Source organism: Trichoplusia ni, chromosome 25, assembly GCF_003590095.1.
Source record: "Trichoplusia ni isolate ovarian cell line Hi5 chromosome 25, tn1, whole genome shotgun sequence".
Classification (NCBI taxonomy): Eukaryota; Metazoa; Arthropoda; class Insecta; order Lepidoptera; family Noctuidae; genus Trichoplusia; species Trichoplusia ni.
Genome location: NC_039502.1, coordinates 4,029,252 through 4,173,430, shown reverse-complemented (window position 1 = coordinate 4,173,430; position 144,179 = coordinate 4,029,252). Strand labels below are relative to the sequence as shown.

The 144,179-nt window shown below is 33.7% G+C and overlaps 2 protein-coding genes across 2 annotated transcripts; both read right to left on the bottom strand.

Moving 5' to 3' along the window:
- Positions 1 to 69,750: 69,750 nt before the first annotated feature.
- LOC113505270 lies at positions 69,751 to 71,802 on the bottom strand. The gene is made up of 5 exons (XM_026887888.1): positions 71,484 to 71,802; positions 71,074 to 71,243; positions 70,671 to 71,002; positions 70,100 to 70,586; positions 69,751 to 70,023 (listed from the first exon to the last, which is right to left on the bottom strand). Exons 1-5 carry the CDS (start codon positions 71,617 to 71,619, stop codon positions 69,751 to 69,753), a joined length of 1,398 nt encoding a protein of 465 aa, XP_026743689.1. The 5' UTR covers positions 71,620 to 71,802.
- Positions 71,803 to 82,801: 10,999 nt separating this feature from the next.
- On the bottom strand, positions 82,802 to 139,152 carry LOC113505417. The gene is made up of 9 exons (XM_026888090.1): positions 138,760 to 139,152; positions 111,164 to 111,470; positions 96,902 to 97,002; positions 91,129 to 91,337; positions 89,492 to 89,632; positions 88,045 to 88,247; positions 86,984 to 87,168; positions 84,961 to 85,084; positions 82,802 to 83,798 (listed from the first exon to the last, which is right to left on the bottom strand). Exons 2-9 carry the CDS (start codon positions 111,353 to 111,355, stop codon positions 83,688 to 83,690), a joined length of 1,266 nt encoding a protein of 421 aa, XP_026743891.1. The 5' UTR covers positions 111,356 to 111,470; positions 138,760 to 139,152; the 3' UTR covers positions 82,802 to 83,687.
- Between the last annotated feature and the right edge of the window lie 5,027 nt (positions 139,153 to 144,179).

The window sequence follows — 144,179 nt, the reverse complement described above, 5'->3', positions numbered from 1 at the left end:
CAGGCTTATTCCTTTCTTCTTTCGCGCCAATGAATAAATTAGCATTTTATCTAAATGTGCTATCTCTTTAAAAAGTGCTTTCGGGACATTTCGGGACATAAAGGAAATTGCGTTGTAAACGAGGTTTTCCTTTCAATATTACGTCCAAGAATATTTTGGGCATAAATCAGGGCTAAGAAGACTAGACTTAAATATTCTTGCCCTTGCTTGACTCAAATCTTGAGTGATGTCAGATTTAACAACCTTATTGATGTTAGGTGGAATTCGTTTTTGGAGAATATTGAGTTATAATGGGGTTTTGCGAATAAATATTTACACTATGTCTTTTTGGGTAACTCAAAGCGGTAAAATACGGACTGTGATGTAAAAGGTCGCTTGGTGTAACCTCAAAGAGATAAGTGTTTATTTATATCAGAAGCGGAACCCACATCCTTCGAATTAATGATCTCATTGCTGTTGACCGTGATGATTAAATATTAAGGTTTAAATAACGTTGTTGGAAATATGATATTGTGAGTTCGAATACTCCTCAAATGATTTAATGGCCAAATAATTCTTACTACATATCTTGTAATAGGCTATGTTAACTACCAAACTTCGATTAGATGCCTGAAAGTGTGTGATAAATTGCCTAAAATTAGGAATTCATAAAATACAGGAGTAGGTACGTTTTTTGTGTATAAAATAGCTGGTACAGAGACTATTAAAATGGACCATTTTTCAGTTACTAATAATGAAAATATTTTTTCCCCGCTTTTTTGTGATATTCGTATGACTCCAAAATCACAATGAATAAATGAACTAAAGAAACAAACTAAACACCAGTAGATATTTTAATTTAAAAGAGAAAAATAAGCTTTATTACAGTATTAGTTACCTGTCAATTCCCAGTAAAAGATATTGATGTCTCAACAATATTTTCTCCGAAATATTTGAAGGTAGTATCATCGAGTAATATTGAGAGTTGTTATTGTTTGATCAATACGAGGAATATCCCTAATATTGGTATTGGATGAAACTGAATTCTAAAAGCAATAAAGAAGTAAGGATTAAGATAGAGAAATTTGAGTATATCAAATATCGTTCCCACAACAACTCAACTTTTATTGAAGAATTGAATTATAGTCATATATTTTTCTCCTGGGTTTTCGAAACTACCATTCAGGTCGATATATGCTTTGATATGTAGAATATCCCAGTCTAGGTTTTCTCAGAATTGTTGTGATATGGTTTGGTTGATATAACTAGGTAGTGAACGAAGACGTTATTCATTGATATTTTTGTTGGCAATAAGTAGAACATGTTATGAGGAATTGTAACTGTTGAAATTATAACCATGGAAGAATAGTATAGGACCACGTTTTGGCAAAAATCAAAAGTTGTAAGTGTGCACAACAATTGTTGATCCGTGCATACCCAAACATACCGAAATTGGTTTAAAGAAAATGTGAATACTTTACTTGTATGCATGTAGTTTCAACTGGCAGCGGACCAATTAGTGTCGAACCCGCTTGTCCAATTTTCTATCGTTTCACAAGTCTATTTGCAAAGGGCGGTCGTAAAAAATGTTGGGTACATTTTGTACGCCCGCCATGCTATATTGTAGGTATCCAAATCTATTTCAATTGAGAGCTAGGTTTGACAAATTGATGTTTTTCGAGTATATTAGAAGTTCTTACTGGTAAATTATATTGGAAAGATGTTGCTTGTCATTGTGACAAGTTGAGTTAGGTGTACTTTAAAAGGTCTTGAAGTAAATAAATTCTTCATTGGCAAATTTAACAAGTAAGGCTTTACGATATTAAGGGTTATGGTAATCTTATACGTTAAGGTAATAAGAAATAATGATTGATATCGTATTTATCGAATAATGTACCAATTTAGAACCAAAATAATGGCCGTCAAATTCCCCATAAAAACCAGTAAATATAAGAAAATCGGATCCGAAAAACCATTTCAAATTTAAATCGATTCACAAAAAATCGAGTACCACCCACCGTAATCTCGATTCCAATTTCGATTCGATTTACGACACGTTCCGTTTCGCGAAGTATCGGAAAGGGGCGTATCCTAAACGCCATCGTATCGGGTGATCGTATCCTTAACAGATTCTCCATGCCGGCAGCAGATTGTGGGTTTCAACCTAATGTGTGTATCTGAGCTCTTGGTTCTATATGATATACGGATAGTTTTACTGCTTAACTTTTATTTGAAAGTAAAAACTGTTTGTTTGGATCTCGCTTTGGTCGCCAAGACAAAAAAAAATGAACTGTTTAAGGGGTATATGGCCGATACTACGGAGACAGGCCGAATTATTGTTAGCTTAGCCTAGATGTCATTTTGCTTTTTTACTGAATTAAATCGCTTTCTTAGATGTTATTTTATAGGAAATTGATAGCCACTCCATACCTCAACAGAACCCATACCTTAAAAATTCCTCTGTTATTTTTCAAATGGAACACAGCGATACTTATGCTCTTACCACGAACGAGATTTGATCACCTTTAATAGATTGAATCAGATTGATCATCACAGCTTACAATTTTCTGAACATAATGGACCAACTTTAGAAATCAGTTCTCATAATGCATCTTGTACCGTGTGCTTTTGTCTACCAAGCAAATAGAAGTGTAAATTTTTCGAATAGACTGGGGATCTATTTTTTGTATAGTATCTCATATTTTTGTCAGTCCAGTGACATGAAAACTTGGCAAGCTTTGATATCTAATTTCTAAGAAAACGCATTGGCAAACGAAATACGTTTTTGCTTCTTCTTTGTTTTGTGGATTTGGATACAAGAAAATTGTATCAATATTGATGTATGTGTAAACTGTAAAACATATACCATGTACAACGTAAAGGTTTCTTAACGCATTTACAAATGTTCACGAACCTTTAATAAATCATAAAACAAGAAGGAAACCAACAAACAAACGTAAAACGAGAAGTTATTCAAATATCGGGAAGGCTCCCTCAGACGTTAACTCTTGAATTCTCAACTTTGTTCGTCATTCTTCCCAACAGTGTTGCACAAACGTAAATATTTGAATACCACAGTCGGTGGATGTTGACTGTCAAGAAATATATGGCATAGGGAAGAAAATTCGTAAGGATTTTTTTAAATCAGACCACGAGTAATGTTGCCTACAGTTTCTTTACAGAGGTACATTGTACTGGTAATTTGGTTGAAGTGACTTTTTGTAGATATACACTGTAGGTGATTTCCTTTGATTAAAGATATTTATATGCCTCTAACAGCTGTCAAAGGAAGCCTTGTTACGCCATATAATTTTACGCCAAAGATTTTAAGACATTTTCTAGAATCATTTTTCCGAAAAAAAAATACTGGGGCATATAGATAGCAGCTGATTCTCTGACGGTCTAACGGGTCAAACCGTTTTGAAGAATTTTATAATTGAGCAAAATGTGTGTCAAAATGCCGATAATTTTGGTACTATTTAATTTTTTTTAATGACTCCTGCTCTAAGGAATTTAATCCTTGTGATGCGGGGGGTTTCAAAAATACTCAAGTCACGCACAGACTCAGAACAAGCATTCTCGGATCATAAAAATGCTCGTCCTATGTAGGATATGGTGTAGGTAATGCCTCGGCTACCAGTGCAGTCAATTAAAGAATGCCAGTGAATATTTCGGAATTATAACACAATGTTTTAAATTTGTTGTGTGTTTAATTTGATATTGCATCAGATATGTAAGCTACTAGTAATAATAGTTTGTGTCAAGCTTTATTTAAAATCATATTATTAAAAAAATGAAACTGATGCGTCCATTCCGGAAACACTAAGCATATATACATAGTAAGGACATTTTATGAATCATAGAAAGTTACACATTATTCAGAGACGGGAACAGTTGTTCTCAACAACCAATTTAAAAATAAATTCTTAAGTTGCGAGTCGGAATCGAGACACTGTTTTCATGGACTAAAGAAAATTTGCTACCAACCGAATCGTTACCTTAACCTAATTTTATGTTTTACTATAATATGTTATTATTGTAAAAACAGAAACAATGACATCTTATGTGAAGCTTTAAATATCTAGCTACCACGATTTATGAGACAAGAGCATGGTGGTAGACAGATAGCAAGACAGCGAATGTATAGTAGGTAATAGAATACTAGATTTAACCAAATGTCTGAACCTTAAAAAGCGATATTTTTTTACGAATTTCGTCACTCTGTTATACTTTTGCTATTCTGCTGTGAACCTATTGTCATATAAATGTGGAGTTGCAAATGCAATTATTTTTACTATTTATGACTTAATTTTAAAACACCAATATACCCATGTGTTCAGTATCAAGCCACAGTTATTTTAGTTAACCAGACGAACGATACTTATCACTACGCTTTACATATTGTACGTTCGTTTTCACTTCGACCTCAATCATGCATTTTTCATGTGTTCCGGTTACCAGTATTGCAAATCCGACCTTTTTTTACGAAATACTTTTTCCTTCCTTTTTGGTATATCATGTTTCAATATGACATCTTAAATGTATCATTTGAAATATGGAGTTTGACAATTAAGATACTTGGGAATGTGTTTGGAAAGGTTTATTTTAAATTTGTTTAATACCAAGATTACTTTTAAAACAACTAAATGTCTTTATCAACAGCAGCATTTTTCTTTTTCTCGGATTTTCCTCTTTTAAAGATAATTGTCTGCAAGTGATAGGCTGTTATTCCCACATCTTTGACAGTCGTTACAGGTAGTCAGAAGCTTGAAAAAGTCTGACAGCCAGTATAACCAAGGGGTATCGTGTTGCCCAGGTAACTGGGTTAAGGAGGTCAGATAGGCAGTCGCTCCTTGTAAAACACTGGTACTTAGCTGAAACCGGTTGGGCTGGTAGCCGACCCCAACATAGTTGGGAAAAGGCTAGGCCAATGATGATGTCTGCAAGTGATAATTTTATTTTCAACGGCGCAATTTATTGTGCAATAATCACGTCTGGATAACGTCTAATAACTGGACGAAATCAAGACGTATAGACACTTCAACAACAATCTTTTTTTACTACGTTACTGAGATTCTTCAGTTTATTTTAACTTAAGTACACATATGAGTAAATTTGCTTCTACACGACACATTATGACGATTATAAATGACGTCACGAGCGCTGGAGATTGAAGCGGATATTTTGAAGATAGATCGCATGTTCAGACTAGCTGACAGTTGGAATAGCTGAATAGTTTCAAGGATCCGCGGGGTATGGTCCCATTCATAAGCTTTCGGCAAACTAAATAATAAACTGATACTTCACTAAACTGTTGTAAAATACAGTTGAATCTCTTTATGCTGTAAATACGGACACAGTCTAATCAAAGCGGTATCCCTTCCGATGGTATTCAACTTAGATTATACACGGTGATTTTTTAGTCGTCTTACAAAAGGAGCCCAGTTCATGTAACCGACGTAAAATACCCCTAGGCGCGATTATTATTTTTTTATCATCAACTAAGATAATAAGTACGAAGAAAATTAAACAAGAGAAATCTGAAATATACTCTTAAAAATGATAAAATTGCCGCCGCCCGCGCCCCTCACCATTGTTACAAGGCTCGGACCGCACTCGCAACAGAGCTGTGTTCCTGAAAAACTACGAATTGCATCATAATATTGAATAAAAATTGCATTTTTTTTTTCAAATCTCATAAATACCCATTTTTTTATCATGAACGTGTTCTAGTCATTGGATACATGAACTGGGCTGCTTTTATAAGACTACTAAAAAATCACGGTGTATATTACAATTAATTAAAGAGTGCGTTTTACACATTTTTAAGATGTCTAATTATCATCTATGTTCCAATACTTTGAAGTTTTATTACGTAAGAAATAAAAGCAGTCAGGAGTTAAATTAAAGCATTAATCATCAAAAACCCACTTGAAATTTTTTTTTTAATTATTTACCGAATTTTGAAGCTTTTAACTAAGGCTCTACATTGTAACCAAAAAAAAAAGTTACATAGAGTCGCTTTTTCTTCTAACTAGGGCCTAGTAAGTGATATCTCTTGAACACATCCGGTTGATATATAGAGGCAATACCGCGGGAACTGTAAACCACTCTGATGTTGTGTTACAGTAATGATACAATTTTCTTGGTAAATGCCATCGCAACACTATGATAAGCTCGGCTCAGACGACGTAAGTGGAAATAGTTTTTACTAGGGAAATTTGTTATAAACTGGATAGGTTTATCGTTAACTTTTGTTTTTTTATATAGTCTGTTTTAGATCCCACTACTGGGCAAAGGCCTAACCCTATTTCTTCTAGACCTCTCTTTTTTTCGTGGTTTTGTTTTAAGTTAATTTAATAAAATAAAAGTCTAACTCATCATTTATTAAGACATCAATGGACAAAAATAAACAAAATGTGTATTTTCATTTCGAATAGTAAACAATGAAAACAAATTACATTAGATCAGACATGAAAAGTATTAAATACATATGTAGTTAGGAAAAAGAAATGCTTAAAAATACTTGTCTCAATTTCCCATGACAGCTCATAATCTTTGAACCAGTAAATACTAGCTCTGTCTGAACGAAGCTTTAGCAACATCGTCCGGTTATGTCGACGTGCTAGTGAAATATATAGCAGGGTGATGTATGGTGCATTACAGAGGGATGTATTAAAGTGAATGCGCTATCGTCGCGTTTAAATAGAACTTATTGCAGTTTTAGTGCTAAAGATTTTCTCCAGATCTTGTTGGATGCTACCATCCTTCTTGTGAAGTCCTTTCTCATGATTGGATTGTAATACCGTTATTTATTATGGATTGCAGAAGTGGGAACTGTGACGGTAGATCTGTTATACCGTTTGGCTTGCTTCTGGAGAAAATGAATTATATTTTTCTTGCATTTTTTGGACTGAGTTGTTTTTAGTGTACTATGAACTTATTTTTTTGTGTTCGTGGTGAATATCTAATCCATATATTTTTTTGTTGAATATGGAAGATATCGACAAGATTTTTAAAGAAAATTTTATGTTTCATACAATCACTGATGTAATTCTATGGTGTACAATAAATTGTAATCTTATCTAATTTTATTTTATTTACCCTTTTTTATCTTGAGAATATAACTTATATTAATTTTTTACATATTTCTTTTCTTCCAAAACGCAGAAGTTTTGAATGAATTTCACCTTTTTTATTATTCTGAATTTCAGTTTTTGACGTTTCAAAGGCCATGCAGGTGCCACACGGTCATCCGTTCATGCCAGTCTTTCGCAACACGAAACCGTAGAAAAAGTTTATCAAAAATAGTTTTCAGTCTTTAAAATTCAAAACTGCAAACTATCCTAACAAACCATGCATTCAGAGCACAATTAATCAACTTTTCAACATTTTAAAATCCGTCCAAATCTATGCAAAAATATTCAAGCTCTAAAGCGTCTTTAGCTATATTAATGTTCGATTCTAGAAAATTCTCGAAGAGTGGGATTTTTACAAGGTTCGGAGTAAGGGATACAAGATAAGCTGTCGGATACAGTTGAGTCCTGAATATGTGGCGCAGACGTGACGTGTTAGCCAGACTACTTGAAGAATAAAGGATTTGAGTGAGTAATTTCTGTTTTATGGCCTAGATTTTCTTTGGGTAATAAAATGTGGTAAAGGTGATGTTTGGCATACTGGTTATACTGAGGCTCTGGTAAAACTACTAAAATAGGTATGTGGTGTACTAGTAATTTCAAAGAACTTTTAGTTATTACAAAACTACGGAACGAAAATATAGTTTATTTTACATTTTTCATTAAATATCAAACCCAGACAATTGGATCTATGATATATTATATCGATGACGTAATTCTACTTCCTTAGACAACAAATATTTAACCAAACAATACTAAGTTGAGGTTTCCACTTTAGTTAGTATGTAACCATGTCTTGTGGGCCGATAACGGATATACGTTATGTATATAGGTTCGTAATTATTGTATGTTTGGAGATAAAGTTTTAGATAACCAACTAAATCTTCTCGTCACTTTGTACCGTATGAACTGACTGAAAATTTCACCAGTACTCAGAGCAGACCTTCTGATCCGTGTACAGTCCACATGGGTCATCGTGGAAGATCATCATGTTTGCTGAGCTAACACTAAAAATCATTTTATGAAAATAATGGGCTGGTTCCTTTTCTACCCTTTTAGTAAGGACCCCTAAAAGTATCAATTTCTGTCATGTTTCATGACATACCAATTTGAGCCTTAGGTAAAAACTTGGTCTTCTCATTCTCCTTTGTCTATTTCTGCTAATTGTTAGAGAATTCTAGTTCGAAATAGAAAATACTATCCCACCAAAAACATTAAATGTAAAAAAATGCCAAGTCTCTCGATGCAGTCTTTCCATCGTAAAGACTGCATCGAGAGACTTGGAAGATTAAGTTAGTAGATATATATATGCATATATATATAAGTTTAAGCTTGTTTACATTAGAAGTAACGAAGTCTCAGAGAAGAAACAAAAGAGATAGAGATAGAGAATGGGTTCTAAGCAAAGCAGTAGCTGAAGTCTCTCGATGCAGTCTTTCCATCGTAAAGACTGCATCGAGAGACTTGGCATTTTTTTACATTTAATGTTTTTGGTGGGATCTCATTTATTTTTTGTAAGTGTATTTCTTTCTTTTTTTTAGGTGTCATAATTTCTAGGACTTCAGCTACTGCTTTGCTTAGAACCCATTCTCTATCTCTATCTCTTTTGTTTCTTCTCTGAGACTTCGTTACTTCTAATGTAAACAAGCTTAAACTTATATATATATGCATATATATATCTACTAACTTACAAACTATAGCTAAACTAAACTAAATAACACGTAAAGTTCTCCGAATATCAATTATCACTACAATATTTTTTAGTTTCGAAATGGTTTTTCATAGACAGGTGGCGCTATCAAATGAAAATTATCGAATTATTCTGAAGTACTACTTAGACTGCGCTTTGTAACGAAACCATAGCGCGATTCAGACACGTACAACGCCATCTATCGAGCGCGCATACAATATTTATCGCAATACAATGGAGTTTTAGCTTTATTAATTTAATGAATTATGAATTTTATGTATTAATTTGTATTAATGATAGTCTGTGTATTACATTTATATTATTCTTTTCTATTCTATGTATGTATTCATCCAATTGAATAGGTACTTAAACAACGAACAAAGTTAACAATGCAGTCAAAATCCATACATAATGTTCTAGCCAAACCGCAAATATAAAATTGTTTTCTATGGCATATTATTTTTTAATGTTTTTATAATTTTTCCTTTATATGTGGCTAAGGACCTATCTTGGTGCAAAATTTGAAGTTTCTAAGTCTGCTAGAAGTACCTTAGATTTTTGATGATCTGTTAGTTCATGAAGTTTGAAGTTTGAAGTGAGTCAGTGAGTCAGTGAGTCAGTGAGTGACAAAATGGTGTAACTTTGATCGACCGTAACTCCTAAACCATTAATTCAATTGGCATGTAATTTCGAACTTAAGCTTGTTCTAATGCCTACTATTATTCCCCGAAAAGCTAAACTCCTAGCTTTGTCCACGTCGAAGATACAGGGGGGGCGAAACAGCCGCGAATCGCTTCGAGAAAAGATGGTACGGCCGTGCCCGTTTTGCTCGAGACTTGGCAGGGGCACTGCCGTGCCCTCAGATACCTATCCAATTAATATTACACATAATATCATCTCATACTTCGAAAATCTTTAAAATATATTCCTCCCATGTATTCCATTGTGATTAGTTATCGGAAGATTTTCTTTAAAACATGCAGACAATAGATTTATTTCTTGGAACTTATAGCAAACAGTATAATTCCGCTTTGAATTTTTCAATCACAGGTTCCCCGAAGCGAATTTTTATTCGCTATTAAGGTCGCGTTGAAAAATACGCATCAATTTATCAGGACCTTTTGTTAAACGGGTTTTTTGTAATTGAAAATGTTTGCACATTTTGTGGAATATGATGTATGTTTGTAGGCTATGGAATAATACAAATAATTTCCGTTCAAACTTAGCCTTTTTTAAACGATTTTATTTTGTTCTTTAAACGAGTCCCGCACTAAGGAATCCCATCCTCGTGTAGTGCGGCTTTAACAAGCATTTGAGTCACTTGCACAACACAAAGCATGCATTTTTGGATGATATAAATTTGTCGCGACGCACACAGTAAACTACCACTCGGCTATCCGTGCAATAAGAGATAGATTTATCAATCTTTAGTAACTGAATTTATTGCCAAAAATCTCCTCAAGGGTTTAAAATCCACATTATTATGTATGCATAGTTGCTACTTTGAAGCCTTAATTAACTATGTAACCTAGTACCTATTTCTTTTTTATTTTTCAATGTCCTATGTCCATTACAAAGGCATTCTCAAGCCATTATTTTCTATATTTTCAACATACTTATCATTAATTATGACAAATAGCAACAAAGACTCATGACGTAATCATAGCTACACAAAATGGCCACCCATCAGTGGTCGGAGCTCGCTCGTGATGGCGTTTATTTGTTGCGCTCTCTTGTTGATATTCTTCTCAAACGGATATTAATATTACTGATATACGGTTAACTACGTCATCCAATAAATCATTTTCGACAATTTTTTCATACAATGTTTTTGAGAAGACGATTGTTTTTTTTTGTTTGGATCGTTCAAGAAACTACACAGCCTTAACCATGGCATATGGCAACTTACAGAGAGTAGAAATATTGTTTTGAAGGTAATAAATATTGAACTCCGATATCCAAAATCCGTTGAAAATACAATCGTCACACGAATAGAATTTTCACTTTCACACAATTGCTGAACCCGTCAGATTGAAAGCTATATTTTACTTGTGATGAAAGGCAGAGGCTTTTATATTGTAACGTCGATGATAGCTTTTTAGGGATCAGTGCCTTTCGGAAAAAACCCCTATACACACCTATACAAAACCTCCAGTCTGTTCGTCTGCCTATCTATCTGTTACCAGACCACAACTTATGACATTTGACAGCTAGACAGCTCAAGTTTCGCAGATTATGTGTACCTATCTGTTACCACTATAATAAAAATAAACTTTTGAAGACCATTTTTTGAGAATTTGATTTTCTGTACACCATTTTCACATCGGTTTCTTTCTCAAACATTTTTGTTCATGGGTTGTTCATCATCCTTCACAACAGTACACCCCATACTCAAGTATGACGCAATTCACATTTCCTTTATTATATCCAACCATTGTGAGCGGGATCGACGCCGATTATAACGAAATGTCCATCTACCCTTCATTAGGGTTTCTCGGTACATAAAACTTGTTTTGTTTCATGTTTACAGGTTATTTATTGTTCTAACTCCATGGAGTAATTTGGGAGACCATAAAATAGAGGGTCTGTTTGTGAAGAGTGGGGATATTAAAACATATTGGGCTTGATTATACGTACTTGAAGTTACGTAATATATAGAAGTTAAGTATTGTATACAAAGAGGGAAATATAATGAAATACTGGACAATATATTTCATTGTTGGCTTAATATTAATGATGTGTCACGGTTTGATATTTTTTGGTCGGAAATAATTTTATCAATCTATAACTATCCCACAATAAAGAAAAGACCTCTTCTCATCTCAAGGACCTTTTATCTTGCTCTCTCACCTTGCTTGCTCCCTCACTTATATGTTGGCCATTTTAGAGTCGAAATTTTGGAACCCAAAGTATTTATATTTTTTTAATAAATTTGCTACTTGCCAATACAGTAGCAAAGTACGCATTAAATAACATACACTCCTAAAACCTAGATGACATATTAAACCATTTGGCCTATAAAGTGGCCTTATAATACACATTTAGATAGGATGGTGTGAAATTCTCATATATCTAGATCCAAGTTAAGTGCAAGTAATTTATTACTTCAGTCTGATGTATGCAGTTCTCGATCGGAAATATGTTTGGCAGACAAGACTTCGGGCTATCCATTTTCAGTAGGTCACTTCAGTTGGGTAGTCGATATTCAATTTAGTATCTGATAGTCTGATTGACATAGAAATAATTAAAACTACAGCTTTTAAATTGGAACTCTATCATTGGCGCTGCGCTGTTCGTTCGTCTGTCATAGTGTGTTTGTCTTAGAAACCCTATTAGATAGACAATTAAAATTTTTAATCATTACTTTTAAAGTATCAACGGTCAAGTATTTTTTTTCGGAATAATATGAAGAACAAGGTGTATTTTTATACGCGCTTGGTCAGATTCAGCGAAACGACCCAGAATTTTAGACCCTGTTAAAAGTTAAACCCTGTGTTTAACTTAGGATTGTATTATTCAACAACATATTAAACTTAAAATCGTAGGTAAGACTATATTCAATTTTGAATTTAAAAAATATACACGGTGATTTTTTAGTCGTCTTACAAAAGCAGCCTAGTTCATGTATCCGACGTAAAATACCCCTAGGCGCGATTTTTTTTTATCATCAATTAAGATAATAAGTACGAAGAAAATTAAACAAGAGAAATCTGAAATATACTCTTAAAAATGATAAAATTGCCGCCGCCCGCGCCCCTCACCATTGTTACAAGGCTCGGACTGCGCTCGCAACAGAGCTGTGTTTCTAAAAAACTACGAATTACATCATAATATTGAATAAAAATTGTGTTTAATTTTTTTCAAATCTCATAAATACCTATTTTTATATCATGGACGTGTTCTAGTCATTGGATACATGAACTGGGCTGCTTTTGTAAGACGACTAAAAAATCACCTTGTATTGTACAATCTATTGAATCTCTTGTTAAAAGACCTCATAGCACAAGATTCAACAGATAGAAACCCCATCTATTGTATAAAGGAATTAACAAATAATTAATATACTCCAACAATGTACATATACTAATATTATGACTAATCCGAAAGAGTTTGTTTGTTTAATTGGACATTCTAATCGCATTAACAAATGGTCCAATTTTTAAGAAAATATTTCATCGTTAGATAGTCTATTTCCTAAAGAGGGGCATAGGATAATGAACAATAGAAGTCGAGCAGCAATAAAATATTAGGAAAAGGGAGAAGTTAAGATAAATCTAAGACTCCTATTTTAAAATTCTTAACAATATATTTTCATAACCGAGCAGACAAAGTCGCGCGCTACGGCTTGTTGTATAATATAATACTGACGCAGTTCCCAACAATATGACAAAAGCTATTGTTATTAATCGGATACTGTAATCCTTGTGATCCTACTGAGAATTTCTTAGCCGCATAACCTAATAACATTGTCTTATTCAATATCTTGGAGATTCAAATTCGCATTTGACAGTAATAATATTCTAAAACTTTTACGCAACGCCGTCTAGTCTCACACTACGCAAGGCTTGTATTATAAGTACTAGAAACTGATAAATATACCTAAATAGATTTCTTAATACACAAACACAACAATAATGGAATTATGGGATGGAAATTGAACCCACGACCTCCGGTATATTAGTCAGGGCTACTAACCACTAGACTAACTGGCCAGTAAAGATATTAAGCTAGTACGTATTTTGCATATTTAATTATTATAAACTATTTTTTTTTTCTATTATATCTTTCAAATGTACTAGTTCCAATTATATTTCTAAGTTTTCATATTTTTTTACAAGGAACTTGACCACTTTAGTTGCAGTTTTCTTTTTAATCATTTTATGTAAACTCACATCTAGCAGTTAAATGATTCAATTCTTTTTTAATAACTATTCTAGGTACTGATACTATACTAGGATACGATACGGAGGATAAACTTAAATTACTTTTTGCTACCAAAACCCTTCTACAAAACAAAAAAGAAACAACAAGCAATCAAAAACCATTACAAACCTCTCTTCCACTTTTAGCAATCACTGATGCTCATCATCTCAAATCACAGCATCATTTGCTACAGTTCATCTGGCAGTGTCTGCCATTCACAGTCGGCCACTGCGCATAACAATAAATATGCCAGCGAACAATTTGTTCCATCGGATACGAGCTTTGACATCTTCAGATGGATGGAGGCAATAATTATTTACTGACTATCCATCCGTCTTGTGCCACGGTTTAGAATATCGTTAGTAAGAGTATTGATACCTGAGGACATACGTTTAGGTACTTCTTAGGCATTTAAAATTTTGAAGTTTTATTAGCTTTCCCCAAACAGCGCATTTTTAACGAAAAGGGAAGAGTGTGATAAGTTTGACGTGTCTGTGGCATCATTGCTCAGGACCTATTGAGCTATATTATTTTTGTATTCTATTAGAATTATGAGATAAAAATTGGCTAAGCCCTTTTAAAGTTGTGGGATGTGGAACGTTTAAGGCCGGGGGCTTTCTTGACATTTTTTAATTTATCTTGTTATCTTGTTTGGGATTTTACAGGTTAGGCGATGTAACTGTACTACTACTGAATTTAACGAGAGCTATGAGCACAGAGAGACACGTTAATCTTAATAATTATAAGAAGCCTCTTTTTGCGTTGCATGAAAAAAAAAACTACGTATAGTATTTTGTCACCACTACCTTAGAAACACACTCATAACCTTAAGAAACAAATCAGAACAAGCTTCACCGTGATTTTTGTATCACATCCAAGACAAACCCTACAAAACAATGCTTGGCCCGTTTTCGGAAATACCCAACTAAAGTTACACATCCCGATCCCTAAAGTTCCATTGTGACTTTAGTCTCAATGGTACTGGATTATAATTTAAGTCCATAACTGTGTATGTTAATTGTTATGTTAATTACCAAGGCCCGAGGGGATCCGGGAGGATAATTAGTCACTTCAGACGATCCTGTTTTGTAGCGTCGCCATAGAGTAGATATGTTACAGAAGTGACGCCTATAAACATTGATTTAAATCTAATATATAAAATTCCCGTGTCTCGATGTTAGTTACCGTACTCCTCCGAAACCGCTTAATCGATTTTTACCAAATTTTATATGCGTATTCAGTAGGTCTGAGAATCGACCAACATCTATTTTTCATACCCCTATTTGTAAAGAGTTGCACACACTAAAAAAAAATATTATTTGGACGAACTTTTTTGGTTTTATTTTTTTATAATGTGGTATTAAAAAATACATACACCTAGAAATAATTTATGAGGCAAAACAACGTGTCCTGGGTCAGCTAGTTATGTATAAATATTACCATAGATAGTATCGTGTAGTTGTGCTTTTCCCTAAACGGTTTCTAGCATTCCATAGTGTAGAAAAATAATGTCATCCTCGTTTTCTTCGTCGTTCTGCTTGTGCCTTTCAGAGCTGTAAATCCATTTGTTCATCCATCCACTAACTTGATCAATGTGCCATCTTGTCGATTTTACTGAGAAATGTTTGAAAAAAATAGTTTCACTATGTTTGGGGTGCACTATGTCGAAAGAAACTAAGGATATCTAAGAAATTATTCTGAAAAGTGTTGATGCAGTTAAAGTATTATAGGAATTGTCATATTATGTCCAAAAAGTACTGACATCGGTGACGTATACATAAATACTTTTCACCTATGAAGCTCCTGATATGTAAGCATGTTTGATGATCAAACTCATGGCGAATAAGTTTTCATTTCTCATCTTATCAATTGGTATTAAACGGGTCGCTAATAGATCACGCAGAGAAGATATTTCATGGTTGTGTACAGTGCCCACTCTGTAAGCCATTGACTCTGTGACATCGCTTTTGTTCGTATCGAATTACGCTGTTAGTTTTATTTTGTGTAGTTTCTATGTCGTGCCAAATTAATTTATTGCTTCCAACTTAAAGTTCAAAGGATTCATTTATTAATTTAAACTATTGTTGGTTAAATACGTTTTGAAATTTAAAGTCTTTAACCTTTTAAGTAAACAGTTAAATACTCAACCAATATATTGGTATTAAAGAATTATTATTGAAGTACCTTATAATAAATATCATTGCTTTAACATTTTTCGTAGTTACATATTATAAATAGTTGTTTAAAATACAGCTCTAGACGCAAGCTTAACATTTGAGAAAAGTAGAAAAAAAAATATCCGGAAATTCTTGACTTGACCGTTACAACGTAAAAAAAAGGTAAAACCCACCAGAAGCAAAATTGACGACACCATTTGAACTAAACAGATAAAGTGGGATTTCCTATAACGAGGTTTCCGAGCATACCTCAGTAATAGATCACCGTGATTGTACGAGCCATCGGCAGTCTGATCGCGTAGGCACGCCATGAATGGAAATACGTGACCTGCAAATAATAGATGTAATGCATGAAGCTGGATAATCTTGGAATGGAGATGAGAACTAAGGTATATCACTGTCATTTCGGATCAAGTGACTCGTCTGTCCTTTCATTGGGGTTTTGGATTCAGATTAGTTGGGTTGAGTTGTGCCTTTTGTGTTATAAAGTATTGAAAAGTTAATGTCTGATTTGTGATTTTAAATTTTAAGTCAACATCTTTTAAATCAGGCTTTACAAAATAATCAACATTATAAATAGAAATATACTAATTTTTAAATGATGCTTCAGTTTATTCACTCGGGATTGTCCAAATCACGACCCTGAAGCGTCAGCTCATGATTGACCGGACTCAACCGGAGTCGGTCGGGTCCAAAACTCGACTAGTTTCAGCCCCAAGAACCCTCGGAAAATCCCGATAAATACGCGTCAGTAAACCTAGCATCATTTAATAATTTAATAGAAAAAAGGTCCTTACAATATAAATACAACACACCAAACCAAGTCTGTATGTTTACAAAGCTGTAGCTACTTATCTACCTGAGTTCAAACCTTCGGTATACAATCAATGATTGATACCTCTTACGTCACGTTTCTAACACATAAACTGGGGATCAGAAGATCAAACCTTTCTAATTGGGGATCGGTTCCAACAATTCAAAATTTGCGGCCATTTTGAAACCTTATCGTTCGTAAACTTGAAAGCTTTGGAACAAAACGAGGTTTTAGTGACAGTTGTTTCTTAAATAATATAGAGGCCTCATTTTGATGGATATCTGAGAACTACGGAATTGAACGTGTTTGTTGGCAGTGGTCTGAAGTAGAATTAGTTTTATCCTGCTAATATTATAAATGCAAAACAATTTATGATGTATGGGTGCATGGATGTTTGTTCCTCTCTCACGCAAAAACCACTAAACGGATTTAGACGGAACTTGGGACACAAATAGCAGGATTAACACATAGGATAGTTACTATTCCAATTGTATGTTCCCTTGGGATCGAATCGATAGGTACCGAAGGTAACACCTAGTTTTTTTAAAGAAAGTAGAAATGGCGAACAACTGCCGGGTGCCCGGGGCATATGTATGTATTCTGTAAGGCATAAGCGTGTACGCAAACAGTGGTGCACTCTCAAAACTTGTAATATGCAACTATTTCATGATATAACTATTTGATAAAAGTTTTTAGCTACATTTTCTGTCTAATTCCAAGATCAAGGAGTAATGTCTTTCTATCTTTTTTCTATAGCAGTGATATGCACCCGATACACTAAACATTCTATTGTAATATTTTTATCACTTACCATAACATTTTATTTTATTAACAAAGCTGGCTTTCGGGCCTTACTTTACGAGGAAGAGGCAATCGTTTGTGAAATTATAAAACTATCAGAACTTAACATAAAAGGACCTTTTTCGTCCAGAGCCCTAACAAATCCATACTCAGAACCCAAGGGATTGTTACAAATGGTTTGAAAACAAATTGATAGGAAAATTTTGGTATTGAGTTAATTAATTACTTTGAAAGTCTTGAAGCTTTTTCATGAGGGCGCTTTTGTCCTGTTATTTTGACCTTTGAAGTAAAGCCTTTTGAATCTTATTTCGATTGATTTCTATTGTTTTTTTGAAAGCAACTATTTTATCAAAATTCGTCTTTATCTATGTGATTTCTTGGAAGTAATATTAGGTATAGAGAAAAATACTGAAATTTCAAAATCACTCCTTATAGAGAAATCGAGAATTAAAACCCATATTGAAACGGAAAATATACAGAATTGGCAATCAGGTTAAAATTCGTGATAATGATCATCATTATGTATGTCAAAAAAAAACTTCACTTCACAAATAGATCGTAATTAGCTCCATTATAAACGGTCGGTACATAACAAGAAAAAGAGAATTTATACCGTCGGTAAGAATACAACATTAACTCGAAAGTATTCAGGTAAAACTGTCGTTATTCCAGAGTGCCTACCACGATCTGCGAAAGTAAAATTCTAGCATTCATAAAAGCGAGATAGCACATTACACGGTATAGAGTGGCCTCCCTTTTCAGCAACCACAATAACAATACATGAAGATGCGGTAGTGGGCGCATTGAATGCCGCATTTTAAACCCAAAGGTAGAGCAATAACTGTGAAAGTACCACTTCACGACGCGGATATTCAAAACACATTCCGTTTTCCAAGGCATTCTTGTTTTCTTACCAAATAATATTTTATAGCTTCAATAAAAACATTATGCCCGGAATATTATTGGTGGAGAAAAAAGGCGGTCATTGTTCGTAAATGAGGACATTGAACGTGCTAAAGGTAATAATCGCAGTAATATTAAAGATTGGTTTAATCATTACCATAAAATGTCGATGCGATTTGGATTCTTGAAGGGTTTCCTTGTTAGAGTTCCGTACCAAAAGGGTCCGTCATACTGAGGCTCTGTTGTCTGTCCGTCTTCCAGGCTAGAAACTACTCGACAATTTCACGGATTATAAAAAGTGCTGCTATAAAAAATCGGGGTAAAGTAACTGATTAAATTATTTTTCTATCTCTTGCGATACCAATTTGCACTGGACAGATGCACATTCTTTTTTTTTGAAAATATTATTGTAAGAATTTTTTTTTTCAGTATTACACGATATTAATGTTTCAATAAAAGGTGGTTTAGAAGTTTGGATGGGCGTTTTATGAGACCAGCCAAAAGTATCTCATATTTTGTTTTATATTTTTACACATTTGCGTTACTAATCATGTCCCTTTATTGGCTTTTTGATGCATCTACAATTTTCGTCCTTATTAATAGTGGCGGAAAACCGAAAATTGGTTTACAGTAACTCAAATAATTATATCAAAATATTTTTTTTGCTACACTACAATGTAATTAAAGTTCAATATAAACAACTCATGTGTGATACACAAACATACAAATCAACAATAAATTCAAAGGCATGCGTAAACAAACGAAACAATATCTTAATAAAGGTAAACATTATTAATTTGCATTAATTCGATTCCATACCTATTGAAATTCCTTTACAGATATGTGCAGTCGATCGGAATGAATTATGCGTTTCATGGAAATCATGCGTTTCATCGTTTCATCCCACTAATTTTAATCACGGTGCTTGTTCAAACCAATACTACCGCTAATCCTAACATTGGGCGATCTGTAAGTAAGGATGCGTTTACACTAGACTAGTGGAGCGAGATGGTAAAGTAACGATATCATTAATCAATAAATAAATGCGGACAAGATCACATACATTGTTCTGAACCCAAAGTAAGTTGCTAAAGCACTTGTGTTATGGAATTCAGATACAACGAAGGTACCACAAACACCCAGACCCGAGACAATGAAATAAATAGAAATGCGAATTTTTACATTGACCCGGCCGGGGATCGAACCCGAGACCTCAGAGCTAGCAACACCTTGAAACCGATGCGTACGCCACTCGACCACGGAGGTCGTCCAATTACTAACGAAATTAGAAGTTTGTGTAGGTTATGTAACAGAAAAAGTTTAACTTGTTCTTAGGCTCTAGACATTTTGTATTTGAAATGCGGTCTAGACTTCCGTATGCAAAATTTGCCCAATATTAATGGAAATGTATTTTTTCTTTCAGCCTTCATAAATAAATTGACCAAATAATTTTGAAATTTTGTTCCCTTACCGTTGCATTTGAATTTTTGATTGAGATGTGACGTCGTGTTTGTTTGTATTAGTATTCATTTTTGAATATATATTTTTTTAATCATGGTTTGAGTAGTTTTCGAAAGAAGGCACGGAGGATACTTGTCTTTGAAGGATTTTTGATTAAGAAACGAATAATTACAAGGCCCAGATGACAGTGGGAGCCTTGCGTAATTAATGGATCATATTTATAAGAAAATCAATTTTAAAATTACCTTAATACAACAATTGTATCATTATTCTATAATTTGACAGTTCAAAAACCTTTTGATACAAAAAATTTCCGATACCGTTTTAGAATAAATAATAATAATCGGATGAAGTCAGTGTATAATACTCGTAAATCACTATTCCTCAACTTGACTGTAAAACCTTTCACCTTTTTTTAAATATAAATTCTAATTTACAATTTAAATGCAACAAATCACACTTATCTCAGCCATATGTCCCAACCCTAACATGCAATCGATCGGTAAATACCGCGTCACCCTACGTCACCGCACTATTTGCATATTTGATTGGACGCAGCCCAAACATTGTGCTCATTTCGAAAATAATAATCGGAAGCTGATGTTGTTATTGGCAATTGTGTTAATAATGAAATTTCAGAATGCGTTGATTGGAAATTCAGCCGCATTCTGGAAAGCGCGCATTTTTCATTAATATAGGTAAGCTTTTTTAATTTATTTATTTACAAATTTTCGATGTATTTAGTGCGTTTTGTCCAGATAGAAATCAGAATCTAAATATACCGAGTTGTTTTACGATATCAATATACTTTTTTTTATATTATCAGGAAGCAATAAAAATATATATATTAGGTATCTTGACGAAATAGTAAGACAAATAACAGAAAAAACGCGACGGTGTGTTAAAAATATGGTGAAATATTAATATTATCTAATACTAAATAGCAAAATATATAACAAAAAAAATATTCCACACAGATCTATCCAACTCCATGCAATGTCAGTATGAAGATAATTACACACAAATTGCGTTACATAAAGGGTTTAGTGAGACACTGACGTAGGCCACAAAGCTGCCACGCTGAAGTTAATTAGGACAAACACCTCCGACATATTATATCAAAAGAGGTAAAACACAACCTAAAAGCCTCCTACCATCGTTTAAAGTAATATCATTGCAGCTGTTAAAAAGAGATGGCGCTCTACGCTGAGTAGTGCTGTCTCGCTTCCACTATCACAATGATATTATTTTAAGAGTTTAGTGGTAGGAGACTTGCAACGCCTTAGATTATGTCGGACAGAGCTGTACATATGAATGAAGGTGATATTACAAGGTTGAATGTTAAAAGTAAATAAAGTGTGAAATGTAGAGTTACGTGTAGAATATACATATGAAGAATGTAATATAGAGTAGGGAAATTTATGTAAGAATGTTGAGAAATATGATGATATGGTGGCTTTATTTTTAAATAGTAAAAAAATCGAACCGTGAAATAAATACCTACGGAAAAATCTCGTAGAAACTTAAATATTGCCGGATAAAAAAGAACAGCCAGGTGTGTCCCTTTTTTCAGGAACAATATGGAGTACGATGCTCAAACCTTCCCAATAGGACCAGTCGTGGGATTATCTTAAGGATGAAATACAACACTTTTATACCCTTTTGCAATTACCAGCGTTGACTTAACCTTTAGCATTTCAGTCGTAAAAGAATACGTGACAAAACTATTCGATTCATCGAGTCAAAGTTCATCGCTTCAAAAACGTTTCCACTCGATAATTACTGATTGATACCATCTATATAGAATTAATGGTCGCAAAGAACGTTCCAGTCGTCTCACAATTTATCTTGAAACGATAAACCTAACGAAGTCGCGAAAATTGATTTTAAACGAAGTGAAAGAAAAATTGTAGTTGAGTGAGATTTAATCAAATTGCATCTTTCTCGATCTCGAAGAGAAAAATGGAGGTTCCAATGTGAGACTATTACGCGATTGCTTGTTTTGTTTGTGAATCTTTATTCTTAAAATTGATGTATTGAGACTATGTGTTTCGTTGGGTTTGTTTTTCTTAAAAAAGACGATTCCCGCAATAAGGACTTTTATCTTTCTGTCGCGGAAAGTTCCAGTGTTTCTCACGTGCCGTGATGGCTACCAATATATGTTTTTGAATTTTTGTTATTTTTTGAAATAACATTACTGTTTTTTTATTATAATACATTAAACAAGACCTACTACTACCTTAATACCACAATGCAATAAAAAAAAGATCGAAACATTACAATTACAATAACAACACAATGACTATAAATAATAAAGTTACATAATCACAATTTATTTATCCCCTGCAAAAATATTAACATTCTTTATAAAATATATACGTAACAAATATACTCACATTTTCTCACGTTTTCTCCGAACTCCTTAAGCTAGATTCTACTCCATAAGCCCTAAGATTTAACCAGTGGCCTATAAAATATAGTTACGGCTTTAATATCAAAGTTCATTGACTCGTCTCAAAAGGAAAAGTACAGAAAATTCTCTCGCATAAATTATTTGAGTAGCCTGTTGATCTAGTAGTTATAAGCCCAGACTGCTGTACCTCAGATCGTGTGTTTGATTCCCGCCCAGGACAAATGTTCGACAAAAAATTATCTTCGGAAGTATATAAGTACTTAAGTTTATCATTTGCTTTCTTCAAGGCTTAACGGTGTTTCGTGATAATTGTTCATTTTCCCATCATTTGTTTTAAGATTTGAATTAAAAGGGCCTCGGAGAAAAATCTATTTAGACTGAACTTAGAGTAACAGCGCGAAACTATGAATGTTGAACAAACAAACATGTATAGGTCAAATAAAGAACTGCTTGTTTGCAAAATACTGCTAGTTTCAATTAAGGAACTTCATATCAGGAGTCGAATGTATTTTAAAACCTCTCTCAAATCTTTAAAGTAATATAGTCTAATCTCTCACCATCACTGATTTCATTAGCGTTACAATGTGACCATAACCATCAACATTACTGGCTGTATCGAAAATTTTGACATAGCTAATCACAATCTGTGTCATAACTTCGACGATTGAGCATAATCCATACACCTGGTTTAGTGGTTTCATAATGAAACGCGATATGCTCTAGCATATTGTATGGATATTTCGATTTGGTTACAATTCAAACGATTTGAGCGGTTTACAGACTTAAAATATTTTTATTTTTTTCTATTTGACGTAACTTTTGATCAGGATTTTGACCAACAATCAAATTAGAATGTCAATGACACGTCTTGTAATAATGTTATTGCTGTTGTGGAAAAGAAACTCCACTCTACGACTTGTACTGCCTTCTCCCCTACCCGGTTTGATCTGAGGGTATGTCAATCATTGGTGTAATCCAAAAATGCATGTCCTGAGTCTGGGAGTCTTTTTGCATGTGTCATTCAATGATTATGAAACCGATACAATGATCATCCTAAGTGCGGATGTGATTTAAAAAAATATATACAAAAGCTAAAAATCTGATAAAGGCACGTCTAACAGTTTAGTAAAAAAAATCAGAAAGAAATAATTGCATATTTTTATGTGAATGGCGTACCAATAATAGCTTCTAACAAAAATAAATCAAATAATAATAGTCACACTTGTACCTTACTACACACTATTAAAACATTCACTGTTTCGCGTTATAAATCATGGATTAAACACGTACGGAACCACAACGGGCACTTTAATATCCAGTGTTATGTTACTTGGTATTTTAAATTGGAACATTTGATACAAAACGGTGTCATAAATTGTAATTAGTTTAACTTCGCGTGTAGTTTGCATGTGGACTCGTTATTAGTTCAGTTAGACCTCATTGGCGCACTATTACAGTTGCTTTAGAGTTTTATTATTTAAATAGAATTTACTAAGCGTTTGCTGTTTAATTAGGTGGATTTTGCATGTATTGTTTGTATTTTTTTTGTTTTTATTGTGTTTGTTAAAGTGTTGCGTGAATTTACAAGTCAAATAACTGGTGTGATTAAATTTTAAATCTAACTGTTTAAGATAGAAAATTTATCATCATAATTATAAAAGACAAGCAATTGTGTTTTAAATGAAATGAAAAAAAAACCACTAAATTGCAATAATGCAGAATTTTCCCAAAGAAAAATTGAATCCGGGAAAAATGACTACACCGTAAAAAATATTTTCTCGATATTAGTAAAAATGTATGTAATAGATCGCTTCAATACCAATAACATACAGAACTGTTCAGAATTTTGCTTCAACCTCGAGGATAATCCGGAATTCTTAACATCAAACTATGTCAAGCATGTTCGTAGCAAAATGTCTCAAATAATTTCAAATTAATTTACAGATTCCTACTTAGAAACCTGTTGATAGAATTTTCTTTGGAAAATATTTGTGTCGCTAGAACCCATGGTACCTGAATTATGTGCAAAGGAATTTTCTTGTCTTCAGTCACATTTTCAGTAAAATGTAAGCTCACGAGCTTATGGTTATAGTTTTAGCCCACTTCATTCAATCTTGGCTATTACGGCTCCATCGTAAACAATAAAGACGATATTTTTTGTAACACAAAAAAACAAAAGTAGAAATTATAAAAAAAATGTCCTTCCTTCTTATTTCTCTTTAATTTGAAGAAAAACTGTTTTCAGAAGTATAACTCAGTATACAAAAAAGGTAAAAAAACTGATCTACTGACCTTGACATTATTTGATAATATCTTCCAATGTTACTAGTACATCATGCAAAACTAATCCGAGTCCATCCTTGTTTACTTCCAATTCAAAACACAAACGTTCTTGGAAACGTATTTTTACAATAAGATATAACAGTTTTGGATGATCGCAATACCCCAACTTATTACCCAACTCTCAGACAAAGGTAAAATAAAAGCAAAGAGGATTAACAAAGGAAAATCGGAAACCAAAAGGAAAATACCTCATTTCGATTCAAATTGCGAAAATAGTTCTAAGAAAATCGCTTTCGAGACAGTAGCGATGCTTAAGACGGCCGTTTGTTCTAGAATAAGAAACAAATCTTTTTGTTTTAAAGGAAACTTTTAAGAAAGTAGAGGAAGGAAGGCATTTATTGCGCTAAAAGCCCCGCCGGAACTAACTTTAAAATGGATTCAACTTTGTCCGTTGCATTTAACATGGCAGCTTGTTACACCAACATGTAAGGGATATGTGGGAATATGACTTGCCTGTTAATACGACGAGCAGTATTTAAAAGTAGTAAGCAATAATGTTGCTATCAACTACAACTAGTAGATTTATGTTTATTAAAACATTATAACATATTGTTTACTGCTATGTATTTGCACTGTATATTATAAATTGTATTTTTTATATTATTTACGAAACAAATTGGAAATGAATAGCCTTTTGAATATTGCTTGATATTACAAAAAAGGTTTATTTAGATACTTGTAATAAAATAAATAATTACCATGAACAGTATTTCTGAAGCTACATTTTTATCGGTCGCATCTAAAGCAAACAGATGCATTCAGTTTGTGCCTTCCTCTATACCAATACACTTCGGTGTGACAAACATTATGACAAACAAAAGAAGATTTCGCGTAGTCCTTTGAAAGCAAAGACTCTTTAATCTTATTGTTGTTTACTATTTTCCATGCGTTTTCATTGATATCAAGTTTGGTCGATATCTCTTTCACTACAGCCTCGGTATTGTTAAACCTTTAACTGGGCATTTTAAATAATCTGTCAGTTTCAGCTGTTATTACAAGATAGTGAAGGTCTTTGATTAACTTTTTGAAGGTATTTTGACTTTGTTTTACATTGAAAATGGGGTTAGGTTTGTTATTATTTAATCGAGAATTTTGACTACATTTTAACTCGAGAATTGAAAATTTGTAGTATGTTTATTTGTAGCTATGGACGTTATTAAAGAAAGTTTTTTCTATATAAATTCATTGCTTTTTTATCTAACCTTATAATATTTCAAGTGGATACACAGGGTGTAGAGTTTGTTTGGCAGTTTTCAGAGCCTTAACAGCTAGTATCAAAATTCAGCAAAGAATTTTCTGTTTTATTTCATTTCGTTCGCTGAAAAATAAAAAAAAACCGTCGATTCGATATCCTTTAAAATCTAGGGTTAAACGAATCCCGCAGATTTTATGAAGCGGCCATATTGGAGAATATATTACACTTGTTGCGGCACTGCATCGTATGAGCTTATAAAATTATGTTAATACCGGTCTTCACTAGCATTCTTATGCTAAGCGTGAAATCTAAGAGGATTATTTCGGTTACATTGCAGTTTAAGCTACAGATTATAAAATATTAATATAAACAAAACTATCATCAAAAATCCCGTTAAAATCCAAAAGCACTTCAATTAATCATGCCAGCCTGTTAATTTCCCGCTGAGCCTACATCTCCTCCCGTGTAAAAAAGGTTAAGATATTAGATCATCATCATCATCATCATCAGCCTATCGCAGTCCACTGCTGGACATAGGCCTCTCCAAGTGCACGCCACTGAGATCGATTTTCGGCTTCTCGCATCCAGCTCCTGCCAGCCGTCTTGCGCAAGTCATCACATCAAGATTATATATAGATACATACATTTAAAATCATTAAAATTATGCATTTGATGTGTACATCATATAACTACCGTGTAATGAAAACATCAAAATAAATCTTTCATTTTTTAATAGTATGGACGTGAATGGAATGCATTGACCTATTTCCAAAATATCACGCTTTAAGACTTGCATCGAACGATTCCAATCCAAACTCGTCAGAATCCATCTGAAGCACTAACTTTTTTGTTTCCAATCGTAGTGGACTGATCATTTCATAGTCACGACACGACACAGATTCTGGCAGTTCTTTTTAGAGTTCAACTTCAAACACATAGCTACGTGTGATTTAGTTGTCTGGACATGAAATCCGATATCAGGACGAACTGCAATGAGTAAGGATGAAATCGATCGACTCTGAATCAAATTCACTGAAAGCTCTACTGAAGGCATACTACCTTGTATGGTAAAATTTTTGCTGTTGTGGGAGCGAATTGTTGCTCTATGCTATGTTGTTACCGTCTTGCTTCTACAACTGCGAAAGTGGAACTTTAGATGGTGGTAGGCTTCCAGATAGGAATGTAGCCTGGAGTGTTGAGAAATGGTTTTAAAGAGAATATTTGATTCCACTGTGGACTGCGAAAGGTCTCGGTATCCAATACAAGAAAGTGACAATGTATTCAAATTTATTGAACGTTACCCAAACTTTATCATTGGAAATATTATTTTGCGGGTATTTTAAATCTTTAAGGACACCAACGAACAATATGAGTAAAGAAAAAAACATTATACCAGATTAATTTGAAAACCGTTTGATATAACAATCAAGGTAGTAAGTGTTTTGAACTTCAAATAAAATGGAGTTAAGTGTATCCCCTTATAATTAATTTTATTTGTTCTTTTTTGCGACTCCATTGACTGATTCCTCAAAAAAATCCTCTAAAACATTCTCAACATCAATATCTTGCCAAAAATTGTCTGCGTCCTAAATTCCGTTGCAGGTGAACCTCGTGTAAAACAAGCAAACTGGATTAATAGGATCACAAAGAACTTCGGTGAATTAATTTGCATTCATAATATATGCGCCTTTATAATGTCTCTCCACACCTCGGAAAATTAGTTTTGGAAGCTGTCAATAGATGCAGCTGGTGTTTCTGGGTACCTGGAAATTTGATATTGCTATTTGGATTATTTCGTCCAAAAGAGAGATACCAGAAAGAATAGGTGCAATAAAACGGGAAACTTTTGTAAAGAGCAAGGCAACATTCTTCTTTTTCAATGGAAATGAGTAGGTAGATAGTTTTTTCTGCTTGTCATACCATTTTGGTATGGCTCTGATAAATGCAAACCCTCAAAAAAGGATCGAGATGGAAGACCAATCACTTTGCTGATGCGTTTGAACGTTCAATATTAAATGTCTTTTAAAACCGTCGGTTTTTACCAACCAAGAAACTCTACAAAATGTTTTATGAAAATGGGATGTTTCGTTCCCAAATCGTTTTTTTTAGTCCTATTTTAATGACCTGCTTGAACTGCACGTTAAATAACTATTTAATTTTCAAGAAGTTTTAATTTACGAAAGCCTGCAATTAAAAACCCATTAACAAGTACTATAAAAATTTCATTTGGAACGCTAACCGTTTTTATATCCCCAAATATTCCCATAGCAGTCACTTTAAAAACAAAAGCCTGTTGAAAATATTCATCGGTTGGCAGTCACGTTGAGGCACTCATGGGCCGTTCGACTATCAAGAGCGTGATCCGACTGACAAAGTCAATGTTCAGCGAACAGAGTATACCAAGTCCCACTGAAACCTTTATTAGGCATTTATTAGATGCTGAAATCGATTTCTCGAATTTAGTCTTGGATTTTTTGGGGAATGGTGATTTGTGTGAGTGCTGCCTTTGCGAACTCCATTTTGGTATGCCTTGGATCGTGTCAAAAATTCTAGATTAGACTACGGACTACTTTTTGACCTTCAGTGTGATTTTATTTTTTATTCGAAGAACTAGTGTTTTGAGATAACGTTCATTGATTTTTTATGTGACTTTATTTTGTATGTTTAAAATGATGGTCCTGGAAATGAACAACTATGCTAAATTGCTTAAGTGACAAGCTTGTAATGTACAATATTTTGTAGTCCAGTTAATCAAATTTGTAGTAAAATATCAAAGTACATAATAAATAATGACCGTAGCAGTAACACAATGCCCACTGCATTCTTCAAACAAATGACTGAAATTTTCTTTTATTACAAATAACACTTGATTTACTGGCCATTATATGGCACAGTGCGAAACCTAGTTTCCCGTTGCTCTTACAACTTGGTCACGACCTTTCTGCCCTCGATTATACGTTATTACTGTTCCATATTTGTATTCTGTCACTGGATATCAGAGTGTTCAAAACTGCCGTTCTCCACAATTTTCCTTATTGAGAAGAACATTGCAATCGGGAACAATTTCGTAACGAATCGAAGAACCGTGTTTTCACTATTGGATTTGGGGAAATGCTTGCGATAGGTATGTTTGTGTCTCAAATTTTGAAATGGTTCTGTACGGGTACTTTTGTCGATTATATGATTTTTTCAGTATGGTTTTCGTTCTATTATTTCCTTAGAAGAGACGACTGGGTGATACATACATAAGTCTTTAAAATGACTTTGACATCGTTTTTGTTTTTTTTTAAATGTGTATTAACAGAATGTATTTTTAATGTTTATGAAAATCGTTCTAAGATGGCCACCGCTACAAAATGGCCTGTTCAAATAATTTTTTTGAAACTCTCTTTTATTTCTTAAAAATAACTTGTAGAATTGCATGATAAACCTAAAATTAATCGTACAGATGTCGGCGTAAGAAGTAATATTAATAATTGTAATATTTTTCACAACTCCCTTACTATGGGCAATTTTGAACATAAGGGCTGGAGATGGAAATACAAATTTTAATAGTCATCGTACTACCGTAAAATCTTTCAAATCATCGAAATCTATATGAAACGCAATATCAACACAGTTCTCAATGGTCGAACTGTTTTTCACTATTATAAAGACTTAACGACTGGTTTATATCATCACTTTAAATCTGTTTGATGAAAAATGTTTTTCTCTAGTCTTAAGTAGACTTAAGAGACATCGTTATTAATTTTACGTTTTGAATTCTTAATACCACCTTAAGAGTTATTAAAATTTAATAAACTGCGGTGGGTCATACTCTTTCAGAGATTTTAATTTCAGATTGAACCGATCTCAAGCGTTTTCTGTTTGATTAATTTCAGTCTCATTAAAATGAGTCTATAAAGTGGTTTATTTTAGGTACTACCTGGGCTTTCAATCTACAGATAATTAAAGCAATTTATTATAATATACTGTGTTTCTCTTACAGACGTACCAGGACCATCATACACATCGGAAAAAATATTTTTGTTGTTTTTAAATTTATTTTCATTTATGCTAACTTAATACTAACATTTCACAAGAAGAGAAAAAAACGTTTTGTGCTCCTTGACATTCTTTTGCCTACACTCCATGCTGCCTGCACTCCCTTCCATTTAAAAATGAACGAATTAAAAAATGATCGTATTTACAAATGACCATCCGAAAAAAAGCAATTGCATCAGTAATTACATAACAGTATCCGCTTCAATTGACAAAACAATCATAAATAAAGCGAAACGACCATTGTTTCCTTCGATAAAGTAAGTCATATGTCAAAATGTCGAACACACACGGACCCATGTTTCGCTTCTGTCAATAACATTGGCTTGTACAATGCATTTATTGTCTGTTAACGACCTTATGGCATTCATTGTTTTGCAAACCTGGTAATGTCTTTCAGGTTGAAAATATGGCGGTTTTGGACAATAGAGGTTGTAGTTGATTTGAGTGAAAATTTCACTTCCTTTTTTAAGTTTTCGCAAATCGAGGTTAAATTACGGTTGCTACAGTCATAAATTTTCAAAAATTCAAATTTTGTTTCGTATATTTATACTGAACAATCAGTCTTGCGAATCCGATTCGCACTTGGCAGGCTTTAGTCTTGAATGTAGGTCTCAAAATTATTTCGGTTTTCGTAAACTATTTATTTCTTTGTTCTTGCTTGTGAGTCCGTAAAGAATTCGTATAAAGAAAGACAACCCCTATGTCCATCATAGCATAAAGAGCTACGAGTAATAAAATGAAAAATATAAAAATTTGAATAAAATGGACGAAAAATTGACGTCGATTTGACTTTTTCCTGAAAAAATACCGACAAAAATGAACTTTTTACGATATTTTTATTGCAAAATAAAAATCGCACCTGTGAACATATTTAGCTCGGAGCGTTCTTTGTTTGAAAGTGTATACGGTTTATATTTTTCTGGCTTCACTCGTTCTATTCCTTTCAAATATATGTTTTTATCACGACTTTATTCTCCAAAAGGGCAGGTAGAAGGGGACCTGGTTCATGGGCTTTGTAATGAATGGTGTAAATGAAGAAAAATAATTCGTAAACCTTAGCGTTAAACTTTTAGAATAAAAATAATAATTGCATGCTTGAGGTCACCACTGCCAAACCCACTTATGCACAAAATGTTGTGGTTTCGATCACCGCGTAGGACAAGCGTTTTTGTGATCTGAATCTGGGGGCTTCGTGCATGTGATTTGAATGTTTGCGAAGCCCCCGCGAAACAAGAATTAAATTTGTCTGAGAGTGAAATGTTAAAAAAGCCATCTGTGAGTTTTTTAGGCTATTACAGATCTGAAAGCCAAATTTCAAAACCCAAGAATTTAAGCCTATTTTTTGCATGAACTAGTATGCTCATAAGCGCAGCAGCAATCAAAAGCTGCTCAGCGATAAAGCCGAATGAAAACCAAAATATTTATCCCAAATTTTACGCCATCATGCCTCATTAATGTCGTCATAATCTGACCGATACGATAATAAGTGTTATCGTTATCACACATAATAATTACACACATCTGTCCGCAATCGGCCATTCTGGTCGGGCTTACCCTGGAGACCGATACGCTGAATGATTCGGCAGAGAAAACCATAATCACTACGTTTGGAACGCAGATTGGCTATTGCGGTACTGGACCACAGTGATTTTGCGACAAAAGTGACAATTTATTTTACTGCTAAACTTGGGGAACTATTGGCGGATTTACAAAGAATATCTTTCTTTTCTACGCAAGTAACAAAACGCAAAGGGAAATTTTATTTGAGTGAAAATGGTGGAAACAGTATAGTAAATATCCTTTTGCAGAGATTCGTATCCTGAACCTCAATATAATGTTTATTTTGAAAAGTCATAGTGGAAACAAAAACGATTTTTTTATGCATGGCTCTTTTTAACCGTCGAAAAATTGTTGGAGAGTATTTTATCGCGTGCATGTATACGCCTACGTCTAGTATTGGGTGGGAAATCTAAATATTTGTTTTACATCCAAAGTACAGGTATTTTCCATATTAATGAAGTGCGAAAAAGAATACCAAAATATTTTTTAATAAATTCTATTTCCCAAATTCAAATCAGAGAAACTATAAGAAGTTCGAGATTCAATCTAAAAACAGAGCCATTAGAAACACATTTCGTAACATTATCCCATACATAGGGTTGGCTATACGAGGCATAATATCCACGTGTTCGCTTGATATGTTGGAGCTTAGAATGGTCATATAAAACGTGGCGCCATCTGGCGTGACACGCTTCGTTAGTAGTTCTTTCTCTATGGCTTGTGTTAACTTTGGGACACACTGGCGGCGTGAACTGCTGGCGATAGGCGCGTTTAGAATGGTACAAACGTATTTGGTCGGTTGAAATAGGCAGAATAGTTGGATATGCATGAATTTATTTTTAAATGACTTCAAAATCAAAGAATTTCTCAATTAGTCTGTATTTTCACTTTTTTTTTTCATGTACATATGTTACCTCAGAACTTCGGCCTGGATCGACCGATTTTGTTAATTCTTTTTTAATTTGACGCAAAAAAGCGCTGTCATTAGGACCATTAAAGTTTCCATTTCATCAATTTTATCTCATTAGGTTCGATTTGAAGCAGATTGTGTGTTTTTATTCAGCTAGGTATATTATTTTAGTATTGGTATTCAGACATCATGATGATTCTGTGACGTCGTATCTAAGTTTTTAGACATACATTGCGTACGAATTAACATTTATTGATCACAAAAAAATCAACGGTGTTCTTGAAGGGAATCCTGCGACTTTGTCGTAGTGACATATACCACTTTAGCAGTGCTATGCATCTTTAACACGGCTACTACATTACTACATTTATCTGTCCGTATGTCTCAAACAGTACATACTCTAGTGCGCACCATGTCAAGATATTTGGCTTGGTATTCATTATGTCTCCATTGTATCATTTTTTTCTTTTCCGAGGAATAAAATAAATCTACAAGCTTCATATTTCTTACAACTTCGGATATGACATTTTGTTGGCAGAAAATGGCCATTCTAGAAATTTTCCCGTTTAAATAAATGTTTTTAAGTTTAGGAATTCTTTTGTTTTAGTTATAAAGTTAATGATCCGTAAAGTTTATGGATATGAGAGCTTTTTATTTATAACGTTTTTATTACCATTATAAAATTTTAATTTTATTTAAGTTAGTCTGGTTTTAGTCTATACTATTTAGGTTTTTTTTAAGAAAAGTTAACTGAAGACATTGTTTTAATATGTTAATTTTGCCCAAAATTGTGATACTTTCGTAAGACCCACTTTCTTTTATGAAAATATCGATAAAGGGAAGAAACAAACCTCCTTTTCGATTTCAATCAATGGCTCAAATTTTCTCAAGGAGGTTTAATTGTTATAAAAATTAAAATACCGAAGCTTACTGATGTAATTGAAAATATAAGGAAAAACACAAAATGCGGAAGTCTTTTTAAGATGCTAGTAATTAAAAGTATCAACTTTTGTAAGGGTTTGTTTACCAAATCAAAAAGACTTCGCTGGATTGTTTTATTGAATTAAAAAGTCTTACTTCTGAAGACCAAGCTTTTTTATAACTTATTTTTTTTAATTACTTTTTCTTTTTGCTTTCATTGAGCGATATACAGTATTGATAGATCACTGCAGTGTTCGAATGCCGGGCAAAGGCCTATCCTCAATTCTCTATCCTGGGTTAAGTGAAACTATCTCACACGGTAAGCTTTTAGATCATCTCTTCTTCCAAAGGCCACAGAATTATAAGATTTTTTTAAGTATTGATTGCCTTTATTGAATGCCTTTATTTTTGGAGAAGAACTAATATCAAAACTTCAGCCCTTTTTAACATATAATTGTTACGAATTTATCATCAGGCAGACGCAGGTCTGGAATTTGCTACATCATTTGAGTTCGCGTCTTAGAATACAGTTGACACACAACTTTGTCGGTCTTAGTGGCTAAGTGCCAGGCTCCTGCTATTCCCAGAGGAGACAAGTATTTGCCGTGGTAGTTATTTCTAGATGTAGGGTATATTGTACTGGTGGGCGTGAGATAAGTGTAGCTAGTATGAAGTGTGGTAATGTTAGGATGGAGAAGTCACATCAGTCCATAAGAAAAATACCCGTACCCCATAGCCAAGTTGCTTTTTGATAATTGTTAACGTTAGTAGAAAATGCCGCAATATATGAAAGTTACAGGTATAAATCAGGAGACCCTGACCGTGAAATGTCATTTACATACATTTTTTTTATTAAGCTCTGCGATTGTAGTATTGTCGCTGAAGAGGTGTATTTTTTGTATAGCTCTCAAGGAAAATCTGAGGTGTAATGAATAATCTCGTGAGACATGCGGAGAGCAAGTGACCTAAAATCATAAAAGATTAAGAGATTGGGACATATTAAATTGTAAAGATTTATCGTAGCCGTCATTCAGAATTATACAAATCTAACCAAACTTAAGGAATTCAAGCAAAGGTACTCCCAAATAGGACTACTATTTCTTCGACTATATATCTAGCAACTAAACCACAAAAAGAAAAGAACATTATGATTTATTTAAGGCTGTTGGCTGATACGTTACGTCACAGTTAGCTGTCGCACGAGATTTATAAGGAAGCACGACGTTACGGAAAAAAATATACAATCCCAGTTCGGTTAGACGAGGAAAATTGTTTGCGTTGAGTAATTTCGTTTTGAGATCTGGAGATTGCTAAAAAATTGTGTATACATGTATGATCGTTTGAGTGGTTTCGTATGTGACTTGACTTCGTAGCTAGTGTTAAAGAAAACTTGTTTATTCTAGGTTTTTATCGTTTAGGAGTCAAGGTTCATAAAATTTTTACATACGATTTTGTGATAATTTAATAGTAAGGTTAATATTTTGTAAGTAATTTTCTTGCACACATCTGAATTGTGTCGCCTCGAGACTTTCGTAAACAGTACAACCGGAATCCGAATACTAAGGCTCGACTGCTTGTCTGTCTGTTTGTATATCACCAAATATATATTGTATATTTCGACTGTCTAGCTTACACAGTTCATGTGTATCTCATGAACTGTGTAAGCTAGACAGTCGAAATTTTCCCAGATGAATTTATGTTGCCACTATTATAACAAACAGTGAAGATATAAATCGTGGTAGTCCACGTGGCACATTGAATTTATAACACACTTAATACATTTTTATTAAAGGAAAGATAAAATAAACAGAATAATCGAGCTGAATAAGACCGATTTCCAAGAATCTTTGATTAGCGTGACATCAAATGACAATTATTAATATTTTCTTCAGATAAATAAACATTGGTATTATGATTAGTTTCAACATATTATTTCACTTGGTCTTTCCCTCGGGCCCACCCGCTACACTGCTCAATAAGTAATCTCACTGGTAAATAAAATCAGGATAAAAGACTTTCCTTTGTCCATCCAGGGTATAAACTATCAGTGCACAAATTTCGTCTAAATCCGTTCAGTGGTTTTTGCGTGAAAGAGGAACAAACATACATACATCCATACGTTTATAATGTTACTACGATTTCGATGTATTCTATTACATCATTAAACAAATATAACATAATATTTTTCAATTCTGCAGAAATCAATATATTCTTAGAAACCAGAAGTGAGGACAGGTTTTTAAAAAGAAAGCACGGTTACGTCACAAACAATTTAGCCAAATCAATACAAAGATAACTTAAAGTTAATACATCAAACTCTAATTACTGCAAAGGAATATGAATGGCAATTATCGAAATAACAATATGGCTGCTATGCTGAATAAATACAACGAAGGTCACGGAGAGGTTCCAGCGTAGCCAGCTGACAGCGGAGAGAGAGCGTTGCTAGGGGCGCTCCGTCTTTTATAGCGGACTGCTTGTCAAATCCCAGGTTCGAAAGAGGTTTCACTAAGGATCTTGAAGGAGATTTCACTTTGAAAAGGTTTCGTTAACAATATTTTAATGATATTTCGTGATACCTACGAGTTATTTCAACAACCAGACCTTCTTCGGGGGGAAAGTTTACAGGGATTTTTACACTGCTCAATAATTTCCCTTACTGTGTACTAATACTAATTCAATATTATAAGATAAATAATACTACTCAATGCGATGTCTGAAAACAAAAACCATATTCAAAACCTAGGATTTTATATTGAAAAGAGTATCGGTTCGACACAAAATCAAACCGAACAGATGTCAAATCAAAATTCATTTATGCGCAAATAGTACCAGGTTGGCGACTTGCCTCTCTGACTATTTCACGTTGAAAAGCCGATAGGTTTCTATACTGTGTCAACAATACTATACAATGGAACTCGTATCCCATATTGGTGTATTCAAGTGAAACTTGGGTGCTTTGAGCTGTTGGAGCGGGACTACCATTGTGAAAGCAAGATGGCAATATGTTAGGCTGGCAATAGGCTTTTACTATCAGAAAATCAAAAATGTTGGTTCAGGAATTTGTGGAAAGGCATTTGGAATCTGCCAAATGTTGTCCTGAGGCTGACCACGATTCTCAGATATGAGGGACCGAAAGGAAGAGAGACGCCGAATAAACTAGATCTGTACCGGTCAAATCTAACATTATGAATATTTTTATCACTTTTTTTTACGTAAATAAACATAGCTACCGTACACTCAAGGTAAATAATTGAAGTAGGGTTTTTAGCAATGATAGTCTATTTATTGTTTTCGTAGTCAAAGAAGTAACTTCAGATATCTTTCTTCTTTTTTAAACATACAACTTTCACTTATGGTTTAACCTTCCATACACCTTCCATTCACCATAAAAAAAAAACTCTTAAAAAAGTTCCAAAATATTTTCACAACAGACTTCTTTATAAAGTCAATTATTCTAGTAGCAGTCGTTTATAAAGCCGGGTGTACAATGTCGACAAACACATTACTCACCGGCCGGCGATTTTAATGATACTCATTTACAACGTGATTGAGCGCCAGTGTAGATTTACCTTTACCACGTTTGGCGTTCAATTTCGGTTTTATAGCAGTTTTTTTTTGTGTGGTAAATATAGATTGTGTTTTATTGGCGTTTGAGAAAAAACTTTTCCGTGATTCGGGTTTAAGACTATCAGTCAATTGGTAAGTGACCATTGACAGTTATTAGGTATCACGCAACTAATGATAGAGGACTCTGGTTGGGTCCAAAATTAGTCAGGCGTTCCCTAAAATTTAGCCTGAAAAAACCTTTATTAAAAAATTAGGACTAGGTAGCAGTGAGGTAGTACGTTTCACGAAAGCTATTATTATAAAATAAAATATCTTATTTCCTTATCTTTAATGGATTAACAAGTCTAATCAATGGAGTAAGTAAAGTCTTGTTTGTATTTGTTAGTATTATATATAGTCAACCATGATAACTAGACAGTTATAGTTTTCATGAGTAATGCTTTGTTTCCGCTTAAATAATAAATAATTAAATACGAAGTTAAAAATGGATATTTTTTTTTTGCAAATTATGTTTTTCTTTCAGATTTTCGTACGGAATCCTAATTGTCAGACTTTTTTTTATACACTGAAACATTTAAACCGTTCCACGCTGCCCCTCGATATTCAATAAAACAGCTCTCCGCAAAAGTGAATGAAAATAGAACAAAAAAACACTTTTCAGTTTATTAGATTTTCAGTATTTCGCCGGCCATACTGTTTTTTGTTTGTTTGGGCTTGTGATATTGTTTTGTTTCTTTCAGATGATAGTCAACATGTTTGATTATTTCTTATTGATTTGTATACTTCCTCTCTCTCTCTCTTACTGCTCTGTCTTATCGCATGATTCATGTACCTGATGATAGAGTTCAAACCGACCGTACTAGGCGTCTGACGTAATACGCGCATGATTTCAAGAAGAAAGATGCTTGCCTGAATTTGGACTGTGACTTGGCAGTGCAACGGTTTTACCTCTAAACAATCACTGCTACAGGCTGTTGTGAACTAGTATTCTTCTAGAAGTATACCTAAGAAAATGAACTAATTAATTATTTGCATACTTTACGTATGTTTAATCAATTAGTTTAAACAATAAAGTTGTATTGTAGGTACCTATAAATATAATTAAAATTTTCTTTTCATAATGGGCTCCTTTGAAATAGTAACAGCTGAAAAGTTTTTAATTCTAGAACTTTTTTAAGACGTGAAATTGATTCTTCATATTTTTGCGACGATAAAAATATGAAAGTGCGTGTCAGAAACACATTTCGTAAAGATATATGAAACAAAAAGTGTTTTACTATTTCTAAGTTTAAATGTTTCTGACAATCACATTTGATTTCATTGTTTTACGACTCTTTTGAGTTTTGTGCACCCAAATGTCTTTTTACCTTCATAGAATGTGTTTTACGAGCATTATAACAACAGGTACTAATAAAGATTGAGGTAAAGCAACGGCTATTACAATATTTTGTTGTGTGACTAATTTTGTGGATAGACCTTCAAATTTATTTGTGTTTCAACCGATTTGTATTTTCGGTCTATTTCCAAGCAAATTCCAAAGCGTAGCAAGTCTGAATTGAAATTGAGCGTTTTTTTCTTATTTAGCCGGGCTATCCTTTAACAGTTACTTTGTTTGTCAAATAATCATTTCGTATTTAATCAGACAAGAAATTTATTTGTGGTTGGTGTAAATTTTTTTATATATGAATGTATAACATTTCCATCCCAAAAACATTTAGAAATTGGAACCTCGTCAAAACTTTTACTTCTTGTTAATTTGGAAAGTCGTTAAAAATTGGACTTGAAATAAGCGAAAACAAAGCAGAACGTTACGATCAAGAAAAAATCTTTGGAATTAAAATTATCATTGCAGATTAAACTTTATCACAAAACCACAAAGTCTATAACATCTTCGTCAATTATCCAAGTGGAGCAAGCAAGCAATTACGTGTACAGTTTCGTTAGAGCTAAAGCCGTCTTAGATTGCATCAGCTCCAGCCAATCTAACACCAAGGCGTGTTTGAGACGATTGGATGACCACAGTCGAGGCCGAGACATTGGAGTTTAATGCGGGGTAACAGTACGGCAGTTAGTTACTCTATTATCAAGATACAGAGCATGGATATGTGACGTAAACTGATGTTCTTGAAGACTCCTTGAATTATGACACTGATGAAATTGAATAAGGTTTGAAGACACGTGATTTTGTGAAATGAAAATGTAACTGAATATATTGTAGGAGTGTATGTATACATTACTTGAAGAAAGATTTCCGTTATCTTAAAGAAGTCTTACATTCAGAAACAAAAATCGGTTTACACTGATTTGAAAATTAACAGCTGTTTGCAATCCAGTTTAAAACGTTACTGTAGCTATTAGATTACAAAATAAACTTGGATTCAGGAGTATTTGATTATCAATACATGAATAAACACTATTTCATCAATTTTACTGAAAAATACTGGCATTTTGCTAATGCCAATATCTTTTGTTGCTGGCCTTACAAGCCGTAAAATAAGCGTAAAAACACACAAAAATAATGATTAAATATTTCAATAAGCATCTATCATCGGGATAAAAAACTGAATTTAAATTCAATTAACAATTGTAAATACCGATACCATACCAATGCACTTAATGGAATAGTGTAATACAAATACAAAACTTTAAAACTTATCCCAAGCACAATACAATAGTAAGAATAAAATGGCCAATTATACTTGAGCTCTAAAAAAGCTGGGCAGTTGGGTTTTATGGGCAATTTGAAACGAAACGAAGGGGTCGGGAGGTCTTGTTGTGTTGGTAACGCATTGTACTGCACCCTTGCTTAGAGTGTACTCACGGAATCGTATCCTGTCAAACAAAAAATTCTTTCTAGTAACAAATATATTTCCAAATTAGCCTGTTATTGAAAATTTACAGGATATGGATGACACTCCATGACACGAAATCTCTCATCTCACATGAATTATTTTACATTTAATGAGAGAGAGGCTTTTCTTTAAGGGAAAATCTGGGCCATAATAGATAGTTTGTTGAGATCGGTTTCTTTCTCAGAGAGTATATTAAACGTTTCAACCGTCCAACATTAAAATGTTCTTTACAAAAAAAAAACAGACTATACACCACCCACTTCTAGGCGCCGTAGTAGTAGTACCTACGAGTACAATGCTCAAAACGGTTTCTGGATATGGTTATTGCAAATGTGAAACCCAGACTTACAAGATTCTAAAATAGTTACTTAAAGTTAGGTAGGTTTCAGTATTGAGGGGCCCATTAGAGATGATGTTTGCCAGGGCAGCGCGATTGTCCAAATGGGTTAGGGGAAGTAGCTCTGATACACAAAGGAAGGAACATCAGTAGAAGTCTGACACTCATTCAATCATCGCATCAAGGATTCATTTGATGATTTCCCATCCGAAAAAATGCTAGGTAATTGTGTGTAATACAGTATTCAGCAGATTCTGAGAACATTGCTTCGAGAAAGTTCTACACAATAGCCTTCCGTATAAACTTACCTTCATAAATGTTAGTTTTAATCACCCACCTCGCACACAGCATATGAGAACACGTCCCCAAGCTTAACTGTCGCGGCTTTAATAGTCTTCCTTGCGTTATAATATGAATTGTTTATTTACTACTGCATTATGTTGCTAATTGAACTGTGTTACTTGTATTTAATAATATTTTAAATATTATTCTAAACTTGATATTTTTGTTACGGTAGTTTTTGAGATTGTGTTTTGTTTTCGATTTCAGAGACATTTGCTTTTGATTGAATTTAAAATTGAGCCCTCGAAGACTGGTATAGTGAAGCAATTGCGTATGTTAAGCCCGGTGTTATAAAATTCATATTAATGTGATTACCGACATAAAACAAACGCAATGGTATTTCTATATTTATTACAACCTACATGCTTTCTAAATCGTTTCTAGGAAATGTTCATGTAGAGGGCCATCACTCTTCCATTCCACAATCAATCAATCAGCCAATCATAGTCCACTGCTGGACATAGGCCTCTCCCAATTTACGCCACAACACCCGGTCCTCCGCCTTCCGCATCCAGTCCCCTCCAGCGACCTTTCTCAGGTTGCCGAGCCGCGGTCTCCATTCTAGGACTCGTCTGCTCCAACGGCTATCGGTCCTTCGACAGACATGGCCAGCCCATTGCCACTTCTACGAGCTATGTCGGTTACCTTGGTTCTTTGTCGGATGACCTCATTTCGAATTTTATCCTTCAAAGAGACTCCGAGCATAGCTCGCTCCATAGCCCGCTGTGCAACTTTAAATTTGTGGACTAGTCCAACCGTTAATGTCCACGTTTCGGCACCGTAAGTCATAACAGGTAGGACGCACTGGTTGTATGCTTTCGTCTTCAGGCATTGCGGTATAGGCGAAGAAAAGACTCGACGAAGTTTGCTAAACGCTGCCCAGCCCAACTGAATTCTCCGATCAATTTCCCGCTCGAAGTTGTTTCTACCAAGCTTAATGACCTGCCCTAGGTAGATATACTCTTGAACAACTTCGAGCAACGATCCTTCGACATATATCGGTCTTGGCATGAACTTGGATAAAACCAAGATCATGTTCAATGAACATGTCAGGCCGAGATCAGTCGTGAAGCTTCATTTAGGCCATGCAGCATCTCGCTTAGCTGGTCCAGCGACTTTGACAGCGACAATTTAAATTGAATCACAATTTGTCTACTGGCAAGAGTCAGCAGCATAGTTTTCAATACTCGTTCAAATGATAGTGTGAAGAGCCGTTTTCCCATGCTTAAACTCATCCTCAATGGCATGTATATCCTACTACTATTATAAAGGCGAAAGTTTGTAAGTATGGATGTTTGTTACTCTTTCACGTAAAAACTAATGAATGGATTTGAATGAAACTTTACCACAATATAGCTTATACATCAGAATAACACATAGGCTACAATTTTTGAGGTTTCTAATGTGAGGTCGTAAAAAAACACATTTTTTGCGCTTACATTGCAAATGCTGACTGAATCCTACAAGATAGATAGACGGCTGGTATAAATTATAACTTATATCTTCTAACCACGCGGACGAAGTCGCGGGCAACAGCTAGTTATAACATATTAATAATAATATCACAAAGAATCAAACGTCCTCTATAATACTTGCTTAACAAACCATATACATACATCTGATAACATCTGCCAGAATCAATTGGTATCACAAATATCTCCAATATATACTTACTAGAATAATTATTGTAGCCTATATATTATAACGCGTCTGACATCAAACACTTATACCCCTGTCATAAACATTACCGAATGTATCTGACATAGCCACAAATAATAATCTCAGCAAAGTAAAATCAAATATAAATTAATATTAGTTCATTTATTCAGTTAATTGCGTAGCCGAATTGTGATATTAAGTAATGCCGATATATTTTCATAGAATTAGAACGAAGGACGCTTGTGACGTATTGAGTATCCAAGTACTGTATTTGCTTTTGTAGCTGATGGTCTTCGATAAACATAATAGATACTGTTTTTGTGTTTATAAGAGAACTAGCCAGTTTATTTGACATAGCTTGTGTTACTCTTAAAAATTGTCTAGTCATTACTATTTACAAGTATTTTTTATATCTTGAATCGACTCCTGCACTAAGGAATTTTATCCTTGTGTCGCGGGGGTTTTACAAACACAGAAATCACATGCGCAAAGACACCCAAAGTCCACGGTTAATAGTCTTACTATTTTTTTTTATTAAAAATACGAGTGTTTGTATGTGTGCATGTATGAATGTTTGTTCCTCTCTCACAATAAAATAACTGAACGGATTTAGACGAAATCTAGTACATAGATTTACACATAAGATAGATTTTATCTCAATTTTATTTTTACGTTGAACACTTTCGATTTTCGATTATGTAGCGGCCGGGCTCGCGAGCAACAGCTAGTTCATTATGAAATAAATTTAATAATACTCATACAAAAACAAGGTTTATACAGAATTAATTTTACAGTGCCTAACAAATGAAATGAATATTGTTTCTGTTTATTTCTGTTTTTATTTTTTGGGTCATAACATAGTCAGAAACAGTTTTATTTATTTATAAAATTAAATAGCCTGGAGACAGGAAAACTATTCTGGAAGCCGTCATATTATTTTTTCATATAAATAAACATAACAATTTTTAATTTATTTTATACAAAAACGACTCCCACATTAAGGAATTAAACTTTTGTATCGCGGGCGTTTCACAAATATTCAAGTCACATACACAAAGAATCTCAGGAAAAGCATTTATGGATCACACAAATGCTTATAATACCCGGGGATCGAACCTGCAACAGGTTTCAAGGAGTGAGTTCAACTGCTCGACTATTTGTGTAGTCGTTAGTCGGTATTTAATTACTTTCAAAGAGCTTGACATTTGTAATAGCTAATTAAATAAATCCGTAATATTAAATAAAGTCTAGATAATAATATAACTGAAATTGAATGTCCTGAATCCGATCACAGATTATAATAATAGCCTATTGTTGAGAGACAATCGCTTTCGTAACCAGAAATAGGCAATCACGGATTTCGTTTCTTACATTCCTATATTTGTACGTTGGAAAAGTACCCACATTTGTCTTTTATTTTTGTGTAAAGCGTTGTTGGAGTGTTCTAGAGGAATTTCATAAACAGATTTGTATGGATTAAAGAGGCAATTTTGAACCCAAAGCAAGTGCAAATGTCAATTTCAAAGTTGTCATACATGTCTGTTTCTCTTAAGAATTTGAAGACTTCTGTGAATTTAAGGCGATGAAAAGAATTAAGTGAGAGAAATTGGATTCCAATTGCTGAAATCCAGAATCACTAACCTGCGGTGAGCATGCATGCTGATGAACACTCTACCCTTCTAAATCCTGGAAATGCAAATTTGGAAAATCAGTAGAATGCTTGCTAGTATTGGTGAAATAAAACCAGTACAAGACAAACTCTACATTCCACCCATAACAAAATTGTGTCTCTTTTAACCCTTTGTATGAGTACAAAGCAAAAATACTCTCTAAAATATGAAATACTACCCAAGAACAGCAAAGAATTTAATTTGTATCATTTCTGACACTGACAAATGGCGATCTTGGCTGCCCAAGAGACGGATAAATAATCAAATAGCACAAATTAAATTCTTCTTAGTACATAAAAACATGTATTTCCCAGAAGAGCTATAAAACAATTTTTAGTTACGGAGCTGTCATGTTTTTGTTATTAAATCTTAAATCTGATTTTACAGGATTAGCTATAGAGATGAATTAGTGTTTATTGAAATAATCCTTTCTTCGGGCTTTATACCAAAAAGTACAAAACAAAACCGGCTTTTCGTCTCTCCGTCAATGTCACCTAGCTGTATCCCAAGAATAGACTTACAGTTGAAATTTTCATACATTGTCATGTTGTATGTCTATTACTACCTGTTAACACCTTTTAAAAAAAATCTTATCTAGGTCACAAAAATAATTATCTTCAAAAATGGTTTAAACATCACAGTTATATTTCAATTTCACTGAATTCTACTTATCACTGCCACTCAGTCAGTAATAAAATAAAATGAAAAAGCCTGAAACAATTCGTATAAAAATATTAACGGACATCCAAATTCAATTCTCCATTTTATAATGTAAAAGGAAAACCGATTGTTTCATCATTACGTGTCTTTTAACGTTTCAATTAAACCTGTCGACCCTACTAAATGTACGATCGGCAAAAAAACAAGAGTATTTCAATTGATCCTCGAATTCATTCGTAATCAAATCCAATTCCGTTTCGTATATAACATTTTATTGTATGAGGTATTATGACATTAAAAAAGCAGGCCATGTGCGAGTTTGACTATCGACGCAGAGGGTTCCGTACAAATAAGCTAAAGATGAAAAAAAAGAAACGCTTTAGGTGACCTAGGAAAACTCAGCAAATGTATGCAGCCCACTCAGCATTTCATAACACCATATCTTTTTAGTATTTGTTGTTCAAGCGCAGCATAAATTCATCATCTTAGAATATTTTCTCTGTCTAGCTCTCACGGTTCATGATCTACAATATGACAGACAGACGGACAAACATCGGATACTCAGTAAGCATACACGCGAAAATATTCATTTATTATTTAAGACTGATGTTGCTATACAGATGAAGAGTATATTTTTTCAAGCAAATCTTCGGTTGTTTTAAGTGCAATAGAACCTGAATAATCACGTACTCTAAAAATAGCATTAATGTTCTAAGAAATAAAGTTCATTTTCATAATCTTTTGTTATCCACTGACTCGTCACCGATTGAACGTGAAAAATATAAATCGAAAAACTTTCTTGAAAATAGTTTATTGTTTTTAGACGCAAGTTTATAGAAGATAATATGATAGTCAAAGTGTTTAAGATGTCTTGGGATTTTCATGATGGATGTACTTTTTAGAAATTACAGATTAGTTCAGGTAACTTTTATTAGCTTGAGTTATTTTTGATATATTATTTTTAGGCGTCCAAAGTTTCTAATATCTATTAAAATATTATCAAATATTTATATCGCCTCTTGGAGCAAGCAATTTAGTAGATTAAAAAGACTGGTTTTGTTGATAATAGTGATGGCAAAATAATTCACATTTTTCAATTTTTGCGAACATACTTTTCGTCATTTAGAATTAAGTTTAGACACTCCATAACAAGATTAAAACTTGTGATTCCTACAACTTCCATCTCACAAAACATAGTTCGTTAACTTAGGTACAAAATTGCTTTCTGATTGCTCCAATAACTAACCCGTCCTCCTCCCATTCCCACTCCTTTGTCCCCCTTTGTGGTTGCGAAACGAGTCACATACGACCGATATGCAATTCGACACAATCAATGCTGTCCTATATGTAGGAGTTAGGCGATAGCGATGCTGATACTATAGTTTTTTTTAATTATTAAGAAGGAGATTGTGAGTTAGGAATGAACTTTTTATTAGTACTTTGAAGTAAAATTATTCTAAATCTATTGTTTCATGCAACTTTTCATGAGTTTTACCTTATGCTAAAACCGAATTTCTTTAATTGCGGTATAAGCTATCCCAAGACTAAAGTATCATAACAATTGGGTAAGTGGTTTAGCGGTTAAAGCATGACAAAATAAATCGACATTCACAACTCGATATGAAGAAAACCGCCAATAAAAATACTTATAAAACTGTTAAACAATAATTATTTATACACATGAGATTAAACGAAAATCTTACCTATCCAGCAGGACATTAGTGTCATAATTAATTATCACAGCTACATAGCATTGCTTATCGACGTAGGACATTTAACATGATGTGAAATCCTTAGCCTATTTGTATTTCTATAGCTTAAGCATCCCCTAGAACTTTGTAGATTTCAATTTGTGTTGTAGTTGAGGGTCCTACGCTATTTGAAGAGTTGCTTAAGGACCCAGTTGAGTTTATATTTGCAACTACTGCATAAGAAACTGAAGTGGAGGTTATTTCCTTCAGGTCTAACAAAGTATTGTTATCTGGTTATTTTGTATGCCCAATTGATATAATATTATTATGCTGATAATAGTTCATAGTGCTTAACTTATGCATTGATTTGACTGAGGCAGTGTGTTTAATTTAAGTAAACCTGATTATCAATTATTGAAATAATGAAACAAATTTTGTGGATTTCCATCTGTTTTAACGAGTGTTAATGCCAATTATTTGGAAGAGCGTATAAAGCTTTGATGTTCGTAAATGCATATGTGTGGAAGTTCCTACGAACTGAGGTAATGCCTTTGCCGTACAAGACCACACACATACATACCTCCAGATTAAAATCGATGATATTGCCTTGCCAATTTACCTTTCAGCATCTGTAGAGCATTTTGTATTTTTTTACAGCTCCAAATGTGCTATTCTAGTCAATGTCCATTTACTCACCGAAAGATAATTATCATTTGTAAAGGTTATAGGGATGATGATCATGAAAAACTCGTAATTCGTCTTCGGAAGCTGTTCTTTGATAATCATGCACTTAATAAACATCAAATTCAGCAATATCCAAAATTTTGGCTTAATTAAAGACCGGATTTTCCGAACGAGCATCTAATTTGAAAAACATTGAATACTGAATCTTTGTTGCATTCATTATCTCTGTTCTCCATATCTGTTGGAAACAAAAAAGCGTTTTGTTCATTCATTGCAACAATGCCTGAATATGCGGATCCAATTCAAAACTTGAATAATACGTGACTTCGGGATTTAGCCACTTGTGGAACGAAGTCTTACTCTGCTTTTTATGAAATTGAATTTGAATTTGATGGTTTGCTATTATAGTTTTTCAAGTGCCAAATATTTTCTAGTCGTTTCAAAAATGACATGACATCCTCAAAAATAACCTGATTTTAATATGGTCTTCTCTTTTATCATAAAATTCTTAATAAAATCCGGTTTTCTATTGATTACTAAGAGATCGTAAGGCTTCAATCGTTGACATGAATTAAGTTTACCGAGATTGAAACCTTACTAGTGTAAACCCTGGTTACGTAATACGCAGTTTTATTCAATCCATTATATCAAGAACTAAGGTATATTTAAAGTTAAGAGTTTTATTTAAAATCGGATCGTAACAGAGAGCTGTATCTTCGTACTAAAAATCCATCGGTGAAATAAAATTCTTAAATAAGGAAATTAGGCGTGCAATACCAAAAAAAAAAATCTCTCTTGATGTTAGATTGTGTACCATTAACAGTCGTTAACACTTTCAGGACATAAACAGAGATGACAGAGAAAGACTGTACCGGTAGCGGAGTGTCATAAGCTGCCACATAAATTCCTCTAATGAGAAAAGAAAGTGATCCAAGCATGCTTGTTTTAATTTTGGGTGACTTGATCATTTGACTTGCAATTTTTGAGGGAGTCGTTTTGATAAAAAAGTAAAATTAGCTTACTAGATTTTAGAACACTACCAACCGAATTTCATTTGGCTAATGCAAAAACAAAGGCCGTATTCACGACATATCTATTCTAAGCTAAGAATCAAACAATATGACACCACAAAGGCCGGAATCGATGCCTTCTATAAAAGGAACAATCCCAACACTAGCCATTAGGTAATTAGGTACTGATGTAACCAACGCTCCTAAAGCAAAACGAACTCCTATTTCAATCGGGAAATGTTCATTATTGGACGTATTTTGAAAGCCATTTAAGAAAAGGAACCATTTTTCATCGCAAATCTTTTTTTGTATCAGTACTTTTAACGCAAAGCTGATGTGATAGAAGCGAGACAGCGCTCTACACCGTGCGTATCGTCGTCTCTTTCCCGCAACGACAACTGCTCTACATTAAGAGTTTTCCTTTTAAGCCTGCAGGTCTGTCATTTAACAATTTCAGCTGTTTCATCTTCGAGTGACTCCCTAAACGGTGCCATCAGTTCCAATGTAGCAAATAATTGCGTCATTTTAACGTCGATTTTTATCATGATTGTTTTTGAATTGGCTGGCTTCATAACTTTCTTTTAGCAGTTTTGTCAAATAACTCAGTTTGATGAAATGCTGTGATTTTTTCTCAGTGCAGTACAGCACTTTTGTTTTCATTAGAAGTTCGTTAGCCAAAAAATATATTATTTTACCTATTCACTAAACTCTCCCTAAAAGCAGGACCGATAATTTGCATTTTTATGGACGCATCGCCATGGGTAGCACAGACTCGAGTTCAAAGCTCGCCGGATAAGCTAGTAGTAAAACTGAATCAATCGTTAATCTAAGTTTTAACAAGTGAATTAATAATATAATACCAGCCAAACTAATTGCTTCTGTGATTGATTATAATTATAATTGATCATATATTTGACGAATCGATCAATCAAATCTCAATCTAAATCATAAGACTAATTGCTTGCCATGTCTTGGGTAATCGAACTTAAAGATTATGTGACATTATTCTGTAGAATAACACATGTATGTATTTCAAAGATTTTTAAACTCTTTATTGAAATTAGGTTATTTCTATAATTATAATCATAATTCTTAGGTCTTCTTTTCTCAAATTATCACAATAAAACTGTGGTCGTTGGAAGTCAAAAGTCATTGAACAACCAAATAAACAGGCTAAATTTATCGTTTGAAACATTCGGGAGCTTTGATGCTACAGATAGACAGACAGAAACGTAAAATCTATAAGACTATACTTTTGCGCCCTGGGTTAAAAATTGGACAGAGGGTGCTTCTTTTTTCCAACAGTGAAACAATCACGTATGCTCTAAACAAATATCTCTTGCAAAAGAAGCCATTTTTTGGTTTTTCTTTTTTAGTTTAAACGCTTGAGGTATTGAGAATAGATATTTATTTGCGAGGCGGTTGGCAGATTATTTTGCGAGCGCTGCCACACCTGCCATTTAATTTGCTAATACTGCCAGTCTTTTGGAAACGTTGGTGGCTGAAGGTAAAATGGCATTTTTTTTAATATTTTTCATGTGTACCACCGTGTTTTTATTCTATTTATGCACGTTTCATATGGTTATTTATATTTATTCTAAGGTTTTATGATTCAGATATAATAATATTATATAAGTACTTAAACGTATCAAATTTCTATTTAACAAACAAATAAATTACATATAATTCTACGAAATAAATAATTATGATTCCGCCTCACAAAACTTCTTTTAATAACATCAGAACGATCTGAATTTCTTCTTAAAATCAATAATAACCTAAATACTATCACTCATTCTTATGCCCCATCGTTACGATAGCTGCATAATCTCCCAACATCATTGACACACACCACATATCAGCTACAAGTTCCACGATGTCCTCAGTAATATCAAAAGGCAAGGGTCCAAAATCTGACCAATCTGCCGGTTACCTCACCCATCACCGTCCTTTAAAACATGGCGGAAATTTCATTTAGGTCAGTGTAGCCCCCGCTATTGTGTGAAAATGGGCGCTCAATTTACGCGTCACCTATTTCTAGTGTACTATGATCTAGTGAAACACCACCCGACTACGGACTACGGACTACACTTCAAACAAAGTAATAGACTGCAGGCAGAAGGGTCACTTGTAATATGATATTCGGATTTTTTGATAGTAACTGTCGTGAGAATGATTCATTATTAAATGATGTAACGGTTTACTCACGCGTATTTATCGGGGTAGCCCGACTAGTTTCGGACCCAACCGGAGTCCTTAATCATGAGCAGACGCGGCGCGATCGCGAGTCGAACTGACGTCAGCGGCCGCGCATCTCGCTGCATAGCGCCGCGCTCGCGCCGTGAGCGGCGGAGGGGTCGGCGACGCCGGTGTCGCGGGTGGGGGATCCGCCGTCGTCATCGTCATCATCCGTGCTCCCGTACCGGCTGAGTCGGTGCATACCGTGCTGACCGCGTCGCACTCCAGACTTAGCGTCGTTTGAAATGACGCAGCATTCAGTGCTGGTTTCCACGCTGGTGGCAGTGTCCATCCACAATCTCTGTTAAAATTCGGGTGACGGCTGATTTCTATAGCCTCCCGTACTTTCCGCGGCACGAAGTATTTTTCCCTCGCTAGTACGGAGGCTTTGTCGAATCTTATGTAGTGAGCCGTCCCCGCATTACAGACATAGCGCCGCGCTCGCGCCGTGAGCGGCGGAGGGGTCGGCGACGCCGGTGTCGCGGGTGGGGGGTCCGCCGTCGTCATCGGACGCTGCTGAACCGAGCACTTGCTCTATGCGACCACAAATACGTTGATGCGGAACTTAGGCATGTGCGTGACGTATTAGAGCGCAACGGTTATCAGTGGCGCCAGTGCAGACGTCTCCTGGCAGTTACGGGCGAAGTTCGCAAAGGTCCGGCGGAGGCTCAACGCACTCCTGCGTACTTACTATATGTACAAGGAGTCACTGACAAGATAGGTCGCTTGTTACGCCGAAGATATAGCATCAAGACGATCTATCGACCGCCAGGACAACTGCGACAGATGGTCCGCACTCCCAAGGACAAGGATCCTTTAAGCGTTCCGGGAGTATACAAAATACCGTGCGACTGCGGCCTGAGCTACATTGGGGAAACCCGGCGCAATGTAGCAACCAGACTTGGCGAACACATACGCAGCATGAAGAGTATGGACACCGAGAAGTCGGCAGTGGCTGAACATGTCTGTAATGCGGGGACGGCTCACTACATAAGATTCGACAAAGCCTCCGTACTAGCGAGGGAAAAATACTTCGTGCCGCGGAAAGTACGGGAGGCTATAGAAATCAGCCGTCACCCGAATTTTAACAGAGATTGTGGATGGACACTGCCACCAGCGTGGAAACCAGCACTGAATGCTGCGTCATTTCAAACGACGCTAAGTCTGGAGTGCGACGCGGTCAGCACGGTATGCACCGACTCAGCCGGTACGGGAGCACGGATGATGACGATGACGACGGCGGATCCCCCACCCGCGACACCGGCGTCGCCGACCCCTCCGCCGCTCACGGCGCGAGCGCGGCGCTATGCAGCGAGATGCGCGGCCGCTGACGTCAGTTCGACTCGCGATCGCGCCGCGTCTGCTCATGATTAAGGACTCCGGTTGGGTCCGAAACTAGTCGGGCTACCCCGATAAATACGCGTGAGTAAACCGTTACATCATTTAATAATGATGTTCGGATTATATTTCTTTTTTTTAAGTTTTTATTTAGTTTTACTCGTCTCGTCGTCTGTCTGTTGATCTGTTTTATAATCTTGCAAATTGAATTCGATCTTCTTATCAGTTTCCGATAGAACTTACTTTTACGGCTTAATACTGAAGCAATATGTGTGAATGTCAGATCAGATGCTAAAGGCGGAAATGGTTATGAGAGAGAGGCTAAAAATGATTTTAGATTCGTTTGAACTGTATTATGAGTATTTTCATTTGATTCCAAAAAAAAACAATCTTAAACAAAAAAGAATGAAAACAAAGAAAGTTTTTGATTGGTTATAAAGGGTTGTTCTTCATATTAGCTGGTTTACATTAAGTAGTAAATTAAAATATTACAACGCGACTGCAAAATTACCCAATATGAGCTTCTTCCATAAATACACTGAAATTCGTTCCCCAGAAAAAAATAAGAATCAATTGCACGACGTAATTAACAGTTTATGCTAAATTCATGTTTTTGTTCGCGAAAGCAGGAATACCATCATAAAAGTAAAGGAAATTGAACGTTTTTCTTGGTATTTATGCTTATATCCCAAAATTGTTTTGAATGCCTGGACTCTCTGATGGAATACTCCAAAAAAAGAGCACATTTACCCGAACGATTTTTATAGAAACCATTGTGAGGATGATTCATAATTAAAACGTTACAAATTGCTTTAAAATAAAATAAAAATCAGTCAAGTATTTTAGGTCTGCCTTGTGATGTCTACTCATATACATTTAGGTATATAGTATCAGAATGTCACCAGAAAATATATTTTTTCTATGCCTCTTGTGTGTGTACATAAATTATTAAAAAAAATCAAATAAATCAAAACATCATCATCATCATTATCATCAGACCCTCTGATTGACTGCTGGAGACAGACCTCTCCCATGGCACAGGACCATAGAAATTGGCACGAGAAAGGGGAGGCCTATGCCCAGCGGTGGATGGACAAAGGCTGTAGATGATGTTGAGGGCAAAAAAATATGCCCAAATTTAACCTTCTGTTGTCCCTGTCCTTTGGTTTATCTCCTTGCACGTCCGCCCCCTCATCCCTCATACACCGTACATTCTTTTCAGGCCAGATAACGTTAATCCTGTCCCGTATAGTGTGGACATGAAACAAATTGCTTCATTAATGTTTTTCATTCTACCCTTTGTTCCCAGTTCTGCGGTAGACGGTTGTTTTTTGTTTTTTTTTTTGTTCCCGTGTATCGGTTTCCGTTGATTTGTATCGGGAAGTTTGTGCTGGTGATTCTGTTTATAAATTAAACTTTGCTTTTAGAATTTGTCTTGGTTTTTTTTGTTGGCGTTGTGTGTGAATGTCGATTTTCTTCGGTTTTCCATGTTACGTTGTAATGGAATTATTTTTGTACGAAATAAGTTATTTAATCCTCTGGTTGTTTTTGTGTTTGTAGTTTATGCATGGGTTTTAGGATACGCAACGGTTGGTACGGTCATATTGTGATCAATTTTTGATACATATATACATATTTTTCTTCAGCCTGTAAACGTCACGAATCCGTCTTGAAATTGGCCAGTTCTTACTGTTTTAAATTTCATTCTTGTATTTTAAGAAACGTGCTCATTGCATTGCAAGTTGTGTTAAGCGGGTTACAAATATGCTAAACTGATTAACTTTGTTATTAAAATACTCCACATAATATTATAATTCATACGACTGTTACAATCGTACCGCAATTGAACCTTCGGTTAAAGTACAAAACTTTGGCAACCATTCTAACTCAGTAATTGGGTAGGAAAGGTCAAAGAAATTAAACGACCATACCCAATTACGTCATCAAAATAATTTCGAATACTAAAGGTATTAACAGTCCGCAGTTTAAAGGTCACACATGGTAATTGAAATCAGCCATATTACTTGCCCAATAGAGTTCATTTCACTAAATCATTGCCATTTCTAATATTTGGTCAACAGTGCTATGTAAGTAACATAAGGGTAGTAAATTACTCGAGATTTCTCTCAATTTGAAGCTTGCGGGTAAAATTTCTTGAGCACAGTTGGCTTCCAAAAAAGTAATGGTGGAAAAATCTGAAGCCTTCAATAAAAATCGTGACACACGGACTTTGATTTTGGCAAACGATAATTTGAAAACCCAAAGGTTTTAACTAAACAGAGTTACCATCACCGAAGTGGGAACTTTGATTGTTACTACTAAATCAACGGCAAATGTTATTTATTGTTATAAAAAGGTCACAAGTTAAATGATGTCAGCTTGATAGTCTATGTCGAACACACACACTTTACTTTTAAATTTTTGAATAATAATTTCACACTCTCCTGACGTAAAACCGAGATTTTCACAATAAAAAGGTTGCTATGGTGACGCCGATTTTTAAAGTTCAAGCTAGCAAAATACTTACCCGTAACTGTGTGCCAACCACAAAAAATTATAATTAACATAAATGTTTTTGTCAAACGTGAATCATCGAGAACGGACACTATCACACAGCGTTAAATTTAGTTCTGATATTTCGTAATCAGTATGTCCCCAAAACACTTCTGACTGTGCTTCTACGGTATAAGCGGGCTGTCATAGTGATATCCACCAAATCTGAAGACGGAATCGTCTGACAGTGCCGCCCCTAATCCGTGTCTCAACGTCGTCTTGAGTGCGTTGTCTTGCATGGGACAGATTATACCTGCTTACTTTTTTATACGTTTTATTTGTCCGTTTGAAGCCTTTGGAGTTAAGTGTAGTATTGTTCTGGTTGCTATTTGGTGTAAAATAGAGTGAATAGACTTATGGCAGAAATCTTATCATGTCCTTTCATTTTGAGATAAAATTAAATTTACAAAGGTTTCGCATTTTGATTGCAAACTTTCGGTAAACTGTGTTTCCGTCTGTATGTCAATCAATCACCATGCATCATTTTCGCCGTGACAGCTAGATTGTTTATATTTTAATAATAATGTGAAACTTATTTATGGCGAAAGCAAATTTTATCAAGACCAGCGAGATGAATTCCAAACATGAATGGCTTCTTACAAACATGACAAAAATAAGCCTAATATGTAATGTTCCAAACCATATTCACAAAAAACAAAATCTACTAATACTAACACAACACAAACCAACAAAACGGTTTCAACGAAAGGACCAAAAACATCGTATTATCAAAATTTATGACCGTCAAAGTTATTCGGAAAACAATCTGGAACGCCACAAAATCTATCCGCAATAAATAATACGAATACCCTTAGTTATTATTTAATGATTTCGCAAATAATGGGCCTTTACATAATTCGTCGGGTTTCTAGTAAAACTGAATTGATTGGTTTAATTAAATACGGTGTAAATATAAGCGCATTTTTACTGTTGCCTTCGTCACTAACGAGTTCGACTTTCGACGCGCGTCAGCTCATGATTAAGGACTCCGTGCGAATACGAAACTAATCGAGCGACCCCTATCAACACGTGTTAGTAAAACTTTTATTATTTAGATTTGATTTCTTAAGTGCATTAGATAATTTGCGTAGTTTTTTTCGAAATGATTGACAAAAGTATAATTGTAAGTACCACATTGTTTTTGTCTCCAGTTATTTCTGGTTGAAATATGACTCAAGTTTCAGTCATTTTTGGACATTGCCCGAGTCGTCGATTGCTAGTCTACCAATAAACAAACAAACATATCAGTATATAGGAAGACTGCGTTGTCTGAGTTGTCATTTCACTATAGACTTATCCTATAAGTACTGTCGGATTTAACTAGTTCCAGTTTCTACAAAGTCAATAGTTTGGATGCTATGTATCGTGTTCTACCAGTTGTGTGACTTACAACATACATTCTAAAGATAGTATGGCGTTAGCCGATTCTTTTCAGAATTATATGATTGTAAACAAAACCTGTAACAATTAATTTATTGTATTTGTAGAAATAAATATACAGGGTGGAAGGGACTTCATACCGATCCCGTGGTCCAGGGGTTCTGGACATGATTTCAGACCCCCCTGCGTTGGAATTTTTCATCGATCTCTTCATGAAAATGAACACTAATTTGGGTACTGTAAATTACTGTCCTATGCAAATTTCTTCAGCCTGCAGGCAACCACGGCCGTACTGATTACAATCGCTCTGTGAAACTGGTGACTGACGAAATTTTAATGAAGTGTCAGTGCAATTAAATAATAATAATGGGAAATTACATAAATTATGAATTCAACATTAACTTACCTTCTCCACATTGCAGTCTGATGAATACAGTATTTTAAAGTCAGGATTCTTTAGGAAAGGCAGTCGTTTGTGGTGGCCCTTAAGTGGTGGTTCCATTTACTTGTGTTACTTCCCCTGTCTTGAGCAACTCTTAATTAGGTCAAGAAATGTAAGGGTTACCGCTGAGATATATTCTTATGTAGGGTGACAATGTTATCACTGTTATTGTAGAGAGAAAGAAAGTCACGTACTAATTTAAATTTTGTTTTAGATAACGAGGATAGTAGGAAACTCGAGATTGTTGACTCCAAGTAGGTGATGAATATCGCAACTATTTATTTTAGCGTGCCACTAAATAATAATATTAACTTTATGCGTGCTAATTTCCTGCAAATTACTTACGATTTTTTTATCTCGTAATTACAAAAAGAAGAAGAAGGAAGTTCAAATCTCGTGAGGAGTCACTTATCAATAAACTTACTACCTTACTACTTAATACCGAAAAGTGCAGTTATTAGAGCCCACTTCCATGTAAAAAAAAAAGTTCACCCCCACTTCCATGTAAATACGTATCCCATATTTTCAGAACTCTGCTTGACGAACTAATTCGTTTTTTTTTTGTCAAGTATCTTAAAATACTATCTGGTAGCTTAATCCGTAACAAAAAGCGAAAAAAGAAACTAGGTACTGAATCAGGCTCACTGAGTGTTCAGTAAAATTATTAAAATAAAACCAAAAATATGATTCCCATATCACTAAAACCATGGTCCACCTCACGCAGTCAGTCTTGATATTTGTCGACACTTCCTTTGAGTTTTATTGTTGAATGAATGAACTGAAACTGCAGTAAAGGGTTGCTTTTATTACAGTTACGAGTCCAGAGCTTCGGCTGAAAAGTTCACGAGTTCGTCGACGAAATATGATTATGCGGTGAGCAAAGATTTTGTAATTTATACTGCTATTTTGCATGATATGTTAATTTTGTTATGTGGAGGTTTGTGCTTTGAATTGATATATTATGGTGAACTTTTTTGGTTAAAAGATTGACAGATCAATTAGGCTCACACGGACATGGATGCACAATGTTAGACAAATATTATAATGATTTACGGGGGTAATTTGATATATGAGTAATCTACTACTAATAAGACATGTTAATCTGAAAATAAGAAACAACAAAAAAAACCTCTCTACTGAACGTTAAAAGTAAATATATTCCTAAGTTAAAATTATCAATTTTCCGACGAAAAAGTCGAGAAAAATAATAACCTCTCATATTCATACCAAAATTGAATGTAACCTAAAATATAGCTAACAAAACAAACAAACATTTGTATAATTTTGACACGTACTCCCAATATTTACGTTCGATCCGTTGTCGGGCTACACCCAACAGTGGCCAACTTAAATATTAAAGCCAACCAAACACTGGACATTGACACGTACCGTGGCGCGTTGCCAAACCGTGCGTGCACAGGGTGTTACGAAATCCCCTATAACGATTCGAAGGTAAAAATCGATTTGGGTAAATATTCTTTGTGTTCGTCATACTATTTTATGGGGCACATAAAATAATATTGTCCCATTAGTATTATTTGTCCCTTATATGTGTGTATGTCATTTTGGGATAAAATCAACGTAGAATAATTGGAACTATGTGCAGATACCGACCTATGTATTTCTATCTTTCCTGTCCATCCAAAGGTTACCTGGAAGATATCGGTAGTGATAGCACCGCCATTGTACCGTTACACTATATGTTACTTATTCCTCTGTTGTCATTCTGTGGTCTACAATAAACAACATATTCTATTCTATTCTAATCTATATATTTTAGTTACCATAGTGACACTCAAGTACTAATACTACTTGTGTTGTGTGTAATAACGACGCCGTTTATATATGAACTGTTTATATTTGTATGGATCGGGAATTGACTGTAGGTATTATAGGTAGGTTTGCTCTGAACAAAGTACCGAGATTTGTACACCAGCCTTTCATACATGTCAATAAAGTTAATTAAACAAAATTGCATATAAATGCAGTTTCATTTTTGTTTTCCCCAAGTAATCTAAATTATACATGAAAACTAACAATAATCTTCAGTTACACCCTGTATAAATTCAAATAAACGCCTTCGCCATAAGCAGTATGAGTATTAACAGACCGGCGCTAATGTGCTCTGGCAACTTTAATTGCCAGTTTACAGTATCATTTTCTTCATTGCCAGAATTTTGCCTGCAAATTAAGGAGAAAAATAATTTTATTTCGGTCTGGTTTATGATGTTAAATGAATCATACAGCAATGTGGCGTTTTGAAAAAAAGGTATGAGTTTTAGTAATTTTATTTCGTGTTTTAATCGGGGAATCGAATTGAAAAAAATATAAAATAATGCAGAACAATGACATGATAATAGTTTGGAATTTTCAAAATAAATGTTAACTGAAACAAATCTATACTTCTATACTAATATATAAAGCTGAAGAGTTTGTTTGTTTGAACGCGCTAATCTCAGGGACTACTGGTCCAAAATGAAAAATTATTTTTGTGTTGAATAGACCATTCATCGAGGAAGGCTTTAGGCTATAAACCATCACGCTGCGACTAATATGAGCGAAGATACAATGGAAAATGTGAAAAAAGCAGGGCAGGTAGGCAGATATAAATCATAACTTATATCTTCTACCCACGGGGACGAAGTCGCGGGCAACAGCTAGTAGCCAATAAAAACATTTTTGTCACAAAACCTTGACGTGAATAATTCATTTAGGCACTATAAAGACTGGTTGATAAGCATTCCATTGAAACAAATTCAAATTTAAGTTTAGCATTTATTTATTCTACAAACTCAAAGTATTTAACATTTTCTAGTGAATACTTGAACTGTTAATAAATCTTAAGAAACACTTCAGTGTCGGTTTTTGCTGCACTTAACCCTTGCTCTACGCGAGAACGATAGTTAGCGATCAAAAACAGTCCACTTTCACTTGAGGGTTAAGATAAATAGCTCTTCATTTGTTTTTCGATCATTTGAGTCTTTTAAGATGCAATGTTTTAAATTAAAATAATGACGAGGGGTTATTTATGATAAAATCTTCAGTTGTGTTATTTATTACATTTCGTCATAATAATTATGCATTTTTTTTATTTTGCATATCTTTTTTAAGAATTTAAAGGAACCCTTTTATACATAAAGCACAAACCGCAATAAAGCGTTAAACATAATACAGTAGATTGTCCAAAATCGTTAAATAAAAGGTACTTCGCAAAGATAACCCGATAATGATCACACAACCATTACGTTCACTCTGGCCAATCAAAAGCAAACAAGAATCCTTAGAATTTCTTACACCAAGTATCGGATAACAATGACCGTATTTCACGTTTACGCGTAATGTCCACTGTGGTCGATCTGGCTTCTCTCTGTGATTTACGATCGGTCAGAAGATTGTGGGTGAGAAATAAATCTAAAGATATTAATATCCTTCGCTCTAGTGAGGTTATGAAGGGAAATTATGAATCGGGCGGTATCTCCTTTGATTTTTGTGGATAGATTGATGTTGAAAAAGATTGGTATTTTCTTCTTACTTTCGGAGTATCAAGTGGTTTTGTATGTACCTTTTTTGGTAGGTTGAGATGTATTTGTTTGTAACAGTTTTCTAGAGAGTTCTTGCTTTATAATTTTCCGTGTTTTGAATTCTATTCACGGATTTCTATGAATAGACAATACCTGATCAAAACGAACAAATCAAAACAATTAAACAAAATTTTACATATATACAAGTTTTACTATTTATTTATGCAAATTTATTTTGTGTCGTATCTGATATCTGTATCTGAAATATGGGGGTATTAACTGAAAACTGAAAGTATGGATGTAATTAGATATTAGACTCTCATCTTAAAGAAAACATATTTATCTTCATATACATAATTATATCGATGTTTCTGAGAAGAGTTCCAACATTATCTTATACTCTATATTATCTCAGAACGTCTAAACAAACTTTTTGAAAATTCAATTGTCTGTGCAGAAAATATATGACCCTGAAGTTTCAGACATAAGTGTCTTCATGAGATATTGCTTGGAGATATATCAGGGTCCCATTTTCAATTGGACCCGAGAAAGATCTGACCTCATTAACTCGGGTAACGTATGTGTGGAATGAGGGGAAATAAAAAGTCCCGATTGAGTCGGTCCTCGTAATAACATGATCTTGCCTAAATATGGTAGAGTTATTTTTGTTGTGTCCGTGAAGAGATAGTTGAGGCTTGGCCTTGCGATATTATTATGTATTCAGTGTCGTATGGATACATAAATTTTATATTTGGTAGACAAAATAGAATACCTTCCTAAAAGGAACATGTTTAAGTCTTTCCCTAAACTAAGCACTTTGGCCAACTCATTGTACATATAGGTAGGCCTTGTAGACTTATCGTTTTGTACATAATAATAAGGAGCTTTTTAGGAAAACAATACTCGATTCAGACTAAAAAGCACAAAATTTGAACAAAAAATAACCTGTCACATTTTATCAGGAATGGACCTTTTTTTAGAACTACAAATAATAATAGCCTGACTATATGCCACTGACGATCATATACCCTTCCGACATAAAATAATCTAGAAACATGTATTATAGATACCTACACATACGAGAATGTAAAAAGACTATCAGACAACCCTGCAATATTTGTTCCATTACTACTGAATTCTGCCCAAATCGACTCTTTCAAATTTACTCGTATATTCTTAATAAATACATGTGTCAGCTGTTTTTTGTCGACTTCGTTAACTATATATTGGGCAATAACTGGTGCAATATTTGAAATCGACGTACGCATGTATGAAAAAAAATATAGAGTACAGTGTATGTGTTCATTTGTTTTTTTTTACCGTGTAAATACGAATGTGGCTCGGAGTTATGAAATTCATGTTATATATGTTTATTTTAAATGTTTTTGACATTTTTATTTTATATCAATCTTTTTGGATTAAATCAATGGTAAATAGTGTTTATTTAAATGTGAGGCAGTTATATGTATATATTGAGTCGAAGGTGGACATTTTAAATTGTGCAAAGTGGAAAAACAGAACATAGATATATTTAAAACACTACTTTAAGCCATGTATATGAATACAACTTTAAAAAAAAACAATAAATACGATTCTGAAAAAAGGAAATGCGGCTTCCCATAGAAATTGTCAAATATAACATAATAATATATTCCGTTTGGAATACAGTATTATTTTCTTGGAAAATTTGTTTGTTTCTTTGTTACCATGCGCAGAACCTATATTGATTAAGCTTCGCCGAAAAATGTTATACATAAGAAAATAACAAAATATTTATGACAGTTTTGGTCCTTTCAAACATCAAATTGAACTATTTAAGTAAAATTTTTGATAAGATATTTAGGTGTAGCGTAGAGTTAAATTAATTTATCCAAACTTTAGTTCTATAAACAGTAGTAAAAAAAATATTTTCAGAATAATGTTAATACCTTAATAAAATTAAAAACAAGATAGCTCTTAAAAACGTGTAATGAATGTCATATTGCCGTTTCGTAGTTTTTCGTAGAACCGTAGCATTAAGCGTAGCATCGTAGCTAAAATGGTAAGCGTAGCACTACTGTCTGTAATTTAAATAGAAGAGGAATAAAATAAAGCAAATTTAAATTCGTTATGATTTACTGTCGCTTTCCGGTATAAATAAGGTCTAGTTTTCTCCGGTAAAAGGTTGGGAATACATTTAAATTTTATTAGTGTTTTGTTTTTGTAAAACCTCCTACAAATGGTACTCATATAGATGTGATTCTGTCTGAATACTCTTAGATGAAAGACATAGAGTAATTTTACGGAATTTTATTGTTTTTAGATAACTGTGATATCGCAGTCCCCCCAGCTTTCCGAATTCCCCCAACGCTCCGATTATATCAATGCTGCATAATTTGTATGGAGAACGGTGTCTTATAAAAATTACAACTGTCTCAATGTATTTTCATAATTAAAAAAAAAATCCAAAGTACCTGTTCTACAGCCTCTGTAATAAAAAGATGACCATCACACATAATTGTAAATAGTACACAACATTACATAATACGTACACCGTCTCAAAATAACACGTTCTAAGCAAGAACAGACAAACAGGAAATCAAAGTTAGTTGGAGTCGGGAACTTAGCCAAGTTCGCAGCAACCATAATATTGCAGTATCGATCCCAGTTGATCCCAGATTTAAAATACAACAAAGTGAGCTTAACTGGAGTTAGCTGTAAACCGTGGTCGCTAACTTATCTTGTATATTTGAATATGAACTTTTTATCTCTTTCATTGTAGTAATTTTTTATGAATTTTATTGACACTGACATTAAAACATGTTTGAAAAACAGTTATGATCTTTAACGCTGTTTAATGGTTTTCGGGTCAAGCTAGAAGGTTAGGTTTGGTAGAGTACAAAAAAAGGAGCTCACACCCCTGTGCTTTGGAAAGTAGAATCATTGGTCCCGATGGGACCTTAACGTAGACGTTAAACCATAACAGTTAATCTTCCAACGAGACTCATTACAAAATATTTTTTTAACTATTTTATCGGTTTGCGGTTATCAGAAAGGTTTTAGCAAAATATGAATTGTTCTATTTAGAATAATTCGTTTCATCCAAAACATTTTACCTGTATTTTCCATCTTGACCTCTCAAATGCCACTCCTTATTAATTAACACAAAAACCTGCCCAAGTATTTCAACAAACAACATTAGAATCCTTCAACTTTGAGCAATAAAACAGGTTATAAATCTTTCTGGAAACTTCCATGTAATTAGGCAATTGAATATTTAACGGCTACCTGTTTATACTAGGTATTTTCATGGCCTTATTTCGTAGATGGTATTATCGTAAATCTTTGGAATACGAGTCTGCGCGCTAACTATGAACTATAAAATTCCGGCTGGTATTACCGTGGAAGTGAAACGATGTGCTACGCCATGTAGAGCGCTGTCTCACATTCACCACAGCGAGAGTATTTTTCGACAGATCCCAGTATAAATACTGGATGCCATTAACTTGGCTTGATAGATAATTCTGTTTGTTACTTACCCAGGTACTTTTATAGACTTTAGTTAAAACGTTTTTTGTACGAGTGTGTTCTGAGTTATTAGAGTGCTTTAATGTGTAGGATTGAGCAAATTATTTCTTTTTTGTTTTACTTCTTTTAAGAATGCTTATAAAATATACAACCTACATGTTTATTTGCCCTTCCTCAGTCTCTGATAACTGAAGATCGTGCGTTCCACGATGAAGTTTATTTCCTTTGTCTCCACATTGCCTTTTATATCATGCCTCATGATGGGACTGACATTTGCAACTGACTGTGATTTCGAACTGTAGGTTGACTGCAACTGAATACAAATTTAAACAAATTGTATCTATAAAGCTAATTATTTCAACAATAGATTAAACTTAAAATTTCAAACAAACTATCATACTATTCATGTATACTAATATATAAGGGTGTGAACACGTCAGATATAGTTGTAACCCGACATGTCTGGCGGCGTGCCAGACGAGTATTGCCGAGTGTAGCCGAGAGTTGCCGAGTGTCGCGAGATATGAAACGTGTTGTCGTCGAAAATGAGATGCAGTTGGAAGAGCAAAATATCAATGGAGCGTTTGTATTCTATGATTTAAATTAATAATGTTTAGTTAATTAGACTTAGATATAGGTATTACAAAATTTTCATTTACAGATCAAGATTTGATTTTGTGTAAATGAAACACTTACTGATGCACCGCTGTCCATCCGTCTAATATCAGGCTGTATGTCAAGGACCGTGCTAGCTAAACAGTTAATTTTCCATTGATTTTATATTTTTGTTACCGCTTTAACAATTAATACAGGTTGAGGATAAACAACTTGCATTAATGTATTTTCTGAAACGATTTTGTACAGATTTTATTTGCTTTTATTAGATTTTGAAACCAAATTGATGCTGGATATTTTTTGAACTATCCGCTTGGTATATTTAAAGTCTCTACTTTTTGACACAATTGCGTTTTTGTTTCGCAGTGGACCGTGATTTTGAACTGAGTTGAAAAGTTAAACCCACCATATGATTTAACTATACTTTAACACTTGTCTCCAACCAAAATACTGCAACAGACAGTTTTCATTCAAACCAACGAAACGTCAACCGTCTGCACTTGTTACAGGAAATAGGGGGCGTGCGGCTTGCGGAAATGACGTCATATTTCAAACCAAATGTAACCCGGTGCATGTTTATAAAACATAACACTGTTTAATGGAAATGTTCGTATTTTTAGCACTTTACTGGGGTTTTGAGGCAGGTAAGGTAAGGAAGGAAAGGTTACATGGAGCGTATAATATTAAAGAATTCATATTATATGATGATATGCAGTTATGACGCAATTTTAGTAGTTTTATCTAAAAATCTCCAGTTAGGTTCAAAACTACTCGGTAAATACGCGTAATTAAACTATTTTCGAATAAATAATTATTTATATTCGTCTCATAAAGGCTGTATGACAAAGGTTGTGTCATTTTTTTTTTCAGTATTTTCGCTAGGACATTACCATTTTCAAATCCGTTGTTGTCAATTGCTACCAAATATCGAAAACAATAGCAAAATTTCTGATATTGAGAAATGTATTATTTATTAGTATTGTATCAAGTATGTTTATCTATTCGTCTAGTTATTACTTGTGTCTCTCATATGAAAGGTCAATTGGTTTCTAAACTAGTCAAGCGTGGAGACTCCAGAGATTTATTACGAAAAAAAAAACAAATAATATCAAAAACAACATTTATTGTTTCTGTAAATCTCGATAATGGAAAGAAATAACCAATATTTTTGGTTAGAAAATGATTGTCTGCAAAATATCAGAGTATTCACACACGTTTTTGAAGAAAAAGCTTAATAATTTTGATATAATATAACTTTAACATCATAATCGCCAGCCCTTTCTTAATTAAGCGTAATTTTCATCTGATTTTTTTTAATTCCCAGACTTTACGTACTTAAACTTGTGTCTCTTTAGTAAATTTGCTTTGAAAAAAAAAGGAAAACTATAGTGGATCCTGAACTGTTATCGTATCAATATTTGATTAATTCTGTTGTGGGATTCAAAAACATTCTCTTTGTACACCCATAAGCAGAATTATACCAAAATCAACCTCATTATTTACAGCACAATAACCATTTTAGATTGCATTTAGCTATAAAATTACAAAGCGATTTCAGCTTAAGTTTCGTTGGAGCCGTCAGCAACGCATCACAGGCGAACCGTGCTGCCTGTGTTTCATTACGCGGCGCCCGACTTGCAAACAAACCTATGACACACTGCAGCAAACTTGTTAAGTGACGCGAGCCAATTATACTATTATATAGCTATGGTTTTAACTATAGGGATGTGTAGTGTATATAGCATATTTTTAGAGGCTCAGTTCTGAAGGTTAAAAACTAATATCGATTACTAAATCTTCGCTGATTGTTTGTCTCCAGTGGACAAAACTGGGTGCTGTCCAATGTAAACTGGCCTTCAAAAAGTGCTACTTTGTAGCCTAATTTAAATAAATGACTTTTGATTTTTATTTTGCAAGCTTGGATATACAGATAAGCAAGCAAATCAAAACAATTTAAGTTGATCCATCCGAAGGAATAAGTGACTGTCTGCCTGTCTGCGAGTTCGTCGGTGCCTTTAACGGAAGTCTTAGTTTTAGTAAAAAATAATTATAAAATAAGGTGTGGGAGCGCAACAGTGGGCTTCTTGTCGTAAAGCAGCGTCTTTCTTCTACCAACGCAGTCATCTTAATATAGGACGTGTCAGTAGGCCCTCAAAATGCACAAAAATGACTTCGTTTCTAGAGTACCGTAGAACGGGGCGAATAGAGTTTCAAGGGGTGAATAAAAAATTGAGATTTTTTAGGGGGTTGCATGCATTTTTGCCTATTGCCTACGTAAAATACTTAAACACACTTATTTTATGAACAGCTTCAGAATTTTCACAGTTTTTTCAATCTTCATTATTTTGTTTTGTTAATCACCCAAATTCACCCCGTTTACCATTATTCGAAACATCACTCTTATAGTTAATTGTGTTACCACCAGTTTCCTTTATAACAAATTCAGTTGTTTTAACTTCATTTATAATAACCATAAAGAGCATATTATATTGTTTTAATGTTTCAATTTGTCGAATAAATAATTGTGATATTTAATTCACGGCAACATGGAATTGTAATGCGGTTTTATTATACATTTAAAATATTAATGTCTGTTGTATGAAGCATATTTAATGTAACTGTTTTGTAGCTTTGTTAATTGCTAATGTCATTTACCAATAAAATATTTAATTGTTAGTTAGTAAATTAACTACGATAATAAAATTAACTTTGTGTTTTTGTATGCACACCTTTTTCTGATACTGTTGTGTTTGCATGTATTTTGATGCTTTACGTTTTTTGTCATATTTATTTGTGACCAAAATATGAACTTATGTCTTATTTATAGCCAACATAGGTGTTTCGCAATCCATCGGTTTTTTTTTACCTTAACCGGACCGGACGAAAGGATGAACAAATTTTCAAGATTTCTATTATTTAACATTTATTCGAACACAGTTTTATGTTTTGTTGTTAAAAAAATAATATTTAATGCCGATTGTAGCAACCTGTGACTCAGACGCAATAAAATAAAATAAAAGTACTTACAAAAATATTCGTTAACGATTCTGTCATTTAAATGTATTTTTAAACAAATAAAGCTGCAAAATCGTCAAGTAAAACAGCACAACATTGCATAAACCAATCATTCAATCATACAAATCCGACAGCCACTAACATGTCACAACAAATTAACAATGTGCCACAAAACAAAAATAATAAATCACGGAACGAAATATCAAGCAAGTGTCGATTTTCCACATTTTACGCTTGGCATAACACTGGCAGAATGCCAGGGGGTCTGGCATGCCATTTTATTTCCCAATTGGCACAAGCTTATTGAGATCATTGCTTAACTTCGCAGCATATCCTCGCTTGAGGAAATAAATCTAGCTTGGTCTTTCAGACCACCTGCGGCAGGGGGTTGAGCTCTTTATTAGCCATTGTTCTTGGTATAGAATGATAAAAATGCTTTTGTCACAAAAATAAGCTTTTGTTTTAAATTTCAAGTTGAAACTACTGGAACAAGACTTGTGATTGATCGAATAAAAAAACATAATTAATCTTTGAAAACAACATTGACCTTAATCAACTATGTTCATGAAATAGCACAATTATTGATATTAGATAATAACAATACCTGAAGTGTTAATCCAAATCAAAATTAAATTCTCTAATGTATTAACATCGTAAATATGAAAACAAAAAAAAATGTCAAGTCAAAATACATAAAAAATTAAATTGTTTTTTAAGATCGCTTGAAAATAAAAAACACCCTATCCACGATCATAAAATGCGAATAAAAGATCATTTTATAACCTTACCTGTGCCTGTACTATGAAACACGCCACCAAGAATATTGCCGTTGAACAAGCGAGATAACAAATACTCGTTGCGAAGAGCGCCGTCTTGCTTACACACTAGGTACGATTTTGTCGTGTAAGTTCATGGTAGAGGCAATGAACATGCTTTTATAATTTTATGTGATGAAACCAGCTAGCGTGCTTGCAGTTCTGAAGCACTATGTAAGTGCAACTTTAATCTCTTCTCGACGACAAGACATGAATATTTATGAAATATTACAGCGATACCACAATAACCTATTTTCCAGAGTTTTTAACTTCCGTGACGAGAATGCTGACGTTTTTATGAGTATTTTTTGTTGTTTGTTTCCGGTTTATTACCCTTAATAGGCTTTAGGTCGTGCTAGCTTTTCTAGTTTATTAAATTTTTGTTATTCTTTTTTATTTTAAATTAAAAACCGTTAAATTTAGAGCTCGACTTCCAGGGTTTCGTACGAAGAGGCTAAATATAAAATAATCTTTTGGATGGCAAAAAGCTCTCCAAATTTGATCCCATCCACGGAACAAAATATGCTACAACTGTAACTCACCTAGCCTTAAAAAATACTAAATAGTGATAAACATACTGATATTTTTGAATTTATACACCCTGTACATAAATTACATCCAGCCACAAAACAATAATGATCATGTTCGGCAGACATTGAAATTTGTTCTTGATAGGAATCGAACACACAACCTCCATCATAGGAGTCAATACACTTTCCCAACAAACCAGTCAATAAATCCATTTATCAACCATTCCTAAATCAAATAGTTCATTGATTGGTAATTCATATTCACACAAACATGATTACGATGAGGTTTACAGATGGGAACCTGCTCGTTATTTAGACGTAACCCGCGTCGGTTTAGCACTTAAATGTCATTCAACAAGTAATTACATTCAAACTGCAATTGGGCGTAACTGCAAACACCAGTAGTCGTTCTAAATTTACGCTGAATTACATTTAAATTTATTACCAATGTATTTGTATTAGTATTAACTGTTGTTTTTAAAGCGGATTGTTGTTATTATTTTTCACCTGCTATGTTTTTGTTCATGGATGATGAAAAAAGGAAGATAAGTAACCGGTCAAGTGTGAGTCAGTGCTGCAACATTAGTAAGATAGTACTGTCCATTTATAACCTCAACAACCACAAATTAAATGATGTAACAGTTTACTCACGCTTATTTATCGGGGTAATCCGACTAGTTTCGGACCCAACCGGAGTCCTTAATCATGAGCAGTCTGAAACTAGTCGGGCTACCCCAATAAATACGCGTGAGTAAACCGTTACATCATTTTATAATGAATCAGTCTAACGCTAGTTACTATCAAAACCACTAATTAAGCTTGATCTTTATTTAAGTACCGTAAAAAAGAGTGAATAGAATTTCATTGGGTGAATAGTTTTTAAGGAAGATGCTTGCGTAAAGGAGGTGTATGCATAAAAACCCCTTTCGTAATTAACAAATTAAATAACTATTCATACTTTCAAACTTTATTTTGTAGTCATGCCACTACCTCCGCCTGGTAGTAACCTTCAGCATTTAACTTCAACCAAAAAAGTATAATAAACTGTACGATTTTACGAAAAATAATTTTGAAGCTTTTGATTTAAAAGAATGATAATTTCAAATTACAGTTCCTGATAACCAACATTTTCGATCTTGGGATTTAAAAAGAAACAAAGCAATGAATGATGAATGACACTAGCATAGAAAGAACTAAATAAAACTTACGGTAAAAACTCAACGTTGCCATGGTTACCGCGATTCTTTTACAAACAAACAGATGCATTGATTTATATGAGTAATAAATCAAACTTGGACTAACAAGAGCAGTGAAGCCAATCATTCATTTAAATAAAGTTTTAGTTCAATGGATGATAAATTTTCTAACCGGAGATATTTGTTTGCATTGTGATATGAAACTAGTACCCCGAATAAAGGGAAATAGCGACGTAGAGTAAAATTTTAATTTTAAGTACTCAGTTTGGCTAGTGTCATAAAATTGGAAAATAAGGATGACAAAGCCCCAAAAGCATCAAAATCTTTAAGTGGTTCCGAAAAACATAACGTGAACTGTGAAACCATTATAGACATTTTTAGGGTTCAACTTGTACGGAATACTCAGTGTCTTAGGTCCGATCAGCATTTGATATGTTCTTGTTTAGCGCACTTCTATAGTACAGCTTGGCAAAAAAGTCGTGAAAATAATAGCGGCGCCACTATCGTGCATGTTGCCACCCTATATAGTACGACGATAACGGTTTTGATACATTAATTTAATTATTGAAAATTAAAATATATGAAGATGTTTTATGAAATATAGTGTTCATTAGAATATCTTCTGTATATATATTATGTAGTGAGACTATAATATATGTGTGATCGACAAGTGTTTGTTGCGTTCTGGGTGGATCTACATATTATGTCTGTAACTGCATCAACGATACAGGAGAAAATCTTAGCATGGGAGTAATGATAATCAATTAAAAACGTAGGCATTTTTCATGTTTTCATCAATAAAATTAACTGAATGTAATGTGTAAAAGTTTTATTAATTCAATTGCTTATTTTATGTTAATCAGAATCAAAAATGCTTTCATCTAAATACTCCACGCCAGAACAGTCTTCATCAGAATTTTGGGGCGAGTCTTCATCATCAGTCTGCTGGCTATCTTCACTTGATTCAGTACTGCTGCTTTCATCTTGAAGGTTTATGATAATTCTTTCAATATCGTCATACAGAGTTCGCCCCCGTTCGTAATATTCTCTCTCTATTTTCATGACGTGTTGGCATGAATTTCTCCAGTCATTAGTAGATATACTCTGAAACGCTTGTTCAGCTACTGCCTATTGAAATAAAAATAAATGACATTAAATACTATAAATCATTTTTTAACATTTTTTTAATTGCTGTAAAAAATACCTTGATGTCAACAGATCCGACATTGCGCGATGCAATTTTTTGTTTTGCAATGCCCCACACTAGTTCAATTGGGTTAAGGTCACAATGGTAAGGTGGGAGCCTTACAACTGTGTGACCATGTTTATTTAAAAGATCATCTATTTCATAGATGGGCTCCGGTTTGTGTTGTTTGACAAGCATCAACAGATTTGGCTTTCTTGTTGTATCAGAAAATGGTATATTGTTCTCTGACAACCACAGCTTTATTTCACTGACTTTTGATGCAGAAGTGGGAGCTTTATTGCGAACTACTGAATGGTAGGGGGCGTTATCCATTACTATAATAGAAGGTTTAGGAACATTTGGTATTAATTTTTCTGTAACCCATTTTGTGAAATTATTTTTATTCATTTCGGAGTGGTAGTCTTCATTTTTATTTTTCCCACTAAATATTAAAAGAGCATTTGGTACGAATCCATTTTCACTCCCTGCATGTATAATTATATACCTAAAAAGAAAACAATATATATTAATCAAAATCATGGTATGAAGAATACTAGTTGTAAAGCTTTAAGATTAAACATCTAGTCACCTCTTGCCTTTGGACACATTTTCTTTTATTCCATGTATGTCAATGGATTGCCAGCATTTCTTTAATTTGTAGGATGTATGGACATAGCTCTCGTCTAGATAAATAATATCCTTTCTCATGTCATCTGGTAAATTTCTATTTTCGATAATCTTTTCCAGATAAGCCTCACGCTTTGCTGCAATATTTGGCTTTTCCATCAGAGCTTGTCTGTCGGATTGGCATTTTCTGTACTTAAAGCCCAGTTTTATTAAAACTTTTCGTAAGTGTTCACGGCTTCCGCTAAATTGGAGGTCTTCTCTAACCACAGGTAACAGGTTTCGTAGAGTTGGCGCCTAAAAAGACAAAAAGTCTCAGGGAACTTGCTATGAACTAAAAAAAACGAAATTGCTTTAAAAAAACTTACGATCTTTTTCACAGTGTAAAAGAATTGAATTTTTTGTCTGATCGCACACAAATCAAAGTCGTCCAAGTCTTTTCTAGGCCGTCCCGCTCTATGCTTTCCTGGTGTGGAAAAGACACCTTTATTTCGTTGTCCTTCCAATGCGATTCGTCTTATAGTACTGACAGATTTACCTAAAAAAAAAGTCGAAGTTTATATAAGGGTTTATACCGTCTATATTTTGTATGATATCATCATAAACGTATCAATCTTGTTCCAGCGCGCTACTCTACAGACGCATTGTCAATAACATAACCTCAAATTCGAAGACATTTATTATAATGTAAACAATTATTATTTGCAAGGTTTATTCTACATTTCGCAAGCTAAAAAACACAAATGATATCTGATAACTTAAATTAAAACATATTTACCAGTCATTTCGGCAGTTCTTTTATAAACATCGTTGAGATCGGATAAATACTGTCCGGCTTCGGATTCTGCTAAACATCTCTTATAAACTTTATAAATAATCTCTCTGGCGGAGCTACGGATGACAGACCTATTCATTTTGCACACTATTTGTCACTTAATCACCAAAATAACGCAATTACGCATAAAACAACATGAAAACGATCACGAGGATTTATGTTATGACACAACAAGTACTAACTTGACATGATTGACATTTGATAAAAAGAGTGTTGCCAGTGATCAAATATTTTAGTACCGTTTCAAGACTTTTTTGCCAAGCTGTAGGAAGTAGGATTTTACACTAAAGAAAAACATAATATTATAAACGTGATAGTTGGTAATGGATGTTTGAAGCTCTTTTACGCAAAAATCACTACACGGATTAAAACGAAACTTCGTATACATAGCTTATAACCAATTGATATTAACACAAGGAATCATTTTCATCCCGATTTTTTATTCTCGTGGGAGCATTTTCAATTTGCCGGCCCGTAAGCGACATAGTATGAATAAAAATTGACACACCTTAATAAAAAAATATGTATCCCGAACTCGTTTTGGAAAGATTAATTATATATTCATTTGCCCCAGTGTATGCAAACAGCTGATACTTTTAATTACTTCCAAAAGAACAATTTCCCTAGAAAGACAATATATATTTAATAAGAGACCGCAAGTATTTCAAAGAACAAACTCGTTAAGTACATTCATTAAAACTTTCTTACTATTCAAGTAATACATAGTGTGGCCATGGTTTTGTGAAAGATCGGACAATATTCTGCAAGGATAGCCGCGTTGGAGTTCCCGCGCCATACCTACTATGAGTGCAACGAGTCGCGGGTTGGATACGCGTTGTACAAGCATGTGTATGATCCACGAATGCTTGTCATGAGCCTAGGTAGCTTCAATAAAAAAAAACAAAGACTTAAAAAAGAATAAGGTTTGGAAGTAATAAAGTCTAGCAGTGCTGTTTTATTTGCTACTGTTCCGAAAATATTTTCGGTACACTTATCATTTGTATCAATTTTATGTCACACCAAAAAGATGAATCCTTACGCTTACTGTTTATCTATTTTGTACGTATTCTTAACTTGAAAAGAAAACCTTATTTGGGAAAGTTTTGAATTATCCGCATTACAACCAAAATGTAGGTCACCCTAGTATTCACTGTTTGTGGACACTTTTGCTTGGTAATCATGATTGTATGACACGGGGAAAATTAACTTGACTCAACTATGTATAATTAGCTAAGAAATTGAGTTTCTTAATTGTTCTAATAAATTGAATATAGGGCAAAAAAGTAAATTAATTAAGTTAAACTTGTTTGTTTCGGAAGATTCCGTAAGTAAAGAAGTACATAATTAACTTCTTCGTCAGGATTTTGTGGTATTTTTGCGACTTTTTATTAAGTCAGTGTGGTGAAAAACTTATTGTCTCACTAAAACGAAGAAAACTGGTTAAGTGCAAGAAGGATTTGTACTTGACTGGTGACACCGTAGCTTCCACACTAAGATATTTGTTGGATACAAAATACAATTTTTTTTGTACTTACATCCTTTCATATACTTGTTGTGGGTGAAAAAAAATAAAACTGTACTATCGATGCTGAAGGCTGTTAAAAGCGGCAACAGAAATACAACAATTTATGAGATGCAGCCTAGCCCCCTTTTTAATGAATCCTTCATTAATGGTAATATTAATATGTCAAGTAATATGAGACTTTATGTAATTTTTTGCACCAACCAAACACATCCGCTGAAAAATAATAAACTGACCACTCTTTTATAGGAGTTAATCTTTGCTACAAAGTAACTTCCAAATCAACCAATACCCAACCAGAAACTAATCTTATTCCAGCCTAATAAATACTAATGAAATCAAAGCACATTCGACCTCACATATTCTTCACAAGTTCAACCCTCTTATGTGAAGAGCATAAGGTTCAAATTCGCACCGTATAGTTACTGCGGTATCCCAAACATTGTGGTATGGTTGGCAACCTTTGTTCCTTTGATAGAACTAGTTTGTATTGTTATCGGAACATTACTTGTCGTGTAATAAGTGTATTAATACGTAATAAGGCTACAGGCCTTGGGTCTCCATGCACGTGTAATCTGCTTATTGGTGTGCTTGTATAGATGTAGTTATATTGAGGCAAGACTTATCGGAGCAAGTAAGCAGATTTGATACAATATTAATAGCTTTACGAACGATGTGGTATAAGTAAGGGCTAACACGAGGCAAATATTATGTTACGTCAATCCACGATGATTTTTTTTAGGATGATGATAATTTGTAGTATATTTTTAGGAGGGTTTCTTGTAAGATTAACTGTTTAAAAGTTTGGTGAGTGATGTTTTTTTTAACAATAAATTATTTCCGGAGAGAGAATCTAATTTACATTTACACTCTCGTTACCAATATAATATTTATAGATTACCAAATTTCAAAATAATAATAATAATAATGAATGCCCCAGGGGGTCACTCTTTACGGGGACTCCCAGCTCTTTCTTGCCTTAACTGGTTGGCTAGAGAGGGGTAGCTAGAGCTATATGCTCGGGGGTGGAAGTGTCTAATGGCGTAATAACGAGGAAACCCGCTCCGGGTCTGTGACCCGCGATGGTGAAATCGGTGTCGCACCTCTCTACACCCCTAGCCACTCGCACTGGTGTTGCCCACCTGCTGTCAATCGTGACAGTATCATAGGGGGCCCATCTAGTGAGTGGCGAGTCACCGCCTGCCAATTTATTTACAGCACCATGTGTAGAGAGGCAGGTGCCATAGTTTACCGGATAATCTAAGGAACTGGTCCACGTAACAATGTCTCATATATATTATAATAGTCAAATTGATTTTACACACATACTTGCAATAGTTCTGCATCTACTTTGGATTCTTCATGTCTGTTCTCCCATAGAGCAGAGGTGAATGATCCCTAGTAGATACCCCATCACTTTGTAGATCAAAGAAGGCCTCTGCACGTTGGACCTGTGTCCCCGTTCACGCCTTTAAAAAGGACCGGGTCTCTTCGCATAAAGTTAACCCGTGAATGAAAATAGATACGTAATAATAATAACCTCATCACGTATAACAATAATTGCACAATTTTCTTTGAAAAATTACTTACGCAATAAAACACCCGGAAGAATGCCTTAAAATACTTTGATCAAATATCTGATAGATGGTTATAATTTATCGGAAGGCTATGGCGTTTGACTTTAATACACAATTGAGCATTATTGGAAAACGGTGACTTGCCAATTTATTATGGGATCCTTAGCCCAATTTATCGGCTGCAGAAGGCTTCACCCGCCGAAAACAGTTCATGGTTTACGTTCATTGCGTTATCATCGATCGGGTAGATTTTCATTCATTTTTATAACAATCGGTATTCATGTTGAAAATGTCCTACCCTTATTCTCTCACTCTTACTATTCCTACTTATTTACGTACTATTATTAAAAATATAATAATTCATTACAATTTTTTTTTGTTATTATTCCGGCAAAATTATGTCTGAAAATTCAAACTGTCCAGCTATCACGAATCATTTGACATGAGCCTGGTGACAGTGACCGACAAAAAGACATTGGACTCATATATAAATAGATTTCCGTTTATTCCTTTTAGGTACGGAACACTAAAAAAAAATTGTAACATAAAATGTATGCAAAACTAATAATTTAAAGATCGCACAAAAAGGCCTCGAATAAAACCTAACTTTTCTTCCATAAAGTTTCAACCTAGAATATTACATAGCAGCTTAGCAAAAAAGGCTGAAAATACACAAAGCCAGACAAAGTTATTCAGCAATAAGCTACTAGCTTACAGTAAGCCTCAACTATTCTTTATTTTTTCAACTGATTATACATTTTCAGGATCAAAAGTTTCAAGCCGCAACTTCGGCTTTTTACATGGCTTTCGGCTTTAACTTCATAGGATTGTTTTTAGGGTTGCCTACCCAAAAAAACTGAACCGTGTTTCTTCTATCTGTCCTGCTGGCACCAGGCTGTATTTCAGGAACTGTTTTAGAGTGACATGTGACCACAGATAAGTTATTTCTGTTGCCACTATGACAACAAATAATAAAAATAAATATCGAGGTTAAACAACTGTTCGTATTCTCAAAAATTTGATGGGTGGCTATTTTTTGCATATTCATTATTTAAAGCCTATGTACTCACACTTAACAGATTTTTGTTTTGAAGGTATTCATTTCTACTGCTGTGTGTGTTTTAACGTATTTTTAACCAATTTTTGTATTTTTATTTCTGTTACATTTTTAAGTAAGATTTGATTTATGTGTAACAAAATAAATGGTTTAAAATGGTTCTTTTTTTGCCTACGGAACTTTCTATCTCGCTAGTCTCACCCCCACTTAACCGGTTTTTATTTCCAAGTCTGAGCAAGCAAGGCTTTTGAAGCACCGCCATTGTTTCTGACTGGTCCAATTACTCAGTATCTTCTCATTAATATTTTACGAACTTATTTTTCACTACGAAAGTGAATACCTTTGTTTTCTCTTAATTCCGTTGTATAATTTATTACTGGCTGGATTTTATGATGGGGCTTTGAATAGGGAATTTATGAGAGGGCGATTTTTAAACTGAAGGCAATGATATTGTAGGCAAAAATACGTATACTTCATTTATTTTAATAAAGTACTAAAATAAATGAAGTATGCGTATTTAAAAAAGAAAAACAATCTTATTACAGACAAACTAAATCTTGGTGTGTCTTTTTATGAAAACACAAATTAAATAATATAATAATAATAATAAAATATCCTGGGACAGCTCACACACGGTTATCTGATCCCAAGCTAAGCAGAGCTTGTGTTATGGTAACCAGACAACTGATAAACTTACTTATATATTTCTAAATACATACATATTATAGATAAATTACACCTAGACACAGAACAAATCATCGTGCTCATCACACAAACATTTGTTCTGGGTGGGAATCGAACCCACGACCTCCGGTATAGCAGTCAGGGTCACTAACCACTAGACCAACAGGCCCGTTAAATAATAATAATAATAATAAGTCAATATCATACACCAGCAGCTTGCACTTAAACATAAACTTATAAATAGTAATAACTTACCTTATTATAAATACACGCCCCAAATAGTTCTGGAAAATAATACACATAAGCTTTACTATGATAGAGCAATACTTACTGATAGAACCATTCACTACAATAGACCGGATATAACTTTACAGGATAAAGTAAATAAAACCACTTACCTCATAGATATAGCCGTCCCCAACACTCACAATCTACAGAAGACAATAGCTGAAAAGATTAGTAAGTACGCAGAGCTCAAGGAAGAGGTCGCCCGAATATGGAGACAAGAAAAGGTCTTTGTCGTTCCCATAGTCCTTTCAAGCACTGGTGTCATCCCAAACCATCTTCACAGTAGTTTAAAAATTATAGATCTAAAGAAATCTATTTACATCACTCTGCAAAAAGCTGCCATTCTAAATACGTGCCGCATCGTGCGGAAGTTCTTGTCACTAGACGATAGTTAAATACCTAGTAACGTAGACACATCCCTGTCATGTTTTACACCACACGCTGCATTTACTTGGTCTCGACCCGTAAATGTGGTTTTAAACCAGCCAAAGGCTGAGAAAAGAATATCTTTCCAGAATAATAATAAAATTTATTTATTTCCAATAAGTGTATACACAGTTACAGATATATCTTAGGCTATATTTGTAAATACAAATGAATTAGACAACTGTAACCGAACTAGGCAGAGCCTGTATTTCGGTTATCAGTGCCAAAAACCCCTCAAGTATTATTATAATTTTAATAGCCATCAGTTAGAATTATACAAATAAAAGGTATAACATTTTTGCAAGTCTAGTTTTTAAACTAATTTAAACAATATTATATTTACTAAAGGTATGTGTGTGTGTGTGTGTGTGTGTGTGTGTGTGTGTGTGTGTTAGCTGTGTGTATGTAGGATAAGTGAGTGTGTGTTTTGTTCAGAACATTGTCGATGTTTTATGTAATGATTAAAGTGGAATATATAAGAGTAGCTCAGTTTCGTCATAGTTGAGTTTCTGTAGATATTGGTATATTTTCTTCTTGCATTGAGCCTTTGTGAGTGGATAAATATTTAGTATTTTGTTTAATTTATTATAGATATAAGGGCCTATGAAGTTGGAAAACCTAGTGCTGAAGGTTGTGGCAGTGTGGGAGAATCTATTGCATATCATATAATTTCTACGTTTTTGCATAAATTTTGGGTTAAAAGTTAATTTGCTATGTTGTAATAGGACGATGTTTAGTAAAAACAACTGCCTCACAGATAGAACTTCACACAACTGGTAAAGTAATACAGTAGGAAAATAAAAACTCTTGAACAGACAAACTTTCAATATAGCACGTTGGGCGACTTCAATGGACTTCATTGTGGTTTTTGCTGCTCCACCCCATGAGGAAATGCAGTACATTATAAGTGACTGACAAAGAGCATAATAAATTCGTTTCAGCAACTTAGGTTCCGTGATATGTCTAAGATTTTTGAAAATGTAGATTAGTTTTCTAACTCTACCACATAGTGCTTTTATGTGCTCTTTGAAGTTAAGGTTGCTATCAATTGTAACACCAAGATATTTAATTGTTTCCACCTGTTCCAGAGGATCACATTTACAATTTTGTTCAGAGACACATATGTGCGGTATAATATTTAGAGTGTTACTAATCTGTTGCATATGCCTAATGCTGAAACAAATGTACTTGGTCTTGTCTATATTAAGAGTAAGGATATTAGACTTCAGTTCAATAACTAAAAGACTGATTTATTTTTGTCATTATGCATTTTGTTTTCAGTCAAATTTGTTTTTTAAACTGGGTTTTATTAAACAAATAGACACATCAAGATTGTTTACCGCTTTTTAAGTAAGCCAATGGAGTATGCATCTTTTTCGAATTTAAATACACACCAATTTTACTATAATCACAGTTGTATATATAATTTTCCAAAATTATTATTTTCACTAAGCAGGTTCAAGAACTTTAGGCCGTAATGACGTTGAGTTATATTGTAGATAATAGTTTTTGTTGCAAACAATAGATATAAAAGTTTATTGATCGTCTAAAATGTTTTTATGTTGATATCGGTTTATTAATACCGGCCTTAAATAAGCAGATAAGAAAAATAACTATTTGAATGGAATAGGCAATATGCAGAGGTGTATGCAAATTTAAGTCATCTGCCAAATTACAATATATAAAGTGATTTTAACTAGAAATAAACAAATGCTGAGACAGAAAACTCAGCCTTACAGTTCCAGCCACAGCATAATTATTGTAAAAAGAAAGTTACAGAAATAAACTATTTTTATTTATTTATTTATCATCATCATCAGCTCATATTTCACATTCACTGCTGGACATAGGCCTCCCCAAAAGCACCCCATCGAAATCTATCTTCGGCTGCTCACATTCAGATTTAAAATACCTAGGATAAATATAATGACTCACAAAAATGCACGGAGGCTCACAGAAACGTAGTGACCTGAAAACGTCTAGACTCGAGCAACTCTAAAAGCCGAACAATATTATAAACGGCACGTTCTCATAATAAATACGGAAAGTCAGATTTAGTAGGCCCTCATCGAGGAATGTACGGAATATCGAATAGTGGATGTTCGAGAAATCGGTCGCGAACTGTGATAAGAATTGATGGTCGCTTAATGAAATAAGGCTGTTGTTCAGTGTCTTAGTACTTGAGATCAAAATGACGAGACAATGTTACAAAGAACTGTATTTTTTGACATGTTAGTAACTAAATGTATTTTAAAGCTTTTATTTCTTTTTCCTTGGAGCTATAATTATTTAAGCAATTAATAAATCGATATTCAACAGGATTATTTTTTTCATAAGACTTGGCTGGCGGCCATGTGTCATGAAAAAAATACCTGCCGAATAAGACGGTTGGGAAAAGGACTCAAAATTTGAAAACAAAAATGCTTTCTCAAATTACTAAATTGTCTGTTAAACGTCACATTCAGTGCTAAAGTTATTTGTTGGTTTGATGTAATCAGCATATTTGAAAACAGATCACATTAAAATCACTTAAAAACAGATTAAAATTAACTATCAAAGACGACAATTTCTAGCTAAAACATATCTAGATTAGCTTTGTACCAATCGATTAAGACCACAGAACACTTCAAACAGACCCAGTCTAGTTTATCTTCAAAGAATTCAAAGACAGCCTCTAACAAGACTATTCAAAGCTATCTTATCGGGCCGTCATCCGATCGTCTGGTTTAGACAATATTCGAGCGAATTTATATGACTAATGCCAATTGTGAGAATCTCCTCTATATCATAATGGGTAGGATGTGGTTTTTTTTCTGTAAACGCCATATGTTGCCTTTAGCGTACCGTACCGGCTACCGCGAAGTTGTTACAGTTATGCTGACGTTGCTTGTAGGTGTATCAAAGTGAGTAGTGAAGTCCATTTGTATCTATAGTACCTATGCATCGACTTTGATTCCAAACCAGGAAAAATGTTTTTGTGATGAGCACGTTCATTTGTTTCTGTATTTGAGTGTAGTTTATCTGTAATACGCGTGTTAGAAATAAAATATAAGTACTTTTTTGCCTAGTACTAATAATCGTGGCTTCGCTTAGATTGAGAATAGACGGCTTTGTGAGAATGTTAAGATTTTAATAAAAAACAAAGCTTAACAATCGCATTAACATGAGACTACTGCTTAAAGGACGAGACACGACCTAGAAGATAATGCTGGAACACAGCGTATAGCGATAACAGGATATCAAAAATGTCTATGTGAACATCAAATTTTTTGGTGTCCCTTCTTCACATTTAAAGATTATACAATAAATAGTGACTCTAGTAGTCAGTACGCAAGTCTTACCATTACAAAAACTTCAATTTGTTTTAAATAAAATCCACGTCATACTATCCTGCGGCTGTATACGTCATAACGCTATAGGCGACCTATAACGTTGATAGAAGACCAAGACGAACAGAAATAGGCGTCCATATTTATTCGACTCACGCACGCTACCATCGTAATTGGAATTCTCTTGGAGATTGTGATCTTATGAACGAAGATCTGCGTCAAATAAATCACGACGTGGATGCCTTTAAAATTATAATGACAGATAAACTCGATTATGGCTTTGCTCCAGTTATTGTCATTTGTTATGTTTGTGAGTTCAAAACGTGATGTGTTGGTAAATGAGTATGGAGATTTTTCGTCTGAATGTTGTTCCTGTTGGTCACGTAAAGTGGTAAGATGATGTGAGATTTTTTTGTTCAGTCTAACTGTTTTATGGAATATTTAGACGTTGCGATGAATATCGGGTGAGTTGCAAAAGGCTCAGAAGTGGTATCATCGCAACTTGTATGATATTTCTTGCATAATGGCATATGAGAATCTAATCTAATTTATAAGTGTCCTTAAAAAAATAATGTATATTTTTCACTTTTCTACAATTAACTATATTCGTGATCACAGTTGTGTTATTACTATTCAATTATGTGGCAGATATAGGTATTAAGGAACTTACTCAATATTTTATTCTATCACAAACCCGACACACGCAACTTTTCCTCAATCATGCCTTGATATTTTTTACTCGCTATAGCCAGCTGTGCTCAAAAGTAACAATCTAAGTACTAGAATACCTGACTCAAAGTTCCACGTAATAACATAAAAACTTAAAGCCTTAAAACTATTGTAATAAGAACTGACTCCTTCATCCTAAGTTAGTTTTTAAGTAAATTACAGCGCTGTAGTTTCAGATAAAATAATGGTGGTAGTATTTTCATTCGACTAGCTGGCTAAATTCGTAAGTCTTTTGAATCCATCGCGCTTACTCTGAGCTTTTGAAGCAGGACTCTTGCCGTTGAGAAAGTAATATATTGTTACACTGTTATAGGCCATGTCGCTTCTATGAAATTAAAAATCTTACTAAGAAAATAGCTAGTAGTTATGGAGATATAAGCAAGGATATTTTTTATCTTCACACTGTTTTTGTTACAATTTTTTATTACTGCTCTAGTGCTATCATGTTAATTATAGCTTGATTGTAAATATTCTCAATAAACGGTCTATCTATCGAGACTTCGTCAAATTGGACCAGTAGTTTCTGAGATAAGGACGTTCAAACAAACATACTCTTCAGCTTTAGTACAAATACTTACCACATCTGTTACAGGTCTGTTTGTTTATATTTTATAAAGTGAGCAGCACCCTTAACTAAACTGAAGATGCGTGGACTATTTTAAACAAATAATTAAACTTATCTTCAATCATGGCTTTGCCGATCATATTTAGACAGGCTTTTAGCTCGTAAAATACATATTGAGAACATTCAGCCACAATTTTTGAGAAAATCCCAGACCTATCAGTCATATCAAAGCGAAGCCTGTTGAACTGGTAAAGATCGTGTTAATTATTAAACAAGAATGCCTATGTTTGTAGGTTTTTACATTATCAAGGAATTCCATACGATCATACTATCTTTTAGACTAGAGCTGTTAATCCAACAAGCTTCAACAATAAAACAATAGTTTTGTATGTAACTTGTATCTAAAGACGTCACTTTCCAAAATCATTTTTTGCTATTTAAAACTATTTCCTAGGAAGAAGTGTATGTTTTAGTATAAAAAGCATCTTTACGTTTATCATTTAACTGTGATGTGAGAGTCTGTAAGTATGAATTAGTATGTGCTAGATGCAGGTTCAAGGTTTTAAGGTTTAATTAAAAAAAGTTTTCATGTATAATCTTCTTTATTTCATTATCCAAGAGAAATATAAACAGTTCCTTTCATATCATTACACAGTTTACAAATAATATCCAAAATGTTCGACAAACTAAACGAATGAGACCAACTAACTAATTTACGAGAAAAAAAATCTAACCATCCTAACATTTTACATTTATTGAAGGTCTATCAAAGATATTTACACTCCGTTAGGCCAGCTAATGTAAGAAACGCTATTTCAAATGCTATACTATTACCATTATATAAATATTTATTTTAATGCCATATAAATAAATATATAAATTAAATAAAATTACATAATACTCCAATTTTATATTACACGTCTTCTTCTCTCTAAAAATAATGATTAATTTTGTTTTACGCGAGTATTCAAAATCATTCAAATAAATATTTACGATCATTTTTAAATATTCTACTGAAACACCAATCAGAACAATTGTTCTTTGTTTATCTATTGTAGTTATTATAATAATAGAATCTTAGAATCTTATCTGTAGACATAAAGTATAAATTAACTTTTCAAAATATCTCACTGGGTTCCAATTATTGATTCCAAGAATACAAATAATTAAGCAGTTCGTATTAATAAAATAATTGATTACAAGACAATAGCAATTCATGTTCGCAGGGCTGAAAAATATTCAAGACTTATTGGGAACAATACATTTTCTTTTATTCGTAATAATACTTAAACAAATACCTTTGTTTTTACAATTCACATGTTCACATGTATCTATTTAGTCTATACAGAGTTATCATACTAATTTATACAATATTTCATGTCATATTTTTAGGCATATTATTATAGATTATTCTTGAAAATTGTCGATCGTTACATGAATAAGAAAGGTCAAAATTCACATATGAGTAAAACAAGGATCGGTTCATTATATTAGTAAATTAAAACAGTAAATTTTAATAAGATCTCACTTGATCAACGCGTTCATTAGGTAATGAACTGAAAAAGCCGCTGCCATATTTTTCAAACAATCAGCGTTAATGAAAACTGACCCTTATTTTGTTTGCATATTTATTATGTGACTGCATTCCCCTTTTATAACTTCATTTATAAATTATTTCAATAATTGCTTTGCATGAATCGTAATTACTGTTAAATACATCGAGAATCATAGATGTTCATCAGCCTTAGGCTCAAAAGGAATCCTTAATTAGGAGCACTCTACGCATCCATATCAATAGACAAAACTAGTCAGGCAACTTTGAACCTAATGTACATTTACTTACAGTGTATTTAACAATAATCGCGATGTATGCACAAGATGTAATACCCAGCTAAATCAAAAATCACAATCGTCTTTCAACTCTGGTTACTAACTCGACTTCTTAATTTTGTGGCATATCTTGATCGCAGTTACGTTTCGTGTATGGTGACGTATGGTGTGGACAGGCCGACAACTTGGCTCGAGCACTGTTTCTGAGCCTGGCCGGCTTTTGGCACCAAGACTAGCTGTTCCAGGTCGCCCTGTTCAAGAAACAATAGTTAAAGATAAGGAATAAATGTAGAGTCAAGTATGATATGCTTTTGTTTCGCAGATGCAGTCTTCGTTTTGTTTAGATAATTTTGTTCTAGCTGCTTGGTGACGTAATTTTGTGTGGTCAGGTTTATTAAATCTGCCTTGTTTTTTGACTAGAAATTAAGAAGAATATAATGTTTTACCGTTTAAATTCTCTAAAAAAATGGTTTGATTATATGTCTCATCAAAACCTCAAATAAATTTCACAGGCATAGATAGATACAAAGAGAATTTGGGAGAGTGCAGCAATAAATAAAACAATACAAAAGAAATCACTTGTTTGTTAAGCTTAAGAAGATTTATAAAAAGGGCCTGAATAATGATAAAAAGAAAATAAGAAATGACGAACCTTTTGCGCTGTCAAATAAAATTCGTTTTTGTTTAACATAAAGTTAAAATAAAATCATTTTTCGAATGCGTGATATACGTAAATGGATCTATTGATAGGCTAACAAATGACACATCAAAACTGCTTAAATAGAAAAAAAACAGAAATACGAGAAATCAGAAATACGTTAAATACACAACCGTCCAACGTAAACAACTAAATAAATAAAACGAAAGTTACATAAATTACAAACACACATCTTTATTTACACAGCTCGGTAACTCAATCATACTATGTCCGATGTCCAGTATGTCAAATTGGAATCACAGTCCTATGTAAATGTTTACCGGCCTTCACAGTACAGTTGCCAGAGAGAGATGATGAATACAGAACTCTCGAAGGCGGAAAATCTGTAATTGCTGTTGCGTTCAGGGAATGGAAACTGATATGGTATTCTATGTTTTTATTACGTAGAAGAAGCACATTCTTTTTTGATAAAGTTGAAGTCATTTTTAGTTTTTTTTTCTTTATGAATGGTCTTTTACCATACAATTTGCACAAGAATGTTATAAATCAAAAGATAGCATGAAAGAAAAAAAATCAAATTATTAAAGAGATTACATAATATCATTGAAACAATGTACAAACGGATGGCTTGACATTTCAAATCAACATTTCATAACAAGAAATAAATAAAGAATAAGATATTTTTTAGAATTCGTTACTTTTGTTACTATTTGTATTTAAAATTATTCAAATTAAAACACCAAATAGGTACTTACGGAGAAGAGATATCCAATGATGAGATCAGCATCTCTTGGAGTGTCGAGTGCATCTTTCTCAAGAACATCAGTTCTGAGCCAGCGACAGTCAACGTAAGCCCGTACGGTGTTGTCATCGTGGACGCTGAGAAAGAAGAATAGTTAATAACAAACAAGAAGTAAAGCTTTTTTGAGTTATTTCGGCCTTCTTCTTCTAAACTCATATGTGATTTGCTATTTGTGACCACGGGAGGGACAAAGAGGATTTATTTTGCGGACGGCCTAGGAAATGGTAGCGGTCCAGGTTCATCGTATGGGCTGCTTCCATTATATGATTTGGAATAACTTTGGCCTAGCAGTAAGATACAGTGGGCTAAATAAGGAGCATAACAAATAAAAGATTTTACATAAATGTACTTTTTGATTGACAGAAAATGTGCCTGATTAAAGTTGTTGGACTATTTTTTACTGAATACACTTATATTTACTAAATCATCTAGAATAAAATTACAACCAGCCGCAAGTATTAAATAATTTAATTCCCAAAAGAACTAAAAATTACAACCTTGGTTCTGAATAAATATGTTTACATTTAGTAGTCTACCAGATTACTATTATAAAACTACGTAAATGAACTGTATTTGTTTATAGACCCATTTTATATACTTAATTTATGAAATTAAGCGTTAGCCTACGCATTCTAGATATTTTGTAAACTAGACCAACAAACGAATATCGCGAAACCAAATTGCAAAGTACAATATTTACCATTTAGAACCAGTTCTATAGATGGAACAAAACTGAGTAATTCGATTCGGAACCCTTATCGAACTACTCCGTTACCGTCGGTAAAGCTGATAGGGTTATGTCTCCCTTGAGAATGATATCCATGTTCAACGGCTCTACCATGAACTGATAAAAAAACTTTTCCAGTTTCAGAGCGAGATGGAGCTCTACATTGCACGTAGCGTCATCTCGTTCCTACAACAACAGCAGTCTTTTTTAAAAGCTCGTGGTACAAGCCGAGTTCCCAATAGTGTGATTCTATCTGTATACGATCTTCGAGCCTCCTTTATAGAAACAAGATACTCGTAGAGGTTTTGACATTTAAACATGAATTTTTGTTTTATTCTCCTGAGAAAAATATAGAATTTAGAAATGGCTCTAGACTCCAAGCTGAACTTGTAATTGATTTTAGTATTTTATTACACAGCTTGGAATAGTAAATCGTAAGGTACGTATTATTTTGAATATTTCAAGTGTTCGTGGAGATTACTAGACTATTTTGGCATAGCTACGCTTATCGAAGTATTGTTTGAAAGAAAGACAGAATTGCTTTTGAAATAACAGAATACATGTTAGATTTTTGTATCTACCTATATTATATAAATTCTAGTTCTATCTTTTTCTTAAAGCTCTTGTTTTTAAATTATCTGAACTTACAGTTCACTACAGATAATTAAAATAAACTCTTAATAATTAAATTTTCATATATTTTTGTTATATGCCACTTGTTTTTCTGTTTATTAAATCAGCTGTAGAATTTTATTATATTTGTTATTAAAAATACGAGGAACCCTTATGTTTGAAGCAGTTAAGTTCGCCTCTACTTTTCATTTTGTTGCACCGCACAAAATTAAATTAGTCTCAGGGCAGCCCATGATGGGCAAATGAGATTTTCATTAAGGAGACATATTTATAGAAAACACAGTTATTAAATCTCTCGGGGCTACGCTTTGTACATTATATCATATTAATTACATAAAGTAAAGGTGATCAACAGTCAGATATTATTAACAAATTTTCTTGGCATTAATGGCCACAAATCGTTTAATTATTATTAGGTAGGTACTGATTTTTGCTTAAATCTAAATTTCGTCCAATGCTGTGGTGATCTCTTATTCAATAATGATATGACTTTGTATGTATTGGAGGTAATTGCTCTAAGCTATTATAGACAATTTAATTTTAGGCCTTTTCTATGTGCGTACTTCACTTAAAGTAAAAAAAATACCCGTCTATAAATTATTATAAAAAACCATACCTGATAGCAATATGATGCCAGCGAAAGTCATACAAAGGTACAGCTAAGTATATGGAGCGTGATGACCCTGAGCCAGCGTGCACCAGTCTCGCGGCTCCTCTGCCAGCCAGTTCCAATGATAGGAAGGATCCCGTGCGTCTTCGAGACCTCAATGAGAAGAGGGTGCCTTGACCGTAACCACCGCTCTGTGAAGAAAACGACTGTTAGAGATTTGAATTGTAGAGTCCAGTAGGTAGGGATTATGTTGGAGCTTGTTAACAGTGAAAAAAAATAAATGTTCTAGTCTGTATGTCTTTTAAATAAAAAGTCAGATACTTTTTTTGTATGACGTAACTTATCTAGAATACCAGATCAAAAATAACATCACTCCTTTTTAAACACACACATTCTCTATAAACAGACCACTAATAAATTACTTAAAACAAATAAAAACACTAGAAAGCCACCTAACCCGCAATTCAAGAAGAATTAAGTTAATTCACTCTATAAAATGAAGCTTTATTCTCCCAAATGTGTTAAATTCTATTTAAAAGGCATTAGCCCTACAAAGGTAATACATTTATTTTTAACAAAAGCAGTGTCGTTATATTTCATTTTTCAATTATCCGTTTACCTCTCTTTAAAGGAGGATTTATCAAAAATAATTTCTTTCGCCATTCGGAGGTCGGCATCGAAATTGAATATAATTACGTTGGCAATGCAGGGCTGTAAAAATATACTGTTACAGAATTCAATTTGGACAACAACCATTTTATTTCACTGCTATTTTTCGTTTGCTCGTTAATTTTATTTTTAACATCTTTATTTCATTTTTCACTTAGAATGAAATAAATGTCGGAAAATATCAAATCGTTTATAAATCTTGAAGCATTTAATCTAACTGCAAGTAAGACTACCATGTAGAGAAAAAGAAACTAACATTCAGTTTTCAACAATTAAATAGTCAAACATTAGATTACACATCAATTTAAATTTTAACTACATAACTACATATTTTGAACTTTAATTTTATCAAAACACGACATAAAATAATATTATCAAACTTATGTTGGGAAACTTACCTCCGGCCGCAATCTCAGTGAGATAAACAGTGTGAATTCCCGAGGAAAGGTTTTCCCGGCTGAAAATAGTTCTGAAGACGCGATCCATATGTAGGAGTTAGGTCTTAGACTGAAGGCGTGCGGTCGGTCTGCGACGGAGCCCCACCGGGCTTGGGCTGGGTGGAAGTTACGTCGGGCACCCGGCGCCAGTGGGTTTATTGTGCCTACGATAAATTGTGATGATGTATGTACGTGATATTGTTCTCTACATTATGAAGCTACATTATATTATTATGTAAGGTCATATTTAAGAACAGGGTCTACAAACTTTCTTATTGTTTTATATGAACTTTGATTGTATTGTATCTAGTGAAGAATTTTAGTAAATAAACGGTTAAATGAAAGAAAGGATAGGACAAGAAGTACTTCGAAGTATTTTATGTTCAATTTTTTTTTAATGTATTGTGATTGCAAGTTGACAAGTTTCAATAAAAGACAGTAGAAATTAATTTCAGTTAGGAAAAAAAAATACTTGAATAGACAAAAGTGTCTCAAAGGTTTTTTAGATGTAATATGTCTCTTCACTTAAAAATAGAGTTCACTGTTCTCCATTTTCGAGTCCGAAATAAAGCGTCACTACAAGAACTTGCAGCTTAAAATTCGCACTGATTTTCAAACGAAATATCCAGCACACGTGTTAGCACCGTCAATCAACGTTCGACGTCAAAGTCTATCAAAAAATTATTCATCTACAAGCTGTTTTTAGTCCAAAATCGCTTTATCAAAATGTCACCTACATACCGTATGCTTGATCGGAATAGTTGGGCAACTTCCACTAGACCTATCGATTTCATGCTGTTACGATGTCAGTTAACGAGCTAGTCTCGAAATAATTTAAAATCCAATATTCGTTTACGTTTAGGAGGGAAACAGTTTTCACGTGACGTCGAACGTTTACGGAAATGTTTGCGTTTTAGGTTAAGTGGACGTTAGGAGATTTTCTGGGAATAGATTGTGATAATGTGAAATTGTGATTAATTTTTGAAGGTTTTCATTTAAGTAATTTATTAAACTTGTATTTGAAATTTGCATTGATTTAAAACTTACATGTGAAAGGTACTCGAAAAGCATTAATATTGTAGACCTAAAAGTTGGTAACAATGTGTGAATTGTTCACGGATCGCAAATTATACGCCGCTAAGTTTTGTACTAATTATGTATTGAGTTTTAAACAGGTGGGCGGAAAAGCTCGGCATGAGGGGAAATGAAACAGAAGCATTGAACGTAATTGTTTTGAGCCTTGTTTTTTATTACTTCTTTTAAATTAATTATGAGGAATCAACCGACACCACAAAATTTACTTTTTAAGAAAAAAAAATGAACACGTTCCTTTTTTTTCTCAATTAAATAATCGATTTCCTTTTCTCATCCAGACGATTTCATAGCTTCAAAATGGCATTTTGCTTACCTTCACAATCGAAAGAGTTACACGACCTGCCTTGTTCCCCGTACCCCTCGCAGCTTGGCTTGGAGCAGTACCTCCTGCGGGTCTGCTTCCCCTCTCCGCAGGTCCTGCTGCATGCCCCCCACTCCCCCCACCCCGCCCAACCTGAAATATTGATAGATGAACTCTCCGTTGGGTGTTATTGCAATAGTTTTGCCCATTTTAACGGGTGAACCTTTTGCCGAAGTTTTGTTTGCGGAACAGTATTGTTGAATTGGAAACTGGGTATGAAATGGTATGGTAAATGCTGTTAAGACTTAATTTATACTGGTGTGAAAAATCTATATTTTATTTATGTCTGTCTGTTATGTTATAGGTTGAATCGGAACTCCAAAAATGATGCACTGCAATTTTCTCTTTTATTATGCAAAATTAATCGAGTTAGGCTTTGTAATTGACTGACTGTCGACTATTAATTTATGATGATTTTTGTTAAAAACTTAATATATTTAAGCAAAAACATGTACAAGTGAATTTTGGTAAACCAGTTTAGTGATTGAGTAATAGTTTTATGAACAGATTTACATAGGTATTTCGACATTGCTATGTTATTTTTGTAAGTATCAGCTCTTACTAACAACCTCAGCACTTTAGCATCTAAAATAAATACTACCGGCAGTAAAAATAAGATTTACTTGCAGGAAAATTTTGCTCTACATAATTTCCAGTCGAGCAACTATCATAATTATATTGCAAAGTTCATTTTTACAGTGTTTGTTATAAATGGCTATTCTAGATCACGAAATGAAAAACTCGTTTCTCTTAGTTTGCTTTCAAAGTTTCACAGTAAATTCTCAAGTTCTTTCATCAATTCATTTTATTTCTGTAGACGTTTCATTGCTTCTGTTTATTTACATTGGATTTGGTACTGGATTTGCTATACGGTTTGATATTCATTATTGGAAAATGTTAAGATCTTCCTGTAGAACAACGGTCCGTTGCGTTATATAGATAGAAAACTATATCCTTTCTTGGAGTTTTAATCTGAGTACCAAATTCAACTAAAATCGATTGTGTAGTTTCATGAAACGGTAATTGCAAATGTTCATGTAGAGCAGACAAGTAAAACATTGTTATTCTGGTTCACTGCTTTAGAGTTGATGTAATGTGCAGAATAATTATTTTATGAGGTAGGTAGACAAAACTTCTGCTGCCTAGTTGGAAAACGTATCATTGGCCTTCGCATTACAGAAAATTAATGTAGCGTCATGTTGTGTCATTAGGGGCTGGAACTTGTTGTGACCCAATTACTGAGAGGTTTAGCGTAGTTCAGAGATGTACTATTTTATTGTACACAGTAAATTAACATTGGTTCGAAATTCCTTGTGGTACCCAACGAAATGGCCTTCCCAAGCAATGGTTTTCGGTACTCTTGAACGGAAATGGTTATACAAAAGCCACCAAAATTCCAGAAAAAATATGCTCAGCTAAAGGTTTCATACAATTATAACTGCGAGCCATATTGTGATCTTATAAGCATTCAAACGAATAAAAAATCTTTATCTCTTCGTTTGGGACATTACAAACCCACCAACAGAGAAAAGGAACACAAAAATATGAACTTTTAATATTTAAAGTAAGGTTACAAACATGATACTTACCAACAGCATTCCAAATGGCGATATCGACGCCCAAGCTCCAGGGTACTGCGGCCGCCGTCGCCTCCAGCCACGGTCCGTCTGGTGGAGTGGTCTCCAGGTCTACTGCGGGGTCACTGATCCTTGCGAACACGACCAGCTCGCTCTGTGAGGGCGTCATGCTCCAGTTGAAGCAGTCGCCCAGTTGTGGATTGATTTTGAGGTTCACCTGCCTGTTGACAAAAATAATTGTTAAAAATCTTGAAATCAGATAGTTAACTCTGATCAACGAAGATCTACAGCCGAAGACAGACCACCGTCTCCAAAACCCTTAAATCCATCTAAAGCATCAAATCCTTGAAATCAAAAACCTTAAGAACATGTGAAGAGCCTGCTTTTATCAAAACAAAATGATAAGATGATTATCATAACTCTGTACAGAAGAAATTGCTAACCAAAAAGTTGTCATTGAACTTGCACTGAGCTGAGCACTAAGCTGAGAAATTCAAAGCGGTAAAATATTAAATAAATTATGAGTATGTTCATAGTATCAGGCCGAAATAGGCAGAGTGTTGAGAATAATGAAAGTCATTTGGCTCTAATAAGAGGGAAATATACTACTCTTACTATTAAATTTCAGTGTAAAAGTTGAGAAAACTTAATCACACATTGTTTCAAGCATTATTATATTAATTTACAAAAGTTCAGGCGCTTAACAAGTAGCATTAAAAATTTGTGAGTGTCCTTATTGTATGGGAAGGCGAGGAAACTTGGAGCCTTCCACTGCCTCCTTTAAACTTAGCCACTTTAAGTTCCCTTTGTACAATAATGTACATTTTAAAGACATGTTTCCAGAAGAATAAATTTTCGGAAAACTGTTTTTGGACGAATATTTTTAAGAAAGGAAATGAGAAAGTGGACGTTTTTATACTGTAAGGGTCAACTAACTGTTTACATGTAAAATTAACGAATTAATTTATAGCGGCAAAAAATATATTCTATATGATATGATATTGAGGGTAACTGGATACCACCACCAGAAGCACGATTTGGGTTGGGTGTGATTAATGGACTACGGGAGATGTGAAATTACTTCGAATTTTAAAACATCTTCAAAACTATAAGTGCTGAAATTTGTTGCTGTTCATGGTTAGAAATGACTGATCTACCCAAGCTTTATCATTTGTTCAATGATTAACCGCTTCCAGGTAATTTGCTGTAGCGCTATCTATAATTATGATCGCACAATTATTTCTCCTCAATATGAGAACGAAAATTTACTACTTGCCAAATAAACTCGTGATTTCCAAACATCGCCAATTTACCGTATAAGAAAACAATGCCTTTATTCTCTGACATTCAAATAGACCAAGCAATAATGAGAGACAAATTCTCAATACCATGTTTTGTCAGCCAATTATTCAAACAAACTTTGTATTACAGACATTACCTTTTCTACTATAAATATTATTTATAAAGGACGTTAAGTCACGTTACCGGATGTTTTGGCCCGATAAAACAATAATGGGACGAATTTAAATTTGCCATGCATTCACTATGGCAATTTGAAGCAGGTGATAATGATGATGGATGGTATCGAAATTTGGGGTTATTTCCCAATGAAAATGTTTTGTTGGTTATGGTATTTTGAATAGGGAATTTTCGTTTTTATGTCGTCGTTTATGCTAATATCGTAAAAGATTATATTTTAAGGTCCAATTGTTCGAAGTTGGATGAAAATTATTGATTGAATATGTTACAATCAAATGAAATCCACGAATAACGTAAACGAACTTAGTAACGAAATTAGTTTTCTGGTCTAAGTGATATCTGGTACAATATTATATCATACTTTTATAATAAAACATTAAGTATATTAAATTTTATAGCTATTTTTTTTTAAGTAAAACAATAAATGTTCTAAATACAGAGTACCCGAAAATGTAATTATCTACATCGTCAAGATAAGCGAAATTCGAAAGCGTTTTGCAATAAAACACACAAGTTTATTGCCAAAGGAACGACTCTACCTTAATCCAGGAATGTTCATTTAAGTCGTTTTTTGTTCACACGTCATTACGTTACAACCTCAGGTTATCTACGTCAAACCAAAAAGAGGGTAGTCAGAAAAAAGTTTTTACGAGTAGCTTACGTGACTTCTTTTCGAGATACGAGCCCAAACATGGCCTAAATTGGGTGGGAATCCAACTAAATGCCTTGTCAGGTCGTAGCTTAGATATAAGGCAGTTGTAAATTGAATGTACTCGCTTTGTAGATGATTGGAATAGTAAAATAAATGAAAATGTGACTCTATTTTTGTAGTCGTTTTAGACCTCAGTGTAAGACCGAAATTGGATCATTTTTTACGTCTTTGCAAAGACTTGAAAAGGTCGTTTAAAAAGCAAACATTTTAGTACGTTTTGTTATTTTTACGAATTGAAAGAAAACTAAGTAACATTATTTCTAAAAGGTGATTTCAGACATATCATAAACACAAACCAGTGTCGGCCCTTGCGTCTTCTGTAGAATACTTACATTACAATTGATTTTCTCTATATGAAATAAGCACAATTATGACAACATCTGACATATTGATATTAATTGAACGAACATTTTTCATGATATTTAATCATCCACGCTAATGACCAAACAATATGCCGTAAGTTGGACCCGACATAAGACAAGCATTTAGTAGAATCACAAATATTAATAAATATCGACGTCTACATCTGATCGATCAGTGAAATAACAATAATAACATTATTAGTAGAATATATTCTTTCTTTCTCTCTATTCTTTGAAGCTCATTATTAGTTTACAAAACAAATAAAAACTCCTTAGTCAACGCTTCAAAGGATTCCTTTCCACATTACTTGTATCTTCAGCCCTATTTCAATAAAGCTGGAGTTTGAGAAACACCGCCTGCATCCGAAGCACATTCTGATCACGCAGCACTTTTGCCGAGAAAATTTAATTATACGGATCGCGATCTCTCACAAACTTCGTTGGTTTAATTGAGTTCCGCACTAATCTTTAACTTGCTTCGTCTGTGTTCTAAGATGCAAGCGATAGCGGACGTCTATCGGTTGGAAGTTTTAAAGGTTTTCTACAGTTAATAGTTTAGGATTTTGAATTTCTGAAGCTGTTGAATGTTGAGTTGAGTTCCTTTGTGAGGTTCCGTTATAGAGTACTGAGCTTGAACGTTTTATTTTATGGTTGCTTTCAATAGGAAATTTATTACTTGCTTTATTGTAAAGCAGCGGTTAAGAAAATGGACTGGTTATTTTTCATTTATTTTTTTTCTTTACCTGTAGTGAAAAGCTTAATACTTTACAATCAATACTTTTGGCGTAATATAATTACAGTCACAGTATTTATTGAAACACTATTTTCCTACAGTTACACTAAACCTAATAACAACTTACAACAATTACAACTTGTAACTCAAACATATCTTGATAATTGTGCCGTACGCTTATAATTTGGTCCTCGGAACTTGTGCGTGTTGCCCCGTCTTGGGCAAACTTCAGCACTTTCAATACAACCACGGTGGCTTTCACTTAGTTTGTTTTGTAAACCGTTTTATTACGCTACACGGGGAGATTTAGGTCTCACATGACCTACTGCTAATGAAAATGCGATGATTCATCACGGGTAAGGTTTAGTTGTTTGTTAAGGCATTGGGATTTAATGATTAAATTTAAACGCATAAAAATATGCATGAAATAGTTTTTTTTTCAGATGATTTTATTTTAATGAAAAAAAATCAATTTTGCGTGCCAAAAGGCAGAATATACCTCAGTATAGTTTTAAATATCACCTTGTTGTCATTTCGGTTTCAGTTTATTTGATTTGAAAACAGTCGAAATTATTATGTTTTGATTTTTAACTTACAGGAAAGCAATCTCTATGTTTTACCTATATACATAGGCTCATAGGATGCCCTCAAAGCCTGGTAACTGAGAAAAATGTTAGAGGTCTTGGTGGGAATTATGTAACCTATTGAATTTTATACAAAAAGGATAATACAGTTGTAACTGTGACGCCATGGTAACAAGTGAAAGTCGATTTAATTTAAAGCTAAAAGGATCTTTTAGAGCTTAAGAGTGTTCTGGACATAAAAATCAGGTCATTTTCACATTCTATACAGGGAAGTTATTAATTGCTTAAGTATCCGTAGCTTTTATAATCAAAGTTACATAAGAAAAATTGACAGAGATTTTTTCACCTAAAAATATTTGCGTCTATTTTCGTACGTTCGCCTATATATCGGTCTAGGAAGTAATATTTGTGGATCACAAAATCTATCCATGCGAATACGAAGTTCGTTTCTGAATTCGCTGTTGCAGAAACTGAGTCTACCTAGGCATCGTACCAACTGGTTTGATAAAGTTAACGAAAATAACTTGACACCTACGATATGCCTACTTCGTTTTAAAGATAACTTTTTAATAAATTTATTTGAAAAAGTTTTTATCTGAAGTAGGTTTTATTCAAGCATTTCTGAAACGTTACTTAAATAATTTTATTTTTTTATAGATTTACGATAGTACTTATAGAATGTTGTAGAATGTCTGTCCATCCGTTACCTGACTATATCTCATGAGTTGTGATTTTGAAAGTAATCATATGAACATTAATTTAGATTAGAACTTTCATGGAAGATGTATTCCTATGGCGACGAAAACAACAGATACTAAAAAAAAGGGTTGAGCAATGATAGTTACAGTCATCAATTTATAGATGGCTACCAAATAGTTTCTCACCCGACCAATTTGTTGTTAAATAACCTATAAGTACAAAACCTCTAGTGTTGCGACTCCAAATCTCTTTAATTACCCTTAAGGAACCCCAAAAAGCATTAACAAGCATCATATTCATGTCGTAATTTTATTATTATATAATTGTATAATGTGTATGTTAACGGAAATAACAATTCCGGTACGGTGTATTGTCTGAAGATATCGGATCCCATACAACTCGTTAAAATGTATGACGCTTTAGCAAATGTCTTAATTATATTCGTGTTGCTAATGAAGTAGACGTGAAAGTCAATATTGTGGCTGTTAATGGGGAGTTTGGTTATTTATAGATGCTGAAAGACGAGGGATTGAATATACAAAAACGTCTTGAAATTATGTTATGGAATTTGAGTATTATCGCTTTTTTGTAGCTTAAAATCAGTCTTGAAAGGATTGTAGACATTTGAAATTTCACAATGTGTTCTAAAACTATGTTAACTTTCCTTTGTAATATTTGAATAAGATGATAAAAAAAAAATCGCGCCCAGGGGTATTTTACGTCGGATACATGAACTGGGCTGCTTTTGTAAGACGACTAAAAAATCACGGTATATATAAGTAGTTTTGAAATAGAATATTGCTTGATATCAAAAAATTAAATCGCTGTTCCTATCAACAAAATTGATATCATGGATTCATCGGATAGTCCTTCAAATACAATGTGACCTTTGCTAAACATTTCCGTGTCAACGACAATGTTATTTGACATTATAAATTATATATTACAGTAATCTGTCACCTTTGCAAAAAGGGAATAGATTAAAAATGATGCTTACGCGATTTTACACAAGACTCAAGTCATACGGACAAAAACCCAAAGATTCAGGAAAAGCATTCGTAAATCACAGCACAGTTTGTTCTGCACGGGGATCCAACCCACGATACGCTGCGCACAATGGGTTTGTAGAGGTGATCCCAACCACTTGCCTGTCGCATCCGTACTGTTGACCACAAACCTAAAAGCTAAGTGAACAAAAAAAACAATTGACACTCACCTATCTGTAGTATTATATGGTGAACCTGCATACTGGCTGATGGATGCAAGCTCCACGCCACCTCTGTATATCGACACTAGAGCTAAGTCTAGTGTCTTACTCTGAAACAAAGGAAAACGCATTTCAATAAATTATTTGCGAAACAGTCAGCTTAGTCAACCAATAATATGCTTCCAGGGCCCCGATTCTGCTATTTTCCAATGGCGGATGAATGAATGGCAATTGGATTAAATTTGAAATAATTCCTATTCTCTTAAGCATTTTGCAAATACAATAATTGAAAGTCGATTGTATTGACCTTGAGTTTAAAGTCCTGCACTGAATTTCCAATTATTGTGTAGAAAAATTCTTAAGACAATACGTAAATTGACATTTTAAGTCAAATTTCATTCATTCATCAGCCGTTGTAAATAGCAGAATTGGGGCCCAATTATTTTGCTAGATCATACTTATTTGGTTAATAGTCTTAATCGCTATCTATTTTGTTTTATTCAAATCAGTGCAATCAACTATTGTTGCTGACTGTATACAATCTGACATATTATAGTGAAAATGAATTTATACACGGGTACTTTTATTCATTGCGAGAATTCATGTGAACTGAAAAAGCTCTTTTAAAGGATACTTAAAACTGTCTGGCCCACTCCAGGCTGTCAACTTTAAAATTCTTTGAAGCGTCACCTCGACACTAAAGCACAGATTTCCGTACGACACTTATCTCATGACAGCACAAAAAGAAGAGATTTTCTTTTGGAAAAAGTCACGAAAATGTATTCAAAATTTTGAAAAGCTTCTGAATACCTAGCAAGGCAATGCTTTTTAATACCCGACAACTTTAACCTACAAGCAACTATCTCTATAAGAATTTATAGAAAAATAGCTGACCTAGCAAACGTTGTCTTAACATAGTGCAGAAAAAAAACTTTTTATACGTATGAAAAACAACACATGAAAATTAGATTCTGATCATTTACAATTCTCAGATCTACTCGATATGCACAAAAAATGTCATAAGAATCGAATCGCGACCCATTTTTTTTAATATTATTGAATCGCTGTGTAATAGGGTAATTGCATTATCTCGTTTGGAAGGATCTGTAAGCGGCGATGACCCAGCCACTAAAAACCATGACTGGAAAAATAAAGACAAGGTAATATTCTAACATAAATAGACCCCATTTACTTCGTTAATTAGCATTCACCATAATCAAGATAAACCTGGATATTCTTAATGATCTCATATTAATAAGATCTTTTTCAGAAATTTGTACGGTAACCATTGCGTATTCAGAACGCTTTCACTCTTTATCAATGCGGCTACAGCGAGCAATGTATAAGGAGAAACATCAAAATACGTAACCACGCGTGTATATTGTAAGCTCATGGTAAGACCTCTGATCTTTACTGATCCCTTTGCTAAACGTTAGCGTAACACGCGAGGTTGCAGGAAAAGGCTTTGTATTTAGATCGGCTTATATTGTTAACACGTAATGATTTTATAGAGCTATTAATTTACCTAGCATTTTAATCCGCTACAATTGTAATCTGTTGCTCTATTTTGTGTATGAAAAAGATTTTCGAAATACGTATATTTTAGGGACCCCTTATCCTTTGGGGCGGTATAAGTATTTGACGTTTAAGTCGAAAAACTTACTAATTTTATGACTAGCCAGTTGTTTAATTAAAATAGTATATAATATTAAAACTTTATTTTCAAATATAGGTATTTCAAGATAGCAACTGGTAATTAAATATCTATATGTGACAACTACAAAGGTAGAGTCGTGTTGGGTGCAGTTTGTCCACCAACTATCTGAATGTGATAAACAAAATGCCTTTGACTTTTACGCCTGGCTGTGAACCTTTATCGTCATCATAATGTCAGCTTAACATATCACATTGCATAGTTAAGCTCTCTTCTCTTTGTTACAATTGACTCTACGCAAAATACGGTATTTACGAAGCAGACCTTGAAGTAGTTTCAGAAAACGCAAAGCAAAATAATAAGAACACTAAACTTCAATGAAATTAAACAAAACCAGTAACAATATTAGGAAAATTAAGTTTATACCACAAAAATAACAGCCTAGTTACTTTAAAAATAAATCTGAATGTGAATTATATTAAGTCCACCTTAAAAATCCTCACAAGAGAAAATAAGGAACACATCAACTAATTAAATTGAACGTAATTGTAGATTTGAAAGAAGTGATCTAATTACCCTATATTTATCTTTAAAAATGAAGATGAAAGGAATGTTTATTTAGGGATCGTTTAAAGACCAGGTACGTTTTCCAATTAGTGAAGTAAACTCAAATATTTTGTAGAGTCGCGAAAATGTTGTTAAGATTTTAACTTCATATTGACGTAAAAAGCTCAGCAACATTTTTAAACATCCTGTTGGTATTTACTCTACTTTTAGTTCAAATTATTGTTAATTATATTTAAATGTTGAGATACCTTCTTCAAACAACCTTTTAGCTAAATTTAGATAAGACCAGACCGAAAATAGAAATCGTTCTCTAAAATTACATCTATAAACATTACCGTTACATTACACTAAATATAGGACCATCATTTAGCTTACAAAAGCAAATAACCCCTTTATTGCTTTACAAAAAAATACCTTTGCTTATTACCTTTCTAAACCTAAATTTGTAACGATAAAGTGCGTACTTTTCACGAATAAAAATACTTTCACATTCGTAGGCTTATTTGTCTTAGCAGGATAAAGAAACAAAATACGGATTCACCAAAATGACTGCGACATATCCATAAAACGTGAAGATAATCGGCCGACGAGTAATAAAACTTTTGACGAGGCAAAACCCACCTAAACCTGTTCTAATAAAGTTGAATTTGGTTTGGATGGAGTGGTAGAGTTTCGAGTTAGTACGTATCTGTCTTTTCTCATACGGTATGAAAGGGTGGTTGGAAATATTAATATTTTCACTTGTATCTTGAACATTTCTTTCGTGTAGTGGACAAAGTTTTCGTCACGGAACATTAGGAACAGGGTGGAGCAGGTGGCAGCCCTTTGAAGCAATATTTTCTGTGAGAGTTTATTTTAAGAACAGAATAAATCAACAATGAAAGTACCTAGGAACGTCGTTCTAAGTTGCTTATTTTTCTTGGCTTGAACATTTGTGAGATTATTATGAGAATGTTTCATTCAATATAAATTGCTTAACTTGAAGTATGAACTAAACTTAGAGTTCAATCGTAATAATACATTGATAATCAAGCCAAAAAGTTTGTATTTTTTTTAATAACGGATCGAATTACAATTACTTGCAATAACCTTTGACAGACAAATACTTCAAAGAGTCATGTAATATTATTAGTGCTACATATTTGCTTTCAAATCATACTAAACACAAAGTCATAATCAATGCTGATACTGCCTATTATAAAGTTAGGTCACTGATTTTCAGAGCTTCAGCCTTTCGTATCATTAACATAATTTATAACTACGACGAGACTGTAACATACACCAAGACTCAACGAGAAACTTAGGTATTGAGTTATTGAAAATTAGGACACAATGCTACAACTTCAGAGTAGTTGGAATCTTATTTGTAAAAGACTAAACTAAGTTTTAACTGAACTAAAAGCTTTGAGATCGACTAATTTACTTAACTAAACCAGAAATTCAAAAATACTGGTCTAATGCACGCTAATAAAAGTGATGCATGGTTAAAAGCTTTTCGCTACGTCGTAGCTGTCTACGTCGTAGCGGTAAGCTACGTCGTAGTATCTGCATGAGTTGCAAGTAACATGGACGATCATAATATACATTTTATATTGTATGGACATTATTCTTGCGAGCTTATGCTGCAATATATTATTTTTATTGGATAGTTATTTCTGAGAGTTACGTTTATAAATCAGCTACGAATAAAATATTATGCACTTTCATAAACATATTTGCAGAAAAACTTCTTAATTGTATACATAAAAGACTTATTTATTGAAAAGCATTTATTACAGTTATACAATATCAGTGCAACAATACTTAAAATAACAGTACTCCATTTTCTTAAAGATATACTTTCAATCAGATTAGCATCACCCCTTAACCTTATTACCTCAGTCTCTACTTGCTATCTTGGAACTAATAAACAGATACTTAAAGATTCCACACAATACACTAACCACATCAAACCAAAGTTAACCCTATCACGCTCTTGATAACAAAAGACTTCTCATAAAATAATATCTCCCATCAAATCCATTCCTTTATTGAAGCTCAAATAATAAGAAACATACCATAAAATTATATGACTTTATCACCTGTAATAATGATAAGGCAATATTAACCTTACGACTTTCATGATAAAGTCGTTATCAGATTACCTCGGCACTTTAGAATAAGGTGAAAATCTTCACACGTTCACGCATGAGATTGAAATACAAGTTATTAAGAAAGTTTCATTTTAAGCTGGTTAGATTAAATATAGTTTGATGATAAAGTAATTTAGTTTCAAAGTTATTGTGATAAAGTTCTTTATTAAATAAATGTTTTATTTAATTTATTATTTTCTTCTTTTGAGGTTATAAAGCTAAATTGAAATTATGATGGCATTAATATAATTATTTGTAATCAGAAACATGAAAGACTTTCTTAAAAAGTATGTTGGCATGAAATGTTTACCTTTTCTTAATATATTCATTTAAGTTTAGTTTATATTCAGTCCATTTTTTTTTCAATAATATTTCCAATTATGTTTCGCTCCAGGCCATGTTTATCGAAAATAAATTTTCTAGATCGTGTCACCCCAAAAATAGTTTTCGCAGAATTTCCAAAATAACTTGATACTAGTAAGTAATTAATGATATTCAAACTATCTTTTAATTAAAACAAATTCTAATTTTGAGAACAATTTGTCAGAAAGTTCTCAACTCGTGTTAATGACAGACGAACAGATTGTTCGAAACGAAGATTCTAAACTATTACAAATTTAGATTTAGCTAAAAGAGTTAGAGTGTAAATATTATAAAAGTAATTTATCATTATCTTTCAGATTCTAAAAAGCCATGTAGGATTTCAAGCTTTACAATCAAAATTGGAAATGTATCGTTGTCGAATTTTATCACAAGACATCACATACCTTATATAAAGAAACACACCGAAAAAAAATCAGAATAAGTGTCAATCACCAAAAATAAAAAAAAAACAATTTGAAGTCACGCTAGCAGAATACAAATACACCTTTAAAACTTAACTTTAAGTAGCAGCTTATGTTCCAGATCTTCGCATTGAAGTGCATTCTTCTAACCGAAACATACCCATTTTCTGCGTAGTTTGTTAAAAAGTCACATTCATAACTACTCCCTAAATTTAATACCACAATCTTGTGGTTTACATCTAAACGAAACTAGCTCCTAAACTGGCTTTTTAAAGTAGTACTTGCCTGTGTGGAAGCAAGACAGCGCTATACAATGTACGTAGCTGTCTCACTTCCACAAAGGCAACAGTTTAAGTTTAAACGCTTATAGTGAATGGTTCGTGTATACATATTAAATAATACCGAGCATGCAGTGCCTTGTGCCCGAGCCAAATAGTTTGGGAGTGTAACAATGTCATTCTCACAAATCCGAAATAACATTGACTTGGCAAAGTCCACGAATTCCATATGAAACTTGCCACGAAATTAGCCGCACGAATTGTCAAGCATTAATACTTAAAATGTTCAGTTTCCTAAGATAATTTCGGTTCATAATGGATTTTTTTATTGCAGATCTGCATTGGGTGTTTTGGATTGTGGCATTCTATAATACATTTCAAATATGTTTATAGCACATTTGAAAAAGTCTGGGTTTGGTAGACTCACTTTTCTAATTGCGAAAAAAAAACATTTTAAAAGCAATTTTTTTTATATCATCATTGGCCTAGCCTTTTTCCCAATTATGTTGGGGTCGGCTACCAGTCTAACCGGTTTCAGCTAAGTACCAGTGTTTTACAAGGAGCGACTGCCTATCTTACCTCCTCAACCCAGTTAAATGGGCGACACGATACCCCTTGGTTAGACTGGTTGTCAGACTTTTCAAGCTTCTGACTACCTGTAACGACTGTCAAAGATGTAAGAATAACAGCCGGGACCCACAATTTAACGTGCCTTCCAAAACACGGAGGAACTCCTTATGACAAACATGGTCACCCATCTACGGACCAACCGCGTCAGGCATAGCTTAACCTGTGATCGTTTCACTTCTGAGGTTATATCTTAGCCACGAGCTTTTTTTTATAAAGGACAGAAAATCAACAAGTTAAACGTAATTTATATTGTGTATCTCAAACTACTATGATAATTATACTTTTTTGTATTATTTTTTGTATTGCCAAAAAAGTGGACAACATCCCAATTTTGGAGATTTGTTATCCAAGTTTTACCTCTATGCGTGCCTGTCCGTCGTCATGATTTCGAAAACAACTATTTTATCAAGACCGTCTAAGTCACATTGAAGGTGACAAGAAAAAGACTCCTGACCGAAATATTTTTATAATACAATTTTATTAAAAAATCATTCTACCAGGACATTTTAAAATGTCTCTTGAGACTAACTATCACTTCTGCCTACACCAGTACAGGCAGCCATGATATTGCTATTCAATCTCGATGCTACAACCTCGTACGAGTAAGCATTAAATTATGCGAAGACGTAAATTGAATCCTGAATACAGTAGCTACATTTCATCTCTAAGCTTAGATTGAGCCTCAAAGCATTACAGAAATAATATTAAATGTTAATAGTATTTACTACTGAATAGGATACGCGTGCATGGATGTGATTCATCATTATCTTATCCATTAACATGGTTTCATTTCACGATGCACGGAATTTCAAATACTGTTTTGTTTTAAAAGCTTTTTTAAAAGGTCATGACTAATAAGGTAAAGATAAAAAAATCAACTTATAGCAAGCCTCCTTTCAGCGTTAAAAACAAATATACATAAATACCCCTGAAACACTCTAACACACAAAATAACAAAGCCAAATTAAATTCAAAGTCATACCAAACTTCATACACACCAAAGGGTAGGGTTGAATGAAGTCCTAATTACCACTACGTGCGGAACTACCTGCTAGATAAATTGTCTCATTATTGTTTTTCATTTGCTCGCAAGAGTCGCAAATAGTGGATCTTGCGAAGCCGGCGTGGACCTAATTTGTGGGATTGTGGCTCGTATGCGACCGTAACGATATCTCGGTTGTTAGGGACAAGAGTTTTAGCTCATTTTACCTCGTATAGATTTTGGACTGTATGTATTGGAGTTAAGATTTTATATTGGTTGGCTTGGGAATTAAATTAAATTGTAGCTTCAAAAATGTTTATGTGACGGTATTAAGTTTCAAATGTTATACTTGTGTTTTGAAAGACATAATGTTAGTATTTAAGTTAGTTGTTGTTGAAAAAAAAAATGGTTTTATTGTCATTCAATTCAATTACTGAAATACTTTGGTTCATTATCTTTTCTATTAAAACTCAATTTAATATTCATACATTCCCATCTAATAAATTAAAACTTTTATATTCACAAAGTAAAAGAACATGATGTTAATAAATCAAACAATAATCTTCCTTATTATGAGAACAAAGCTTCCGTATCCTATACAATTTATACAGAATTGCTTAAGTTAGAGTACATGATAAAATTGTTTATTAGAATAATTTATATCCGTGATTATTCTTATAATACAAACCAAAATACTAATTGAGATTTAAATGAATCTAAAAATAATTTCAAAGCTCTTCAGGTTTTTTTTTATTCTCGGTTTTAGTATGCCTAATCAATAATTAATAATGATCAAGAGATTCTCAATCCGATCATCAAAATTAAATTTTTATTAAAAAACATGCAAAAAAAAACATCTGAAAAACTCAACATCTTTTAGCAACGTCTGCTAATAATACAAGAAAATCTTAAATCCTACCTAAGTCTAAATTAAGTATTCATAGTATCTAGTGAACCCGGTCATAACGTTCGTAGCTAAACAGTAAAACGATCCTTAGTTAACACGTTTATCAGACGACCCGGGCTTAATTAAGCTATATCAAGTTATGGCCTATCCTTCAAGAATACCCTTAGGGGATACTAAGACGGTCAAACTAGTTTGTGTCCTGGTGTGTTCGTTTTAACCTGTTTGACGACGAACTTCGATGATCTAGTAAAATCGTTTCGATATTACTTAAAGCATTTTTGCAAAATCTATTTATTAGGATAAACTTAAATAAACATTATTTTCAAATATGAAATAATACAGCTTTCCAAAAAACGATGCATATTCGGATTCCTAAAACTTTAGCAGGGATGAAGATGTCTTTTTTTGACGCTTTGTAAAATATATATATTTTTCATTTCGTATTGATATAATTTTAAAAATATAAATATTAAGTTTAGTTTATTGCATTAATATTTTTAAGTTGTATTATAATTAAATAAAATACTCCCAAAATAAGCCTTTCAATTTAACCTTATGTTGGGAGCGGGTGGGTGGGGCTACAAATATAATTCGCATGCTCAAAGTCAATCGAATCCGCAACACGTCGCGCACATAGAGTTTAGTGTGGTGAACTACACTACTTGGCTTGTCATGCAGCTTATTTATAAGGCACCAATTTCAATGGTTTGCAGTTATCCTGTTAGGTAACGAATTAATTTTGACAACTATATTCTACTAAAGTAGTAAAAAATTAAAGCACTTTGTTATTTAAAAACCGACTTCTGTCACTAACTGTACATCATAATAAAAATGTCAGCAGATCTTCAATTGAGCTTCAAACACCGTTAAAACTTTTTTACTCAACGTGATGGTTTGACTGAATCAAACCTAAAAATACGGTCTGAGTCAAACAAATTTTGTCGTCTCGGTCGGCCTTAGAGAATTTCTTAGGACACGAGACTTTCTCATTTGGCTTGAGATGGGATTTATAGGTCATTAGTGTGTGTCGTACGTGTAATTTATGTGCTAGTTGTCTTCATGCGTTGTTTTTGTGCGTACGTGGGTATTTCAGAAAACATTGCTGGATTTTATGATAGGACGACGCGATGCTTTATTGGTTTTGTACCCAGAGGGTAAAAACAGGATTTCGTTAATAAGAATCCGCTGTTTGTCTCTCACTAAGCTTTGAGTATCTTATGATCCGTATTTCTTTCTTTTGACAATGTCAACATTAAAATGAATATTCATAAAGTTTTTAATGCCCATATAAATATTTTCATATGTATGCAACGAACCTCTAATATAGTGAAACAAATAAAATTGGTCTCTCTAAAAGTTGAGGAAATAGATACATATTTTTTTAAACATTGAGTACAAAATTTGGTAGCCTAATTTAGCGAATATTAATAACACACTGGATTTATTTCTTACAGATATAGGATGAGACTTACTTTTAGTTGTAAATATTAATTAACATTGAAAACTTTTTGGAGGTTGTTTTGCCTATCTAAGTTTCAAGAACACGGATTCCTAATTAAGTATTGTTGTTAATTACAATTAAACTTTAAAGTTTTAATGATAGGTTTCAATTTTGAAAGCAAGAATTAAACTTTGAAAAATTTAAACCCCATGTTACAATCCTTCCAGCAATCTTTATTCGGAAATAAATTGTTAAACAAAAACCCGACTGTTAAATGTCGTATATTTATTTTTTATACATTTGAAATTGGCCTTTCTCGGGTAATTCATATAATTGAATATAACCAGTCTATTTAAATCCCATAAGTGTCTTCCTTTACAGGAATATTTTGAAACTGGTGCCAATATTGCTAGAGTAAAAAAAAAAGTGCGTCACTACCACAACAGTTAAAAAGTACGCCATCTTTTTTGTCCATTTTCAATTATGTACTCACAAGCATAAACTTTTTTAGACCCTTGAAATTATAATTTATAGCTTTTCGTACACAGTGGATGAGAGCGGTACCCTATTTCTGAAGGTGGACGGTATGTCCGTCTTTCCGCCCGTCGGTCAATAAGTTGTAACTCATAAACCGAATTGGTTAGACAAAATATTTTTTCTCAAACTATGCCTTTGCTTTTTTGCTATAACAATAACTAGAAAAAAAAATGCCGTTAAGCTACTATTTGTACGGTCATAAACTTGATGTATGACCAAAATACCTACCCTATCCTACGGAACAATCAATTTCACCACTTCACTTATTCGTCTTTGACTTACACACGTCAACAATTTCGTATGATTTCAATAACAGCAATAGCTATGCATGACCGCATCCTTATACAAAGATACGGTACATTGCATATCAAAGTATCATTTGAAGCACTTTATCCCAATTAAAAGCATATTCAGACGATTTCTTTATATTTGATCTTATCTTAAGAAATCAACAAGCATATTGGAATTAATTGGATAACCTTAGGATACCTTGCTTTGAATAAACATCATTTTATGTTTCGAAAGTACCAGAATTGTGTCTCGTGTGGGCGTTTCAAAGACATCACGATATTATTAAAGTGCTGTTTAAATAGATTTTAGGTTTTTGAGTTGAATAGGTTTTAGTGTCTTTTGAAAGTAAATTATTTTGCAACAGACCTTTATATTTTTGAAAAATGGATTTTTAAGACCTTAAGATTTAAGTCAGTAAACCTAAGCATATTTTAAAATATGTTGTATGCAAGCCTTATTGATGTTGGGAGAAGCCTTTGTTCAGCAGAGGGTCTTTTTACAGCACGTTTTTAGTTTAACTGTTTAACAAGCTTCTCACGAAGAGTCTAAGAACCTAGGTTTATACATTTAAAAGATTTACAAAAGCAAGTTTTGCATATTATGCGCAATATATATACCTAGATTTAAATTAATGTTACTTGCATCACTTGAATATTGCAATCTGAAATAATTTTAATGTACAAATGTAAGTTAGAAATTCGCGGTTCGACAATTTTCTAATAGCGTTGAATATTTATCGTATCGCTAAACTACGTTTTTTGTTTATAAAACCTTTACTGTTAGTCCGGTCACAGGTTTTGACTGCTTTGCTGAACTTTATGTATCTAATCTTATCCTTTTAAAGCCGACCAATTGCATATCGGATGGGCGATACATACATTTTTGGTTACCCGATCTCAAATGGATTTCACCACGATCTTTATTTTTTGTTATAGTGCTTACAGAAACACATCATCTTGAAAATTTCAACTGTTTAGCTAGCTTGGAGCTTGGATCATGAAATACGCCTTGGTGTCGGATGAACAGAGAACGGTTTGTCAGTTTTACGGTTCCATTTTTATCCTTTGGGTACTTAATCCCAAAAGTCTGTCTTGGTAGCTTCAACACTACCAAATCGTCGATCCAAAAATCGCGCTTAGTTAAAAGTCACGGTCTTTGCTACACCAAGATGAAATGTAGAGACAAATACACACTTAAGAATAACACTTAGTAACGTGTACTATTATTACTTAGCCGTAAAACCCTACTAAAGATAACTACTAAACAAACAATATAAAATACAAATTCTCAAGAGTTAAGACAAGTATCTCGACTTTATTCACGAGCTCTCCAAATTTATCCAGGGGGTCTTTATTCGTGAGCTCCTCTTTGATAGAGGTCTGGTTGTAAAATTTTACGCTTTGCCCTCGATGACATATTCAGGTCGTAAACGAAACGATTCGAAGAATTCTAGACGAGGTCTTGTGTTTCCTGCTTTTGAAGTACACAAGATTTTCTTAAGGATAACTTGTTGTAATAATACTCAAACGTTACTCTTTACAACAGTGGTGCATTGCCAAATAAGATTTGTATTTTACAAAAGAATAAAATACCGAAGATAAATATAAAATAAAAAAAATATCTATCCAAGTGTACTATATACCGTCAGCGTTTTTACACTACCCGCAAACAAAAGCAAAACACTTTTTGTAAATAGAAAAAATAAAGTTTGAAATAAGAATTGTGTTTACTATCGTTCGCTCCCAGCAAAGTGTAATATCTCCTTGTTTTACAACTACCTTAAAAATACAAGAAACTGAGAATATTTTGCTATTATTTCATTCCGTGTAGCAGTCGAGACAAACGGAAAAATAATAATTCTAAATGCCAACGTAATGTAGAGATTACAAACTAGGTAGATCTGGAAATTGTAGCAAGTGCTTATATTTTAAAATTGTCACTGTGTTTTTTTTTAATTTCACTGGCCAATGCTCTAGTTGACTATGTCGGTCAATTTATATTTTTTTAAGAACTGTTTTTCCGACTGGCTTTTGTCGCTTCAATTTTGTGGAGTTAGGTTTGCAGCAAATGAGAGCTTGTTCATGAAACATAAATAGGCAGACAGACTTACTAGTGCAGGTATAGTTATAGTTATAATAAGTTTATAGTAATTACTTTTGTTGTAAACTATTTTAGTTGTTTTTTACACATATAAGTGGAAATTTAGACCTGCTTAGACTTCTACAATCACATTCTTCAATTGCTCTAATAGCAATACACATGCAAGAAATATTATTATCCTCTGTTTTTTATAAAAAAAAGATTGCGCGGACTATAAGTTGCTATATATTGAAAACATAAAAGAATGCTTATACAATCAAAGTAACGTGTGAACGTAAGAAGCTCCAACCACACCACAAATACCTTAAAATATTGCACGAGCAAGAAGATCTAATACAATTTAAAAATTGATTTTATAGCTACAAAACTTACAGACCAATTTATTTCATCGGAAGTTTGAAAGAGGCGACGGGGACTGTAAAGTTGAAAAGCAATCGTCTGTCGTGGAACGGACAAATTGACGCCAAGATAACAAAGTTCAAACGTTCTTGTAAAATGTAGATCTATTAAAACATTGATAGGTCAGAATCGAATATGATTTGAATGGTTCTGATATTGCGATTTAGCTAGCAGGTTTGTTTTTGTCAACAGTAACAAACAAGCGGAGAGGAAGGAACTTAAATAGTATTTTTTTTTTATTAATTGTAAACGCTCACAATGCAAGCTATTCAAGTTATAGCAAACTAGACAGTTTAACTACTTTTTTCGAATGAGAAATCATCAAATGACTCTACCCAATTCGGATTGTGCGGAATGGAGTGTTAGACTTTTACTGAATCGAATTAACCCATATTCCTTCATTTTTCCTTGACATTATTTATGTTCCCACAAAATAATATAAAAATACACAACGTACTCAGAAAGATCTACAAGGATGCTGCTAATTTTATAAGCAATCGCTACCTCCGGATCCGCTATTTTAGTAACTTAGTAGCTGTTGACCGCGACTTCATCCGCGTGGTTAGAAGATATAAGTTATGATTTATACCTGCCCTGTTTTTCCACATTTTCCATTGTATCTTCGCTCTTATTAGTCGCAGCGTGATGATTTATAGCCTAAAACCTTCCTCGATGAATGGTCTATTCAACACAAAAAGTCAATTTGAACCAGTAGTTCCTGAGATTAGCGCGTTCAAACAAACAAACAAACTCTTCAGCTCTATATATTAGTATAGATATACCGATAGTAGTACTTGTGGAATTCAACGATTTCTCCTGAATTTTCTGTTTATATCCTCTATTTTCAAGGTATAAGTCGTCTTTACCTTGTTAGACGGTTAGTAGTCTTACAGAGAATCAAGATTATAAACGAGATCTTGGATTAATTAGGTCAGAACTCGAGTTAAGAGCTAGTATTTGCTTTTACAACCTGGTTTGCTTACTGGAGCTAGTTGTGCATGCCGCACTAATTTGAATTAGGTATGTAAACTGTTACATGTTTACTTAACGTTGTGCTGGGAAACAAGTATTTATTTGTGTAAATAAAACTTCGTTTTTTGAGAGTAGATTTGTTAAAATTTGCTGCGATATGTTTTAAGGTCTTTTATAAAAGGCAAATGTATAAAAAAACTTTCATTAGTTAAGTTAATTTGGTTGATCTGAGAATAATTTATTTATTTATTTAATTATCACACTAATCTACCATTACAGGTTACTTAACCCAATGCGGTAGCTAGGACTAAACAAAGGTCTAAGTATTTATGTGAACTATAAGTTGATTATATAGTTTTTAAACTACAATTTATCAGATAGCCGCTATACGTCAGTTCGTACATAATAAAAGATCTATTCAACAAAAGAAATGGAAAAGAAACACTGTTTTTTTAAGCCCTGGTATATCAATTTATCACTACATTAAGACTCTGAAATATATATTCACTTCAAGTATTTCAGTGTAGTATCATAAAAAATATGTTCAATATCAAGATCAATATACTTAATAATAATATAGTAAAAATATAACTCACCTGATAATGTGTCTGTACGACCACAGCCCTAAAAACTATGGAGGCATCTTGAACTCTCGTCTCAAGTGGCTTCTCCGCAAACTTTGGACACTGACTGTCACAAACTATTGTCCTGCACAAGAACAAAACAACCACCAACAGATCTCTGTTCGTGAATCTACCCATTGTTGGCCAAATCATTGCTACACCCATTTTGAACTTTAACTTGGTAAACACAAATTACATTTTTCTATGGCACGTCCATCGCACAGCACTAATTTTCTTCACTCGTCTTTTTCTTTGACGTTTCCTGGCTTGCATTTTTTATCTGTAACAAGAAAATGTTTATCAAATTTGAGCTGCTTTATCATTTATATAAAGGAAATATAAATCTTTGATGCTTAGGAAATAAACAATTTTTGAAAAAGTTAATGTGTTTTCTATCATTTCGAATTTCAGGCGAATTTGACCTTTATCTAAATAATATATCTTAATAATACCTATGTATGTAACAAAGGTGATGCAAGACTGATACTTGCCGACTTAAGTGTCTAACGACGTATTATGATTTAAAATCTTTTAACGGTTAAAATGAATTCACTTGGCCAAGTGACGTTTAAATGTTTATGTGACTCTACATTCCACATGACAGTGACGTAGATTGAGATCGTCGTTCTCAAATAACTCGATTTATTTCGAATTTTGCAGTTTATTTCATCGCATCAATAAGTAGTCTTAGGCTAAGTAGTAAAACGTTAATTAACAATACATAATTTATTTTTAAAGTAAACTAATTTAAAGTTCGGAGAACTTCAACAGCTGAACGCTGACTCTACTATTAGGCTTTAATAATTAATTTCCGATTTGTCGACGTTTGATTACAAATTACGTATATTTTACGAAAGGTATATTACGACATTATAATCACTATAATGTTGCTTATAATTGAAAACCTTGTATTCTGGATTAGCTATCAAAATCAATAACAAAGTAAAGTTTCTACCAAAGTTTTTTTTTGAGTTGGTGTGAAATCTCACAGTATAGGTTAAGATGCATGTATAAAACTAGCTGTTGCCCGCGACTTCGTCCCCGTGGGTAGAAGATATAAGTTATGATTTATACCTGCCCTGTATTTTCACATTTTCCATTCTATCTTCGCTCCTTATTAGTCGCAGCGTGATGGCTTATAGCCTAAAGCCTTCCTCAATGTATGGTCTATTCAACAGAAAAATAATTTTTCAATTTGGACCAGTAGTTCCTGAGATTAACGGGTTCAAACAAACAAACAAACTCCTCAGCTTTATATATTAGTATATAGATAAGCTATATTAACTAAATCAAGAATAAAACATGGTGTGTCATTACCAGAACAGTATATAAAAATTACAGAGAAACGTAACCCATATTTACGTTCATGGTAGGCGGGTAAAACGGGTGAACTTCCTCCAAAAATATAATACAGAATTAAGGGCCTTTGTTTCGTGCACCCAAAATGCTTTGTTTTATTGAGTCCAGTAGTTTTGTTATAAGATAAGATTCACGCTACGGATTTCATTCAAAGGATGGCGTGTTACTCGCCTTAAATAACGCCACTTAATTTTTGTGTAATAAGCCCAAAGATATTATGTTGCGTGTTCAACTGTTTTGATAATACAAATTGTGTTTTAAATTATATTATAGGTCAAATTAATATTTCAGTATGGGGATTTGAGTCTTATAGATAGATGTACAAATATTCCAATAGATTTGAAGATTTTTATTTTGTTCTAACAGTATCATTTAAACATTGTACAAGATCTCACGACAGTAATAATTTATTAGGTTAATGTAGCTAATTTATTCACCCAGCTGTAGAAAATTGGATTCCAAAACATCAAACTATCAAAGAATAAAATATAAATCCGGGTAAGTTAGACTCGGGCTCACGAAGCTGAAGGTTCGCTACACATGGTAAAGATAAATGTAACAAATATTTTGAAGGTGGTGTGCACACTCAAATTGATTGGTCATCCACTAAAAAATGGATGGCCGCAACCACTTACTTTTTTGTCTGTAAAAATTGTAATTTTGTCTATCAATCACAGCTAAAGTCTGATGACTGTCGGACGGACAGTGGAACCTCGATAATAGGGTTCAGTCTAGGTTTCTGTGTATCCTTTGGGTCCGATATCATAAAAATACCAAATGTACTTCTAACTATTTAAACCCAACACAAAATTAGCTTTGCCATCCACACATTCCATTTTAGTCCATGCCTACACAGCCAACATAATAAAGTTTAACACGCTATAAAACAGAACTTTATATTTGTATTCGTAACACACTCCTAAACTTTCTATATTGAAACGAAATTAATTCAAAAGGTCACATTTAAAAAAGATGTATTATACAGGACGGTATACTCAGCCGCTGTCAACGGCTGAAAAGGGTGTTGTTAATTGTTTTCATGTTGGAGTTGTTTCATTATTGTAATAATCATTTTACCTGGGTCAGGGGGAGTTATGTTGTCAAGAGAGATGTACTTTTTTAATTATTTTTATGAGCTCTTGAAGATAAAGGATGGTTATAATTTGGGAGTTTTTGTGAAGTCAAAAATGTTGTCATTGTGAAATGAAGAAATTTGATTGTGGAATGAAAATAAAAGTGGAAAGTAAGTTGTTTCTAAAACTATTTCGAACAATTTATAAAACAATAAATTTGTTACAATGACAAATAAACTTAGTTTACACTAAGTGTTGTATATTAAATTAAAAATTTAACACTCATTTGCCTCTAGACATCTTTTTAATATTTTTTAATTGTGACAAAAACATTATATTGCTACATGTTATTAACGAAACCAAACATAATTTTCAACCTATTATCCAAAAACTAATCTCTACAATCAACAACAATTAGGTAAACGTAATACCGAAGTACCAATCATTATACAGGATGAACCCAATCTGCAAAGCTTGAATAATCCTCAAACACGGCCTACTTAAGGTTTTGTATCCTGTTATGCGAGCCTTTAAGCCTCGAAGAGTGCCACTCCTTGCCTCATATCCTGAGATCAAGTAAAGCCTTCTTAGTTTCCTAATATATGTAGAGGTATTGTGTTTCAAGTGAGTTTGGGAACTTACGTGCTGGTACTAAGTTTGTGTGTTTCAGATTGCTCTTTTTGTGTCTATTGTACGGAATACTTAAGTATTTTTTGTTAGGTAGAGTCATGGTTTTATGGACAGATATGGTATTAAATATCATCAACATTTTAACAAAACTTTAGAATTCGTAAATAAAAAGCGATTTTGTTGCTTCGTCGGATCTTAAAAAAAAAATCCGCGTATCGCTTTGGGTCAAACGCCCTGTGCGAAAATGTATTTAGCGCAACTCTATAAATACTTTTTTCATAGCGATACATGCTCAAAGGGCACATGCTACTACACTACATGCGCCAATCCACGGCTGCGCACAAGCCTCTTCTTGTAGAAGGACGGTATGAGCATTAATCAAAAGTAAAATATTTTTATTCTCATCAATATTTCTGTATTCATCGCCTTCTACCAGCCATTAATTAAACCAGAACCCATACTTCAATAGAACATTATTTTCGTTCGACATTCATCAATACCATTCAAGTAAATGTAACCAAGTCAAAATGGAAGATATTAATTCATTGTTCGTACACCGTATTAAATCAACGTCGTATCAAAAGGCTCAATATATCAGTATTATTACCAACAAAAGCTTGTGACGTCATTTACCGATTCTGTTTCGTTGGACAAGAGAAATTGATTTATTGTGGTATGAGTGCCTTAAGGTATCTCGAAATGAGGTTCGGGCTTGTTTGACGAGCTTCTTGCTTTTGTGGGGAAGGTACAAAGAATTTTGTGTTATTAAAATAGGAAACTCTTGATCTTAGAGAAAAGTTTTTGTTTGGTGATCATTAGTTAGTGGAAATTGTTGGTATGTAGAGCAGAATTATTTATTCTTTTGGACTCTACACAAATGATTATTGGTAATGAGAATCATATTTTGTTATTCCTATAAATACTATAATATTAATTGAACTAACTAAAATTGCTCGTAAAAGTTTCAATGTGACAAGTCATAGTGACTTGAATACTCACATACTTTGAGCGTTGTGAAAGCTATAGAAATATTGTTTCTTGCCAACATTGCCAGCGGTATTGTACGTGTGATGTTATAAATACTCTCTCAAAATTAATTGTGTACAACTCTCCATATACAAATAAGAAAATGTCAATCAAACATGAAAGTTCCATTAAGCCAAGTTTATTCTGTGATAAGATCTCAAAATAAATCATTCAAGAAACTAAACTCCTCCCATAGGTTCTGCGTTAAAAATAATACTTCATATTAATAATGTAGTCATATTTGTCAGCGAACAATAGAATAATGTTGACTAAAGGATGAATGGTTCTATATAATATACATATACTTATATAGTATTATAATCGCCCACGCGAATGTGTGGGTGGCCTATTCATGTCTGTACTAAAAATGTGACGTCATACATAATTTGAGTAAATTTTACTTAAGAGTATTTATATCCTGTTTACTTATAAACTTATCGTTAACTAGCTGTTGCCCGCGACTTTGTCTGCGTGATTTTCAAGATGTAAAAAACTATGAAGTTAAATAATAACGATCATCGCAAAAATGTAATGCAACATTGAAAATGAAACACTTTTTTTTACATTTTAAACTTTCTTTTTTATTTCTAAATTATATCTAATGAATCTTGAGAAGCCCAATGACTATCAAATGTTTGAATCAAACACATTTCATCGTTTAAGATACTATCCTGGTGTCAAATATTTCAGAACTGTTTTAATGACTTTTTCTTATTTAATCCCAAAAAGAGGGGTTTATAACTTTGACATATCTGCCTGCCTGTCTGTCTTTGACATCATAGCTTCCGAACAAATTGAACTATTTTAATTAAAACGTGAATTATGTGCAAGTGATCGTTTAGACATGTTTGACATATCGAGCCGTTTAAAAATGGGGGGATGCAGGTAGGAAAAAATAATAGAAGGTATAACTCAGTCTTAGCACTGCTGCTAAAAATGTTTTACTTTCGAGGGTTTTCCATTTTCTAATTGGGTGGGTTATGATTTTCGAGCACGTCTGTTCAACCAAAACCAAAAACCAGAACCATATTACTGAGGCCCGGTGTCCGTTCATCTGTCTGTCACCTGGCTGTTTCCCAGGAACAGTGATAGCTAGACAGTTGTTATTTTCACACACGACGTTTTCTGACGATATAAAAAAGATGTCAAATTATTTTTGTGGACGGAGCTGGTGAAGTGAGAGTCGGGCTCGGTAACTGTGGATGTTACATAGTGTCATAAGATAAAAGATTTTGCAAAATTGCGCCCAGATAAACGGTTTCCTGAAACACGTTATGTTTGATTGTCCTCTTAATATTAAAACTGATCTTCCTCACAAACATTTGGAATATTTCCAAAATAAAAAAGTTGGTAAACGTGTTATCTTGGCCCCCTGGTGTTTTGATCATGATTTGACTTTAAATTGCTGATAAATAAATAGCGTGATAATAAAAAAAATACCAGACACCCCTTTTTTTAAATTGACAATGATAAAAATCTAAAGTATAGGATATGTGTAATTTGTGATGTTACGACAAAGCAAATTATGAACATAAAAGTGACTTCATGTGCATGAGTTCTATTTACTGTACCAATTTACAAAGAAAAATTACGTATTTTATTCGTTAACCTACCTGACGATCATTGATGTAAAATACCGTCATCCCTGCTGCATAAATGGAACTAAAATAAAGACTACATGAGCTTGTTTATGAGGTTTCGTTGTCGATACCGACAGTCAAAATGAATTTTCCAGAAATTGTATGACGGATGTAAGTGCTGATAGCTACACGCTATTATCAGCCTTATTGGGGAAATTTCCAAAAATATGTTCCTAATCCTCGTCAGCTTAGCTTTGGGATCTCAGAAGCTCATTCAGTCTCGTTCCTTCCCCTGTTTTTACCAGGCTACGAAAGAAGAAAATTTTAAATAAGTAGAGATTACAACAAATTGTTAAAGGATTTGTTGGAAGGACTACGTGTGCGGTCTCTGTAATGGCGGATGTAGACCGACCAAATCGTTAAAATATTGAAAAATCCCAGGTATCAGTAGACATTGTTCTATCAATAGATACATAATGTCAAAATCCGTCTAGCGTACGCTCTTATTCATTGATAGCTTTGGTCGTACAGATCTTTCACATTGCATACCTATGCAGTTTTATGCAAGTTTTCTGGGCTTTTTTATCCGAAATACTTTTGGCCTATGTAATGTTGCAAATTTAAGAAAACATTATTTCATTGTTTCAAACGCTTTTTTTTTTTGAATGTTTATATTTTTGTTGCTAGTTGTTACAAATGAACCAAGGTAATAATTAACTGTGTCGTTCAGTAATTTATTGTTGCATATTTATAGATGAGATCAATGTGAACTACATGCAACTTTGGGTTGATTGTCACTGCGAATGTTTTGATCTTGAAGACATAGGTATATACACCTATCGTAAATAAATACAAAATCATATTACGGCAGTCCACATTTGAACTTGAGTCATTTTAGTACATCAATAAAAATAATTTAAGTTCCTTTCTTTCAAGAATGTACCGATTACGGTAACAATTGCATAAAAAAACGTATTAGTTTATGTTTCTTTTATTTTACTCGTGAGATAGTCGCGGTAGTCCTATATCAGACTTGAAAGAGAATAAAATGTCGAATTTTTTGAAATGTTTTTTTTGGAAAAATCCTATTATTGCTCTGCCAAAAGTCTTAAGATAAATAGCGTGATGTTTTTTTGTGTAAATTGATGACCGTGCTGCCTACTACTCAATGGGGTGAAAATACTCCTCATAATTGTATTAAACGATGTTACGGGTGAGTCCAAATATTTAAAACTTTACTGCTCATGCCCCCTGCATAGTAGCGTTATGGTTTTTATATATTTGTTGTATCATGTGTACGATAAGGTGCATGCAAAATTTGAACGAAATATATTCAGTAGTTTATGAGATAATTTGATATTTGTTTATAGATATAAAAGGCTCCTGCTCACCCCCCGTAACGAAAAGCGAGATAATAAGTAAAAAGTATGTTGACCGGACCTCTTGTTGATATTCTCTGAAAATTTGAATCAAATCTATCCAGTACTTTCCGAGATCTTTCCGGACATACATACAGACAAACAGACAAACAGACAAAAATTCTAAAAATCATATTTTCGGCATCGGAATCGTTCGTAGACCACCCTGCAATTATTCTTTTTGAAAAATATTCAATGTACAGTTTTCACTTTTCTACAATTTTATTATATGTATAGATAGATAATCTTACAAGTAGGTATCTATTTTAAGAAATAGTATTAACTGAGAATAAAATGTACTACAGTTTATTTTCGTTAAAGACTTATTAAAATAATAACTAGCTGTTGCCCGCGACTTCGTCCCCGTGGGTAGAAGATATAAGTTATGATTTATACCTGTCCTGTTTTTTTTTCACATTTTCCATTGTATCTTCGCTCCTATTAGTCGCAGCGTGATGATTTATAGCCTAAAGCCTTCCTCGATGAAAGGTCTATTCAACACAAAAAGAAATTTTCAAATTGGACCAGTAGTTCCTGAGATTAGCGCGTTCAAACAAACAAATAAACTCTTCAGCTTTATATATTAGTATAGATAAGGAAAACGTTGTTTTTTCTTTCTTGAAATAACAAAAAACTTTAAGGCCTGATTACCATGGGAGCTTTTTCATACGCCCGGGCTTTTGAAACGGGACGCTTTTTATCGATAGTGGCGCTAAAGGGAATAGTCGTATAAACCTGTACTTGGAAATGCATTTGTTAAAAAAGAGCGTTATAAAAGCTCCCGTGCGAATCAGGCCTAAGACTCAGTATAAAGCTACATGTTATAAAGGTATGTGACGTTTTTTGACATTTGAAATAATTTTTGAATTTAGACTTTATGTTAAATTCAAAACATACAATATGCCGAATGTAATCCAGTCATCTACTATTTGAAAGTTTAAAAAACTAAAGCTGAAATGAGGAGAATAGAATTGGTGGAAGAAACAGTCAGATTTCCTTTACTTTGGTACTGTGAGAACTTGTTTTGAGATGACAACACATTTAGTAAAAAATCCAGGATTTCACATTGTCTTTTTCTTAAAAAAAAATATTTAAAACCATCACATGTTCCGTTTCTATCTAGGGTAGTTAAAATAACTTTTCAACTCTTCAAGTTGCACCTTATAAACCTCATATATACCAGCAGGTATTTTTAATTTGGTCTAACCTCAAAAGTGTAAAATGAAGAAACCCTAAAAATTGGGCCCAAACATTTTTCGATGTTTTACTTTTATGTTATGAGTTATTATTGAGGTTATTCAAAGCCATAACAATTAACTTTATAAAAAAATCCAAAAAGGTTTTATTGTCAATGAATTGTTATAAGATACGAATATGTGAAATTAACAAATCAAAATATTCCTTTGTGGCACGTAATTTAATACAACTGTGTTAAACAATTTTTTTTATATCACGTTTAAATTATTCAAAAGATCAATAAGGATTTTATATCCATGGACTTTATATCGTTATTTATGTTATTTAATTATTTCTTTTCTGAAAATTATTAATTATTCCTGAAATTGCCGATCCGCTATTTATTAACAACCAATAAAGCATGTTTCTCTTTGTTATTACGAGAATTGGCTTATACCACAAATACAAAGCGATATTATCATTAAGTTATTTCTTTTGGGCATTTAACACGTACTGAAAACAAAAAAAAAGATAAACACCACAAGAGCGACCGAAAAAAACACCAAACCCAGCTGAAAATTTGTACATAGCTTTTTACTTGGATCGACAAAACCGTAGACCCACAGCAAACGATAAAAGAACAGATATTACAAGCTAAATGAAACGAAAGATAAAAATGTATAGACACACAAACAACACGGCTCAGCACATTTTTCGGTACATTATGCACTTGACTTATAACGAAACAAATGGTCTGGCTGAACCATGTGGTAGGAAATTAAACTTACATTTTTCAACATTAGTCCATGGGTCTCAGTGGGAAAGAGGGTGAGCTATGACACGCCAGTAATTTGTTATGAGCGATGAAGGGTTCGTTTGAGGTTTAGGGTCCGTTGTTTTTAATGTTGATAAAGCCATTCGAGAAAACTTTTTTGAAAACAAATATTACGGAATAAAAATGGAGGTAACAATTGTGGGCCATCGTCAAATGCAGGCAGAGCTGAAACTTTTTGTTTGTATTCTAAATTGATAGCTTAAAAAAGGGCAATTTTATGAGCTTTTGCTATTTGTAACGTAAGCTCAAACTACCAAACCTGCTTAGTTCTCAAATAGCGGGGTTCTAAATCATTATAACAACTTTGAAGGTGCAAATTCATCCTTAAATTTGACAAACAAGTTATTCAAGTTACTGGTAGACAGTGCAATTCTCTCGCCCAGCATAAATCTATTTCAGCTGTAATAGCGCTTGCCTATCAGCGGTTTGGAGTTGTCGATATGAGATGGTCACTGTTATTGGGCTGAATTCTAAATGGATGCATGGATTCAATGTCTGAGACACTTAAAGCATGGAAAAACAACATACCTTTGAATTGGAAATTATTAAGTAAAATCAAAGGACAAATAAAAAAACATAAGTGTAAACAGATCTACAAATCTGCACGATTACAAAAATATTGAAACGACAAAGTGAGATGAACAAAAATAAGTCGGATTGCAACAACAAAAATTGGAGTGGACAATGTTCCAAAATATTAAGCTCTTATATAACTAACTATTTTCCATTTTAGGTTCCAACACACAGTTTTTTATACTAGCAGTGGAGAAGACACCTTACATTCACGAAGGTCTCCAAAACACGCAACACTTAATACCCGCCCTTCACACCACACTATCACATTTTTCCTCACTTAAAAAGCGATGTGTCAAGACGAACATGAAATTAAGCGCGCTAATTCCGAAACGCTGACTTCACGCATCTGAACACAGCCTTATAAATGGAGTGATTTAACTGGATAACAGACCTTTTCAGTGTAAATGTGAAAAGGGTGTCCGAGTTGGCAGTTCTCGTGTGCTACATATGGTTTTGGAAGGGAAAAAAGTGAAATTAGTTGGAATTACTCTTACGAAAGTTGTTTCGGTGTTAATATGGGTCGCTTTTATCTGCAATCGGACAGGGATTAATAGAAGGTATGTGTTTATATTTCGTGTTCCTTTTTTGTGTTTTAATCCGAATCCTAACGTCAGCTCTCGTCACAACCTGTGTTTATCCTGTTCTCATACGAATACGGTTCTAAAATATAGTACATTTTTTTATGTGAGAAAATCCGTTGATAGAATGTTATAAAACCTCATACTGTGTTTTTATAACATGTCAGTGTTTAAAGGCTCTAAACTGCTATTCCGGAGATTTTGAGTTTGATTCCCACCCAAGACAAATTTTAATATTTGTGCAATGAGCACGATCAACTCTCTAGTAGGTCATAATGAATGTTTTGCTATTAGACCGAAATTACATTTTATGATACGTATTTAAAATCTCTTGTTCACATTATTAACTTTCTCGTTACGAAGATTACACGGGAGTAATCTAGACGCCTAGACATATCTAGACAAGATTAAAATTAACGATGACACCTAGTAATAACGAGGGGCTTACGATTGACCTTATGGCTCTGATACTGGATTATGTTTTGTGTTCTCTAGTTGAGCTTCTTCTTGTTAAATTAAATATATTATCCAAATTCTAAGATTGTTATTTAAAATTAGGTCATCATCGGCCTAGCCTTTTCCCAACTATGTTGGGGTCGGCTACCAGTCCAACCGGTTTCAACTAAGTACCAGTGTTTTACAAGGAGCGACTGAGTATCTGACCTCCTCAACCCAGTTACCTGGGCAACACGATACCCCTTGGTTAGACTGGCTGTCAGACTTTTTCAGCTGCTGACTATCTGTAACGACTGTCAAAGATGAAGGAATAACAGCCGGGACTCGCAATTTAACGTGCCTTCCGAAACACGGAGGAACTCGTTATGACAAAGATGGTCACCCATCCACGGCCCAACCGCGTCAAGCATAGCTTAACCTGTGATCGAATCACTTATGCGGTTATAGCTTAGCCACGAGCGTAAATGGCAGGTACCACTACAGGGAAAACACCAATAAAATGCAAGAAACATTGATTAAGATGATTCAGTGTTAAATAATGCAAAAGTTTACTCACACGTATACATATATCGGGTTTGCCTGACAAGTTTTGAACCCAACTGGATCCTGCACGGAGCTGACCCTTCGCGTCAACTCTTGATTAAGGACTCCAGTTGGGTTCAAACCATTGCATCATTTGATAATGAATCTTGCTTAACAAAGTTAGTGTAAAAAATTGTAAATTGAGATTTCATTCAATTGGTTTCGATCAAATGGCGTGGAATGGCTGTTACCACTACACTAAAAAATGGTTAGGCGTGAGTTGGACACGCGACACTGAGGATTCTTTTTTTTTAAATGCTCATCATTCCTTTTATCACAAACAATTCTCTTACAAGTTCTTAGCGAGAGGACATTACTATTATTCTTCGCATCTCCTAACTCTTGAATAAAGCTTAAGTTAGAACACAACTGCTAAGTCTTTAGAATATGTTAATGTATATGCGGCAGGTGGCGTTGTTCCTGTCAGTTCTCGGAGTGTTACCAACACTGTACAATGTATGTAGCTGCGAGGAATTTATGTTTTTGGTTTTAGAATTATCTTCCTTGCTTGTGTAGTTGGTGGTTCATTTGTGGGATTGGCTGAGGAGGCATGTCTAGTACTTTTTTAGTTTCGATTTATTATTTTGTTTTATTATTAACTAGCATTTCGCCCGCGGCTTCGCCCGCGTCGAGGTCGGTTGTATCGCGTTTCCAAGAGGACTCTTCAAAAGTCCGGGATAAAAACTCCTATGTTCTTTCTCAAGGTCAACTCTATCTCTGTAACAAATTTCATTAAAATCAGTTCAGTGGTTTAGACGTGAAAGCGTAACAGACAGACAGAGTTACTTTCGCATTTATAATATTAGTAGGGATAGTATGTTTATATTATATTATGTTTTTTTTTCCTATTTGAAATGTCACGTCTATGTTAATGTAACTGGTCTATCTATCGTTTTAACATAAATAAATAAATAAATTAGTTGTATGTATCGTAAGAGCTGAAGTTTCCTTCCTTCGTTTCCTGCTTTCCATTTCACCTTGTACATTAAAATTTGTGATTAGTGGTCATCTCACCAGAATAATTTGAAAGCGAGGGATTGGCAAAACTTTGGAAGATGAAATTGCTTGACGTTCCATTCATATAAAAAAAATATAAACACTTGATAGCTTGTTAGGAGCTCCACTACTTTTTTCCGAAGCATTATAATATCCTCTATTTTGAGAGTCGAATGTGTTTTTTGGCCCGGTATCCAATAGTACAATTTTTAGTTACTGGAGCTGGAACGTAGTAACAGGAGTTCCACAAGAAAACACCTTCGAGTTCAATTTCGTTTGATTCCAACCTAAACGAAGATTTAAATAAAAAAATAAATAATTTATTTTCTATAACAACCCTAAATTACATTCGAACTATACACATACCCCCACTAGACATGCGTCATCAATCGTCCGTCCAACCTACCTGGATTAATAGATGTCCATTCAAGTGTTCGGTTATCGCATTAATTGCCTAACCTACGTCTATTCTATCGTGAATAAGTGATCATGGTCTATTATATGTCTGTTAGGGACACGATATCTTAAATCGATAGATAATCATCGTTTCCGAAAGTTTCTGTTGCCTAATGGAGTGAAGATTTCAACGTAAAGTTCGCGGTCCCCTGGTACTTGAGGTAATTTTCTTAGAGTGGCATTGCGTTTTGGGAGTTGTTTTAAACTTGTAATGTAACCTGCTTTAAGAATTTTTGCCGGGTATTAATGTTTTCGAAATTCGTTTTTTCTGGGGCAGAATTTTGGAAAAGATATCAAAAACAACAGTCGACAAATTCTATGATTGCTATTTTTTTAGATTTTTATTTAGTCGTTTTGCTTTCAGGAATATCCTTGTTCAGAAGATTTTCAGTCTTTGAAACTTCTTTGTAGCTTATAATCTCCTAGTGTTTTCTCCTTGTGACCTCAGACACTTGTCTCGTTAATAATTGTATTCTTTTTTATCTATTGCATGTTATGAAACGAAAACCACCTATGTTGTGGAGTTTAATGCGCCGTTTCTTCTTCACACCTATAGCACTTGGAAATTGGTGAAGGGTGCTAGAATCAGGGTGCTATCCAATATCGACTTTCGGAGAGATCGTCTCTTGGGGGAATAATTTAAATAAACTTAGAGATTAAAAAGGTACGAAAGTAAAGCTTTTTCAAAACAATTTTATGCTGAACTTGCTCATTAAATTAAAAATTATGTCCATTATAATCTATGCTTCCAACGTAATAACTCAAGAGCCACAAATTCCATATTAAAATAAAACAGAATTAGTTTTTAGAATTGTTTACTTTAGTTGAATACAATTCAGAATTCTCAATGCGGAACAATCCCTTAAACCGCCTTCGTAATTGGAGGGGTTTAGGCCCGAGCCCGAACTTGACCGCACTCAGATTTCCGTTGCGCATCTAAATTATTATTTATTTTACAATCGACCTTGTTTTCTTACGTTAACGCTGTAATTTATGAATATAAACGGTGAATTATTGCGCATGTTAAATAAAGCGTTTATAACTGTAATAATGAATATTGATTAGGTTGGCGTTTGTGAGATGAAAATAAGTCTTATTTTGAAAATTACATTCAGTTGCTTTTAATTACGTGATGTCGTTATCGAGGTACAAAATAGGGCGAGGAGGTCGTTTAAGATTGTTTTATAAAGAGTTTTCTTGCGTATCATTTATAATTAATGATGTGAGTAGGCACAAAGGCGCATTCAACAATTGAAAACACCACTCTTGAAGTTTAAAAAGTGACATTACCGAGCAGTCATGTTAAAGTCCTTAGTATAACTTTCAAACAAAATTAATGAGAGTAAAAGTATTACTACAATCATCACATAAATAATACGAAAAGAATAATGTTAGCTTAAAAAGGCTTCATAAGGTCGCCAACGTACATAAAACCTAAAAAAAATCACTCTAATAAAAGGTATAGCACTAAATCATAAAACAAATAAACGTTTCTAGGAATATGAGAACTCGTTTTGCATTTTATTCGAATATTTTATCCGTTTATGTCAGTTTTTATTCGAGTGCACGCATGAATATTTGTGATTGCTAAAACTACGTTGAAATATTTCAACTTAGTGCTATGGAATGTAAATAAAAAAGATAAATGCGTAAAGTACTGGCTATAAAACGTTTATTTAGAAAAAAACGCGTTTGTTTCAACGGGTGTTTTGCGAACAGATTGCTGACATAATATGTATACTAGTTAGATCTGCATGGCTGTGCAGAGTTTTATTTACGTTTTAATTTATGTGACGTCACTATTCATATTTTGTAAGAACAAAGACATACAGCCGACTGTAAATAAATACTACTTAAAGCTATCTCACGCTAAATGAAATAATTATCAACAATTTCAATCCATCCAGTCCGAAGTTCTGAGGTAGCAGGCATAAAAAAAAACCAGCCAGCGGGATTGTCCGAATGGATTGCCACGGCTTCGGCACAAAGGGCAATGGAAAGTACATGGGTGGGTTTTAGTTTGTAAAAGTCTGACACTTTCTTCCGCTCAACCTAAAGCGGTATTTGATGATTTCGATAACAAATAGTAGTATTAATATACAACAGTAATGTAAACACATTACTGTTGTATATTTGCATAATACCTTTGTGAAACATATTATAATGAGCAATTTAACAACAGTCATTGAAAAGTTCTGGTTGTCGTGTGGTCTGATTTGGCTATTGCAAAATACGTAATTTTACTCCAAGGTGTGTCGTTACATTGAAGGTCACCATTAGGGTTTATAAAAATCACAAACAAAAACAATTCAAAAACAACTTTTCTAATTATGTCCAATAAATTGTATATTAAATATAATGGAAGCCAATGTCCCTATATTCATAACTTTGGTAGCCCCGAAACAAAATTAACATTATTTTGATAATTATCAACTTTTATGCTTTTAAGTACTTTTGAACGTGCTTTATTTACCTTTATAGATACTAAATAAGGTTTAATTGCAGGGAATAATGACTAACAAATAACGGACCTTTTTGGCTAATTACAAAATCAATAGCATTTTTATTTTAATGGTGTTTTGTTGGTTTTTATTTGAAAGACCGGCCATTCGGTGTTCCTATAGATTGGTAGATAAGTAATGTAATGTTATTTAAATATTACATACTAGCATCGGCCCGTGGCGTCGCTTAAGTAGCGTCATCCTGCGTATGGTATACGGGGATAAAAAATGGCTTATATTACTATTAATAATAATTGTTTTCCATGGGTGAATTTTCTACCATTGTCGGCAGGCGCAAAAGCATGAAAATTTAACACAAATTATGACCAGAGGGTTAGATCAAAGTTCTAAACATTGTTAGTAAACCGTATCGGGGACAACAAAGGTTTGCTAAAAGATTGAAGTTTAAGTTTTCTATGTGTGTCCATCTGTAGCATTGTAGCTCTTAAAGGGATGAATGGATTTTTAGTCCCAACCAAACTTCGGCCGAGTGTGTAGTTTTAAACAACTCTCTAAATATGGACATAGAACAAATTTAGTTAGCTTGAATAATTTGATGTAGTTTCAAAAAAAATCAGGAAATACCGCGTTAAGAAACGACACAAAACTAAATTCCTTATAATCCAATTAACAATTTCCTTCATTGTCTATTCAAGCTCAGTTTGATAGTTCATTACCATGTCACAGTTCATACAATGAATGCTTTGAATGGATCGGTACGTGTAACCAAATTCTATTGGATTCTATGCTGGTTGGTCTAGAACATTCTGCGTAAGCCCGTTATATGGGGCAGTGTTGGTTACAAATCTATATCTGTATCATTGATATTTGGTTCTGTATTGAATGTTGTATAGATATTGTGATACAAATGTTGCTGTATTTGTATTTGAAATGATTTTATTGATTCTGATTAAATTATTCTGTGGAATTTGATTCTCTGAGTTGTGTTGGCTGGTTTTGTATCATTTATTATATTTTTTGACAGGTATCATCTGTCATTTGTCTTTTTTACATTTGTAAAAGAACGTTGCGCTTGTTGTTAACCGTTTTTGTTTGCAATTATTTATTACTTATTAATAAATCCATTAATTCGAGAAAAAAGGGAGGAAAATTTTGTCGGGATTTGTACCTGCAAACTCTAATTTTCAGTCTATCGGTCATACCACTATGACTACTATGTACAAAACCCGCTAAAGTGATGTCCAACAGACAGTTGAATCGTATTTATAAAGAAGTTCTGTTTTCATTATTTCCAAATCGAATTCTTTCTGTTGAGCAAACAAATTGCTGAAACAAAACATTGCAGATACATTCCCAGAGAACGGCAAAATTAAAATTCCTTTCGGATACCTGAACATCGGAAAACAGTTATCAAAGCGAGCTATTCACAATACGCTGTAAAATTGTAATTTATTACACAAAGTCCATAATAAATATAATTCTAAAAGCCTTTGGAGGCATTCAATAACTTTTTCAATTATTATCAAATATGCCCAACTTTTACAATGGCACACGTATAAACGTTTTTGATCACAATACGACCTCCGAATCAGTTTTGTTTTGCAAATGACGCTTTTGTAGACAAAAGGAGCTTCAGTTTTCTGTATAATAAAGTGTTTACGGTTTGCCGATTGTTCGCTTTATTTTACATTTGTAATTTGACATTGGGCGTCATTGACCTGGCTATCGTTGGCGTCGAGGCTTCGAATCGAGATCTTCTTTGTGTTAATGTTAACAGTATTGTTTTAGTGCAAATTAGTTTGTGAGGATTTTATTTCTTGTCTTTATATTTAATTTATTGTGTTTTATTGTTAAGTTCTTATTAGAATTTTATACTAATGAGGTAATAAGTGCTTATGTAATTATATATGTGATCATCACGGTTCATGAGATACACCAGTAGGCTGATTAACAGACGGACGGGTTCTTACCCTTTGGTTACATAACCCTAAAACAATCATTTTAAAAGTATTTTAGTCGTGCTATTCACTTTGCCTAATAAAGCTCTGCAACATGAGTCACCGTGACAGTTAAATGATGCCATACAATAATACTTACAAAAGTGAAAAATGCTCATGACCACAAAACTTATTTTCCATCCCATTATAACAAGTTTAAATGAGCACTCCATAAAACGTAATATTTCCCCCAAACGACATAACGACAAAAAGTCGTGAGTGTGCGGCATTAGCGACCGACCCTCACACCAAAGCGAACTTTCAATATTACAGTTATTACGCTACGTTCACCAGATCTGTTTTACTCAACTTATATAAAGTTTTGATGGAAAAGGTGCTGCAATAAAAAAATCATAAAACCCTTTCTGCTAACTTGGTGTATTACGGTTCGGGCCACTAAAACTTCGCTGTGTTCGCGAACGCAGTAATCAGTTTGTAGATAAGAATTCCTGAGCACATCACTCGGTATTTTTGTTTATATCTTGATTCGGGTGTTTTAAATGCTCGTAAAACGCTCGAAGTCGTTTTGGTTTGCCTTAAGCCACGTATGAACGGAGCTATGAACGTGTGCTGCCTTAGAAACTGAAATTATGTAGCACGTAACTGGTTGGAAAATGAAGCTTGTGTGAAGAGAAAGAAAATACCGTCGCCAAATTGCAAGCACACACAAGCGTAGAGCTGGCAACAATGTTAAGAATATTCATCACAGTTTTATGAAAGGGCTTTTTATCTATAGTCACAGTGACCGACACAATATGTGTAACTTAAGAAATTCAATACAAACACATATAATTAAAAACTCGTATCACATGAAGCTGCAAAGAAAAATAGATAGCATTTGAATCATCATACTTTTCTTTTAATACAAAATTAAATCTAAATCAAATATCCCAATTATCCATTTTTTTCCGTTTTTCCTTAGCTTGTTTCATCGGACTCGCGGACTCGCATTGCAAGTCCAATTTGCAATCAATCAAATCAGTTTTATTCTGATAACACAGTTCAATATCTTTTCCAATTGACAATAGGAATTCGCGTAGAGGTCGGTTCTTTTTAGCGTTGGTTCCTAAAAGCAGAGCTTTCCCTTAACACACACCCCTAATAGAAAAAAGTATCTATTAACAATGTGACATTGTTCAGGTCAAACATACAAAAACAAAACAAAAGACAAATCAATTAATCAAACGAAAAAACATCCCGAAAATAATCTAACAACAGTCTGAAGCCATCCCGAGACAGATTAATGAATTAGACGTTGTAGCAACAATAAAGGACGGTTAACATAACCAATGAAAGTTATTATGCTCACCATTCAGCAGACCAATTTGTTATACGAAAAGCGAACTATTGTTCCAGAGGAACGGAATCAGAAGGAACAATGCTTGAGGTTCAGTACCGAGTCTATGAATAAACGACTTTAATATGTATACTTTGGAATCAATTATGAATTGAGTGTGGTTGATGTTGGGGTAATTGGGAGGCTTGTGGAGTAAGTTTAGGATTCTTGAGACACGTGTGGTAAAGAAATTGTATTGTGTGCTTCGTTTATGTTTGTTTTTCTTATTGTTTACGGCTATTCAATATAATGAGAATTAAGACTTTTGCTGTCCGCCAGGTAAACTAGAAAAAGAACCACTCCAATTCAAGTTGGAATCTCGACGCTGAGTCGTAATAAATAAATTTGAGGTGCGGTACTCACAAATTAATTTAGCACCTAATAGCCAACTTGCTTAACTTCGATCTTTTCTTTTGGTATTTGTTGAAATAGTTATAGATGTCCTAAAAAAAATTTCAACAGTCTGGCTATCGGTGTTTATATGATACATCCGAGTAATTCACGGACATGCATCCAAAAAAATATTTTTAATAGTAAAATATACTTACCTAAGTAAAGCAAATTATAGTTAAGGAGTGAACCATACGAGTTTTCAGACCCAGTCAATATCAACTTGAAAACATCAATCAACATTTTAAGGTTATAAATTCTTAGAAGACATAGAAGCCATTTTATATAGGAAACACCTTATGGTTACAATATTTTTTGTATTAAAATATAACGAATGTCACGCAGAATATAATTTTGTAATAACAGACGAAGAAAAGAAAACATTCGCAGCCAAATACAAGCTGCTCAAAGGAATTTAATAAAACAATTTGTATCATCTTTACAAAGTGAATTCAAGGAAACGCCTTTCAGAAACAATTCCAATAAATAATTTAAATGTTCGTAATGTGTTCAAATGTTTTGATAGAGCTTAATTTGCGAAACCGATTTCTACATACGTCTCAGTAATATGTATATATGTATACCTACATTATCATCTATATCTATACTAATATATAAAGCTGAAGAGTTTGTTTGTTTGAACGCGCTAATCTCAGGAACTATTGGTCCAAATTGAAAAATTTTGTGTTGAATAAACCATTCATCGAAGAAGGCTTGAGGCTATAAACCATCACGCTGCGACTAATAGGAGCTAAGATACAATGGAAAATGTGAAAAAAACCGGGCAGGTATACCTAAATCATAACATATCTTCTACCCACGGGGCGAAGTTGCGGGCAACATCTAGTAATAAAATAATATGATTGTGTAATAAACACGAAGAATATTTGTGTTGTGTTCATTTCTATAACTGTTTTCTTCCAGTTTACTATATACGGCCGACTGTTGAAATCTCTGAGTGCGCGGGTGGATGGAGTGCAGCTTTAAATCAAAAGTAAAGTGAACATTGGTCTCTTTGGCACTACATTTTATATACATAACAACTTAGTTAGAAGCAGTGTGAACAGATGCATTTCGTCATGATTTATATTGGTAGGTCATATTATTATGAAAATCAATAATCGTATATTATGTCTACATAGTCGACAAAAGATGTTTTAGAAAACGAATTACAAAACAATCAAGTGACAATTCCTAGCTGTTATTGATTTTTTTCATATATTTGTCAGTTATTCAACAATAAAAAACAAAAGCAATAACCACATAGGTCAATTACCCTATTCCTATGCCTAAATCGATAATATCGAAAGCTTTTATTTTGTGCTCGAGAAAGTCTTGCGTGACGTCATTCCTTGCTACGACTTCTACCATATAGTGACGTTATCAATCTCTACCTCTCTAATCTAATATCAAGTTCATTTAAAGAATAGAATACTTTAAATCAACCTGGTTAGTTTGTTACATTTTGATACGACTTAAAAAAAATCTATAATCTAATAGAAAAATAATCTATATCTATATCTATAGTAATATATAAAGCTGAAGAGTTTGTTTGTTTGAACGAGCTAATCTCAGGAACTACTGGTCGAAATCGAAAAATTCTTTTTGTGTCGGATAGACCATTTATCGAGGAAGGCTTTAAAACATGACGCTGCTACTAATAAGAGCGAAGATACAATGGAAAATGTGAAAAAAAACAGGGCAGGTATAAATCATAACTTATCTCTTCTACCCACGGGGACGAAGTCGCGGGCAACAGCTAGTCGGTTATAATATTCAGTGTCAAAATCTCAATTGTTACGGCAAATTTTCGATTAAGTCTACAAGTTGTAACCAAATGAAAGCAAAGTAGCTTTGTTCGGAAAACAATGAAGATTATTATTTGATTTATTAATTTCTGAATCTACTTTATAGAAATTCAAGGTTTTAGTTATCAGACGTCTCGACTTGATAAATTCTGTTTTTGAGTCTTAGTTCCAGTTAATAGTATAATTATTTCATAATTCTAGAAACGTTCGTTCATAGTGCCTTGCCCTTTAAAGAAGAACATTTAGGTATTAATTGAGTCAGTTTACGGAATATTTTCGATTTTTTCATTAAGAGAAACATGATTCTATTTCTATCAGCACTTATCTTTCTATCGATTTTAAATCCTTTTTTTATAAATACTAAGAACAATTAATAATACAAACTAGCAAGTGTTCGGCATTAGGAAGTCGTATGTAACCTTCTTCGAGCAAAACTACGTGTGTTCTCAACGACCATTTGCTGTATTGTAATAAAAAGCATCTACAAATCACATTAGGCTATTGAAAACAAAAGCTAAATCTAATCATCATTGATACCACAGCAACATACTATGATGAGCTAATCGCATGTCTTCAAAATACTCCCATTAATATCCAACTGAATGTACTTTTGAAACAGTCAAAGAACGAAGTATAATTTCATTCGATGCTATCATTACCTTTAGTAGGTACCTTGAGCCTCTATTTATACATTTTCATTTAATCCTACGGTTGAAACCCCAATGCGGATATACAAATTCGCTTGGTTTTAGTAAAAACATTACAGAACCCAGAGGTCTAATATGAATAACGTGGCTAAATACTTCGAGGTCAGTGGTTCCCACCTGCCACCTTTTAAGGTCAATGTGGATTCCTAATTTTCATGAGCCGTAATTTTCGTTCATTTCAAGTAATATTTTTCCTTTACCTATTAATATTGCCGACTAGCAAATGGATCTACAGAAAATTATCAAGTATTAGAACAGTTTAGTTAGAAGTAATTTAAATCCATAAATTTTAGATAAGGAATAATACTGTGTACATAGTCACTCCGAGGATCTTAATTAAGGTCTATTATTATAGCTATTTTTCTGTCTCTTTCAAACTTTTATAAGAATCTGCTGCTAATATATGAAAAAGAAACTGCTATTGTACTTAAATATAAGAGAACGTCAATAAGAAGTTAAATTTTAAAAAAAGCTCAAAGTTTAATATAAAAGTAAATGATAGTGGCAACTAATAGGTTCCCGTTTTAGAAATTGCGTCAGAAAATCATTTAAATATGTAATGTGATGACTATTCATAGTCGTTCAAGACGGAAAACGTTTGAAAGTAATCGATTCTCCTTCATTTGTTTCATTTTTCAATTCTTTTTGAATCGCCGTAAGTTTAATTTTGTTTAGAAAGTTAATTTTTCTTATGTTTTGTGTATAGACCTAATATATTATTACCTATAGATTTTTTTCTCTTATGAATTGCTTTATTTATTAGCGTCCTAAAACTTCTATAAATCTTGTTGTTTTTCTATTTTTTCTTAAAGAACATCACTCTGTGCTTTCCTTGTGAAAACAGCCTATTTTCTGAATAGGAAATCATCAAATGACTCTCCCGCTTTGGGTTGAGCGGAGGGGAATACTAGACTTTTCTGCCTAAACAGAATGATTCTTCTTTTGACCTTTGTGTACCGGGGTAAAGCTTTCGGACAAAATAAACGGACTCCTGATGATCCGGAAGGCATCAGCCCTCATCAACATAAGCCCACTGAACCCTGAGCTTGCTGACACCTCTTTGAGGCGCGCGTAGAACGCGGGTGTGCTGTCAGTATGAGCCTATTCCTGGTTAGACTACCCATCCTTCAAAGTGTGCAGGGCCGCGCTTACAATGACTGGGAGTCATCACGTGACTCTCAAAGCTCTAAGCGTCTCTAGACGTAAGGCCCGATGCGTTCAGTAAAAACGTTGCCTTATGGTTGAGTTATTTTATTTGATATGCTTTTTATTAAAATAATGTCTAATTAAGCCGATGATGATGAGATTGGGAGACAAACATAAGAAATAAGAGAAGAAAATGGCAAAAATAAACTGAGTGAGGCCCAGCATTAGGTAATTCAAATTTCATTACGATGATTATGTGTTATCAACGAGCAAAGTCATAGACTTAACCTAGCAAATGTTTTTATAGCTTGCCGCCAGTAGGTATCCAAAAAATTCAAAAGGCTAACGTAAAAATTTGCATGGCATAAAGCCCATTTTATTTTCTATTGTGTTTTGTTAGCAAAATAAACAGTAACTTTTACAACCTAAGGTAATTTCACTTTAATGACTTATAAAGAATTATCAGAGATGACCTGAATCGTAAAAATATACTGCAAATACTTGTTGTATTTAATGCTTTAGGAAATTTTGCGTAGGTTGGACTATTTTAAGCTTAAGTAAATTAAAAGCCGGTCAAGTACGTTGGAAACTCGTGTCACCGAAGGTTTTATAAAAATAGACTTGAAGAAGAACGAATTCGAAAATAATGTTCACCCATCAAATTTCTGACCGCGCTCGCTTTGCTTAACCTGGTTATTTCGAATTACTTTTTGTCATAACGACAATATAACAATACGATCGGTGCTTTGTCGAGAAGTGTCGTATTCCGAATTTCAAATATTTGTCCTGATTCTGGGTCTCTTTGTGACTTAAATGTTTCTAAATCTCCACACGACACAATGATTTAATTCGTCAAGGTGAGCATTTCTAAAAAAACACTGGAACGCGAACGTAATTCAATAACAAACGAATATATTTATATTCATAATTCAAAACGTACCTACCTCGTAACACGAGGTAATATGAACTTGTAATTGTGTGTTTCCTAGAATTATAAGACCCGACCCGTATTACAAAACCGAAGTTATATTCCACGTTCTATATATTCCTGCTCTCCTATAAACTTTGATATTTAATGCATAAAACAGCGGTATCACTACAAATAGCTAAAAAAATATTTTTTGATAAAAAAAAAAAATATTTTTCTATTTGAACATTTTTTATAGAGTATTTTTCTTATACTTATTCTTTCATTGCAACAGCTGAAATCTCGGAAGATAAAGCACTTAAAAAAACTGGTCAATCGCGAGTGCGATTAAGAGGAACTACTGAACCACTCTAGTTAAATTCTAATTCTGTAATTAGTATTGCGACTTCTTATAATCATCTATAAAACGAAACTACAATAATAAATTCGGAACCCATCAAATTAATGACAGTAGAAACAGTCTCTTAACCTCAATGTTTCTTTTTCCTTACCAGTTGTCACAACAACAAGAAATTTGTAAAAAAAGAAAAACTGCCAAGCTATCATGCGATACAGCCTGGTAGCGGATAAACGCGTAGACATCGGTGCTTTACAAATAGGGAATTTCATCCTTTTGATACGGAACCCCAAAAAGTTCAAAGAAAGTTAACCTTTAATTTTCTCTTTTGTTATAATCACTAAACTTCTAATAAAGTTTAAAAAAAATCATACCTTTTTTTCTTTATAGTTTTTATCAGCTTCCATTCTCAAAACCAAACCTCTCCGAAACAAAACAAAATGTGTATTATACATGAAATTAAAAGCTTATAACAATAACTATAAACTTCGTTAAAGTCCGGCAAAGTCAGTTAACTTAGTAAAACAGTACCTGACTGGATGTGATTTACATAGTTTCTTAATTCACATCACATCACAACATCACATCACATACATTATTCTGAACCCAAAGTAAGTTGCTAAAGCACTTGTGTTATGGAATTCAGATACAACGAAGGTACCACAAACACCCAGACCCGAGACAATGTAGAAATGTGAATTTTTACATTGACCCGTCCGGGGATCGAACCCGGGACCTCAGAGCTAGCGACACCTTGAAACCGGTGCGTACGCCACTCGACCACGGAGGTCGTCAATTAAATTGAAGTACCTACTAAAGAAACTGTCATAGAAATCGCATTTGATTTGAAAGTCAAATTAAACGTAATTACTGTTCAGGTATTTAGAAACTTATAAAATTAAGCAACAATATGATTTATTTGATCTAAGCATTTTCTAACATCAGAGGAAAAACGCAATATCTTCTTTATCTTATCACAAAGAACAATGTACTCGTATAACGTAACTTATACGGACTTCGGAATAATCTTAAACGTTACCATTTTTACCCATCGCAAATGCATTTAAATCATCATTGGCCTAGCCTTTTTCCCAACTATGTTGGGGTCGGCTACCAGTCCAACCGGTTTCAGCTAAGTACCAGTGTTTTACAAGGAGCGACTGCCTATCTGACCTCCTCAACCCAGTTACCTCGGCAACACGATACCCCTTGGTTAGACTGGCTGTCAGACTTTTTCAAGCTTCTGACTACCTGTAACGATTGTCAAAGATGTAGGAATAACAGCCGGGACCCACAATTTAACGTGCCTTCCGAAACACGGAGGAACTCGTTATGACAAAGATGGTCACCCATCTACGGACCAACCGCGTCAAGCATAGCTTAACCTGTGATCGAATCACTTATGCGGTTATAGCTTAGCCACGAGCTCCTCTGCAAATGCATTTAAATATTTTAATAAATTAAATATTAATTAATACTCATATCGATGTTAACACTGATATTGCCTCTATCACAAAAAACAAATTATAAATAGATACCAAACTTCTCCACACTCTTTACCTAGCGTTAAAAATTATTCGTATGAAGCATCAAATTATGCAGAAAAATAGCGTTTAATATTTAAAATCTCCACACTAAATAAAACGTTTTCGGTAAAAATACTTCGGAAATATATTCGTACGAGATTTTAATCTAACAGTTACTCTTTCGCACCCTAACTAATTTTGATTACGAAATAACTCCTACAAACAAGGGTTGGTCTGTAAAGATTAAAACAACTTACTTAGCTTTATTTTCAGTCGGCTGGGTCATCCATCATATCCAATATCTAAAGAGGTTGTTAGAAAACAGTTATTGCTCTTGGGGGTAAATTGATGAATTCATTAGTAAAGCTATTTGTGAAACATTGCTTTAATAATGTATAAAGGTTATATAAATTTAATTAATTCTGAAAATGGAACGTTCATGTGTGAATAGATTAATAAAGATGTTTGGTAACCGTGTTCACGTACACATCGTACACTTATTGATTGGTATTGCACCAATACAATATACAAATGAAACCCAAAGCCCATTTTACTGAAAAGTAACAAAATATTTAAATGATTTAAAAATGAAAAAACAACCTAAAACCATCAAAAGTTCTAGAAAAACGAGGCCTTTTCGAAAGAATCGTGAACAAAATGACGGCCAAAGCTTAATATTGTATTCCAGCTCTTTGAATCTTAACATTATTAATTTAGATTTGATTAGAATAATTATTCTTTTTTTTTTCAACGAACTTGTTGTCCAAGCTATTTTGGAGTCACTTTCCACTGCTATTGGATTTTAACTCATGTTAGACCTCACTAAAACCTTCATCAGGTCTCAATAGCGTCACCATTGAATTTTATTGCTGTAAATTGTTCCTTGTGCCATAAGGATAACTTCTCCAAGAATTCTTTCTTGCAGACTTATTTTATCCCTAAATATGATTGAAATATAATTTCTATTTGACATATCAAGTCCCAAAAATTACAGCACTAAGAAATAAATTTCTGCGTAAAAATGTTACTGGTCTCACGTAGTGGTAGCTTTTTCCCAAAATACGATGGTACCATCTTCCATAACTTTAACTTCTCTAACTAAGTACCCAAACAAAAGAAAATAAAGATTATCCTTACAGCTTCCGTTTTATTCATTTACGGAATTACCGAGGCTTATAGCAACGATAAGGTTTCTATTGCTATGGCTTTACTTCGTTACGTCTATTACATTTCCCAGGTGAATAGGATCCCTATTATTATCAAGCCCATTGTATTTGACATTTGGATTAGTATCTACAGGTATCCTAGTATCAAGCTCATCAGTAACCTTAATGAGTTCCTCAATTTCTCTTTCATGTAAGGTGTTAGCCTGAATTTCCTTTTTCTCCGGAATCCGGGAGATAATTTTGTGTTCCGAGCAAACATTGTGCAAATTGGTCTACATGTTCCAATTACATATTTGGGTTGAATTTTTATTGGTTTGAATTATGAATTACCTGATCTTTTAAAGATTGTTAGAAACGCTTTGGTCTGACAATCTGACAATGGTTCTAGAAGACTTCCTATTGTGCCTTAAATTGTTCAATTCTTGGTAGGAAAACAGCTATAGCATTATGAACAATAAATTGCAAATTTAAAAGGATTAACGAGCTGATTCGCTGAATATTGGCACGAAATTCATATTCGTAGCAGGTATTCGGAGCGTAAATAAAATATGATATTTTTTATCGTTGAGTTATGGATGAACGCTTTTATTGATGGGCTACGTAAAGCGAATGCGGTTACCTAATTTATTATATGCTTTTTATATTCATCTCCTTCTGAATTCAGTTTTCTACTAAAGTTTCCTGCAGAATTATTATTAAACAAAATTTTTAGTACTCGGCCTTTAAGACAATAATGAAAATATTCTCCAGAATGTATGATCCATTAGAGGTAGATAGGAAATGAAAATCGATTAAGCAACGATTACGGGCACAATCCTATTACGTAAAAATATAGGTCGTGATAAAACGCTTAACATCACGGAAAAATAAATACTCCCCGAAAACTGCTAAACGAACCTCCAAATAAATTTCGCCTTGTAATACCCGCAACATAATTTTCCCGTCTTAATTGAACTTCCATAAAAATACATCCACTTATAATTACCGGCTGAAATAGAGTCACAAAAAGGGATGACGCTACTTACATTAATTGGAATGTCTATAGAATCCCCTTTAACACTTATACACAGAAAGTTGTACCACGGTTCACAGTGCCACGCTCCCGAAGTTGTGTGAGAGAAGGGCGGGCGATCGGTCGGGACGTGCGACCCCCACAACGCTTGAGCCACGACTGACGCCAGTACAATCTAGATACGAAAGGGTGTGAAGTTACGTTCCATCAACCCCTACATTATAGGGACATTAGTGACTCCCTGATCAGTTAATTAACATAAACTTTAGTTAGAGCGATAATATTAGGGAAATTAGGTTATCGCGATTCGAATTTAACTCCAGATTGCTTGTGATTTATTTAACCTTAGATCTGTTAATGTTTTCTTTAGGTGTTTGGAGGTTGAACTTCAAAGTATTTTTTTGGAAATAGCATATATTGCTTTAAGTAAGTTGACGTTTAGGCATTACTCTATATTTCTAAGGGATTTTTGAAAACGTTATCAACATTTATGTATTTTACAAAAAGGTTTTATTTTTACCGAACTGGTTACAAATCACGGTCGACGAAAAGAAAAAGAGTGGAGAGGCCATTACTCAGCCTTGGGAAATTCCAGACTATTAAAAATAATATAGACAGTTCTAAACTTACACGTTTTTCACTTTTGTGTATGATTATGGAATCCAAGAATTTTAGCATCATAATCAAATTTTTCTCGTCCCTATCCCAATGAATTCATTGAGTCAGCGCAGTGATTATTCTTCCATTGCCATTCACTGATTTGATTTTTGTTTTGTGTCTGTGTAAGTGGGATGTCTTAGATCACCCCTATAGTGTTGTTAAGAGGGTCAGAATAAAATAATCTGAATCAAATTAGGAAGCCATTCTCCAGCACTAGAACACAAAGAAGTTTACATAAAACTCCTCATAAATAATATTCGATGCACTTTAGAACAACTAAAGACACCAAGTCACGTCCGTAGAGGCATCAATCGATGAAAATATTCTAAATATCATTCTTTCTTACAATTCCCATCGGTCCTCCAACTTGATACTGAGTCGTAAATATTCAAATTATTATACATACAATCACAGCGATTTGAATTTAATCCTATAACGCGTTGGATTAAATTGTGCCTATCCCAATTCATTCAAATATAAGCAAAAGTAATTTTGTTGATGGGTTTAACATTTCACACTGATTTGATGAACACAAATCGTTCTGATTATTATTGGATTTTTGATAAGTGAGCCGTGTAATACATTAGAGCATTAAATTTGGTTATAATGTAATATTGTAAGTAGCTTTTGTTTTCGTTTTGTTTATGTAACTTTAATACAATGTACGTAAAAGAGGGATTCAGGTATCATTGTTATATTATAAGGTTTAGTTTTAGATTTTGTGATAGTGTTGTATGGTGGAAGTGACATTTCGGCCATTCACATTGATAAAGTTGTAGATTAAAGTGACAGGTTGCGATGCATTTAAGACGTTTTAATCTTAGTTATCGATCGTAAAAAAGCCCGTTTAGTGCAAATTGTATCGCGACACTGTTCGTTCCGTACAAACAGGCTAAATAATAAATATGGAAAAGATGGTCACCCATCAAGTTTATAACCTTACTGGCCTGTTGACTGACAGACGTACAGGAAAAGGAGTTTTAATAATAGAGTACCAATTTTCTGAGGGTTTTGTTTTAAAGACCATTAAGACAAAGTGACTAATCAATTTTCTAATTGAATAAATACATAATGGACATCGGCTATTAAATTTAACGTCGCGAGGTTAACTTAGAGTATAGTATCATATTAATTACAATCATAAAGTAGATTAAAACGCAATGTGTGCTAATGGATTAATTCTTGTGCAGTTGCTGGCATAAAAGCCTATGACATTGTTAAAGTCAATATTTTCTTAAATTGTCGCGGTAGAGAAGAATAAGAAAAGAAGACAGTGTGAGCGTATATCAATAACTAGTTTTACCACCGGCTATTTTATACGTTAATCCTAGTTATGAACTACTGATGTACCTAATTTCGTCTATACCCGTTTAGTAGTTTTTGCGTGAAAGAGTATCAAACATCGATCCAAACAAAGTTTCACGTTTATAATTTAAGTGGGATTATAATGTCACAGATAGAATAGCTGAAACATAACACAAAGCACTTTACGTATAAGACAACCTACCCCTTTGTAATAATTATATTGTTTCCCCCTCTACGCACTCTGAAAACCTTGTAGTTTATTCAAGTAACCTCATATGTGCGAAGTAAGCTTATTTAGGGGATGCCTGTATTTTTCTTTCATACATTGTTTAAGCACGTAAAATATAACGTAGAAAGAAATTGATAAGATGTGTGTTGGAGAAATTTGTATGGAGGATAAAGTTGTGTTTACATTGCTTGTCTAGAAATTGAAAAGTATATTTTGACGTCTTTTTTGCTTAAGCAATTGATTTTGAAAATGTCTTGTTTTTAGAGCCGATGGTAGGTGTATTGAAAAATAATGCGATGTATTTTGATCTCAATTCTCAAAAAACCTCTGCGTATTTGACCGGTCCCCGTGTACGCCTTTAAAGAAGACCGGGTCTGTTGGGATATTCGATGATACAAATGAACAACGTTGAACGTTTAGGGAGTAATTATTTGACTTTTTGTTCTGAAACTGAAATTTATGTTACTATTTCAGTAAAATCTGTATATGTGATCCGAACCTTACAACCATCTTTAAAACGCCTGACACTAGAGCTCTTACAAGAAGCGTGGGATAAAATTGGATAATCAGAAAAGTATTTTCTTTCACGAAATGCAATTCACCGTATCCAGAAAAAATACTTTATTTAATGACCATTTTCATTTCTAGAGGTGATAGTTGTCGCCTTATCTATACATATAATAAAATTGTAGAAAAGTGAAAACTGTACATTGAATATTTTTTAAAAGGGATAATTGCAGGGTGGTCTACGAACGATTCCGATGCCGAAAATATGATTTTTAGAATTTTTGTCTGTTTGTCTGTTTGTCTGTTTGTCTGTATGTATGTCCGGAAAGATCTCGGAAAGTACTGGATGGATTTGATTCAAATTTTCAGAGAATATCAACAAGAGGTCCGGTCAACATACTTTTTACTTATTATCTCGCTTTTCTTTACAGGGGGTGAGCAGGAGCCTTTTATATCTATAAACAAATATCAAATTATCTCATAAACTACTGAATATATTTCCTTCAAATTTTGCATGAACCTTATCGTACACATGATACAACAAATATACAAAATCCATAACGCTACTATGCTTGGGGCATGAGCAGTAAAGTTTTAAATTTTTGGACTCACCCGTAACATCGTGTAATACAATTATGAGGTGTATTTTCACCCCATTGAGTAGTAGGCAGCATGGTTATCAATTTACACAAAAAAACATCACGCTATTTATCTTAAGACTTTTGTCAGAGCAATAATAGGATTTTCGAAAATAAATCATTTTCTCAAAATTTGTCATTTTATTCTCTTTCAAGTCTGATATAGGCCTACCGCGACTATTTCACAAGTAAAATAAAAGAAACATAAACTAATACGTTTTTTTTATGCAATTGTTACCGTAATCGGTACATTCTTGAAAGAGAGGAACTTAAATTCTTTTTATTTTTATTGATGTACTCAAGTTCAAATGTGGAATGCCGTAATATGATTTTGTATTTATTTACGATAGGAGTATATACCTAAGTTTTTAGCTCGGTAATGTTGGCGATGCTACTTCAAGATCAAAACATTCGTAGTGACACTCAACCCAAAGTTGCATGTAGTTCACATTGATCTCATCTATAATTATGCATAACAAAAAATTACTGAACGACACAGTTAATTATTACCTTGGTTCATCTGTAACAACTAGCAACAATTTTTTTTTCTTAAATTTGCAACATTTCATAGGCCAAAAGTATTTCGGATAAAAAAGCCCAGAAAACTTGCATAAAAACTGCATAGTAGGTATGCAATGTGAAAGATCTAAAAGACCAAAGCTATCAATGAATATACATTATGTATCTATTGATAGAATAATGTTTACTGATACCTGGAATTTTCAATATTTTAACGATTTGATCGGTCTACATCCGCCATTATAGAGACCGCACACGTGGTCCTTCCAAAAATTCCTTTAACAATTTATTGCATTCTCTACTAATTTAAAATTTTCTTCTTTCGTAGCCTGGTAAAAACAGGGGAAGGAACGAGACAGAATGAGTTTCTGAAATCCCTAAGCCGACGAGGATTAGGAACATATTTTTGAAAATTTCACCAATAAGGCTGATAATAGCGTGTAGCTATCAGCACTTACATCTGTCATACAATGTCTAGAAAATTCATTTTGGCTGTCGGTATCGACAGCGTCACCTCATAACCAACCTCATGTAGTCTTTATTTAAGTTCCATTTATGCAGTAGGGATGACGGTAGGTATTTTACTTCAATGGTCGTCAGGTATGTTAACGAATAAAATACGTAATTTTTCTTTGTAAATTGGTACAGTAAATAGAACTCATGCACAAGAAGTCACTTTTATGTTCATATTTTTGCTTTGTCGTAACATCACACATTACACACATCCTATACTTTAGATGTTTGTTATTGTCAATTTTGAAAAAAGGGGTGTCTGATAGTTTTTTTATTATCACGCCATTTATTTATCAGCAATTTAAAGGCAAATCATGATCAAAACACCAGGGGGGCAAGATAACACGTTTACCAACTTTTTTATTTTGGAAATATTCCAAATGTTTGTGGGGATGATCAGTTTTAATATTAAGCGGACAATCAAACATAACGTGTTTCAGGAAACCGTTTATTTGAGCGCAATTTTGCAAAATCTTATATCTTATGACACTATGTAAAATCCACAGTTACCGAGCCCGACTCTCACTTCACCAGCTCCGTCCACAAAAATAATTTGACATCTTCTTTATCTCATGACATATATTATGTCAGAAAACATCGTGTGTGAAAATAACAACTGTCTGGCTATCACTGTTCCTGGGAAACAGCCAGATGACAGACAGACAAACGGACACCGGGGCCTCAGTAATATGGTTCTGGTTTACCTCTTTGATTACAGTACCATAATAATTTTATGATACCTCGTAATCACTGTCATAATCCGTCTAGCAATTTCAGGTGTAGGCCGGCCCAAGAACATACGTGCTCGAAAATCATAACCCACCCACCCAATTAGAAAATGGAAAACCCTCGAAAGTAAAACATTTTTAGCAGAAGTGCTAAGACTGAGTGTATAACTCAGTCTTAGCACTTCTGTTATTTTTTCCTACTTGCATTTTTAAACGGCTCGATTTGTAAAACATGTCTAAACGAACACTTGCACATAATTCACGTTTAAATTAAAATAGTTCAATTCGTTCGAAAGCTATGATGTCACAGACAGACAGGCAGGCAGATATGTCA

Excerpts from the sequence above, each read along its gene's own strand:
- LOC113505417 (XM_026888090.1), bottom strand. The coding sequence starts at position 111,355 with ATGGGTGTAGCAATGATTTGGCCAACAATGGGTAGATTCACGAACAGA. Across the intron at positions 97,003-111,163 it reads TCGTACAGACACATTATCAG|AGTAAGACACTAGACTTAGC; the intron begins GTGAGTTATATT and ends CCTTTGTTTCAG. Across the intron at positions 91,338-96,901 it reads CCATATAATACTACAGATAG|GCAGGTGAACCTCAAAATCA; the intron begins GTGAGTGTCAAT and ends TTTTGTCAACAG.
- LOC113505270 (XM_026887888.1), bottom strand. The coding sequence starts at position 71,619 with ATGAATAGGTCTGTCATCCGTAGCTCCGCCAGAGAGATTATTTATAAA. Across the intron at positions 71,244-71,483 it reads AAGAACTGCCGAAATGACTG|GTAAATCTGTCAGTACTATA; the intron begins GTAAATATGTTT and ends CTTTTTTTTTAG. Across the intron at positions 70,024-70,099 it reads TCGGATCTGTTGACATCAAG|GCAGTAGCTGAACAAGCGTT; the intron begins GTATTTTTTACA and ends TTATTTCAATAG.